Source organism: Myotis myotis, unplaced genomic scaffold (assembly GCF_014108235.1).
Source record: "Myotis myotis isolate mMyoMyo1 unplaced genomic scaffold, mMyoMyo1.p scaffold_m19_p_12, whole genome shotgun sequence".
NCBI classification, from domain to species: Eukaryota; Metazoa; Chordata; class Mammalia; order Chiroptera; family Vespertilionidae; genus Myotis; species Myotis myotis.
The window spans coordinates 28,182,467-28,294,826 of record NW_023416316.1 but is presented as its reverse complement, the minus strand read 5'-3'; the positions used below and the strand labels follow the sequence as shown (position 1 = coordinate 28,294,826).

General features: G+C 50.9%; 11 protein-coding genes across 23 annotated transcripts; 3 read left to right on the top strand and 8 right to left on the bottom strand.

Moving 5' to 3' along the window:
- Nucleotides 1-10,364: 10,364 nt before the first annotated feature.
- RPP25L (ribonuclease P/MRP subunit p25 like) lies at nucleotides 10,365-14,939 on the bottom strand. 6 transcript variants are annotated; one of them, XM_036330524.1, is made up of 2 exons: nucleotides 14,919-14,939; nucleotides 10,365-11,199 (listed from the first exon to the last, which is right to left on the bottom strand). In XM_036330524.1, the coding sequence occupies exon 2, from the start codon at nucleotides 11,166-11,168 to the stop codon at nucleotides 10,677-10,679; it is 492 nt and encodes a 163-aa protein (XP_036186417.1). In that variant the 5' UTR covers nucleotides 11,169-11,199; nucleotides 14,919-14,939; the 3' UTR covers nucleotides 10,365-10,676. The 6 variants fall into 6 exon arrangements, with proteins under 6 accessions (XP_036186417.1, XP_036186412.1, XP_036186414.1 ...); XM_036330519.1 differs by lacking the exon at nucleotides 14,919-14,939 and adding an exon at nucleotides 11,940-12,046; XM_036330521.1 differs by lacking the exon at nucleotides 14,919-14,939 and adding an exon at nucleotides 11,958-12,042.
- DCTN3 (dynactin subunit 3) lies at nucleotides 13,768-20,169 on the bottom strand. Its single transcript, XM_036330518.1, has 7 exons — nucleotides 20,018-20,169; nucleotides 18,495-18,579; nucleotides 17,738-17,824; nucleotides 16,222-16,305; nucleotides 14,947-15,005; nucleotides 14,261-14,320; nucleotides 13,768-14,075 (listed from the first exon to the last, which is right to left on the bottom strand). Exons 1-7 carry the CDS (start codon nucleotides 20,111-20,113, stop codon nucleotides 13,986-13,988), a joined length of 561 nt encoding a protein of 186 aa, XP_036186411.1. The 5' UTR covers nucleotides 20,114-20,169; the 3' UTR covers nucleotides 13,768-13,985.
- A 902-nt stretch (nucleotides 20,170-21,071) lies between these two features.
- ARID3C (AT-rich interaction domain 3C) lies at nucleotides 21,072-27,437 on the bottom strand. 2 transcript variants are annotated; one of them, XM_036329104.1, is made up of 7 exons: nucleotides 27,126-27,437; nucleotides 25,261-25,333; nucleotides 23,363-23,546; nucleotides 22,952-23,241; nucleotides 21,983-22,165; nucleotides 21,662-21,751; nucleotides 21,072-21,197 (listed from the first exon to the last, which is right to left on the bottom strand). In XM_036329104.1, the coding sequence occupies exons 1-7, from the start codon at nucleotides 27,435-27,437 to the stop codon at nucleotides 21,097-21,099; spliced, it is 1,233 nt and encodes a 410-aa protein (XP_036184997.1). In that variant the 3' UTR covers nucleotides 21,072-21,096. The 2 variants fall into 2 exon arrangements, with proteins under 2 accessions (XP_036184997.1, XP_036184998.1); XM_036329105.1 differs by lacking the exon at nucleotides 21,983-22,165.
- Nucleotides 27,438-32,265: 4,828 nt separating this feature from the next.
- Nucleotides 32,266-36,457, bottom strand: SIGMAR1 (sigma non-opioid intracellular receptor 1). 3 transcript variants are annotated; one of them, XM_036330516.1, is made up of 4 exons: nucleotides 36,177-36,457; nucleotides 35,842-36,042; nucleotides 35,633-35,725; nucleotides 32,266-33,309 (listed from the first exon to the last, which is right to left on the bottom strand). In XM_036330516.1, the coding sequence occupies exons 1-4, from the start codon at nucleotides 36,325-36,327 to the stop codon at nucleotides 33,278-33,280; spliced, it is 477 nt and encodes a 158-aa protein (XP_036186409.1). In that variant the 5' UTR covers nucleotides 36,328-36,457; the 3' UTR covers nucleotides 32,266-33,277. The 3 variants fall into 3 exon arrangements, with proteins under 3 accessions (XP_036186409.1, XP_036186410.1, XP_036186408.1); XM_036330517.1 differs by lacking the exon at nucleotides 32,266-33,309 and adding an exon at nucleotides 33,577-33,797 and having other exon boundaries at nucleotides 36,177-36,456; XM_036330515.1 differs by lacking the exon at nucleotides 32,266-33,309 and adding an exon at nucleotides 33,577-34,642 and having other exon boundaries at nucleotides 36,177-36,455.
- Nucleotides 36,458-41,657: 5,200 nt separating this feature from the next.
- Nucleotides 41,658-45,143, top strand: GALT (galactose-1-phosphate uridylyltransferase). Of its 2 annotated transcripts, none has more exons than XM_036330512.1 (11): nucleotides 41,658-41,815; nucleotides 42,123-42,292; nucleotides 42,513-42,588; nucleotides 42,678-42,726; nucleotides 42,847-42,976; nucleotides 43,147-43,203; nucleotides 43,364-43,486; nucleotides 43,771-43,903; nucleotides 44,006-44,089; nucleotides 44,404-44,558; nucleotides 44,818-45,143. In XM_036330512.1, exons 1-11 carry the CDS (start codon nucleotides 41,725-41,727, stop codon nucleotides 44,896-44,898), a joined length of 1,149 nt encoding a protein of 382 aa, XP_036186405.1. In that variant the 5' UTR covers nucleotides 41,658-41,724; the 3' UTR covers nucleotides 44,899-45,143. The 2 variants fall into 2 exon arrangements, with proteins under 2 accessions (XP_036186405.1, XP_036186406.1); XM_036330513.1 differs by lacking the exon at nucleotides 41,658-41,815 and adding an exon at nucleotides 41,822-42,027.
- Nucleotides 45,144-46,569: 1,426 nt separating this feature from the next.
- Nucleotides 46,570-57,994, top strand: IL11RA (interleukin 11 receptor subunit alpha). Of its 2 annotated transcripts, none has more exons than XM_036330506.1 (13): nucleotides 46,570-46,666; nucleotides 50,244-50,343; nucleotides 50,628-50,688; nucleotides 51,953-52,122; nucleotides 52,252-52,366; nucleotides 52,518-52,550; nucleotides 52,636-52,802; nucleotides 54,206-54,369; nucleotides 55,210-55,351; nucleotides 55,683-55,796; nucleotides 55,919-56,015; nucleotides 56,260-56,342; nucleotides 57,567-57,994. In XM_036330506.1, the coding sequence occupies exons 2-13, from the start codon at nucleotides 50,244-50,246 to the stop codon at nucleotides 57,581-57,583; spliced, it is 1,263 nt and encodes a 420-aa protein (XP_036186399.1). In that variant the 5' UTR covers nucleotides 46,570-46,666; the 3' UTR covers nucleotides 57,584-57,994. The 2 variants fall into 2 exon arrangements, with proteins under 2 accessions (XP_036186399.1, XP_036186400.1); XM_036330507.1 differs by lacking the exon at nucleotides 46,570-46,666 and adding an exon at nucleotides 48,682-48,780.
- A 68-nt stretch (nucleotides 57,995-58,062) lies between these two features.
- CCL27 (C-C motif chemokine ligand 27) lies at nucleotides 58,063-61,369 on the bottom strand. 2 transcript variants are annotated; one of them, XM_036330508.1, is made up of 4 exons: nucleotides 59,966-61,369; nucleotides 58,713-59,517; nucleotides 58,436-58,568; nucleotides 58,063-58,240 (listed from the first exon to the last, which is right to left on the bottom strand). In XM_036330508.1, exons 2-4 carry the CDS (start codon nucleotides 58,780-58,782, stop codon nucleotides 58,093-58,095), a joined length of 351 nt encoding a protein of 116 aa, XP_036186401.1. In that variant the 5' UTR covers nucleotides 58,783-59,517; nucleotides 59,966-61,369; the 3' UTR covers nucleotides 58,063-58,092. The 2 variants fall into 2 exon arrangements, with proteins under 2 accessions (XP_036186401.1, XP_036186402.1); XM_036330509.1 differs by having other exon boundaries at nucleotides 58,436-58,565.
- Nucleotides 61,370-61,508: 139 nt separating this feature from the next.
- LOC118667367 lies at nucleotides 61,509-62,530 on the bottom strand. 2 transcript variants are annotated; one of them, XM_036330511.1, is made up of 4 exons: nucleotides 62,500-62,530; nucleotides 62,069-62,136; nucleotides 61,797-61,856; nucleotides 61,509-61,671 (listed from the first exon to the last, which is right to left on the bottom strand). In XM_036330511.1, exons 2-4 carry the CDS (start codon nucleotides 62,113-62,115, stop codon nucleotides 61,515-61,517), a joined length of 264 nt encoding a protein of 87 aa, XP_036186404.1. In that variant the 5' UTR covers nucleotides 62,116-62,136; nucleotides 62,500-62,530; the 3' UTR covers nucleotides 61,509-61,514. The 2 variants fall into 2 exon arrangements, with proteins under 2 accessions (XP_036186404.1, XP_036186403.1); XM_036330510.1 differs by lacking the exon at nucleotides 62,500-62,530 and adding an exon at nucleotides 62,432-62,486.
- Nucleotides 62,531-77,902: 15,372 nt separating this feature from the next.
- On the bottom strand, nucleotides 77,903-79,577 carry CCL19 (C-C motif chemokine ligand 19). The gene is made up of 4 exons (XM_036330504.1): nucleotides 79,335-79,577; nucleotides 78,565-78,691; nucleotides 78,261-78,354; nucleotides 77,903-78,173 (listed from the first exon to the last, which is right to left on the bottom strand). Exons 1-4 carry the CDS (start codon nucleotides 79,393-79,395, stop codon nucleotides 78,153-78,155), a joined length of 303 nt encoding a protein of 100 aa, XP_036186397.1. The 5' UTR covers nucleotides 79,396-79,577; the 3' UTR covers nucleotides 77,903-78,152.
- Nucleotides 79,578-98,127: 18,550 nt separating this feature from the next.
- CCL21 (C-C motif chemokine ligand 21) lies at nucleotides 98,128-99,022 on the bottom strand. The gene is made up of 4 exons (XM_036330503.1): nucleotides 98,861-99,022; nucleotides 98,642-98,762; nucleotides 98,384-98,554; nucleotides 98,128-98,303 (listed from the first exon to the last, which is right to left on the bottom strand). Exons 1-4 carry the CDS (start codon nucleotides 98,925-98,927, stop codon nucleotides 98,270-98,272), a joined length of 393 nt encoding a protein of 130 aa, XP_036186396.1. The 5' UTR covers nucleotides 98,928-99,022; the 3' UTR covers nucleotides 98,128-98,269.
- Nucleotides 99,023-102,033: 3,011 nt separating this feature from the next.
- FAM205A (family with sequence similarity 205 member A) lies at nucleotides 102,034-110,802 on the top strand. The gene is made up of 4 exons (XM_036330502.1): nucleotides 102,034-102,258; nucleotides 103,121-103,166; nucleotides 105,865-105,925; nucleotides 106,898-110,802. The coding sequence occupies exons 1-4, from the start codon at nucleotides 102,115-102,117 to the stop codon at nucleotides 110,742-110,744; spliced, it is 4,098 nt and encodes a 1,365-aa protein (XP_036186395.1). The 5' UTR covers nucleotides 102,034-102,114; the 3' UTR covers nucleotides 110,745-110,802.
- The last annotated feature ends 1,558 nt before the right edge of the window (nucleotides 110,803-112,360 follow it).

Below are 112,360 nucleotides of genomic sequence, written 5' to 3'. Positions count from 1 at the left end.
GTCTGGGTGAAGTTTGAAAAGAGAAGCAGATAGTCAGAGGAGGGGTAGAGATCCAGAGGAGGAGAGGCACAAGGGAGGATGGGGAACCTAGGGGCCTATATGTGTTTGAAGGTGGGAACAGGGGCACAGACTTGCAAAATCACAGATGCAGTTTTTCATGTTGTGCTGCAAAAATTTGCATGAAACTAATTCCCTGCTCAGAAGCACAAAGTCCCTCCCTTCCCCCTCTCTCCCTCCTTCTTTCCCTCCCTTCCCACCCCAGTGGGCCCTGATCTCCTTCACTACCCATTCTTCATGGAAGAGGCATATGTCTTCAGAGGACTGTCTCCTTCCAGTGGCAGCCCAGAGTCTGATCTTTATCCCTGCTGCTGCTGTAAAGCTGCCGCCCTGATAACGGGGATTTCCAACCAGGACTGATGAACTGGTGGCCATGTGGCCCCAAGATTGGCTCCCACCCTTCGTCTTCCACAGCTCCATTCCCAGCCAGCCTGTATTCTCCCAGGGCGGGGAGGGAGGGGGGGAGAAAAGAGGCTCTCAATCTACCCCACCCCACCCCCTTGAAACTCAACTTGTGTTTTGTTAGAGAAAAATTAGAGAATTGAAGACAATGTCACAGATACCCAGGCCCAGGGAAACCAATAGAGATGGGCTGTGGGGGGTTACGGGGGAGGGGGGGGTTACTGGCGGGGGGGGGGGGGCAGGGAGTCCAAAGGAGAAAAGAGAATCAAATTCAGTTTAACAGACATTTATTAGCACCTACTGTGTGCCAGGCACAGAGGGAACATTGTATACAAAGCACAGATGACTGGGAGATGACAGTGCCATTCACTGAGCTGGAGAGAGAGTTGGGGCTTGACATGCCCAGTTGAAGGGTCTGTGGCATGATGGCCAGAAGGGGCAAGGAGGGAAGAACAGAGAAGCTGAGAGGGCTCACTGGATGGCTGAAGGTGTGTTGTCCCTGTCCAACAGCTCCCAGCGCCCTCAGTACCCTCTGCACTAGTGCTGGTTGCATGGGCATTCGTCAGAGTCTTACACTGACCTGGGCACCATGAGGATGCTGGGACAGAACAAGATCAGGGAGCAGGGAGAGGGTGTGATGAAAGGCAGGGGAGGAAAGGGTTGCAGCTGAAATCCTGAGAACCATGATTAAAAGACAGAGGTCCTAGCCAGTTTGGCTCAGTGGATAGAGTGTCAGCCCATGGACTGAAGGGTCCTGGGTTCAATTCCGGTCAAGGGCGCATACCTCAGTTGCAGGCTCGATCCCCAGCCCTGGTTGGGGTGTGTGTGGGAGGCAACCAATTGATGTGTCTCTCTCACATCGATGTTTCTCTCTGTCTTTCGCTCTCCTTTTCAATCTCTCTAAAAATCAATGAAAAGATATCCTCGGTTGAGGATTTTTTAAAAAGAAGACAGAGTGGTTCAAGGAGAGCCAGGAGTCCGGGTTGTCACAGGACCAAAAAGAAGCCAGGTGAGGCCAGAATGGGCCCTGGGCTTTAGAGCTAGGAGTGAGATGGGGCCAGTGGGACCGAGCTGGTGCCATGGAGCTGGCTGATGTATACCCTCCACCAGGGGCCCATGAGCACAGTGTAGGCCCCTTCTTCCCCAGCCTTCCTGCTGTCCCCAGAGCCCTTCTTGGTCTGGGTTCCTCTCTCAGACCAAGAGGTAAGAAGAGGATGAAAACAAGCTGCCCTGCCCCCAGTCTTCCACCCGGGAGCCTTGGTTTCCGGCCTTCCCAAGAGGGCTCTGAGCCTTCCTCTAGCTTGGGAGCCTACAGTGGTCAGGGAATCCTGGGGGCCCTGGCGGTGATTGAAACCAGGACTAAGACATTAGGAACCATAACCTGGACTCCCCAGCTCCCCCAGGATAGCTCCTGGTTTTCTTCTCTCCCCCATCCTCCCGGCTGCTGACAGCTCAGCTCTCCAGGCCCCCACCAGCTGGGCCAATGACCCTTCTCCCCAAACCAACCAGAAGGAGCCTCCAACCAGAAGGCACCCAAAGCCAGCCTTCGGGACCTCTTCTCTGTGCTCAGACAACCCCAGTGTGTCCATCAACCCCCACCCCCCATATCGAGTTGCCCCCAAATTCTCATCTTAATCTTTTATTGCAGAACGTATCCCAGGGGGTTGAAGTTAGACAATGGAAAGGATTTCTCAATAGAGGAAGAGAAGAGAAAGGTAGGAGATGTGGGGCAGGAGTACCTCTCAACCAGCAGGTGCTCAGTAAATGTGTGGGGAAGTAAGGATGAGTCTCAAAGCCCCGGCACCACCAGAACAAGGTGCTGGCTGGGCCGGATCTGAAGCACAAGCAGGACAGGCTGCTCGCCAGGGGGGCAGGAAGGAGGAAGGGATTCCGAGGCTTAGAGCTCCCCTTCCATCTCTCTCTCTCTCTCTCTCTCTCTCTCTCTCTCTCTCTCTCTCTCTCTCTCTCTCGCTCTCCTCTGATGTCTTTCTCTGTGTCTCTCTCCCTCTGTGTCTCTCTGACAGAAAGAACAGGAAGCCTCATGTCTGTGGGCCTGATGGGAAAGCCCTCCCCCTGCCAGATGACTCCTGGACTCCAGAGTCCCCAGGAGGGCTGGTATGAGAATCGGTCCCCACCTCTGTCCCTGTATCTGTCTCTCGCCTTGGCTCTTCAGTGGAGCAAAGGGCTCAAATACCTAACTCCACCACTGACTGGCTTTGTGGCCTCAGGCAAGTGATGTAATGTCTCTGTGCCTCAATTGCCTCCGGAGTAAAATGGCATCATAACAGTGCAAATTTCCTAAGACTCTTGTGAAGATGCAATTAAATGAGATAATCCAGTCAAGTGTTTAGCACCAGCCTGGTGGGCACTAGAGTCTCCTGCATCAGCAGGCTTTGGCTTTCTCCCCACGATGTCTCTATGTCTCTCCTTCTCCCTGTCTGTCTTTCTTGCCATCTTCTCTACATTATCCTCTGCCTCTCAGTCTTCGTCTCTCCACCTTTCTCCTGATCTTTTTTCTCTCCCTGCATCTGGCTCTGTCTGAAGCCCACCCCCCACCCCCGGCAAGCCCTGTTTGACCCTGTTCCAACCCCCATTGGCACAACTGGCCCAGGTGGGGTGGGATGGGATGTCTGGGAGGATTTTAATTCAAACATGGAATTCCTGGAAGCAAGATCACGCCTGGGCCTGAACATGGGTGAATCACAGTTGATGGGAAGAGTGATTGTGTCTGTGTTCTTTCTGGAGGGGAAGAAAGCTGGGGGCTCAGCCTGGCAGCCTCTTGGAGGAAGGGGGACTTGCCCTGACTGCACTGACCGCCCCCACACTTGGGCCCAAGCCAGACCCCCCATGTCTAATGCTTGCCTGGAGGTAAGGCAACCTGCCCAGAGTCCAGAACCAAAAGGGGAAGCCCTCCACCTCTACATAAGGTGGCTTACCTGCCCTCAAAATATTCTGGCCCATCCTCACCCCAAGTCCTGCTCTGAGCTTCCCATACCCCATCCCAAACCCTGTATGGAGGCATGCTGCCTCCATAGATCCAGCTTCTCTTGTCTCTATCTCTGTCTCTATCTCTTTCTATTAACTTTGGTCCATGACTTTGGCAGCTGCATATGCTTTATATTTTCAAACTGAGGCTGCCAGGGATAGGAAACTATGGGGTTGAAGAATCTTGTATTCTTCGCCTGGACCAAAGAGCCTCTTCTTGTGGAGGTGGGGGGACATGAAAAGTCCAGATGTAATTTCTATATCACTGTGGATCTGTGAAGGCAGAGAATGGTATAGGACAGGTGCTCTATGCTCTAGCCGGTTTGGCTTAGTGGAGAGAGCATCGGCCTGTGAACCAAAGGGCACATACGTTGGTTGCAGGCTCCTCCCCAGCCTGGTCAGGGGCATGCAGGAGGCAACCAATCAATGTGTTTCTCTCTGTTTTTCCCTCTCTCTTCTGCTCTCCCTAAAAATCAATGGGAAAATATCCTCGCAATGGAAAAAACAAAATAAAAGCAAAATAGGTGCTCTAGAACTATAAAGCAAATGAAGGCAGGCACACAAGGGCCTCAAATAGGGAATTGGATGGCTGAGACTGACTATAGCAGACAGGAGCATGGCTAGACCGTGGGAAGACTCCTGCTTGACTCTGTGGCTTAGCAAAGAGGCTTCTCTGGGGGCTAGGATTGGTCTCAACTAGCCCCAGACACCCCCATACCTGGGCCCCAGCCAGACCCCTCACGTCAGCCCTTGGGCAAAGGGCCAGATGTGTGAACCATTAAGACCTGTCTCTCAGTTCCCATTCCCTACACATCATTTCCTCAAGGTGCTCACCAACTTCAAGGAGAGAGAGCTGAGACTACCGATCCAGAGAGGGAGAAACACTAGGCAGGGTCACTCAGCAGGCACAGGCTGGGACAGGAGCCCTGGTGTCCTGGCAGCCAGCCTGGGCCTGTCACAGAGTTCCTGTGGCAGCACTGTGACGGGCCAGCTTGGAAAACGGATTTTATGTGGGGAGAGCACCTAGGAATCCTTGAACATGTGGGCAGCTGTGCCAGGGGTGGAACATCCCATCAGGCAAGGACAGATGTGCAGCTTCCTGGTCTTCCCATCAGTTAGAGATAAGCATTGGGATAAGAGGTTCAAAGAGACAGGTCAGAGCAAAAGAGAGGCAAGAGAGCCTGGGAGAGAGACCAAGAAACAAACACAATCAGAGACCGTCAGGCACAAAAATAGAGATACAGAGAAAGAAAGATGTGAGTCAGAGACACAGAGACCGGGAGATGCAGGAGGGAGGCCCATGGGATTAGACACAGAGGCAGAGACAGGGAGACACATGAAGTCAGGGAGAAAACTGTATCAGAGTCACAGAACAACAGTGACATGGAGTCAATGATATACAGACACGGACAGAGATTGAGAAACAAACACACACCACCACCACCACCCCCAAAAAAACCCCACAGGAGAGATAAATAGAGATGGAGAAGACAGAGAGAGACAGCGACAAAGATAAAGACAGAAGGATCAAGAGAGGCAGAGAAATGGAGAGAGAGCAAGGCAAAGGGAGACAAAGGCAGAGTGAGGCAAAGAAAGAGATCAAAACAGCAGGAATGGGAAGAGCGAAGGACAGAGGAGAGTCTCCTTTTCTCCAGTCTCTCCAGCCTCGTTTCCCCAGGGTTTGGGCCCCCCTTGCTTTTCTTTGGTTTCCATAGCAACAGGGAGGGCAGCACCAAATTTGCATATACATTTACATCCTTTCTTCCTGCATAATTCAACAGGTTCTGTGCATATTCATGAGACTGTGAGTGAAGGTGACTCTCCCAGTCCCTGCTCAAAACCTGGCTCTGGTGCTCCCTGCATGTAGTACATGGCCATGGCTCCAGACCCCCCCACCCCCAGGCTCTGACCTGTCCCTGCCAGACCGACCCTGCTAACAACATTCCCCCTTGCTCCCCAAGCAATGCCTTGCAATTCCCTACCTCCACACCTTTCCTCAGGTGATGCCCCTCTGCCTGTCGGGGATGCCCTTCCCTCAGCATGAGTATTGCCAATGGTACACGTGGATGCATGCACTCACTCACATGTGCTCACATGTGTGTACACATGAACTCTGGTGCAGGGAGTGACCAATGCTCACCCTGGCTCCCTGGTGGAGGAGGCTCCTAACTCACACGTCTATCTGGGTGTTTCTGTCAAAGAAGGGAGTTCAGGAAAGGATCACTGGGGTGTAGGCTGAGCTCAAGGCTGACAGATCTACAGAGAGGAACCTAGGACGCTGTGGCCTCCATGTGGAAACTGACAGCCCCAGGTTCTAGCCAGAATAATCATAGCTAGAATAGAGCCAAAAGGAGCCTCAAGAACAGGACTGCGGTGGCTCAAATGGTGGGGGAGAGCGTACTGGGCCAAGAATCCTTTCAAAGTGCCAGGTCTTGAAAATTCTTGTGGGCAAGGCGGGGCTTCTGTGGGGCCTGATACAGCCGTATTTTGGTTTCACCATCTCCCCCTGGATCCCTATGACAGCCTCCTCACCGCTCTTCCTGCCCTGTGCCCTCAACCCATCTTCCACTCTGTAGCAGCCAGAGCTATCTAATACTAATCTTATATTTGACATCACTTCCCTTTTTTTAAAAAAATATATTTTATTGATTTTTTACAGAGAGGAAGGGAGAGAGATAGAGAGTTAGAAACATCGATGAGAGAGAAACATCGATCAGCTGCCTCCTGCACATTTCCCACTGGGGATGTGCCCGCAACCCAGGTACATGCCCTTGACCATAATCGAACCTGGGACCTTTCAGTCCGCAGGCCGACGCTCTATCCACTGAGCCAAACCGGTTTCGGCACATCACTTCCTTCTTAAAGCCTTCAGTGACTTTCCATTACCCTAAAGAAAAAGTCCAAGCTCCTTAGCCAGGCACTTAGGCCCTTCCAGTCTGGTCCCCCCCTCACGTCTGAGCCTCATTCCTCAAGCTCCTGCCTTGAACTTCAAACTCCAGTGATCACTTCTATGCTCCTCTCACCTCTATGTCTTAGTTCATGCCTGCACTTCCTCTTCTTCTTTGCCTGTCCCTAAAGATTGGACTAGGAGCTCTGAACACTCGAAGTCTAATGAACTTCCCTAATCTCTGAACTCATCACACCAATAGTGAAATTATCTGTACTAGTATATGTGGTTATAGTCTTCATGGGACTGGAGGTTCCAAACCCAGTGATATTTGTTACATTATGGGTGATCATTAACTATTTGTGAATAACTGAGAGGTCACTGTGCCCACCGAGGGCCAAATTTCAAGCCTAGAGTATCCTCTCTGTCTTGACGTTCCTGGGGGGACCTCTGCAGACAGCAAAGGGGAGGGATGGGCTATCCCTTTGAGAATGCTACCACCTCGTGGTCAGACTCAGAAGTGCAGCCAGACTTCACCCCAGTGTAAATACACAAGTGGGAGCTGGAGATATCCTACAGAACTAGGCCTGATCCATGAGCTCCAGGCTGGTGATCTAGACAGAGGGGAATGGGGAGGTGGGCCCTGAGGAATGCTCCAAGCCCAGCATTGGTATCCTTGGAACATTCTTGACGAGTTCCTAACAGACAGAATGGGAAGAGCAAAGACTCAGAGGCAGAAAAATCTCATGTTATATGGGAAGAGTGAGGCATTAGTGTGACCAGAGCCCAGGGTCCCAAGGGACCAAACCAAAGATGAGCTGAGCCATGGACCAATCAAGGGGATCCTTTAAGGCTATCCAGTGAATTAATTTGAATCTTGCCGACTAATCTGGCATGGGATGAGATCTGGGTGTGGTGACATACGTGGAGGCTCAATATTCATTCATTCACCCATTAAGTATTTATCAAGCACCTACTATGTTCAAGATCCTCAGGTTAGCCCTAGCCTGTTTGGCTCAGTGGATAGAGTATCAGCCTGTGGACTGAAGGGTCCTGGGTTCAATTCCAGTCAAAGGCACGTACCTCGGTTGCAGGCTCGATCCCCTGCCCTGGTCGGGGCGGTACGGAGGTAACCAATGGATGTGTCTCTCTCACATAGATGTTTCTCTGTCTCTCTCCCCAGCCTCCTTCCCTTCCACTCTCTCTGAAAATCTATGGAAAAAAATGTCCTCCAGTGAAGACTAACAACAAAAATTAAAAAGATCCTTAGGTTACATCATTCAACAAAGCAAAAATTCCTGCTCATTTGGAGACAGATAGACAAAAACACGAAAGAATTAAAAAAAAAAATGGGGGGGGGGCAGGATAAGGAAAATCAGAAGCTTTGTCCGTCAGCCTGCAAACATGTTCAAATCTCTGCCAACTCATTAAAAATAAATAAAATTCTCTCTGTAGTCTACATTCCTCTCCAGCTATTTATCATCTCTCTCCACCAATTCACAATCCAACTTCTTGAAAGAGCTGTTTAGGAGTGGCTTAACCTTTTCTTTTTTAAAAAAATATATTTTTATCGCCGAAACCGGTTTAGCTCAGTGGATAGAGCGTCGCCCTGTGGACTGAAAGGTCCCAGGTTCGATTCCGGTCAAGGGCATGTACCTTGGTTGCGGGCACATCCCCAGTGGGGAGTGTGCAGGAGGCAGCTTATCGATGTTTCTAACTATCTCTCTCCCTTCCTCTCTGTAAAAAATCAATAAAATATATTTTTAAAAAAAAAAAAAAATATATATATATATATATATATATTTATTTATTGATTTCAGAGAGGAAGGGAGAGGGAGAGAGAGAGAAAACCATCAATGATGAGAGAGAATCATTGATTGGCTGCCTCCTGCACACCCCACACTAGGGATTGAGCCCGCAGCCCGGGCATGTGTCTGTGACTTCCTGATTCTTCAGTTGATGCTCAACCACTGAGCCATGCCAGCTGGGCATGCACAACCTTTTCTTAAAAAAAAAAATGGAGGCAAATGACATACTTCAGTGGCTTTAACAATAGAGTAGAAAAAAACAAGCCCAAATACCTGAATCAGCACTTATACACAACTCAAGCTCCTTCCTAAGCTCTCTCCAACCGCTAAAGGCCTCACTTCTCTCTGCTCCCTCCCCACATTTCCTTTTCTAGGCCCCCGTTGGGCTCTATAAAGGGCAAAAAGAGAAAAGGCCCCAGTCACTAGCTATCCCTTCCTCAGCCTGTGGCCTATCTCCTGATTCTCTGAGTTGCAGACGCTGTTCCTCCCAAGAGATCTTGACCCCAGCTGTTTCTCTCCACACTACCCCTCCATCACCCTGGAGATGCCAGGTGGTCCTCTGATGAGGACCTAAGTGGGAGCCCCTCCTAGACACCCAGAGCTTGTGATGCACCTTACTGAATCATTCCTTCAGCACAGGTCACCATGCTTATTCCACATGATCATTCCACTGTGGCCACAGCAGGGTGGATCAGGATGGGATGCTGAGCCAAAGACCAACAGTCTGCAAGTAGCCTGGTTCCAAAGTTCTGGGGACCAATGACACTCAAAGAGCTGTTGATGGTAGAAGACACCAGTGGAGATGCTCAGAGAAAAGACAATATGCAGAAACTGGGAGGAAGCAAAAAACCTAGATTAGCCACAGAGAATAGGGAGAAGTCAGGCAGTTGCTGGTAGCAAGACACCTGAGTCACCACCACAGTCCCTAGGGGTATACTGGGCGCTTCATGACCCTCTACATTTGAGAGGCCTGGCCAGGCAGCTGCTGAGTTTCCCCCGTCTCTCCTAATATCCCCTGAACCTCCATCATCTGCCTCTCCCCCAGCGTCTTCCACATCACCCTGGGCAACATACCTTGGAAAGCAAAGGGTGATGCAGTGTTCAAAGTTTTGACCACAACCTGCTGGTCCTGTGGTCCCCTCATCCCTGCTCTAAGCCCTATTGAGGCCTGAAGTCCCCCCAACTCTGTCTTCCCCAACATCTCAACCCCTCCTGCCCGCACTCAGGCAAACATCACTTCAACACTCAAGTTGCTGAGTCCTCCCTGCTACAACATGAGCTTAGAAGAACCCTAACTTTGTGCTTTCCTGGTGACTGAACACCCAGGCTACTAGACACATTGGAGACCTCAAAATCCAGTGGGAAGGCTTATCAGGAGGATCACTTCCTAAGTTATGTCTAACCAGTATGCTTTACACTTGAAACTAATATTTTGAACATCAAATGTAATTTTTTTAAAAAAATCCAGTGGGAGACCCAATTGGCTCACCTCTTCAGAGTCCACCACTGCCCACAATCCTGCTCTGGTCCCTGCAGGCCCCTGGTTACCACTGCAATCTTTACCTCTTCCCTCATGTCCCTGACCTGACCACGGTGAATCTGAGAGTCAAAAGCCAATGTGAGACAGAAAAGCAACAGCCAGGGGTAAGAAGGCAAAGATGAAACCTGGAGGGAAAATATGAGATGAAGGTATGTTTTTAAGATAAGAAAAAGCACGTTTGTAGGCTGAGTCATTAACAATTAGGCAATTAATATTTACATAGCACTATATGCCCAGGTAGTATCTAAGAGTTACATGTGTATATTTCTACATCCAATCCTCATAAAAACCCTATGAGGTAAATACTATATCCTGTTTTATGGATGAGAACACTAAGGCACAAAGCAGTAACTTACTAATAATCTAGAGGCAGAATCAGGATTCAAATCTAGACAGTCTGGTGCCTGAAACCATAATCATAACTACTATTATATGCCACAGACGGAGAAAAATGTCTGCCCTGGCAGAGTCCTTAAACCAGCCCGAAGCACACAGTAGACCCACCAGGGATCTAGATATAGTCAGTCAGGTCACTGTTTGAGGCTTGTTAACAACGATCCTCCCAGCAATAGCCTGAGCCTACCCTTCCCATCTCCAGCCTCTGAGCTCCTGGGGGACAAGGGCAGAGACCCCCTCCCCCCTAACCCCATTTCCACATAGCAGACCAAGCAGAGGGAGGCTCATCAGACAGACAAACGGCAGAACTTTTATTTCCTAACCCCCTCCCTGGACCTCTGTCTGCAGTCAGATCAGAGGCGCTATGGATGGAGGGCAGAGTAAGCCCTTCTTCAGCAACCAGAGCCCCGCTGAGAGCCCCCACCTGTCACTCTCTGTAGCAGCCCCTTGCATACGCCAGAGGGAAGGGGAATCAGCACAGGGAGGCCCACTGCTGTGGACTCAAGTCTTGCTGGGGATGTTGAGCAGCTGTAGAGGCTTCCAGAGAAGGCACAGCCACCCTAGACATTGGGGCTTGGAGAACAGCCTGCTCAGCTGGTCTTCAGGACCGCGTGTCTCGAGCCCTCCTTCGGGGTCGGGGGCCACAGCTGGAGCTAGGCATGGGGCCCAGGCCAGGGGGTGCCCCTGGGGGCTGGTAGCCACATTCATTGGGGTCCAGGGGGTCCCGGCTGAGCAGTACCCACACGGCAGGCACGTGTCGGCGCACTGTGAGGGGGTCTAGGCCTGTGTCCGGTGAGGCTGGTACCCAGCTGTCCTCAGTCTGCAGGAAGCGCAGCTTGGTCAGCTGGTGCAGGCCTGGTACCCGCCGCTTGACAATCTCGGCACAGCTGACAGCCTTCCCTGCAGCCCGGCCAGAACCCGAGAACACCACGTGTCTTGTGCTGCCGCCCTCCAAACGGCCCAGCACCAGCCCCAGCAGGTTGCGGATTTTGCTGCCATCTCGGACCCGCATCTCCAGGGTGTCCGGAGGGAGCTGGGGCATCGGGGACGGCGCCGGGAGGTCCACGGAGCCGGCTTTGCGGTAGTGCTCCATCCCGCTGGCTGCTGCCTGAGCTCACTGCCCGCTGCAAGGAGAATCGGGTGAACGCGCGGCAATGGGCCCCGGCCACCCGCACCCTGGCCTCCCCCAGAAGCAGCCTGTTCCTCCTCCCAGATCTCCAGGAACAAGACCAAGGGCCATCCCTGCCTCGCCTTGGGAAGGGCGGGACCCCATACACCCCATCGCCCCGGACAGGCCATAACCCTCCCTCGGCCCGAGACTGAACCAAACTCCCGGAATGCGGCCCTTTAAGGAAGGTCCCAATCCCTCAAGCTCCGAGGCAGAGGGGAGCCCTCGCCAAAATGCTCCTCGTGGGTGGGAAGAGAGCAACCAAAGGCCTTGTGTGTATATACGCATAAGTCACGGGCAGACATAGCGTGGGAAGGCCTGGGCGGGGCGGGCAAGAAGGAGTCAATGGGGGGGGGGGGGGGAAGAGGGGACATATGTAACACTTTCAAGAATAAATTATTCTTTAAAAACTCCTCAAAGACAGAACTAACCCCTCCGCAGCACCGAAATCCCCAGGGCAGGGCCGAGCACCCCTCACCCGAGACTCCCGGTCATTCCCCCTACCCCGGTCACGGGGAGGGCAGGCGGGCGGGCGGTTGCTTGGGTAACTCCAGGCGTCGGCCCGCCGGCCTCGGCCGCCTCTATCGCCACAGGTCGCCCCAGTGTCCTGCAGGCCGCACGGCCCAAAGCCGGCCTCCCCTGCCCGCCCCCCCCCCCTCCAGGTGACCCCCAACCCCGCTAGGTTCCGGCTCTCACCGCCGTGACTGCACGTGCCTCAAGCTCGATCCAGAGCCAAGATGGCGCGCGGGCCGGGAGCGCGCCGAGGCCACGGGGCCGCGCATGCCGGGTGGGACGGGTGGGCGGGGCCTGGCTCGAGGGGGCGGGGTCTTGGGTTGGGGCGGGGCGGGATCTGGGGGCGGGGCCTGGTCTGAGGGGCGGGGCGGGACCCGCGGAGTCTCCGCAGGAAAACTGGGTGACGCCCGGTCTATGCTGCCCGGCTTGGGGAAGGGGCCCTCCTGCTGGGGCGGGACGGGGGCCATCGGAGGTGTCCCGCGTCCGCAGGACGAGAAGGACTTGGCCCTTGCACAATGGCAGGCATGGCGTTGCTAGTTGAGCACACCGCGGTAGCAAAGGCGAAGCTGCGGGCTTCACTTTGACAGGGGCACGAGGCTCCGTTTAGAGTGGCTGCTGCGCGGGCGGAGCCTTGGTCGCCGAGCTCTGCGCTTTGACCGCATTCCGTGGGCACTAGCGGCCACCGGGGTTTTCTTCGGGGCTAGTCAAAATAGTTCGTGTGCACAGCTCACTCTGGCTGCAGCTAAGAGGGGGAGGGGGGCGGATTGGAATTTGGCCGCAATCGCTAATGACTCACAGGCCCCTGGGTCCCGGGGGTGTGGCCACTGAGCCACGTCCGGTGCCGGGCTTATAATAGGCACTCAAATATTTGTTAAATGATTTGTTGAATGAACCAGAGAAATGGCAGTGGGAAAGGAGAAATGCAGATTAAGCGGGGAGATATTAGGAGGTACGCATGGTGAGAAGCTGGCGACTGTTGGGGCAGAGGAGAGAAGGGCCTGGGAGAACCCCAGTTTCAGACTTGGTTCGGACATGCTGAATCTGAGCTGCCTGAGGCCGCGCGGGTGGGATGACAAGGCCTTTGAGGAGCCTGGAGCCGCAGCACTCCGAGGCCACAAGGGGGCAGCAAACACCTGGTGGAATGAGGTGACAATTTTAGTCTCTGCTCTTTCTCCTGCTTCCCTCTCATTCCCTAATGCAGTGGTTCTCAACCTTCCCAATGCCCGACCCTTTAATACAGCTCCTTATGTTGTGGTGACCCCCAACCATAAAATTATTTTCGTTGCTACTTCATAACTGTAATTTTGCTACTGTTATGAATCGTAATGTAAGTATCTGATATGCAGAATGTATTTTCATTGTTACAAATTGAACATAATTAAAGCATAGTAATTAATCACAAAAACAATATGTCATTATATATGTTTTCCAATGGTCTTAGGCGACCCGTGAAAGGGTCGTTCGACCCCCAAAGGGATCACGACCCACAGGTTGAGAACCGCTGGCCTAATGGGTCCAAACTTCTTCTGGGCTCCCCTTCTTGGCTAATAGCACCAAGAAGGCTACCAGTTAAGAAACTCAAGGGCTTTTTCTGCCTTTGCACTTGCTGCTCCTTGGGCTCTCGAAGACCCTGCATATCGCCCTCTAGGGCTGCCTCCTCCATTCTTTTCTTCTGTGTCCCAAAGGACTCTGTGTCCACCTGACGGGGCTGCCCTTTTCCATGACTATCTCACAGCTAGCCTGTGCAGAGCAGAGATCAGGTGGGCCCTAACTGTATCCTCCCCACCTGGCATGGAATGTTACATAAAGAGGGATAATTGGTAAATGTGGGACAAATGGATATGTGAGTGAATGTTCAAATCAAATGAGAGCATTTGTCCTGAGAGCCCTACACCTCCCAGAAAGCTGGACCTGGATGAATATAGCTCCTGGTTCAACCACTAGGAAGGTTGACAACACTGCCCTCCATCACCCCGTCCCCATCCTAGACCAAGAAGCCGGTACACTCCTCCAGTGATCTCTACAGTTTATTGTCACTGGAATAGGACACTGATGAGGGGAGGGTATGCAAAGTAGCCAGACCTGTGACCTCAGGGCCCCATCTGAGTGCGGACAGGTAGGCTGTGAATCCAATAAATACAGAGCTGCCTCTGCCCTATTAGAAGGGCAGGCGGGCACAGGGCCCCAGAGCCTGGCTGCCCTGGCCCACTGTGGGATGGGTAGCAGCCATCACTCCTCTGCTGGCTTCACTTGCTTGGCGGCTTCTAGCTGGCACAGAAGCTCATCCCACTGCACGAACTGCTTGGAGAGAAGCAATGTCTAGTTGCAGGTCAAGGTGAAAACAGGAGTCTGAGTGAGGTAGCGCAGATATTTTGCATCTGCCAAAAGGGTAGGGGAGCAGGGGAATAGAGCTGGCTGGGATGGAATGAGACAGAGTTAGAGATGGAAGAAAAGGACAGGGCTTTGCATAACTCCTCAGGGGCCTGGCTGAACAGAAAGGATACAGTTTTGTTGTATTCCTCCAGGAGAGCCTTGGACTCCTCAGTGATCTCCACACACTGGTCCTGTGGGGCCAAGGTGTGGAAAAGAAAGGAGATGGACAAAGCCCTCATTTCCCACCAACCTTTCTGCCTCATCAGGGACCCTCATCCCCCAAAGAGGTGACGCTTAACCCCAGAGCCAAAAGACGCAAATTTCTAAAGGGGTACTTTCAGGCTTCAAAATGGGTACACAAATAGCAGTTTTAAAGCTGATGGAAGGAGGAATGGACCACACATTTAAGGAAACATTTCCGCTAGTATATATCACCTCCTCCCGTCCTCTATTTCTGAACCCTTTTTGGATTTACACCAGAGCCTGGGAATAGTGAAACACACACACACACAAACATAAACACACACACACACACACAGCTTCTCCACCCACAGTCAAGGATACACCATCCCCAGGGATTCTTGGATACCTCCCAACTCAACCTTTTGGTGTTTCAGAGTAACCCTACTTTGGGAGGCAGGAGACCTGGATGTGGCCCTAGGCAAGTCCCTTCCCCTCTCTAAGGCTGATGGAAATTAAGAATAGACCGCCAATTTTCCCCTGGAATGGATATCAGGGTAGCCTGAGGCTGCTTCCCCAGGCGGCTGGGGTGGGGACTAGGAGCCTCACCACCTTCCCGTTCTCTCCCCTCCCATACTTGCTGCTGGATGTGGATCTGGGCCAAGCGCTGCAGGCAGGCGGCATGCTCAGGAACGGCTGTAAAACACAATGCACACGGCCGCTGATGCTGTGCCTTCCCCCGACTGCTCAATAGTCTATTAGGTCTTTGACAGGATTAGAGTATTGAGTGGAGAAACTAAACAAACGCCAGGCTTCATCGACCGCTGCAGCTAGAGGAGGTGGTAGGACTCCCTGCTCACGCCAGTCACATTCTAAGACCCAAAAAGGAGGGGAAGATAGAAGCTCCTAGAAGACAAAACCTTGGGGTCCCCAGAGTTGCCCCATACCTCCACTCCAGTGTCATAAGCAGTGACAGGTAAAAAGAGCTTTACCTATTCTGGGATCTGTCCCTTTGCTCTCGGCCCGTGGGACCAGGTCTGCCTGACCTAGGGAACAGGGTGCCTGCAGGTGGGCTGTGGATAAATGCCAGGTCCCTAAGCTGGCCACCTGAAATCCAATACCCAAATCCTTGGCCACCATGCTAGGCCCAAAGCTGAAGGCTGTTAGATGCTCAGCAGGTAGCTGACCAGGGGTAGGGAGGGGGAGCTGGGAGAAATACCTGCAGAGACAGACAAGATGGATATCTGGATTCAATTAAAGTCACTGTCTGCTTGTCAAAACCCAGGCATAGAGACTGCTCTCAGCAGTGTGGCAGGAAGAATTCACACACATTCACATACCTGGCAGAGAGACTCTGACAGTAAAATCTGGGCTCTGCAGCACCCTAAAGGACAGATGCTGAGAGATGGGATAAAGGCAGAAGGAATCCCCAGAGCTGGGGCTGCTGGGCTTACATTACTATTCTTAGGCCAAAATTGCCCGGGGTTCTGAAACTGAGCTCTCTGCCTTGGCAATTTTTAATCCCAATGCAGAAGGCAGGTACACCCCCTCCCCACCCCACCCCCACCCCCCGCCCAGGTTAAAGATAAAGGTAAGGGCCCTGGTGGTGTGGCTCAGTTCATTGGAGCATCATCCCATGGAGGTCATGGGTTCAATTCCTGGTCAGGGCATATAGCCAAGTTGTAGGTTCGATCCCTGGTTGGGGTGTGTATGGGAGGCAACCAATCAATGTTTCCCTCTCACTTACTGAAATCAATTTTAAAAAAACATATCCTTGAATAAGGATTAAAAATGGAAAAACAAACAAACAAACAAAAACAAGGAGCAGACCTGGCCTGAGCCCAGGGAACCTGAGGCACAGGGAAGTCCCGCCCATCCACCCACCTCCCCAAGCAGAGTAGTGGAGAGGTACCTTTGATATGAGCGCTGTCCAGCATGGGCACCAACGCCTCCACCTGCTCCAGAAGTGCAATCTGGGAGAGGATAAACTGCTCCTCTGAGGATAAACAGACAAGATAGTGGCAGTGAGGCAAGCCTGGGCACTGCTACTCCAATGCAAGAGGCTGAGATCCTGGCAGGGGAGATGGCTGGGTCCTGGAGCTTGGAGCTACTGCCCACTGCCCCCTTCTCAAGGTGCACATTCCCCCATTCTGCCCCCAGATCCCTGAATGCCTCTGGTCTGACCCATCTTGAGCCCAAGGAGCCTCTAAGTTTCTCCAAATCCAACTTTTCTACAATTTTTAACTTGAAGGCCTCTTCCTCTAGCCTCAACAAATTCTGTGAGCCCCTCTGAGGCCACAGGAGACAAATTCCTTCAGACTTAGGACCCCACACTCAGGGCTCCTGGGAAGGAAAGGTCTGAAAGAGGAGACGTGGCCGCGGCCAGGCCGGTTCTGCTCTGTGGCTCTGGAGAACTGGGGCAGTCACGGAAGAGTCCAATAAGGAGAGCATGGCCCTGCGAAGGGGATTTCAATGGTTGCAAAGAGTGGGAAGGGCACCGAAGAAGGGAGGACTGTAAGGTCAAACATTTGGAAGCAAGAGTGCTTGTCAATGAGTAGCAGAAAAAGAATTTAAGTTGCTGAACTGGACAAAGGAGAGCATAGGAAACAGAGCTGGATGGGAGGGGAGATCCAGCAAACTGTAGAAGGCTTTGAGTGGCAGGCTAAGGGTTTAGGATTTTTATCCTAGCAAGGAGAGAAAGAAAGAGACACTGAAGTTCCCCAGTAGACAAAGCGGCACGTTGGAAATGTGTTTGGGAAAGATGACACTGGACAACATGCAAGAAGGGAAGCTAGGGTCAAAAGAGGACTTGGGGAACTGTAACAGTTCATGTGTGAGTGGACGAACACTGAGGAAGCAGCCAGAGGGAGGGATGGAGGGGCTGGATTCAAGAGTTAGTGCAAGAGATTTCCTGAATTTGATGCAGTAGATGATTATTAAAAATCTTTTCAATGAATGAACAAGCACAGGTGCTTGGCAAACCCTGCCTCATGGAGTGGTTGACTGACTGATGCGCAGACATTGCCTAGAACTCTGAAATCCCAGAGCTTTCTCATAGGAAAAGAAGATGTAGAAACTCATGCCAATAGTCTCCTCTCCCAAATGCAATGCTCTCTACCCCCACCCTTTCCTAGAAGCTCCTCTGTGAGCAGAAGTGAGAAAGGTTCTAAAGGAAAATTCTAGAAGTAGACCATTGATAGAACATTGGAGTCATTCCCACTGTGGCTAGCACCATGGCCTCCAGCTGGTTCAGAAGTACACCCCATCCAGTGCTACTCAAGAACCACCGGACCACCTCAGCTTCAGCCCAGACGATGGCCAGAATTCCAGACAGCAGTTTCCTGGGCTTTACCCATTAGGACTGGCAGGGAGGCCACCTCTGTGCCCAAATTCCCCCACAATCCACATCCCCAGATGCACGTGCATACCTGCTAAGATGAACTGCAGCTTAGAGGCATCAGGTATGGCAATGCGGTCAATGTACTCAGGATCCAGGTATTTGATCAGGTCTTCGACTAGAAAAGTAGCAAGATGGAAAATGGATTAGGGTTGGGGAGTGAGGGTCTGTTTTATGAAGGATACTGGGGGAATGGCCCACCTTGGGGAGAGCCTTCAGTGAGGAGCTGACGCCTCCAGTGTCCATTAGCAGGCCTCTACCAGGGCTCCTATCCATACTTCCCTGTCTCGCCCCTCTGATCACCTGCTGGCTGACCTCAAACTTTAGAGCTTGGAGCATGCTGGGGCCCTCAGTATTCCCACTGACCTATGTTCACCAAGGGTGGAAGGCCCCTTGCCCCTCAGTGCCACCAAGACAACCAGAGCTCTATCTGATTTCTAATTACTGGGCAGGTTGCTGGCTGAGCCAAGGCTAGGACTCCAGTGCCTAATTAATTTCCCGCCTCTGAACCTTGCCTGTGGAAATCCCATACCTGTTCTCCATACTTCACCAAAGGGATCTTTCAGACAGAGCTCTTATCCCATCACTTGGGACACTGTCATGGGCTTGGAGTTTTACCACAAAATAGAAAGCACAGCCCAATTCACCGTTTCAGCAGGGAAACGTCTTCACATTCCATCCCCGAAGGGCAACTCCAGCGACCTAATGGGCTGCAGGACCAGGGCCAGTCCTCAGGAAGTACAGGCATGGAAAAGAAGAAGGCAGGCAGGCACCCGACAGCAACTTACTCTTCTTGAACAGAATCTTCACTCTCTCTCTCTTACTCGCGATGTTCCCCAAAGCTACCTGCACCTTGACCAGGCCATCAGCCACCTGTAAGGGGAGTGAAAGTTACTTCCAAGATACACCACCTGGTTCAAGGCTTGGAAGATGTAAAGAACCCGCATTCCCTCAGACTCCCAAACCTCTTTGCCCCAGAAATCTAGGTTGGTCACTTGTTCTTATATTAAAGGAGATGTAGCTCCACCTTCCAGGAATCCTCAGTGTGAGCAGGGAGATAATCATGTACTCCTTGGGGGAGTTTCTAGTTCGATTGGGGAGATAACGAGCTATTTTAGAGTTTATGGGGCACTGGCATATACTATATATTCTCTGGTTCCCACCTCTCTGACCGAACCTACCTAGACTTTAAGGGTAGAGGATGAGGAATTCCAATATTTAAGGGCTGAATAGATGGAGAGGTAATGGCAGTGAATGATCGCACCCAAAATTCAAGGGTCAATTATATGGGGAGGCAAATAAAACTGCGCAACACAGCCATCCTTGCAGAAGGAAAACCAGGAGGGTTAGCATTATAGATGCCAAAGGGAGAGAATGTTTTTGCGAAGTCAGTTCTCAAATGGGGCACAATCTGCTGGTACCAACTACTTCCCCAGGAGTGTACAGATGTCATTCCCTCTGATGCACTTAAATCCGGGATGTCCCCGACACTCCACCTTCAGTAAAAGGTCTTCCCATTGCCCTGGCCGGTTTGGCTAAGTGGTTAGAGCGTCGGCCTGCGGACTGAAGGGTCCCAGGTTCGATTCTGGTCAAGGGCATGTACCTTGGTTGAGAGCACATTCCCAGTAGGGGGTGTGCAGGAGGCAGCTGATCGATGTTTCTCTCTCATCGACGTTTCTAACTCTCTATCCCTCTCCCTTCCTTTCTGTAACAAAATCAATAAATTTTTTTTTTTAAAAAAAAAGGTCTTCCCATAGTAAAAAGGGGGTAAGAGGACAACTGAGCTTCACCGTTGTCAAAATTCAGGTACTGGTGTGAAGACGCGCCAGTCCACATTGGAAAACCCGGTATCCGATCCCTTCCCCTCCTAATCCCAGTCCTCTCAGACCTCACCTCTCACCCCAGCCCCCGCACCCTCCCGCGCCCCGGAGCCTTCCTTGGGCAACTCTGCTCTGCCTCCTCTGATCCCATGGACCTCTTTCTGCACAATTCATTTAGAATTAATTACACAGGGCTTCATGACACCCCTCCCTGTGGACCGCAGCTTCCCGAGGGTGTCAAGGCGCCCCAGCGGGCAGGAGCGGAGTCTGAGTCACGGTCCATACTGAGCCCATTTCAGACGGGCCCAAAGCTCCGCAGTTCCCGGCATGGGCATGGGCCCCGAGGGTCCAAAATGCTCCGGGAGGTCTCGGACCTGTATTTCAAAGGCCGGACTGTGGGCGACGGGACTGGAACCGCACCGATCCAGGCACAGGCCAGCAGAGCGCCCGTCTCTGCCTCAGAAAGGGACCGCTGCACCCAAATCGCTCACCTTCCGCGAGCCGCGCGCCCCACCCGGTCCGTACACCCAGCGCTCCAGCTCCTCTACGCGGGCCTGCAGCCGCTGCACAGCGGGCACAGCCGCCATAGCTACCGCCCCGCCTCAGCCGGAACAGCTGGAGGGCGGGACGTCCGTCCAAATGGAGAAGGCTAGCCAATCCGAGGGCATGGGCTCCCCTCCATTCAGGAAGTGATGTCACGTCATAGGCCTTCAGTGCCGGAAGCGGCCGGCTGGGCGGGTGAAGAGAGTCGAAAGCTGTCTGGTTACCTAGGCAACGGCCACTCCTGTTTGTCAAGACCACCTTTACCTTTCTTCTTCTAATTTCCGTGGACCAAAGAGGTTTCTCCACCTCATTCCCCGAAGTTGACATATAAATACACTCATTATTCCAGGGTTGGTCCATTCCTATAGATCAATAGGGAGCATCATCTTTTAGCGTCTAATAAGGTTCAAACGGTGGGGCCACTCAGTACTATAGTGGCAGAATCAGGATTTGAACTCAGGCAGTCTGACTCATGAGACTGAGCTCTTCTATTCTCATGGGCCTTTGCTGTTCTGTCTTCCCGCTGAGAACCCTTGGCCCAACGCTGCCTGTAAACCACACAATTCCTTTTCCAACCCCCAGATACAAACAAGAAGAGGCACTGGGGAGGGAGGGACTACAGCTTTATTATCCAGATGTGACCTGAGGGACATCTCCTCCACAACATCCCAATCCAACCCTTCATATGGCTCCTGAAGAGAAGAAGCAGGTCTGACTCCAAGAGGTAGGGTCCTAGACATGACATTGACAAAGTGAGGAGAGGATGGGGGTTTCTAGGGGCAGGACTCTTTGGTAGATGCTGCTGGAGTTGGCCAGAGAGGAAGTGCCCTCCCTTTACAATGAGGTAGATGTAACACCAAAAGAAAACCTTTGGCTTCAAGTCCACATGGCATGTGTGTGTGTGTGGGGGGGGGAGTCCCCTCCCAGGTCTGGGTCCTAGAGTGGGCCCTCTGGAAGAATCAAGGTGGAGGGGGTGTCTCCCCCCACCCAGCAATGGGCTAGGACTCTTAATTCAAAGTGGGAGCTCTCAGGGTGAGGTGCCGGAAGGGGGCCCTGTAGGGGTTGGGGGTACAGGGTTAATTGGGCCCTGTGAAATTGGCACAGGCTGGCGGCGGGCAAAGAGGATGCCTGCCAAAGGAGTGAGGAGATGGAAGAGGGAAAATACAAGCAGGAGAGGGGATGACAGGGAAACAGAAGAAGGAAACGGAAGTTAGTGACCTGATTGCTAGAACACCACACACATACCTCTGCCACAAACCAAGGAGGACAAACCCCTTGGGTCAGTCAGAGATTTCTATGCTAATATAGATACCCTCGAACAGGTAAACAATATTTACACAGATATATAGGCCCATGACAAGGCAGATATCCCATGGTACCCATGGTAACCATAGAGAGGTCATGCCTTGACCCCCATGCCATGTAGACAGACCCTTTAACCCATGCCAATGTAGCAATCCCCTGAACCCCATATTACCCATGCAAGTTTGGATATCCCTGAATCTCATGCAAGTAGAAAAAGTCTAAAATCCCCATGCCAATGTAAATACCCCTGACCTCATGCCAGTGCAGACAGCATGCAGTACCCGTACCTGTGTAGACCACCCCGTTGATCTCTAGGGCCATGTTGATACTGCTGATACCACTGCCTGCCAGATTGAGAGGCCCATCCAGCCGCTCTTCTGTCCAGGAAAGGGCAGGGGAGTCACATTTTTGGGAATCAGACTTCAGACTTACAAGCTTCCCGCTCCATCCCTATACACACCCCCCATTTGACTTCAGCCTCACACCTGTAATCACACAGTTGTCTATTTAGGGATCTATCTGCCCCACCTCCAATGCTTATCAGGTAATAGGTCTGTCCTCCCACAGTGCAAGGCCCAAAACCCTATCAGCAACAAGCCCTTCCTCACCCCTTAGGGGAACCTTGCCATGGGGCAGAAAACTTGGGGGTGCACCAGGTTGAGGTGGGTCCATGGGCCCCATCAGCACAGCCCTCTTCTCTGGAGGCTCCTCTGGTGCTAACTTCTCCCGGGCAGGTCCCAAGGCCAGGCCCACGGGCAGTGCCAGTCGAGGGGTTGGAATTCCACTCTCTTCTGGAAGAATAGGTAATTCAGCTCCCCTGACCCAATCAAGTCAGTATCTGCATTTAGTTCTCTCCCCAGGCCTGGCACCAAGGGAGGTCAGTCACCCAAGTTCAAGCACCAAGTTCAATCCCCACTCCCATCCAGAGTCTCAGCCTAGAGGCTCTGAAACTGGAGAGCCCAAAGGGTTAATATGTTGATTTGTTGTTGTTTAGAGAGAGGGGAAGAAAAAGAGAGAGACAGAGACAGAGATGTGGAGGGGAGAGAGAGAGAGAGAGAGAGAGAGAGAGAGAGAGAGAGAGAGATCAGTTGCCTCTGTAACCCAGGTATGTGCCCTGACCGGCAATAGAACCCACCACCCTCTGGTGTACGGGAGGACACTCCAACCAACTGAGCCACATCAGCCAGGACCCAAAGGGCCAATCAATATATGTCTAAATTGGTCCAGAATGTGGAGGATCTCCTGTTCTCAGTTAAATAATCCAGGTCACAGAAGGCACAAACCACATGCAAATAGAACCCCGGGTGAACAGGTGTAAAATGGAATTGCTTTGGATAAAGGACCTTCAGTCGTGTACCACAGTAACCCCTACTCCGGGATTCCCAAAGCTTCACTGACCCCAAACCCCACGACCCCTAAGGTTAGAGTGCATCAAATCCCAGTGCCCCATCAGTCCCTACTGCCCCATACCTCAATGCCTCCCGCATCCCATAGTCCCCCTATTTTAACGTTCCCTATATCTCAGCGTACCCCTGGGTCTCGGTGACCCCTAAACCTCAGCCCCTCGCCCCTCACACCTTTCTTAATGGGGCTCGGGCTCAGCTGCGCGCAGGCGTGCGCCGGCAGCCCGGAGGCGGAGACCTGGGCGGGGCGGGGGCCGGGCGCGGGCGCTGGCAGGGCGGAGCCAGGACCTGAGGTGGGGCCCGGGGTGCCCCGAGGGGGCGGCCCGGTGGAGCCGAAGAGCGGGGCGGCGGTGTAAGCCTGACGACGGCCCTCGCGCCGATTGCTGTCGATGGCGGCCTGGAGTTCCCCGGGGGAGCTGAGCGCCCGCGTCTCGCACTCGTAGGGGTACAGATACTTCATGTACCTGGGGGCGGGCGGGACACGCGCTGGGGAAGCCGGGCCTGCGGACCGGGACCTGCGCCCGGAGCCGCCTCGCGCCCCGCCCCTCCCCGGCCCCTCCCTCCGCCCCGCCCGCCCGGCCTCACTGGGTGCGGAGAGTGAAGGCGGCGGAGGTGATGGTGGTGGGCAGGCTGAGGCCGCGCGTGACCTCCCGCCACACCTTGCGGTTGATGACTTCCACCAGGCCGCCCTTGGCCGTCACCAGGCGGAACAGCGCGTACAGGTCCAGCACCTGCTTCGCCATGATGGGCACGCGGTTCACCGGCGTCCCTGGGGGGGGGGGGGGGCGAGCAGAGTCAGGCCACGAAGATAGGACCCTGCCTACGGGCATCCTGGGGGAGGGAAGGAGGAGGCTGCCGGGGCGAGGTCGGGGTACAGGGCGGGACATCGAGAAAGGGAAGGAGGAAGGAGGGAGAGGTGGGAGGGAGGCGGTATTCTAGGCACAGCCCCTGGAGCTCCGGGAGGAGCAGGAGCGAGCCCAGGGCTGGGCAAACTTCTGTCAAGGGCCGATGTGAAACGCTCAGGCTTCGTGGGCCAAACGGTCTCTCCAGAACCACCCCGCCCTGCACTGTGGCTGAAGCAGCCGTGCAGCTGTGCCCCAATGAAACGTCATTGGCGGACGCTGCAGTTCGAATTCGCACGGCTGGAAGTGTGGTCTTTCAGGTCTTTACACTGTTTAAAAATCCAGTAACATTCTTAACTCTCAGGAGGCTAGATGTGGGCCCCAAGCTTTCGGCTGCCGACCCCTGGAGTAGACCGTAAGAAGGACTTCCTGACAGTGCCGAGCAGCCCGACGCCCCGAAGCAGCGGCCGGCGGGGGCGACGCCGAAGGGTGGTGGGTGGGGGAAGCGGCCCAGCCGCGGCTCGCCAACTCCGCAGCCCGCGCCGCCCCCGCCGGCCAGTCCTGACAAAGGGGCCTGTCTGCGCTGAGCGATGGGCCCCAGTTAATTCCTTACCGATCCCGTCCCCTTCCGCTGCCGCCTTTGGACCCGAACAATTAGCTGCGGCCTGATTAATGGGGGGAAATTATCGGTCCCGGGAGACCCCCTCCCCCTGCAGAGGGAGCGGAGGGAGGCAGGACTCGAGGGAGGGGACTTGAGGGAGGCACAGCTCTGGGCCTGGTGGGGGGAGTGATAGGGTCTGCTCTGACCACCCTACCCCAGCCCCCCAGTGGAGGGGAGACCTCAAGGAAGGGGCGCGGGTGGGGGGGGGGTACACTGGGACCACAATGACTAGGTCTCCCTGGGGAGCAAAAGGATCTGGGCCCCAATGAGGGTCCCTCCTTAGGAACGAATCCGCCAGGGGTGCTGGGCCTGGGGTGGGGGCCTGAGGGACTTTGGCCAGCTTCTGCACTGGGGAGGGGGGCTCAGTGCAGCCAGTTAATTAGCAGCTTATCAGGCCACGCTCGGAGTGAGTTAATTAGCTTTGTAGAGAGAGATAATGAGTCAGTCTTTGGACCCATGAATCTGGGGAGAAACCTAAGTGATGGACTGCCACCCACCCTGATTCCTCCTCCTCCACAGCCCCAACTCACACAGTTCTCAGCCTACCCCTTGAGAAGTCCTTCCTTCAGTCTAATCCCAGTCCTTTCTGCTGCAGAGCACCCTGGGTGTCCCCTGCCCGAAGCAAGGGAAAACTGGGGAGAGACGAGGCTGGAAGAAGGGTCAGCAAAAGAGGAAGGCGTTCCCAGCCCCCTAGTCCTGGGAAGCCCCCCTCCAATCAGGCCAGCCCCCCACCAGTTCCCCTTCCCACCTTCCCAATTGATCCCACACTCATTAACCTGCCAGTGGGCTGGCCACTAATTAATTGCTGGGTGGAGGAGGAGGGCAGGGTCAGAGGTTAAAGACGCTATTGAGGGCCCAAAGGATAGGTGCTGCCCAGCTCAGGCCTCTGCAGAGAAGACCCAGACTGGGGACTAAACCCTGAGCTCTCCCATCCTCAAACCTGGCAAATGGAGGTCTTTCCCTTATGTCACCACACTCACCCCTCTTCTGCATGAAGCTAAACAGGTCATCCAGAAATTCCTTCCTCTTGGGGTCTGCATCGAGCTCGTACAGCTGGGGAAGGACAGGTCATTTTCCAGCTCCGCTAACCTCCCTCCCCCTGGGACCCCAACCCAGGTTGAACCCTGAATAAGCGTCCCCAGCTGAAGGGGTAAGTAGGATCTGAAATGTGAACTCCCAGACATTGGGCTCTCTCTCCCTGGAGGCAGAGGCCCTCTACAGCGAGTGCCCTGGGCAGGTCAAACACCCACCTGGGGAGTAGGGGAAGAGAGGAAGCTGTGGAGGCCCGGCTTCCTCCCGGGAGTGCAGGGTGCAGGGAGGGAGTCACACTGGAGCTGTGTTCCACACTGAGGAAACTGACAGGTACACCTGAGGCCCTCATTCACTCTTGGTCATTCCTGCAAGGGCTTCTTGCCTTTCACATCTCTGCCAGGGTTGGGGATAATGACTCTAACCCATCCCTCAGGCAGGATGGATGCTCAGAAGCTCCTGGATTGAAACCAGGGCCCCCACCATCTAGTCTGATCTCCTTCCAGGGACAGTGACCTTCCCACTGCAGAAGCTGCCACAGAGGCAATGGCCCTGCACCACCCAGGACCGGTGGGGTCAGGACTTGAAAGGCCCAGGGGGTCATCCCACACATTCCCAGTTGCCTGGAGCCCCACCTCCAATATCGCTTCCCAAATACCACCCAGGAGGAGCAATCCCTAGAGTAATAGTCATTTACCCCAGAGTAAGAGTCCCTGAGTAACACCTATAGGTAACACTCCATCCCCCAATAAGAACTCAGTAAAAACCCCATTAGTAACAAACCTCAGCGATTCACCTTTAGGTCTATGCTCCCACAAGAACTGAGCCCTTAGATGGATGCCCACAAATAACATACACACTCTCCAAGTAATAACCCCCGGATTTATACCCAGGAGAAGCAGTCGCTAGAGCCATATCTCCAGAGTAACACAGTCCTGAGTAACACTCCTCTATACACTAATGCCACAGACTACTCACCACAGGTGAACATTTCTGGAAAATACTCAAGACTAACACCCTACACTGTTTAAATAAACGAGGCGTGCGGCCCAGTGGCCGCAAGTTTGACGTGCTTGCCCTACAGGTAACACCACCAGAATAGCACACCTAGAGTTACAGCCCTGCCAAATACCTTCATAGTGACAGCCTGGAGTAGTGCCTTAGAATAACATCCAGATGGGTTCACTCAAATATGGCCCTATGAGTAAGATCTTGTCCTTCCCAGCTGCACGGTGGCCCGTTGGCCACACTGCGCCTGTAGTGGCCATCACAGGCTGGAAACTGTCACCCACAGAACTCAGGCAGTGAGAGGATTTGGGTGGGGGGAATGTGACAGGGAAGAGATGAGGGGGATACCAAAAGAGTGGCAACCTCCATTCTACTTCCAAAGACAGAAGCAGGCAGCCCAATATGACCCTGTGACTCGGTGTGTGAGAAGTTAGGGTAGGATGCTGCTGACTTTAGAATGCCTAGTCCCCAGATTCCCCACCCTCAGAAGAATGCTTAAGGGCTCCTACATCCCTCCCACTTTCCCTGGTAACCTCACCAAAAGCCTCCAATCTGTTGGCCTCCATGTTTCTGGGTGTCTCCTGCACCTCTTAATATTTGCCTATGCACTTCTTTCCTTGTGTCTGAGTCTCTCCCTTCCTGTCACTATCCTTCAATCTTTCCACTGTCTCTCTCCAGGCCTTGGTCTCTGTCTTTCCATCCTGTAGAGGGCAGAGGGCAGCAGGGGTGGGTAGGCTACTAATGACCAGGCTCTGCTTTGGCTCAGAAAGGAGGAAGAGAGGAGGGCCTGACAGTGAGGGGCTCCTACCTGCTTGAACTGTTCTTCATAGGTCCACTCATGGGGATGAGGTCCAGGGGGCTGGCTGGAAGGTGAGCTGGGCCCCCGGGTTTCTGGACGACTCTCTTCAGCTGCCTCTTTCTCAGCTCCAGCTTCCTCCCCCTCCTCATCCTCTCCTGCATCCTCCTCTTTCTCAGCCCCAACCTTCCCTGAGGCCCTCTCAAGGGCCTGCAGAATCCCAGGGCCAGGCAAGGGAGGCTGTGGTGGTGGTGGGCGTGGAGGGGCCAATGGCCTCATCCCCTGGGCCAGTCTGGCTGCCTGCTGCCTCTGCAGGGCTTCCATCACAGCTTCCAGGCGCAGTCCCCCCGCTGGTGGGGGAGCTGGCACCAGGCGGGGTCCAGAAGAAAGGGCCGCCTGTGGGAGAGGGCATTATGGTTGCTGGGCCCCGCTGCCCCTGCAACCTCCAACACAAGGGGAGATGGTCATGGATTCAGGGAAGTGCAGGGAGGCCATAAGGAAAAAGACAGAAAGATAGCTTTCTCAGAGATTGACGAGAGGTAGACAGAGCAAGAGAGACAAAGCCAAAGAGACAGGAATGGGCATTGATGGAGGACAGGCAGAGACTGAGCCAGAGAGGATGACAAGGACCGAGAAACGGAGAGAGATGGGGGACAGTGAGAGAGAGCCATCTGATCAGCGAGACAGAGAGACAGAGAGGGAGAGAGAAGAATGAATATGACAAGGTGATAGAAATCAAGATGAGACAGAGAGACAAAGGTGGGAAGAGACAGAGACAGAGAGAGACCAAGATGGAGAGAGACAGAGATATCAGGCAGATTCAAGAATGGAGAGACAGAGGCCAGATTGACAGAGATACTAGGTAGAGAGACAGGGGAGGTAAGAGAAAGAGGGGAGCAAGAGATAAATATCAAAGATCTGAGTAACAGGCAGTCCAAAGAGAGAGACAGAGACAGAGAGACAATTAGGGAGACAGGGCTTGAGAGACAACGGGGAAGACCGACGCTGCAGGAGACAGAGACGGAAGAGATTAAAAAGAGAGAGGGCGAGACAGCAAATAGAGGGGACAGACAGACAGACACAGGGAAAACAGACAGACGCGGCAGAGACACAGAGAACTAGAACCAAGGAGTCGAAGCGCAGGAATAGAGGGCGGCGGGCACAGAGCCCCGGACAGGGGACGGAGAGGTCTCGACGCCTGCTCTCTGGCTCCTGGCACCCCGCGGCTGCACTCACCAGCTTGGCGCGGCCCGCTGCCCCCGGCGTCTCCACGGCTCTCCCTCTACGCCCGCCTCCGGGGCGGCCCCTGCCTCCGTTCGGTTCCCGCGCTGGGTCTCCCACTGTGCGCTCCTGCCGCCGTGCGCTCCTCTGGCCGCCTTGCGCTCACACTGCTTTGCTAGGAGAGGCCGCGGGGGCGGGACCGGAGCGGGGCAGGGCGGGCGGGCGGGGACGCCGGGAGAGGCCCCGGTGGGCTCTGCCGCTCCCAGCCCCCAACAGGTGTCTCCCACCTTCCACACGGTCAGATTCCGGGGAGGGGGCGCTGGGGAGCGGGTGGGAATCGTGCGAAAGAGAATGAGGAATCCACTGCTCTTGGACTGGGGACCAGGGTGCTCCTACACCCACACTTAGTGAGTCCCGGCATTCACACACACATCACTGTGTTCACACACCAACATACCCTTGTCAGAGTTCAGGCACACAGCTGCCGGGTTTCACATGCTGAGTTACATGGGATACCACAGGACACTACAGCGCCAATGGCTGTGCTCATGAGGGGAGCCACTCCGCAGGATGTTGGGGTGAGTGGGGCAGGCCTGGACAGAACTGAAACTTCTCCCCATGCTCTGCCCAATGCTGCAGTTTGCACAATATGTGTGTATGGTGGTGGACTCACACCTATGCATGCACACTTGGATGTCTCTACACTGATTCCACACCTGCAGCAGGTACACATACTGCATGGAGATACTGGTACACAGCCACACAGGTTTTTTATTCAGAGAGGAAGAGAGAGATAGAAACTTCAATGATGAGAATCACTGATTGGCTGCCTCCTGAACACCCCACACTGGGGATCAAGCCCGAAACCCAGGCATGTGCCCTGACCAGGAATCGAACCGTAAGCTCCTGGTTCATAGGTCCTCGATCAACCACTGAGCCAAGCCAGCCGGGCTTTGCTTTGTTTTCCTTCAGTTTTTTTTAAAGCTTTTTGGACGTTCTATTACAGACATCTTCAAGCTTATATACAAAAAGTGATGCTCATCATGCATTCAAACAGTGATCAGCATTTTGGCCATCTTCACCCATGTGTGTGACTCCCTAGTCTGTATCTCCAGACCCCTTCTGCCCACTGACTCAGGCCTACCCTATCCCCCATGATCCCCAGATGCTGTTCCTTATTTGGGGGTCCTGATGGCAGGTCGCAATTCCTGCTCTGAGCAGTGTGGACCCCATTCCTCTCCGGCACCCTCATACATATCCCAGTTTCTTCCTGTATGTAAGGGAATCACCCTACCAAAAGCAGGAGGGCTACCTGGAGGTGATGCCGTGTGAGAACAACATCTGTCTGTATGGGTGACCTGGCATGGGTGTGAAACTGCTATGTCAAACCCAAACCCAGCACAGAGGATCATCCCCTGATCTCATACCCAGAGAAGCAAGATTCCTCCCAGGGCCAAGAGTCCCCCAAGAGGCAGATATTCAGGTGTGACTTTTGTTTCCTCTCCCCTCCCCGCAACCAGTCCTCTCCTCTCGGACCCAGCTTGCCCTGCCCTGGGTCACCAGGGTGACCCTCACTCTCCCTATCTCCAGCCTCTACCTTTGTCCCCAGCCTGGATCCCACTGTGGTCCTAAGTCCTTGCTCTCTTTGGCCCACCCTTGGCCACACTGAGGCTCAGTCCTGCTCACACCTTTGGTTCACTCCAGGGTCCTCCCACTCGGATTTCAGACCTAAATGTCAGACCCTCCCCCGCCCCCCGGAAGCCTTGGTGATCCAACTCGTATTTTCTTTTTAATTTTTTTTTATTAAGTTATTACATGTGTCCTTATTCCCAATCCAACCAGTATATATTCCCAATCCTTCCCTACACAGCTTTATGTGGTGAGTTCTGGGGCAGTCAAGCCCTCTCTAAGGCTGAGCTCACAGTGTGGAGAACCACTGAATGTGCAGAGGCAGACAAGCATGGCTTGGGGGACTAGAGGGCAGAGGGTAGGGATTTTTATATATTAAAAAAAATACATAACTGTGTCCAGCCCACATTCAAGGGTAAGGGCATTAGGATTCATCTCTTAAAGGGAGAAATATAAAAATACTTACGGAGATATTTTATTTTTTAATAGATTTTTATTGATTTCAGAGAGAGGAAGGGAGAGGAAGAGATAGGAACATCAATGACGAGAATCATTGATCGGCTGTTTCTTGACCGCCCCACACTGGGGATCAAGCCTGTAATGTGCCCTGACCAGGAATTGAACCATGACCTCCTGGTTCACAGGTCAACACTCAACCACTGAACCACACTGGCCAGATTATGGAGATATTTAAAAACCACGACAGAAGGGCTTCTAATTCACAAAGATTAAGGGAAGGACTCAGAGCAGGAACTGAATTGGGAAGGCGTGGAGGAAAGAGCCAGGAAGATACCTAGAGAACATTGTAGGCAGAAGAGTAGATGCAAATATCCAATGGTGGAAGTTTGCTTGATGTGTCAAAAAGAAAGCAAAGAGGCCACTGGGCTGACCAGGGTGGCTGAGGTGAGTGGTGAGATATATGGTCAGAGGTAACATGGGCCTTGGAGTAGGTTCCTGGAGGCAGTAGAAACACTGAATGAGTGGGAAGCCGATGGAAATGTCTGAACAGAGTGGAAGGCTGAGTCGACTGTTGCGTGGTGAGCCCTCCACACAGCACGTCAGCATGAGGATCAATTAGGCCACTGCAGTAATCCATGCAAGACGACAGCTTGAACAAGGGAGGTTAGATTCTGAATGTTTCAAAGATAAAGCTGGCACGCTCTGTTGATGCCCTGAATATGAGATGTGAGAGAATAAGAGGTATTCAAGATGACTCCATGCCTTCTGGCCTGGGCAGGTGGGTAAATGGAAGTATACTTAACTGAGACAGTAAAGCCTGCAGGAGGTACAGGGTTGGGAGAAATCAGTTCATGTTGGACATTTTAAGTTTGAGATGCCAATTAGACAACCAGGTGGAGATGTTGGCAGTCAGATATATGAAGCTGATATCTGGAGCTCAGAGAAGAGGTTTGGGCTGAGACAAGAAATTAGGAGTTGATACATATATCAGTGGTTATCAACCTTCTGGCCCTTTAAATACAGTTCCTCATGTTGTGACCCAACCATAAAATTATTTTCGTTGCTACCTTATAACTGTAATGTTGCTACTGTTATGAATCGTCATGTAAATATCTGATATGCAGGATGGTCTTAGGCGACCCCTGTGAAAGGGTCGTTCGACTGCCAAAGGGGTCGCGACCCACAGGTTGAGAACCGCTGATATAGATGGTCCTCAAGGTCCATGTATATTGTTGCAAATGACAGGATTTCTTTTTTATGGCTGAATGATATTCCATTATATAGATCATATTTTTTTTTATCCATTCATCCTTGAGGGCATTATGCTGTGAAATAAATCAGAAAGACAAGTACTCTATGTTCTCACTTATATGTGGGATCTAAAAAGAACAAACTCTTAGAAACAACAGATTGGTAGATGCCAGAGGCCTGAGGTGGATGATATGGGTGAATGTGATCAAAAGGCACAAACTTCCAGTTGTAAGAGAAATAAGTCCTGGAGTTGTAATGTACAACATAGTAACTATAGTTAATACTATATTACATATTTGAACGTTGCTAAGAGTGTAGATCTTGAAAGTTCTCATTTAAAAAAAATGTAACTGTGAGGCGCTAAACTTATTGTGGTAATCATTTCACAATGTATATGTATATCACTATGTCGTACACCTTAAACCAGCGGTTCTCAACCTGTGGGTCGCGACCCCTTTGGGGGCCGAACGACCCTTTCACAGGGGTCGCCTAAGACCATCGGAAAACACATATATAATTACATATTGTTTTTGTGATTAATCATTATGCTTTAATTATGTTCAATTTGTAACAATGAAATTGGGGGTCACCACAACATGAGGAACTGTATTAAAGGGTCGCGGCATTAGGAAGGTTGAGAACCACTGCCTTAAACTAATGTTATATGTCAATTATAGCTCAATAAAACTGGGAGTGGGGAAGACATAGATGCTATTTAAAGTCTTGAAATGATTGAGAGCACAGGGGAGGGGTGTAGACAGAAGTTTGAGGATTAAGTCCTGGCAAGTCAACAGAGGTTGGACAGGTTAAGATCTAGTAAAGGAGGCAAAGGAGAAATGTACTGGAAAACAAGTGTTTTAAGAGTGATTGTGCCAAATGAAAGTTGGGAAGAAACAATTCTGGGCTTAACAGAGATGGGGAGGACCCTGGAAACCTAGTCCTAGTGGGAGGGAGGGAGGACAGGGGAGCTGGAGCAGCCCTGATAGATGTGAGGTGAGACTAGAGGCAGAGCTGGGTTATAGGGTGGGAGAAGTCCTTGAATGCTTGACTTTGCAACCCATGATCTATGGAGAGGCCCCAGCTAGGCTCTGTCATGGCCAGGATGGTGGTGGCCATGACAGATGTCAGGACGGCCATCTTGCCTGGGCCTTATATTCATTCAGAGCCACAAATTTAGACTTGATGTTGCTTACAAGTGGTTATACATGTAGTCTCCTGTATTTTTGTTCATTAGAATGTCAACTTTTTAGAATACACAATTTTTGTAATCATGTTCCTCACCATTTTCTAAGAGTGATCTGGGCCTTACCCTCAGAGCAGGGCCAGCAGGATGGGACAAGTGACGCAACCAGAGCACAAAATTTAAGAGGGCAAGTGCAGGGTCGCTGGGAGTACACTTTAGGGCACCTTTCTCACAATTCCTCAGACACCACCTGCTCTCCACCCCCAGGAGCCTCTCCATAGAAGTGAGGAATCCTGGAGAAGGCAGACTGGAGAAACTTCTGTCTGGACAAGATACCCTGGAAACCCAGAAGAAAGCAAATGGAGAATGACGAGGCTTCCTTCAGCTCAAAAGTGGGTGCACACTGCCATCTCGTGGCCATTCAGGGCAGGACTCCCAAGGCTGTTTCCAGACCTGCAATGGCAGAGGCAAGACCAAGATACACACCTCACCCAGCCCTGAATTTCTTAAACTGTCACATTCAAAACGTGTGGAGAGGATCTTATTAAACATATGGATCTCAAGGCCTCAACCCAGAATTGAACCTCTGGGGATGGGGCACAGTAATCTGCAGGGTCAGTGAGCCTCCTGGGTGATTTTGTGCACACTAAGGTATACAGCCAGTGTCTCATAAACTCAATCACACCGCATGTTTTCTTGCTGCTCAGATACACAAAGAAATGGAACTGTTCAACAGGTCTTTATTAACAGAGTCAGATGGACAGAAAATGCAGTGTCTGAAAGCTGTGATGGGTATGGGTGTGTGTGTGTGTGTGTGTGTGTGTACGCACAGAAAAGGCCTTCTCTCTAGGCCAGGGATGATCCCTTGGATCTAGGCCCACATCTTCAGGTCTTCCCATCAGGGTGGGCCGTAGGCTGAGGTCAGCCTCCCCACCATACTCCTGAGGGAAGAATGGTGGTCTTTCAGGAAGGAAGGAAGGGACCCTGACCTCAGCATTCTCCCTTCTTCTGGCTCCCCAACTGACTTGGGTGCTGAGAGGGTGGGGGACAGGCCACGAGGGGACTTGCATAGCAGGGGAACAGAGCAGGGGTAAGGCATATGGTGAGGACAGGGCGATCAAGGGAAAGCGCAATCTAGCTGCAGGTGAAGGGGACCTTCAAAGGCAACTCCTCTTCTTCCTCATCCTTTCCCCAACTGCTGCTGGGTTGAGGGGTAAAATCCAGGCAGAGTATAATACCCCACCGCCCTAACTCCAGAGCTCTGACTGGGGGTAGGGAAGTTCTAGAAAGGCCTGAGTTAATGAGTCAAGCTTGTGTTTTGTTTGAACATGACTGGACCCCCTGGTATACATGGGGATTCATGATCTAAATGTGTGTCCCATATGTTCCCATAAGTCTCTGTGTTTGGTGGTATAAGCATGTATGTCCCTACTTGTATACCAGGAACTCAGTATCCACATATGTTGTACGTCCATCTTTCCATATGGGCTCCAGCAAGTGGATGTGTGCGGGCCTGCCCGCTCCTGTCCACCCACAGGTCCTCCTTCAGGCCCGGCTACTCAGGGGTCCTGGCCGAAGAGGTAGGTAGTGAGCTCAAGTCGGAGACCCCGGGCATAGGCGCGAAGAGTGTAGAAGAGGGTGAGGAAGTCCTGGGTGCTGAAGATTGTGTCAGCCAGCGCGAAGGTCAAGGTAGATGGGATGACTCCCCGGCCATACTCCACCATCCATGTGTTTGGCCCCCACTCCACAGCCGTTGCCTCACCAGGCCCGTGCACCACTGTCTCCCCTGGGGGACAGGGAGCACCCACATGAGGAGCCTAGCCCTGCCCTTCCATTGTTGCCCCCTCCCTGGCCCATGGGCTATCTAATGGTAAGGAGAGTTTAAGGAAAGGAAAAAGTCTGACCTCACTGGCCAAGTCCTCTATCTGGAGGGGTAAGAGGCCAAGATGGCGACTCCTAAATTTTCCTGTGGCATCACCTGGCTCATGTCCTTTCTTGAAGGAAGCCGAGGAGGAGCACCTACTGACTATGGGCCATTGTACAGGAGTCATTCCCAAGCCTCTGTCACGTCAAGCAGAAATGTAGCTAAATTTGGGCCAGTTAGGTACAGAGGGGTGGTTATAAGATTTGTGAGGCCTTCTGAGAAATGTAACTGTTCAATGACAACGCCTGCTGTGCTTTAACACAACCTCAAACTTAGTTGGAAATCCAAATCTCTACTTTTTATGTAAAATATTTCACTATATAAAAAAAGGAAGACAGCTCTGGCCAGTGTGGCTCAGTTGGTTGGAGCGCCGTCCTGTACACCAAAAGGTCGTGGGTTCGATCCCAAGTTGGGGTGGGTATGGGGGGCAGTCAATGGATGTTTCTCTCTCTTTCCCTTCCTCTCTCTCTAAAATCAATAAAAACATATCCTCGGCTGAGGATTTTTTAAAAAAAGGAAGACAACTGTCTGCCTTGCTTTTGGAGATATGAAAACATTTCTGATTACCCAACTGTTTCCCCAACAATTGCTGGAATATGGATGAGAAAAAGAGTGTCTTAGCAGATAAAAATCAGACAACATTTAACAGGAGACTCTTTTTCCTTTTGACAGAGGAAAGCAACTGGGGCCCTCAGTCCTGCCTCAACTAACTACCTGTGGCTTATCCAGAGGATGGGGGACAGGGGAGAGGGTCCCTCAATGCACCCCTTTCCCACGCCATGGCTCCCTCCCCCACCTATGAGCATACCACAGCGAAGGAAGCCACTTCTCTGACAGGACCTCCCTACCCACCTGGGTAGAAGACCTCGCTTTTGGTAGTGCCCTCTCTCCACTGGTGGAAGGTGCCAGAGATGATGGTGTCCGAGATCTCAGCCCAGTAGCGTCCTGCGGGACAATCAGATGGACACCGCAAATCAGAGTACCCGCCGGTCAAACAGAAAGGAGGGCATGGGCCCTTGGACACCCCCAGCCTCCCAGTCCGGCCCGCCGCCAGCACTGACCGGAGTGGCCGCTGGAGCCGAGGGCGGTGCCGAACAGCAGCACGTACTCGGACAGCGAGGCGTGCAGAAGGCACATGGCGCCCATCCAGCCGCCCGCGTTCACGAACACCCACTGCAGTTCCTCGTCCGGCAGCACGTGGCCTGGGTGCAGCCGCCGCAGCTCCACGATGAGCCGAGAGAAGGCCAGCTCGTGGTCCAAGCCTGGCGGGGGCAGAAGAGTCGCACGGTTAGAGCCAGCTCCGGTGCCGAGCTAGGAAACGAAGCCCCCGGGGCCCCCGGCTCGGACCCGGCCCGCCCAGCCCTCCGTCCGTCCGCCCGCCCGCTCGCCCGCTCACCCGCGTACTGCCGCGCCAGCTGCGCGATCTCTTCGTGCTGGAAGACGAAACTCTGCGTGCCCAGCCACAGCCAGACCGCCTGGGCCAGCACCGCCGCGGCGGCCAGGAGCAGCGCGGCCCACACCCACCGCCGGCCCACGGCCCACTGCATCCCTGCGGGCAGCGCACGCCACTCAGCGCAGAAGCCAGCGGGGCCGGAGGCTACGCTGCCCACTGCCCGGACCCGATCCCCCGCCACCGCCGTGGTCCGGCTCTCCCCGGCCAATCGGAACTACCCGGGCACCCGGGCCCCGCCCCTCGGGCTGTACCACCTTCTCACGGGGGAGCGGGGAGCACCGTGGGGAGGGGGGCGGCGCCGCGGGCACAGGGTAATCGGGGCGAAACCGGGCCCGCCCAGCTGCCCGCAGGAGCCCCTCCGGGTAGAGTCTCTCGGAGCGCCGCCCCACGTGGGGTAGGGGTGGGAGCGGGGAGACCCACAAAGGGCGCTCCCCTGGACTCACTGGCGAGTGACACAGGCCAGCCCGGAAGCGAGAGCCTTCCGGGACCCTAGTGCCTAAGGCCCGCCTCTGCGAGCGCGGAGGGCGGGAGGGCTCTTCGGCCTGGGGACGCCATGGGAGACTTTCTGGAGGCGGCGACACCTGAGCAGTGACTTTAAGAAAGACGAGGAGGGCCCGGCCGGCCTGGCTCAGTAGCTGAGTGTCCACCTATGAACTGGGAGGTCACGGTTCCGTTCCAGGTCGCCCGGGTTGCAGCCAATCAATGATTCTCTCTCATTATTGATGTTTCTATCTCTCCCTCTCCCTTCCCCTCTGAAATCAATTTAAAAAAATGATATATAATATATATATTATATATAATTTTTTTTTTTAAAAGAGAGAGCCCTGGCTGGTTTGGCTCAGTGGATAGAGCGTCAGCCTGCGGACTGAAGGGTCCCAGGTTTGATTCTGGTGAAGAGCACGTGCCTAGGTTGCGGGCTTGATCCCCAGTGGGGGACGTACAGGAGGCAGCCAATCAATGATGTTCTCTCATCATTGATGTTTCTATCTCTCTTTCCCTCTCCCTTCCTCTCTGAAATCAATAAAGATTATATATATATATTTAAAGCCAAACTACTAAAAAAAGAGAGAGAGAGATGGGGAGGGCATTCCAGCCAGTGAGACCTACTCCAAGAGCAAAGGCAACCAGGAGAGAAACAGCCTGGGTCTTCAGGGGCCTACAATGAATTCTTCTGAAGCACAAAATGTGAGAGGAGTCCCTGTAAACCAACAACGGTTATGGTAGGGGAGTGATAAAACAGAAGAGAAACAAAAGAGAGAAAAGAGGCAGCATTGTGCAGTGTCAAGAAAAAGAACTCTGGACCCGATTGACTGGATTAAAAGCCTGGCTCCTGCCACCTGCTAATTGTGTGATGTTGGGCAAGTTACTTAAGCTCTTGTGACTTAGTTCTCCCGTCCGTAAAATGGGATGAATAAAAGGTACCTACCACATAGTACATACCTTCATTGTGATGAATATTAAGTGAGTTAATATTTTTAAAGCAATTAGTATCTGGCATGTGGTGCCATATGTGTTAGTTATATAAATAAAACAAAGGAGGGGAGAACTGGAGGAGCATGGCCTCAGACATGAGAGTAATGAAATGAAGGGTTAACACAGTCAAATATAATTGAGTATTCCATCCAAAAGAATGATGGGAAATGGTCAGCTTTCTCAGTAGGGTATGCAGCCAGGTTACATCCCATAGTCTACTCTGTAATCGGATAAGGCCATGTGATTATGTTCTGGCTAATGAAGTATAAGCAGAAATGATGTATGCCACTTCCAGTTCTGGCACCTAAGATCTGTGAAATTTCTTACATTCTCTCTCTTCCCTGACCTATTTTCATATATTGAATTAAGTGGTTAGTGGAGAATTCTGAATGCTGCATGGGATAGAGCTCTTCCCCCCCCCCCCCCCCATAATGGACTATGGGCTAAGCCACTGAGCTTGGGTATTGTTTGTTATAGCAACTAAGATTACTTATCCTGACTAATACAGGGCAAAAGACATGCTACAGTGTACTGTGCAGGTAAGGGTAGAGGCTGGGAAGTTGGACTATTTTTTGAGAAACTTGTACAACAAGGGAAAGGTAATGAAGTGATTATCTAGAGGAGAATGCAGAATTGAGGAAACTTTTTTTTTAATTGGCCCTAGCTTCTGTGATACTTCTGAGCTGACCATTCTCTAAGAACCTCAAATAACAAGGACTAGCCCCAAAATCTGGCCTCTGCCCCCCTGTTCTACATAGAGCCTTCTGAGACTGTCTAGGTCTGCAGCTCCCCTACCTGGCCTTTCAGAAAGCTTTTCCTGCACACAATATTTAAAAAAAAACAAACCCATTTGTCCTTTGGCCTTGAAGGGGCTCAGAACAGGACTCCCCAAAGTATGTCACTTTGATACGTGAATTATTATGAACTGAAGGTAATAAAGACCCTGTGGGCTCACGAAAAACTATTACCTCTTCTTTAAAGAATTTGAATTTGGGCCTTGCTCATAATAAGAGTTATTATCAGAAATAACTTTTCATGACCTATTTATATGGCAGGGCAAACATCTAATTACTGAACATCTGCTCTTTCCTGCAATGGCCTTCCTCCCCTCTGAAGCCCCAAGGTGCCTTACCTCATCCTCAGCTCAGAATGCCATATATACCTCATTTTCATTTTCTGTCTCTGAACCTCTCATGGATGTGGAGTCTCTGACTCTCTCATGTAATATGCACATATGCAATTAAATTCCATTGTTTTCTCTTGTTAAACTATCTCTTATTAAGCCAGCTTGAAGAACCTAGAAGAGTAGAGGAAAGTTTCTTCCACCCCATAGCCTTAAGAGGGTCTAAGGAAGGGCATTAAGTGGTCAGGGGCCACACACACCTTCCCTAAATATCATAGAAAAGATCACACCTCTGGAATCTTAAAGGGAAGGGGCTGGATGGGCCCCATCTCAGCCATTCTCCACATCCCCCAAACCTGACCTCGGGGAGACAGAGAAAGGAGAGGTTTGGTGATAGTCCTGAACAGATGTTTCTGAAGGGGTCAGGAGTTAGTTGGCATGATCCTGGGAGTGGCACTGAAGCACTGTGTTCTTGAGAAAATGGGGCTGCCTCTGAAATCCAGTCACGAAAACAGCAAAGACACCTGAGAGAGTAGAAAAGCAGATCTTCTATCCCTTCCCGCCCAACCAGGGGTAGCCAGTGGGACAGGTACTCCCCACCCTCATTTTTCAGCTCCCTGCTTCCTGCCCCCTCCCTGGTGGCCTCTTCAGATTTCAGTCAGAGGCCCCTGGGTCAGAGATTAGGTAGATGACCAATGACCCAGTTTTTGTGTCTGAGCTGCAAAACATCTGGCTTGCCCTGGTTTGGCTTGGGGGAAGGGGCCTTCCTGCTACTGCCCAGGTTCTAGTTCACTATTTTTCTATCTTGAGTATTACCTAAGTCTCAGAGGCATTTTAGAGCAGTGGGAAGAGACTGGAAATTTAAGTTCAAATCCTAAGTTGGCCACTTGTGCCCTGGGTGACCTTGAAGCCTCTCTTTTCCACTATGAAATGGGAAAAAATGTTCAGCCAATATTTAGATGTCTTTTTTGGTGTCACCCTTGTGCACCAAAAGGTTGCTGGCTCAGTTCCCCTCAGGGCACATGCCTGTTAGAGGGAGTGCGGGAGGCAACGAAATTGATGCTGCACTCTCACATCGATGTTTCTCTCTCTTCCTCTTCCTTTCTTTTTCTCTAAAAATCAATAAAAATATTTATTAAAAAAAGAAAAGTGCCAGTGAGGAATTAATTTGAATTTTATTCTAATGTTAACCAATTGGTTTGATTCAGGGAAAAGTTGGAGAAGGGAAGGGGTGTGTAAACCTCTCGATCCCACCCAGATGGTGGCTAGAGTTACTGATAGTCCTGTCTTTCTCACATGTTCAGATTTCTTATGGCCCTCTTACCTCACCCACTTCTTTTGCTTTTGATGTGTGCATATAAGAGAGAGAGAGAGAGAGAGAGAGAGAGAGAGAGAGAGAGAGAGAGAGAGAGAGGGTTATGTCAACAAAAGAATGTCTAAACCTTTAGAAAAGTTTTGTAAGAGTTTATTTGAGCCAAATAAACTCTTTTGAGGAAGTGCCTGCAAGTAAAGTCTAAATGGGTTGAGAAAATGCTCAACAGAATGGCAGTTTTGCTGTTCCTTTTAAGCATTTAGAATCAAAGGAGAAATGTAAAGAAGCTACATTAAATCTATTGGTGGTAGATTAAGGAGGCAGGAGAGCCCTGGCCGGCTTGGCTCAGTGCATAAAGCATCAGCCTGCGGATTGAAGGGTCCCAGGTTCAGTTCTGGCCAAGGGCACGTGCCTGGGTTGCGGGCTTGATCTTCAGTGGGGGGTGTGCAGGAGGCAGCCAATCAATGATTCTCTTTCATCATTGATGTTTCTATCTCTCCTTCTCCCTTCTTCTCTGAAATCAATAAAGAAATATATTTAAAAAAAAAAAAAAAAGGAGGCAGGAGAAAACAAAGCAGGGACATCTCCAGCAAAATGGAGAAACACATACTTCTTGTACATTGGTGGGTACAGTATAGCTAATAATTAACATTCACTGTACCTAGGAACAAGATAACAAGGAGGGGTCTGATGGTCTTGTGTTCTGGGGCCTGTGCTGTCCTAGATGCGTAAGGACAATGAACAGAGCTCACGGAAGGTAAAGGTTGAGCTTTAGCTGTAGGTCTGGGCCATGACTACCCGCTAGAAACTGCCCAGTTATGAACTTGTGATCAGACCATCCTGTGTCGTTACTTTCAGTCCCTGACCTTGTCAGGCCTGCCATGTGCTCCTTCCACCTGGAACTTGCCAGGCTTATTGCAGAGCCCCCTTTTCATTCACAGTTACTTAGTCCTATTTCCCAAACCTGCTTCTGCTGACTGGTGGGGATGAGTATAGCGTAGCACACACTCCTCCAGGTAATACTTGAGGCCAGGGTTCAGCTGAAGCAGATCACCAACCTCCCCCTTCCCCTCCAAGTTTGCCTCTCCTCCCCACCACAGCCACTGAGCAGGTAGGTGAGGTGATTGTGGATCAGGGTTATACCTTTACTTTGCCCTAGAATGTAAGCTCCAGGAGGGCAGAGGCCATGCCCGACTTGTGCACACAGGGGCATCCTTTGCATCGCACGCAGCCTGGGTGCCTGGCACAGGGTAGATACTCAGTAAATATTTGCTGAATGAATGACCAAACGAATGGCTGTAAGCAGTAAAGAAATCTTGGAAGCGTCTGGAACCGAGGGATTGGCAGTAAGCAGCTTTCATAGAGATTTTTTTCCAGGGCACTGACTTTGGCCACGGAATGATCAAAGTCGCCCCCTATGGCGCTGGGTCGTCCTGAGCCCCGCCCCTCGGTGGCCGGTCGGCCCCTCTGACAGTCACGTGCTGGCGACTGGCCAATCATCGGGGGCGAGGCGGGGCTGGATTGACCGAGGTGGGTGAAAGGCAGCCGGGCAGACGCGGCAGAAGGTCCCCCACGTTGGCCTCATGTCGCGCAGCGGAGCGGGTCCTGGAGCGGATCCCGAGCGGCGCCAGCAGGCGTCAGAGGCGGACGCCACCGCCCCGTTCCTGGCGAGCGGTAACTTTAGGGCGGCAGGGACGCGCTGGAACGCGGGGCCAAGCCCTCTCCTTCCTTAGGACCTTGTGGTCCGTACCCCCAGGTGGGCGCGCCCACCCACCCGGTCAGGCCCGAGCGGTGAAGAGACACACCCTTGTTGGATTGCCAGCTAATTTGCACCGGGAACGCCCAAGCCCGGTCCTTTAGTTCCTGAGCCAGACGGGGCCAAGGAGGTGCCTCCGACCGAGCTGGGGCCTGCTGGTGGGTGAGATCCATTGGAGAAGTGGACAGAGAACTTTGCCGACTGATCTTGACTCTTTGCCCCCAGAGCATCAGCATATCCGCTACAACCCGCTGCAGGATGAGTGGGTGCTGGTGTCAGCTCACCGCATGAAGCGACCCTGGCAGGGGCAGGTAGAGCCCTCGCTTCTGGAGACAGTGCCCCGCCATGACCCCCGCAATCCTCTGTGTCCGGGGGCCACACGGGCCAATGGGGAGGTAAGCCTTTGGCACCTACCTCTGCAGGCTGGGCCAGGGGAAGTGCTCCCACCTAGAGCTGGCCCTCACCCAGAGGGTAGTGGACTTCCTTCTGGGTCATATCTCATCAAGTCTTTTTGAGTGGCCCTTCCCACCTTCTTGTACCCTGTCCAGCCACTGAAGCCCACCGGATGACTGGTGGTATGGGCAGTGACTACTTCTAGCCCACCCTTGTCTGCAGGTGAATCCCCACTATGATGGCACCTTCCTGTTTGACAATGACTTCCCAGCTCTGCAGCCCGATGCCCCCAGTCCAGGTAACGTGGCTCTACTGCTTTTGGGAGGAAAGGAGGCTGGACCTTTTGTGGCGACTTCTGTTGCAGAGAGTGATACCCTTTTATCTCAGGACCCAGTGATCACCCTCTTTTTCAAGCAAAGGCTGCTCGAGGTGTCTGGTAACTATGGATTTCCTCTCTTACAACCTTCAACCCATGTCCTAGACCGAGCGCTTGGACCCTGCCCCTAGCACATCCAAGACCCATATTTCTGTCGTTCCTCCCTCCCGCACTACACAGTAAGGTCTTGTGCTTCCACCCCTGGTCTGATGTGACACTGCCACTCATGTCAATCCCTGAGATCCGGACTGTCATCGATGTGTGGGCCTCAGTCACAGAGGATCTGGGTGCCCAGTACCCTTGGGTACAGGTCTGTGAGGTTACCCTCTCCCCTAGATGAGCAGGGAGGGGGAGGGGGCGATGCAGCTTTGGTTCTGGGAATTGGCATTCCTGTTTCCACAGGGTGTGGTGTGGAAGGGTTGACTTGGTGTCTTTTTGGCTACTAAAACTCCCTAACCCCCTCACCCCCCTACTTGATAGATCTTTGAAAACAAAGGAGCCATGATGGGCTGTTCCAACCCTCACCCCCACTGCCAGGTAGGTGTGTCAGGGGCTCCAGTACATTTCTAGGCTGGGTCTAAGCCAGCACCATGGGAGGGGAACTGAAGTAAGAGATGGGACAGAGGGAATATGCTAGTGATGGGGAGGATTAGGGATGAAGGACCTTCCTTTTTTTCTCTCTTCTACTCTTTGACAGGTGTGGGCCAGCAGTTTCCTGCCAGATATTGCCCAGCGTGAGGAGAGATCTCAGCAAGCCTATCAGAGTCAGCATGGAGAGCCTCTGTTAATGGAATACGGCCGCCAGGAGCTGCTCAGGAAGGTGGGAGAAAGCTAGGCCCTGTCCCCAAGGAGTCTCTAACCTCACACCTCGAAAGAGACAGGTGTGTGAAGGAGAAGGGTCGAAGGAAAATAGAAAGAGAGACTTGTCAGGAGGCCGTAGCAGTAATCTACAGGAAAGGTGATGGTGACTTAGACTAGGTGATAATGGTGACGGTGGTGAGAAGCCATAAGACTCTGGGTACATTTTTTTCTTCTGCTTCCCTTGCCTGTTTGTTGACCACCAACACCCGCCTCGATGACCTCATCTCTATTTGGTTTGCTCAGGAACGTCTGGTCCTAACCAGTGAGCACTGGTTAGTGCTGGTCCCCTTCTGGGCAGTGTGGCCCTTCCAAACACTGCTGCTCCCCCGCCGGCATGTGCGGCGGCTGCCCGAGCTGACCCCCGCCGAGCGTGATGGTGAGCCTCCTCGCTGGGATGTGGGGGCCAGGCTCTGGATGGGGGTTGCTCTGGTAGGGCCGACATCCAGGCCCCAGGCTGAGAGTCAGGCTTTGATTCCAGATCTAGCCCTCATCATGAAGAAGCTCTTGACCAAGTACGACAACCTATTTGAGACATCTTTTCCCTACTCCATGGGCTGGCACGGTGAGGCTTTTTGAGCACCCATATCTAGCCCTAACATCATTTGTGGGCTCCCACAGCCCAGCCTGGTGGACTGCAGCCCCTAGCAGGCCTTTGAACTCTTGCTGCGGGAAATGTCCGGAGCAGGGCTGCTCGGCCTGAGGGTGGAGCAGGGACTTGGTGAAAATAGGTTCCAGTGTGCTTTCCAATGCCTGGTCTGCTCTCTGGCAGAGAATGCTGGGAAATATAGTTTTTAAGGGGTGGGGGTGGGGGGGTCAGAGCTAGGCTGTACAACTAAGAAAGGGCCGTTTCTACCATCTCTGCCTTCTTCCTCTCAGGGGCTCCCACAGGATCAGAGGCCGGAGCCAACTGGGACCACTGGCAGCTGCATGCTCATTACTACCCTCCACTCCTGCGCTCTGCCACTGTTCGGAAATTCATGGTTGGCTACGAAATGCTTGCCCAGGCTCAGAGGGACCTCACTCCTGAGCAGGTCAAGACTCGGAGCATCCTAGGTCCCCTTTTCTCTCCCATTTCCTCAAAAGATCCCAGCAATCAGGACCTCGAGAATCCCTATAACTCTGGCATTCCAAAGGCCGCAGGAGCTGCTCAACTCCTTCATCCTCTGGCTATTCCAGCAGTCCTTATCACCAGCCTCCTGGTCCTAAAAGCCCTCCTTCAGTGTCTCTTAGGCACTCAAAGCTCCATACCACCATTCTGGGCAGCTCTTACCCTCCCTCTTCCCCTTTCAGGCTGCGGAGAGACTGAGGGCACTTCCTGAAGTTCATTACCGCCTGAGACAGAAGGACAGGGAGACAGCAGCCATCGCCTGACCACGCTGACCCCAAGGCTTTCTGCCTGAGAGAACCAGAGCCTATGGTTTGGGCAGATGTGGGATCAATAAAACTGTACTTCTCAAGCTTTAATCACATATTCTAATGCCAGAGGAGTGTGAACTCTAACCCTCGGGAGTCTGGGTTAAAGGCTGAAGGCACAGCTTCAACCACAACTTTTCTTTGTCTACAGATGTGCAAAAACTTAAGGATAAAAATCTTCTCTAAATCTCTGAACAAAATTAGCACTCAGTATTATGTCTTGTTTATGGATTCTCTTAACTCCTGGAGTAACGAAAGCATCCCAATTTAAGAAAACGATGAAAACTCCTGTGTGCTTGTCTGTGGTGAGGCTTTGGAGAAGGCCAGAGGCCCCCTCACCACCACGCCTAGGGTGTCAGCTCACCAAGCCTGGGCCTGGATGTTTGGTGGGGAGCGGGGGAGCAGGATCCTGGTCCCAGTGGTCAGTGGCCAGACCATGGGCTACTGGCCAGAACCCTGGCTTTGTGAGTGGCTGTAGCTTGGCTCTGCTCCAGCCCACAGGGGCTAAAGGGGCGGGTAGGGAGCGTGTACGTGGCTTTGTAGCCTTGGCTTCTCCAGACTTCCACGTGCAGCATGTATGTGCAGGCTCTACACACCTCTGTGGTCCCTGTGCCTCATCACTGCACAGGTGAATAAACAGCTATGGCAGGAAAGGGGCGGTTAAAATTAGGAGCCCCAGGGCCTGGAAGGATGGGGTGGTCTTTGGAGTCTACCCCCACCCTTCCGGACCTGTTTCCTTGGGAAAACCCTTACTGTGTGGGAACAATCGGCCATGCAACCCAGGAGACTGGATGCCCCCTAGTGTCCTTCAAACTTTTAGGTGAGGACAGGGCTTGCGAACAATGCAAGGATGGCCAGAATGCTCTGTTTCCATTCTTCTCTGGGAGGGAAATCACGCCAAGGCCAGGCAGCGGTGACCTGGCCCAGGAGAACCTTGGCTGCCTGCCTTCCGGTCCAAGGTTCTCTCTTGAGACCCTGAGGCGAAGGGTCTGGCACTTGGAGTGTTGCCCTGGTCTGGAAGGAGCTCAGACAGACATGGGACACATTTTCCTTAAGCCCCCAGTGACGGGCGTGGATGAGACCCTGTTTCTTAAGGCACTCGCCTAAACCCTACAGACGTTTTAAACAGAACCGTTCCCTACACCTTTGGGCTGCATTTTGGAATCATCTGGGCGTTTTAAACAATCCTGATGCCTAGGTCCAGCCTCCAGAGCTTCTGGTTTAATTGGTTTGGAGTGTGGCTTGCAGTTTTAAAACCACAATATTCAGCAAAGTTTGAGAACCTCTGCCCTACACCATTCTTCCTTATTTGGAGTCAGGGGCATCTTAAGCTTGTCCAGTCACCTGTCCAGTGGCTCCTGAGCCACTGAACTTGAGGCTTTGTTTGCGGACAGAAGGTAGGGGGAGGGGCCTGAAAGATTTCAGTCTTACTGTTCCTGGAGGACAAGCCTTCGGGCAAGGACCCAGGACCCAGGAATCCAGCCCCGGGCTCTGTCCCCTCGCAGCCTCCTTGGTCCGGGACGGGACAGGAAGTGTCCGGCAGAGGTGGGGGAGGAGGTGATTGGCAGTTGGAGGCTCCAATGGGCCGGAACCCCCCCTATTTCACCCCTCTCCTTCCATTGGTGCCTGGGCGGAGCCACCCCCATAGCGGGCCCCAGGGCTGCAGGGAGTAGAGGCCGGGGCAGAGGGCGAGGGCGGAGGGCGCTGGCGGCGGAGGCCGCGGAAGGTGAGGCCTGGTGGGGCTGTGGGCGTGCACGAGGAAGGCTTGCCAGCAGAGGGCCGGGCAGGGTGAAGTACGATGAAGGGCTCAGTGTGACTTTGGGACTGTCAGCGTGTGTGTGTGTGTGTGTGTGTGTGTGTGTGTGTGTGTGTGAGGCTGTGTGTGATGATGTCTGTGTGAAGCTCCGCAACGGTGTCACTTGTTGCAAGTGTCAGCTAATGTAGCTGTCATTGTGCATGTGGCTGTGCCAGGGATTATGCGTGTATGTGTCAATGTGAAGTGTTTGGGGAGCGACTGGGTGGTGTGTTGGTGCATGTGAGAGGTCCTGTGACCCCATCGGGGAATGTGTTTTGGGAAGGTCTCTATGGGGTTTAAGGTCGTTTCTGCCAGTGTAAGAGTGGGTGGCTGGGTTTGTGTAAGCCAGAGTGACTTCAGGAACGGTAGAGCAAGGAGTCGTAGAGCAAGAGTGAGACTTGTGCTATGTGTGTGTCCTGTGTCCTAAGTGTGAGACTGCGTGGGAGTGGAGCTGTGTTTATATTTGGGGGATCAGTATAAACACAAGGGGACTGACCTTTCTGCTGATGTCCCCATAGACAGAACCATTCCCAACACATTTGGCTTCCCCTCCTGTCTGTGCTCAAGAATCCCTGGCGCTGGTGTATTGCTTCTTATTTTCTGTTTCTCTGTCTGACTCAGTTTCCTTATATTTATTTCTTTAAAATACATTTGTATGTATTTCAGAAAGGACGGGAGAGGGAGAGATAGAGATAGAAACATCAATGATGAGAGAGAATCATTGATCGGCTGCCTCTGGCATGGCCCACACTGGGGATCGAGCCCGCAACCCGACCGGGAATTGAACCGTGACCTCCTGGTTCATAGGATGAGCTCAACCACGGAGCCATGCGGGCTGGGCTCCTTATATTTCTTTTTCTTTCCCTACTACTGTCTTCTAGAACTGTGGCTCTCTGCCTCTCTTCACAGTTTTGTCTCCCCCGGTATCTGCGTATCTGTTTTATAACTCTGCCTCTCCGGTTCTTTCATCGCTGCCTCTCTCAGCACTGCGATGCCTGACTTTCCTGTTCACCCTGGTCTGTTTGCTTACCTGCTGCCCTGTAACAGTGATGAGGTATGGGATCTGCCATGATAAGAGCTTCCTGGAAGATGGGGCCTAAACTAGGATGAGAAGGATAAGAAGTTGCCTTTAGGAAATGCTGTGACCCCATTCCAGAGACAGAATGCTAAGTGTGTGCCTGTGACTGTGGGAGGGGCGTAAGATGTGTGTATCTGTGTGAGGGTATGGGTATGTGTAAATGTAAGCGTCTGAGTCGGAGTGAGGCTATCTGAGTACATTGGTGTGACTGTGAGTGGCTGTATCTGAGAGTGTGTGTCTGAGGGTAAGTGTGGGTCTTGTGTATCTGGCACCAAGGGACCAAAGGCATTTCCTGGTGCTGGGGCCCAAAGCGTGGAGGGGGAGGTGAGAAATGGCTGGAACATCCAGGGGAGGGGAAACTGGATTCTTAGGCTTTTCTTTATATCCCCCAACCTGGGGCCTCCCTTCCCCTCAAACACATCCTCCCCCCAAACCCCCCACCCCCCGCCTGTGCCCTCAGGAAATCTTTGCTGGGGAGTGAAAAGAGTGGGAGCGCGAGTATCTGATTTTTCACTTGATTGTGTCCATGTTTGTTCAAGGGGAGTATCTTTTTGTTGACTGCGCCTGGTGAGTCCACGCGTGAATGTGGCTGTGTCTGGCTCTGTGAAAACCTAGGGAATCTGTCACTGATCAGGATATAAGCAGCCTCCTTTCCCTCTGGCTGGTCCTGGCTGCGCCTGTGGCTTCCTTTCCAGACTGGGGGTAGGCCTCTTCCCTTCCCAGGGCCTCGGATGGGAGGAGGTTAAGAGGCTGGGAAGGGAGGAGGGAGGAGAATTGGGTTGAAGGCAGGAGGGGGGAGGGGGCTTGGCTATGAGTGGCTGAGATCCAGCGCTCAGAGGGGCGGGGGCGGGGAAGGGAGAGGAGGAGATGATTCTGGGGTCTCAGAACTGTGGAGCTCAGACGGGTGCTGTAGCTGGTGGGAGGAAGTCTTGGAGGCCATGGACACTTAGCCACTGGGATCACCGAGGTAGGGTGGGGCCGAGCAGGGTAGATGTGGCTGGGAAGCCTGGGGTGAGCTACTACACTCAGACAGACACACAGACACATGGAGGCCCCTGTTCTGCTCTACTTGGGAGGGGTCTGTACTCCTCTTCTTCTGAAGCCCTTGTCCAGGGCCCTTTCCCCACCTGCCCTTCTCCTGTCCCCATGGCCACTTCCCCTGCCTTCCTTCTCCTGCTTCCCCTCCATCCAGAATCCCTCTCTCTTAGCACCTTCCAAGCCCCATATACACATAGTTGGTTACTTCCTCTGCCTTCCTGAATTCCTGCTGCCCCAGCTCAGCTCTCACCTCACTGAGTCCCAGTCCTGATCTCTGAGTATCTCCTGGTCCTGTGGACCCCACCCCAGACCCCTGTCCCTGCAGGCTCCCAGCTCCCCTCAGCCTCCTCTCCCTTTCCCGCCACCCTGTCTCCATCTGCTGGCTCCTCGCCTGCCCCCAGCCTCTGGCAGCAGCCAGGGCATCTGGATCTGCTTAACTCTACAGCCTGAGCCTGCACCCTAGCCCCATCCAGCCTCATAGGCTTGAGATCAACAAGACTCCAGAGTCGGCCCAGATGAGTGGCCCAAGGAGCCAGAGCAGGAGGCCAGGCAGGCCCAGGCGAGAAAAGGCTTGGCAGCTAGAGCAGGGCTAGGCTCCATGGCAGGAGGTCAGGGTGGGCTTAGACCCACCATGACAGCCCCAGGGTGAGGAGGGCTGCCTCAGGTCAGTCAGAGGCAGTGATTAGCCTTGGGCCAGGTGGATGCCAGGATTCCTAACAGCTGGATTGGAGGAGTTAATAGGAATGACTGAGCCAGTGCTGGCACTTGGTGCCAGGGGTGGGCGCCAAGGGTGGTGCAGGGGGGTGGTGCTGGCACAGTCTGTTGCTTCCAGCTTTTGTTCTGGGCCCTAAGCCCAGGACTGAGATGGAGAGTGAGGGTGTGTGTGTGCTTGTGTGCGCACAGCACTGTGTGTGTGTGTGTGTGTGTGTGTGGGTGTGTGTGTGTGTGTCTCGCACACGCTCACGCGCGCACCTTAGGGCATATGCACAGCACAGGGGTGTGTAGTGGAAAGGGGGATCTTAGATCCGATCCCCCAGTGATTTTTTTAAAAATATATTTTATTGATTTTTTATAGAGAGGAAGGGAGAGGGATAGAGAGTTAGAAACATCGATCAGCTGCTTCCTGCACACCCCCTACCGGGGATGTGCCCGCAACCAAGGTACATGCCCTTGACCGGAATTGAACCTGGGACCCTTCAGTCCGCAGGCCAACACTCTATCCACTGAGCCAAACCGGTTAGGGCCCCCCAGTGATTTTTGATATTCTTACCCCATTTGGTACCTCAGTTTTCCCCCTAGAAAACCACAGTTTAGAAGAAGAAGAAGAAGAAGCTGAAGTTAGCCTCCTATCTTGGGGGTAGGGGGTTGCTGAAACTGCTTCTCTCCCCACAGATGAGCAGCAGCTGTTCAGGGCTGAGCAGGGTCTTGGTGGCTGTGACTGCAGCCCTAGTGTCTGCCTCCTCCTCCTGTCCCCAGGCCTGGGGCCCCCCAGGTGAGAACCCTGCTGCATGAACCCAACTGATTTATGGCTTGCCACCCTCATTGTGGCCCCCACCCCAAATCTGATCTGTGACCCCCAAACTCCTGACATTCAACCTGGCAACATCCCCTTTCTAACCTGTCCTCGGACCTCTGTCTCCACATTAGAACATGATACTCTGACCCAATGACTCTACCCAGGGCTTAAAAGTCTACTCCTTACCCCTTCACGCTCATAAAGTGGGGTGTTTGGGGAGAGGGAAAGGAAGAGCCTCTCCTCAGAAGTGCCCTCCACAGGGGTCCAATATGGACAGCCTGGAAGGTCCATGACGCTGTGTTGCCCGGGAGTGACTGCTGGGTAAGTGCCCTCCTGCCTGTTGGGGTGACACTCATGACCCTTTCTTGACCCTGCCCAGTCCTCATGTCCCTCCCACCTTTGCCCCATGTCTGAAATTGTCACCTCTGTATCTGTCCTAATCTTCAAACCATCCTTATTCATCAGACAATTTCAACCACCATGTATTGAGCACTCGCTAAGTGCGTGGTCTATTCTAGTTCCCGCGATACAGCAGTGCACAAGCCAGGCAAGACGTCAGCCCTCATAGAGCTTACATCCTAGTGGGGCAGTCAGACAATAAGCAAATAAGAGTCTTGCCAGCTAGCAATACCTGCTGGGCAGAAAATTAAAAGAGAGTGCCCTGGAAGAGGATAACTGAGTGGTTCTTTTTTATTGGTAGTCAGGAAAGGCCTCTCTGAAGAAGTAAGATTGAAGCTGATTTGTCAGGAAGGAGGCAGCCAGGCACAGGTTGAGGTAGAAGCATTTCTGTCAAAGGCCAGTGCAAATGCCCTGAGGTGGAAATGAGCTCAACACTTTTTTCTTTTAACTTTAGAGAGAGGAAGGGAGAGGGACAGAGAGATAGAAACATTAATGATGAGAGAGAATCATTGATCAGTTGCCTCCTGCACACCCCACACTGGGGTGGAGCCCGCAACCTGGGCATGTGCCCTGACCAGGAATCGAACCGTGACCTCCTGATTCATGGGTCGACGCTCGATCACTGAGCAACACCAGCTGGGCGAACTCAACACTCTTAAACAGAAAAAAGACTAACTGGACAGGATGGGAGTACAGTAGGTGAGGGGGTGGAAGGAGGAGCTGAAGAAGGAATGGAAGGCAAGGGCTAAATTACCAGAGGCTTTGTGAATCAGCAAAAGGACTTTGGGTTTTTTTTTGTGTGTGTGTGTTTTTTAATATATTTTATTGATTTTTTACAGAGAGGAAAGGAGAGGAATAGTTCTTTTTTTTTTTTTTAAATATATTTTATTGATTTTTTACAGAGAGGAAGGGAGAGAGATAGAGAGTTAGAAACATCGATCAGCTGCCTCCTGCACATCCCCCACTGGGGAAGTGCCCGCAACCCAGGTACATGCCCTTGACTGGAATCAAACCCGGGACCTTTCAGTCCACAGGCTGACACTCTATCCACTGAGCCAAACCGGTTTCGGCGGGAGTTTGGGTTTTAATGCAAGTGAGTGAGAGGACAATGGAGAGCTGTGGCATGGTCCGACTTGCACTTTAGCCCTTTCCTCTGTCTGTCATCATCACCTTGTCTCACCGGCAGGACCCCCGTGTCCTGGTTTCGGGACGGGGAGACAAGGCTGCTCCAGGGCCCGGACTCTGGGCTCGGGCATGAACTGGTGCTAGCCCGGGCAGACAGCACTGACGGAGGGACCTACACCTGCCGGACCCTGGATGGTGCACCTGGGGGCACAGTGACCCTGCAGCTGGGCTGTGAGTTGGGGAGGGAGTATTGGGTGGCGGTGATGAGACGGGCTCCTGAGGGAATCAAGGTCCTGAGTAAGCCCTCTGAGATGGGAGGTTGGGGACTTCTCCGTCTCCAGCTGCACCCTCTGCCCCTAGACCCCCCCGCTCGGCCTGTTGTCTCCTGCCGAGCAGCTGACTATGAGAACTTCTCCTGCACTTGGAGTCCCGGCCAGGTCAGCGGTTTACCCACCCGCTACCTTACTTCCTACAGGTGTGTGCGTGATGGGGCGTGTAGGTCTATACATTTGAGTGTGCCAGCACAGCGTGGGTCTGGGAGGCTGGGAGGGAGGTCTGGAGGAAGGCCTTAGGAAGCGGGAGGACCCTCTTTTCCTGCCTGACCTCAGATGGCCCCTCCCTGCCAGGAAGAAGACAGTGCCAGGAGCTGATGGCCAGAGGTAGGACATGAGGGAGAGGCTGGGGGCTACCGCTGGATCCCACAATGAGCATTTCCAAAGCCCAAGACCACTTCCTCTCTCTTAGGACAAGTCCAGCTACAGGGCCCTGGCCGTGCCCACAGGACCCCTCAGGGGCTGCCCGCTGTGTGGTCCATGGGGCAGAGTTCTGGAGCCAGTACCGAATCAATGTGACTGAGGTGAACCCCCTGGGAGCCAGCACACGCCTGCTGGATGTGAGCTTGCAGAGCATCTGTGAGTACCCAGCCCTAGAGTCCCCAGATCCTAACCCAGAGACTCCAACAGACTCCAGAGTACAGATATCCCAACGCAGAACTCCCCAGAGCACCCAGACCGTTCCCTCCCAACATGGACCCCTGTTTCAGCACACAGATGGCCCCTGTGGAGACCAAGAAACCAAAAAGATCAGTGGTTCTCAACCTTCCTAATGCCGCGACCCTTTAATACAGTTCCTCATGTTGTGGTGACCCCCAATTTCATTGTTACAAATTGAACATAATTAAAACATAGTGATTAATCACAAAAATAATATGTAATTATATATGTGTTTTCCGATGGTTTTAGGCGACCCCTGTGAAAGGATTGTTCGACCCCCAAAGGGGTCGCGACCCACAGGTTGAGAACTGCTGCTCTAGAGGCTGTTGCCACTCCCCACTCCCCACTCCCCTCGAGTCCTTCCTAGCTGCCTAGCCTCGGAGCTGTCTCTCTGCTTCTGAGCTCTGAGCTGAAGGCAGCCATGTCTCAAGTCCTCCCTGTCCATTGGAAGCCATTACTGGCCCCTCCTTCCTCTTGATCTGTTCATTGGCTGGGGGCACTAAAGCTCTGGCTGGAATTTGGGCTCACTCATCTTCTTTGTTGGAAAGCAGGGTTACTTTTTAAAATATATTTTATTGATTTTTTACAGAGAGGAAGGGAGAGAGATAGAGAGTTAGAAACATCGATGAGAGAGAAACATCGATCAGCTGCCTCCTGCACATCTCCTATTGGGGATGTGCCCGCAACCCAGGTACATGCCCTTGACCGGAATCGAACCTGGGACCCTTCAGTCTGTGGGCCGATGCTCTATCCACCGAGCCAAACCGGTTTCGGCAAGCAGGGTTACTTTTTAATCCACCCAACAGCCCTAGCTGTTTTGGCTCTGTAGTTAGAGTGTCGGCCTTCAGACTGAAGGGTTGTGGGTTCGATTCTGGTCAAGGGTACGTACCTTGGTTGCAGACTCAATCCTTGGCTCAGTCAGGAAGTGTGCAACAGACAATCAATCGATGTGTCTCTCTCACATCAATGTTTTTTTCTCTCTCTCTCTACCTCTCCCTTCCACTCTCTCTAAGTCAATGGAAAAATATCCTCGGATGAGGATTAACAAAAAACAAAACAAAAAAACAACAACAAAAACAAACCAAAAAACCCCCCCACTTAACAAAGCTTTCAAAACCTGTCTCCCGATCTCAGCTCATTTTATAATAAGGATAACAGATAGGTCCTGAGCCTAAAGGATGATCAAGCTTAAGATTTCCCCAACCTTTTGGAAGGGCCTCTTTTAGGTACCTTTAGGCACACACCCTCCTTCCCTTGGGAGGTGGTGGGTAAGGGATGGGTACCTGTCACCTGCCCTGACTTTGTGTCTCCACCACCCTCAGTGCGTCCTGACCCACCCCAGGGGCTGCGGGTAGAGTCAGTACCTGGTTACCCCCGCCGCCTGCGTGCCAGCTGGACATACCCTGCCTCCTGGCCCCGCCAGCCCCACTTCCTGCTCAAGTTCCGGCTGCAGTACCGTCCAGTGCAGCATCCGGCCTGGTCCATGGTGAGGCCTGGAGTGTGTGCCAGGGCTGTGGGTCCTATCTCTGGTTTCATGTTTCTGGTGTTCTTTCATGTTTCATGGTGTTCTGGCACTGGCAGATCACTGGAGCCTTGTTGTCTCCCCACGGTGAGGGCTTCCCATGGGCCAGGCTCTGTGCTGGGTGCTGGGGTTGCAGCAGGGAGCAATAAACCAAGCCTCTGTCCTGTGGGATGTAACTCTAATGTAAGCCTATCTGTGGGAAGGCAGCAGAAACTTTTTAAAAATAACTTTTCTAGGAAAACAAGTGACGTGCTCACTTCGGCAGCACATATACTAAAATTGGAAGTGTCTTTTATCCAGAAGCACATCCTCATATGCCCAGATACAAAACACTCATATTCCCAGATAAGGATAGTGAATTCCCACCTCGGGAGATGTCAGAGGTTGGCCGCATCACGTCTGGGGAGTGGCTGCCTCGGATAATAACCAATATTTATGAGCGCTGTCTGCCCACCAGGCACCAAGCTACACATTTGCATATGCATTATTTCACTTGGGTGTTTTCAGCTCTATTTTACAAATGAAGAAATGGAGGTATAGAGAGGCTCAAGGTTACCCAGGAAGATTTGAACCCAGGCAGCCTGCCAGCTCAGCCTGTCTATATAAACACTTCGTAGTTTTGTCTTCCAAACACTGTGTGTAGACCTGACACCACCAGCCGCTCTACTGAGGCCCAGATGGCTCTACCAGGCTGACGGACAGGACAGGGAGGAAGGGGTACCCTTTGCAGACTGGGGCCCGGGGCCAGGGAGGCTCAGTGTTTACAATCTGGATAACTCGGTGATAAACCATCTTCACCGCCAGGTGGAGCCGGCTGGATTGGAGGAGGTGATCACAGACGCTGTGGCTGGGCTGCCCCATGCTGTCCGGGTCAGTGCCCGGGACTTTCTGGATGCTGGCACCTGGAGCGCCTGGAGCCCTGAGGCCTGGGGGACTCCGAGCACTGGTGAGAGACAGAACCAAGGAATGGGCTCTGTCCCTCAGCTGAACAGGTTGGCACGAACAGGGCTGCGTGACACATGCCCCGCTCATGTGGGTATGGCATTTGGCTGTTCTAGGCTTCAGCCTTGGATGCCTGCAGCCTTGTTCTAGCTTAAGCCCTGCCCCTCAGCCTCCACCCCTGTTACACCTCCATAAATTGACTCTGGCCTTTCAGGCTCCACTTCCTAGGTGCCCCTGTGTCCAAGCCAGGCCCTGGCTTCAACTGGTAGGCCCTGGCCTTTGCCTCTGCCTCTATCCTGTGTGGACAATTCTTCTCAGGTCTTGCCTTTCTTCAGGGCCCCTGCCTAAGGAGATACCAGCTGGGGGTCAGCTATATATGGAGAAGGAGCCGCAAGCAGACAGCCCTGCTCCCCCAAGGCCCTCCCTCCTGCCAGACCTACAGCCACTTGGTGAGCTGGGGTAGAGGAGCAAAGGTGGTAGAGGATGGGAAAGTTCCAGAGAGAAGGGGGCACTGAGTTTTGTCAGGCTCACTCTCACATGTGACCTCCCACCCCACCCCACCCCACCCCAGTCCACAGGGACCCCCTGGAGCAGGTGGCTGTCCTAGCATCTTTGGGAATCTTCTCGTTCCTGGGCCTGGCAGCTGGGGCCCTGGCACTGGGGCTCTGGTAAGTGACTGTCATTGGTACCTTAGCCTCTGATCCCACACAGATGCTCTGATACCCGCAGAACATACTCTTTCCCACCCGTCATGACTTCCCACTGAATATGATTCTGGAACTACTTTTCTTTCTTCCCCTCAACTTCATGATTCTCACTGATTCCTCTCCTAACCCTTTCCTAATAAACGCTTTTGGAGGAGGCTGAGATGCCCCACATTGTCAGGAAAACAGCTGCCTTTTTATGCTCCAGGCTGAGGCTGAGACCAGATGGGAAAGATGGACCCCAGAAGCCTGGTTTCTTGGCCCCAATGATTCCAGTGGACAAGCTTCCAGGTGAGTAGGACCTCCAGGAGGTTTGGCCTTGGAGATGTGTGCCCTCGTTGTAGGTGTCTGGATTAAGAGCCAGAGGCCCATCATCATAAGGGTATTGGAAATCATAGTTGGGTCTCCTCATTCTTATGATGTCTGGGCTCAGGGACAGACCTGTCATTCTTGAGTCCCTGGGCTCAGAGTTGGATCCCTTCCCTCTCTTGCAGGTTATTGGGCTCCTAGATTGACTCCATCCCCACTTTCAGTGTCCTAGGCTCAGGGCTGGATATCTATCTTTACTCTTGGGATAACTTGGATCAGAGCTGGGTCCTTCCTTCTTTTATTCTTTTTTTTTTTTAACTGCTTTTTATTTATAATTATTTTTTAATTTTCTTGCATGTACCCTGACCGGGGAATTAAACCCGCAACCTGGGTGTATTGGAATGATGCTCTAATCAACTGACCCACCTGGCCAGGGCTTCTCCTTTATTCTTTTTTTAAAAAAAATATATTTTATTGATTTTTTTTTAAAAAATATATTTTATTGATTTTTTTTACAGAGAGGAAGGGAGAGAGATAGAGAGCCAGAAACATCGATTGGAGAGAAACATCGATCAGCTGCCTCCTGCACATCTCCCACTGGGGATGCGCCCACAACCAAGGTACATGCCCTTGACCGGAATCGAACCCGGGACCTTTCAGTCTGCAGGCCGACGCTCTATCCACTGAGCCAAACCGGTTTCGGCTATTTTATTGATTTTTTAAAAAATATTTTATTGATTTTTACAGAGAGAAAGGGAGAGGGATAGTTAGAAACATCAATCAGCTGCCTCTTGCACGCCCCCTAGTGGGGATGTGCCTGAAACCAAGGTACATGCCCTTGACCGGAATCGAACCTGGGACCCTTGAGTCCGCAGGCTGATGCTCTATCCGCTGAGCCAAACCGGTTAGGGCAAATTTTTTTTTTTCTTTTTTTTTTTGTATAGCAAAGGTGGAGATTTATTGAAGAACAAGTACAGACTCCCAAGTAGGGAGGGGGAAAAGGGTCCCTCCTTATTCTTGATGTGCCTGCACCAGAGCTAGGTCCTCTCCCTCATTTTTAGGGTGCTGGAGCTCATTCAGAGCTGGGTTCCCCTATTCATTCTTGGAATGTTAAGCTCAGAGCTGGGTCTCTTTCCTCATACTCAGAGTGTCCGGGCCAAAATCTAGTCCTATTATCTCCATTGATTTGCCTTTTCCTTTTTCTAGGAGCCCCAAACCTATAGAGAACCCAGGAAGACCTCAGCTAATTCCATCTATAACTCTGTCTTGCTGGTTCGGATGGACGGACAGATAGAACCAGGCAGGACAGTGTATCCTCCTGAGGGGAGGTGTCTCAGCTGAAGTTTTGTTTGGAGCCCGTTTCTATGAGACTATCTGTTCCAACTTGCCAGATGAAAGGTACCTGGACCTCTGATTTTATCCCAGAGCTAGAGGTCCACTAGTGGAATGTTTATAGATGTGTATATCTGTGTCCATATGTGCCCATGTGTATGTGAGGCAGGGAACATGTGTTCTCTGCATGTATGTATGTAGATATCTGGGGAGTGTGTGTGGGTCCTTGGCTGTTAGCCTTGCCCCTGGTGGGGGTTGTGAAGGTGTGAATAAAGAGAATGAGGAGGTTCTTTGTTTATTGACATGTCTCCCAGCTTCAGATTCAGGGCTCACGGGGGAATACATAGAAGTTGGAGACCACAACCAGAGATTGTTGTTCAATACAGCTTTATTATTTTGGCTATTGGGGGGCCCGGCCCATTTTCCCTATTAGGTCAACATTCAGGTTGGGCAGAGTCCCCTGGAACCTCCTTCCTTGGCGCTCAAACCATCGAGCCAGGCTGCGGTTCTGGGGGTGGATGCAGACACTGCGTCGAGACAGGTGAAGACTGGGAAAGGAAAGGCCGAAAGCCATGGTCATAGTTGGCAGATTAGGTTAGGGTCCAGGGGTTAGGGGCAGAGGCCAGATGACAACCTGAGTTGGCATCAGAATTAGCAGTTGGGGCTGGGGTTGGGGTCTGCATCAGGGATTGGGACTGGGGTCCGAGTCAGGGATCAGTATCAAGGGCAGGGTCAGAGCTCACACAAAAGCCTGGAGGTGGCAGTCTCCATTAGCCTCCTGCAGTTCCACCCGGGTGACCTTCCTCAGTAGCTTTCTTGACAGTGGCTGTCGGTAGAGCTGGGTACAGCAGGTAGTGCTGGATGGCAGTAGCACTGCTAGGGAATAATGGGGCCACATGTTCAGAGGGCTCCTGACCAAAAACCCCTCAATCAGACAGCTGGAAGCTGGACTTCCTGAGCCCCTTTTCCCTCCATCCCATTCACCCAGATCCCTGGCCTTCTAAACTCCCAAGCACTGACCTGCTCCCGAGTCTGGGATCAGAAGCAACAGTAGCAGCAGGAGGCTGATGGTGGGTGAGGGCTCCTTCATGCTGCGCAGCCTGGATACTTCTCTCTCTCTCCTCCTTCTCCCCTATCTTTTATCTGGATACCTTTAACCTGGGGCACCAGGTGAGTCAGAGGCAGATGAAGATGGATTTCTCATCCGGTGACACTCCTGGGCTCTGGTTGCCACAGACCCCTATGCCAGAACCCCCTTCCTCTTTTAGGAAAGCCTTTTCCCATGGGCTCCTAAGCCCTGGGCAGAGAAGCTGGGGAGAGGGACAGTGCATGATGTGGGGCCTGAAGGTACAGTGACTGAATAAGAGCAGCCAAGAATCCTCAGTGGCATCCAATGATGGACATTCACACTCATATACCCACAGCTACACATTCACAGTCACACCTCACTCGATCAACCTCACATGGTCAGGCAACCACAGATAGAATTATGCAGCCCCAATTATACTCAAAATCCCACTACCACACAGCTGTTTTCACAATACTCCAGTCAGACTAGCACACGCAAATTCTGATGGGGGTGTTGTGGGTAGGGTGGAGCAGAGGGCAAGCCAGCACAATTTGCCTTCATTTTCTCCTCCCCACTTCCCGTCCTAGCCTGCTTATCTTATCAGGAGAAATGGATGGAAACGGGTCCCTCACAGCTGGCGTGTCTGGCTGAGGCAGAGTCTTGGCTGTGGCCAGTCACATTCAGAGAAGCTGGGGAAAGGCCCTTTTTGGTGGTGTTTGGGGTGCCTTGGAGATGTTGAGGTGGAAGCTGCTTTCCCTGGCAAGATGAGACAGGAAGGAAGGGGTTGGGTGGGTAAGGAGGGTAGATGAGGGAGGATAAAAGTTCTTTGGTGCCAGGTTGCTGCTAAGGTAAAGAAAAACACCAAGAAATCTTATCTTTCTGTTTTTGCCTAGTCCTGTCCCAGAAATGCCAGCTTCTTGTCAAAAGGGGCCTGGCCTGGGGTTTCCATACTCAGTCCCTCCTTGGCTTACCGAGACATCAGACTCAAGAGCTCAATTACTTCTCTTTTGTTCTGTTCAAATTCTAGCTTCTCTTCACTGTGGGCCTGGAAAAACGTTTTCTTCCCCCACCCAGGCTCAGTAATACCCATGAACACGTACGCCCTCTGCATCCCATCTTCTTGCTAATGCCCCAAGCTCCCATCTACTTCCTGTCCCTTCTCTCCTAATCCCATACCCAGCCCTCACTCCCTGCTTCCCCTTACCCCTCAGAGAAAAACTCCTCCTCCTCCTCCTGTCCTTTCCAGGAAGCTGAGAACTGCCTAGGGTGTTTAGTGCCCCTGGCAACTTAAAGAATTTCCTACACCAGGTCTGGGGATTTCAATCCTCAAGTTCTGCTCAGTATTTAAAATATAAACTGAGTCATAACCTAGTAATCAAGTCCTTATCTAATTGTTGCAGGAGTGCCGTCTGGAGCATTTCCGCTGTTTTAGCCTGCTATGGGGCAGTCCTTCTCTCGGCCTAGGGACTCACACCTTTGCTGGGCACCTCGTTCTGCTGCAGCAATCAGGAGGGACCGCCGACTCCAAGGGCAGAAACTAGTCCCCCTCTCAGGCTGAACAACTGGAGCTTCTCCCTCCTGTCCAGGGTGGGACTTGAAGGCCCTTCCGGGGAATTTGCCTTGTGGATCCTCAGGAATTCTGACCGTTTTCTGGTGAGGTATAGGCCCAGGGCTAGACAGGGTACTCCCCTTTGGATAGGGTTCTTGATGTAGACCTTGTGATAAAATGGCTCAAGACCCGGGGTCCATTTCTGAAGGTAGACACAACCCAGAGACATCTTGAACTTCTAGTGCCAGAGGCCTTAGGGGCTCTCTCCACCCTGCTGCCTGGACTTGTGACCCAGAGCTCGGGTGCAGTGACTGAGGTGCCATCGTCTCGTCACAGATCTGCGTCAGCTGTCTGTGGTCTTTCCTGGACCAGTCAGTCCAGAGACCTGAGAAGGCAAGAGATGAATTCTTCCAGGCACGTACCCATCTCTTCCCTTCGGCTTCTCCATAGATAGGGCCAAGTCTCCTCAGCCACAACCTGCTGTGGCAGGGGCAGCCCCAGGCTGAAAGTTAGCTTTTGCCCCCAACCCACAAACTGGGCTGTCTCTTTAACTTAGTCATTTAGTGCCCTTTCTGGTGCGGGGGCCAGTCCCTAACTGATGGGGGTGTCGGCCTACTGGAGTCCCTGACCCTCAGCACTTTAAGAGATAGTGGGTCAACGGGGTGACAGGGAACAGTGGCCCTTAGGTTCTTCTCCTAAGGAGGAGTGAGAACTTCTAGGTGGGGTGATGCCAAGTGTCTTTAAACTTAGGATCAGACTGGAGGAGCCGGAAGGTGGGGTATTCATTATAGGGAAAGCCCTCCAACAGTCCTAAGTCTCTTCTTCCCGATGGCGGGCTGAGGGAGGCCGCTTCTAGGACTCACAGCCTACATCCACAAGCCTGGGCTTAAGATCTTTTAGATCCACTCCCAGGAAAAGAAGATCCGGCAAAGGCTCAGCCAGGAGGAAGGTGGTAGCAGACAGGCAGCTGGGGTTGCGAGAACACAGGGATGTGGGCATGAAGTTGGGAGGAAGACCAACCCTCCATATAGGCTACTCCGGGATGAATGCAGGTGTAGGGGGTGCAGGGCCGTCACTGGCAGTAATGAGGGCCTGACCCCGAGGAGGGACCCTCAGATATATCAGGAAACTAGGCGTGGGAGGGCTCCCGGCCTACACGTGGCGGCAGCGGCGGCAGTCAGGAGGGAAGCACGGTGCCTTCGGTTTAAATCTTTAATGCACTGGCTGGCTGGGCAGTGGCGGCGGGTGTGCGGCGGGGGAGGGCGAGACCCGAGCGCTGGGGGACGGGGCCCAGGCCGCTCGACAGACAGCTCATCAGGCCCCGCAGAGGCTCCAGCTTCGGCTCCCGGGGGTGCGCCGAGCTGTGGGGCGACCCGACACGGGCATGAGGCTGGGCGGGGTCTCCCCGGTGCCCCCCCAGATCTGCGCTCCGAGACGGAGCCTCGTCCGGGCCCGGGGAGGGTCCGCGGTCTCGCCGCCCGCTCACCTCCGCTCCCTCCGCCACATGCGCAGCCACGGGAAAAAGTAGAAGCAGCCCCAGTAGATCCTGCGGAGAGAAGGCAGAGCCGGGCCAGGCGGGGCGGTGACCCCGCGCCCTCCGCGCGCCTCCGCGGCCCCGCCCCGCCCCCGGGGGGCGGCTCCCTTCACAGCCCCCGCCCCTGGAGGGGCCCCACCCCACTGCCCCCGCCCCCCGGGAACTCGCGCCCTCCCCCACCCCGAGCCGCTAGCTTCTCCCCCGCAGAACCCGCCCCCACTCACTCCTCCTCCGCCTCCAGCGCCACCTCGTATCTCCTCAATCCCGACATGTCTCGGGCTCCGAACGTCTCCTGGGGGGCGGAATGATCGGATCTAGTCCTCCCCAGCCCCCGGCCCCCTCCTCGGTCATCCTCCGGAGCCGTGTGACCTGCTCTCGGGGCACCTGAGGCAGGTGCCCCCGGGGAGGCTCAGCTGCACATCGGGGAGGGGTGGGGCTGAAGGTTTCGGAGGCGCGAGACGTTATGGAACTAGGAGGTCGGTCGCTGCAGGGGCCCGCGGCATTCAGGGGGTCAGGGCGGCGGGCTTTGCGGTCATGGGGTTGGGATATCTGGGGCCCCGGGTGAGGATTTTCGGGGGCTGGGTCACCTGGAGGGGGGCTGAGGGGTCGGCGCAGCCTAAACTCCACCCTCCCCGGCTCCACCCCGGAAACAGACCGTTACCGTGACGTCACAGGGACTCCACGCACCGGGGGCGGGGCTCCCTTTGCCAGGAAGGGGCGGGGCTAGAGCATTTCTTCAGAGGAGGCGGGGTCAAAGTGTCACTAGGAGGTGGAGGCGTTTATCGCCAAGATGCGAGGCTCTGGAGTCTGGACCCTCTTTTATAAAAGGATGGAGTCGGATTTTGGAGTTCTACCCTGGGAGATGGAGACCTCAGAAATAGGCAGCAAGAAAAGAGCTTTGGGGAGCGGATAAAAGGGGGGGGGATGGGAGATATCTGTAATATTATCAACAATAAAAATATATATATTAAAAAGAAAAAGAAAAAAGAAAAGAGCTTTGAGATGCTGTCCAGTGCTGGTTTCCTCAATTCCCTCTTCTCCTCTCAATCTCCTTGGCTTCTGCCCTGACGATGGCCTTTCTTGTCTGCCCTGTTCTACTTGTCTGACCCCAGGCTGAGGAGGAATAGGCCTCCAGAGAGGGCTCAGTCTAGACAGGCCAGGCTACGAAAATACTTCTGGGATGAGTGGCCTTGGCTTAATGGCCAGAGGGTCAAAGCCCTTCCTATCTGAGCCGAGACTCACGTTCCTGTGATTTTTGTTCCTACAGTCATTCAGTCAACAAATATTTACTGAGTGTCTGCTCCATGCAGGCACTGCTGCTGGGTGTGGGGAACAACTGTAGAGAGGACAGGCACGGTCCTGGCTGGTGTGGCTCGGCGGGAGCGTTGTCCTGTACACCAAAGGTTTGATTCTCGGTCAGGGCACATACCCAGGTCCGGTGTGTGCAGGAGGCGACCGATCAATGTTTCTCACATCAATATTTCTTTTTCCCTTCCTCTCTCTAAAAGAAATTTTGAGAAGAAGAAGAGGAAGAAGAAGAAGGAGAAGAAGGGCACAGTCTCCACCCTCAGAGGGCTTATCATCTGGGTTGGAGATGGGGGGGGATTGAAATAGACAATCAGATAATTACAATAATCTGGAAGACTGGCTAGCAGCAGTAGAGGGTGCTGTGACAGAGCCCAGAAAGAGCAATTAGCCAAGTGTGGGAGGTTGGAAATAGCTGCCCCAGATGGTCTTTGGAGGGAGGACGGGAACTTTGTGGCTGGACTGTAGGAGAGAGAGAGTGACTAGAAATGAGTGAAGTGAAAGTTCCCTCAGCCTGAAGTGTGGAGAATGGAAACATCTGCTCTCTCCCTGCATCCCACCCTTCCTCCCTCTCATACCTGGCTTGCCTTGCCTGTGCCACAGACAGGTGACAGATAGATCTGTGGGTGCCATTGGGCTTTACTGGAAGCATTGCAGTCTGGTGTGGAGGAGAAGCTGTGCTCCAGTCATACCCTCACATACTCACACTCACACTCACACTTACACTCACACTCACACTCCAGGCCCCGCCCAGCTTTGTCAGGTCTGGTGCAGAGGAGCTGATGGTCTGGTTCTCACTTCTGGTCCTTGGGTCCCCAGGGCGGCAGTGGTTCACATCCCTTCACTCGGTCATGGGGCTCCTTCTGGAGCCCTCATGGGCTAAATGCTGGGGCACTTGTTCTGGGGGAGGAAGGAGTGGCAAAGTTATGGGCTGGGGTCTTGGGCAGGAGCCCAGAGGGAGGAGGCAGGGCTGGAGAGGGCAGGCTTTGCCAAGGCAAAGTTCTTCTGCAGTCTCTGGATGTGGTCCCCCCAGGCCTGGTCTGGGGGTGTGCCTGCTCCAGCATGGTGAACCTGGAGTCAGAGGTCGGAGAGAATAGAGCAGCTCCGAACTCAGTTTCCCGGAAGGCCTGGGTGTGTAGGGTAGAAACTGAGGACCACATCTAGGAACCTGTTTCAGGGGCTTCCGTGTGGGAAGAGGCTCAGCAAGGTGTGGAGAAGCTGTGCTCCAGTCACCCTCAAGGGGAAGAAAGGTAAGATGGTGCTAAAAGGTGATTAGGAGAGGAGGAGACAGGTTACTCTCCACCCCCCACTCACAGGAGAACAGTGCCTGGCAGCCAGTCCTCAAGGAGGAGATAGGAACAAAAGACACCACAAATGTTCTCAGGAATTGGGTGTTGGTTCACCAAGAGACAGTGTCCTCGGAGTTGTTGGCACACAGAACTGGGAGTGAGTGGGTATTAGTGTTAGGGCTTGAGGGTCTATACGGTGGGGGAATTCATAGCCCTGACTAAATTCAGGATACCTGTGTCCAGTGCCATAGCTTTAGTGTTTCTCTCTCCTCCTCCTCCCAGTGTACACTGTTCTCTTTTCCCCTGGAAACCAAGCTAGAAGAGACAGAGCCTCCAGTGAGAAGGACAGCTAGAGGCCCCTGGACTCATTCAGGCACTGACACGTACAGGAACACCTGGGGCACAGGCACATCTACATCACATAGGTACCCATAGCACAGAAGCCCATGTATAGATTGTATAGGAATACACACACGATACACAGGTATACCCACGGTACATAGAGACACACAATCACAAGGGCACATCCACTTGGTACATGTGTACTCTCAAGTTCATGAACACACTTGGATCTGGGTGTTGACTTGAACTCACGGTCCCCTTCACAGACTCCCAGATCCCAGCTGTGCCCCTCATCTGACCATTTACCCTCTATCCTTTCCAAGGGAGACCTAGAAATCAGTACGCTGAGGAGAGGAGCGGTGCTGTGCAGGAGGCCATGGGGGACAGCTAGAGATGGACAAATGTGCAGAATCTTTGGAAGCAGAGTGTATGGGTTGCAAGAATCTTTCTGCTTGTGTAGAGCCTGTGTGAGACTGTGAGGCTGGATGGGGGAGAGCGAGCAGAAGAATGATAGTGAGGGAGTCCATGATGGTCCTGTGACTGTGTGTGTGTGAGCCTGTGTGAGGCTGTAGATGTTGTCTATTTATGGCCCTCTGAAGCTTTCATTCTTTATGTCCAGGAATTTCTTCCCTTCTGTTACATGATACTAGAGACCCAGTGCACAAATTCGTGCACAGGTGGGGTCTGTCTGGCCCGGCCCCAATTGGGGTGGATCAGGGCTGGGCTGTTGGGAGGAGGAGATGGGAGGTTGGCCGGCTGGCCTGCCCTGATTGGGTGGATCAGGGCCAGGCCAGCTGTGGGGAGGAGCAGAGAGCAATTGGCTGGTGGGTCCTGCCCTTGATTGGGGTGAGGGGGGCTGATCAGAGGTAGAACTGGCCAGGGGGAGGGGCCACGGTCCAATCAAGGTGGGGGGGGGCCATCAGGGGCAGGGCAGGCTGGGGGGGGGGCACAGGCAGTTGGTTGGCTTGCCCCTGATCGGGGTGGGAGGTGATCTTGGGTGGGGCTGACTGGGGGATGGGGCTGTGCGGGCGGGGGGGGGGGGGGGGGGAGTTGGCCACCGCCATGCCCTTGATCCGGGTGGGAGAGGCCAGTTGGGAGCAGGATGGCCGAGGGGAGGGGCTGTGGGAGGTTGACTGGCTGGCCCCACCCCTGATGGGGCTGGTTCGCTGGCCGCAGTGGGCGTCATAGTGACAGGTTGTTCTGGTTGTTACAGCATTCTGGTCGCTGGCTTTTTATATAGATAGATAGGATTTCACTGGCCTTTCTCCCTGGTTTCTGGGCAAGAGACTCTAAATCTTTGGAATTTTCCAAGTAATAGGAGTGTCTTTGTTATTTATGAGCCCCTTGGATTACACCTGAGTTTCTGCTAGGAGATGAGATGACTTAGGATGGGGGCTCATCACTGAAAGATCAACTATGTCCTTGGAGAATTGGGGCTTTGAGCCAGCCCAACCTCCAAAGAAGGGGGCTGGAGATTGAGTTCAGTCATGTGGCTCAATGATGCCTATGTAATGAAATCTCAGTAAAAACTCTGGACACCAAAGCCCATGGACCTTCCTGTTCAGTGAATGAAACAATGTGCTGGGAGGGTGATGTGCCCTTCATGTCTCTAAGAGGAGAGAGCATTTAAGGCTCTCTCACAATTCGCCCTGTGCGTCTTTTCATTTGGCTATTTTTAAAAATTTTATTTTTATTGATTTTAGAGAGGAAGGGAGAGGGAGAGAGAGATAGAAACATCAATAATGAGAGAGAATCATTGATCGGCTGCCTCCTGCATGCTGCACACTGGGCATCTGAGCCCACAACCCAGGCATGTGCCCTGACAGGAACCCAACTGTAACCTCCTGGTTTATAAGTCGACGCTCAACCACTGAGCCACGCTGGCTGGGTTCTAGCCACCTTTTTCTTAAGTCCACCACTCAGGACATTGCCCTGTTTCTCAGATGGCTTTTCAACCTATTTCTCCCAAACAAATACTCCTTTGTAGGAGAAAAGATTGTGTCCATGTGTGAGTGTGTGTCTGTGTGCCCATGTCTGTGTGTAATTGTGTCTGTGTGTCTATGTCCTTGTATCTGTATTGTGATAATGTATACGCGTAACTATCTGTGCTGTGTCCTTGATGTATGTAAATGATCAGGTGGTTATCTGATTGTGTGTACAGACAGGTAGGCGGATTAAGGTGTTGGCCTCTCCAGGGTCTGAAATGACACACGTGTGTGTGTGTGTGTGTGTGTTCAATCCATCACTTTGTGGCTCTCAACCTCATAGGGCCTGCAGGGGGCGTCCAGTGCAAAGGGAAAAGAGGATGTGAGACTCCTGGGCTGTGGAAGCAGGGGCTCTGGCCTGAGGAATCTGAGTTGTCTTGTTCCAGAAGTGAGCTGGAAATGAGTAAGAAAACAGATGAATCAGCTCTTGAAAGTCCCTGACCCTGGGAAGAGGTCTGCTTCTTTTTATCCCAAACTTCTGTCTACCAGAGGTTCCTGGCCAGTCAGAGGGGCAGCCAGGCCAGAGTGTGGGTAGAACATTGCACAGGACTTCAGAGGTGACTGGACATCAGAATGGAGGAACTCTTGAGCAATAGTACACCCCCCTTCCCCACCTACCCCCTGGAGCTTGAAGTAAAATCATTACCAGGTTTCCTGAACAAACCCCTCTACTTCCTGCAATTTGGGCCTCTCTGGATCCCAGGGGTCCTGGGTTTGGACTGATCTTGCTTGGGAGAAGTGCAGGAAACAAGGGTCCTTGAACCCAAAGCAGTAGGTGACCTATGTGGCTGGACATGAGGAGCCCTGGGGACTCAGAGGGAAAGTAGAGAAGGCTCCATGGAGGAGGGAGCTCCGCAGAGCCTTGAAGATGGGTGAGGCAGGAGGGAGGACATTCCAGGTAGAATGAACAGGAAGCAAAGGCTCAGAGGAAGGACAGGGGTCTGTGACTGACCCCAGTGTGGGTGAGGCAGGGGAAGGGTAATTGGTGAGAGAAGCTCTGTGTATGGGGGTAATCCTTGGGGTACTTCCTGATGATGCCAGGCCCAGTGGTCAAAGTTAATGGAGCCGAAACTGGTTTGGCTCAGTGGATAGAGCGTCGGCCTGCAGACTGAAAGGTCCCAGGTTCGATTCTGGTCAAGGGCACGTACCCGGGTTGCGGGCACATCCCCAGTAGGAGATGTGCAGGAGTCAGCTGATCGATGTTTCTCTCTCATTGATGTTTCTAACTCTCTCTCTCCCTTCCTCTCTGTAAAAAATCAATAAAATATATTAAAAAAAAAAAGTTAATGGAAGACTCCGGTAACCTTAATCAGGCAGAACCATTAGGAGCTTCACGTCCTTTGAGTGTGAAGGTTTGGGTTCCTTAGCAGCATAGAATGTCAACCAGCTGAAGTGCCAGTTGGGGGTGAAGGGAATGAGTTATAGAGAAAGTACGGTAAACAGAATTCTGAGTTCCCTGCCCTCTGGTGTGCATGCCCTGTATAATCTTGCTTTGAGGGGATTTTTTTCAGACATTTGATCTTTGAATATGATGGGATTAGATGATTACATATGGCAAAATGAAGGGATTTTGCAAGAGTAATTAAGGTCTCTAATCCGTTGACTTTCAGTTCGTCAAAAGGGAGATTGCCCTGGGTGGGCCTGACCTAATCAGGTGAACCCTTGTAAAGTGTCTAGAGATAAGAAGTAAGAAGTGGCAGCAGATCTTATTTGGCCTTGAAGAAGCAACTGCCATGCTGTGGAGAGGGCCATGCAGCCGGCAGTGGTAGGCAGTTCTAAGCGCTCAAGGCCTCAGTCCTACAACCACAACTGCCAGCACCCCGTGAGGTGGGAAGAGGATTCTGAGCCTGAGATGAGACTGCAGCCCTGGCCCATACCTGAGTTCAGCCTGGCAAGACCCTGAACAGAGGACCCAGTCAACAAGTACTTGAACTCTTGACCCACAGAAACAATGAGATGATAAATTTGGATTGTTTGAAGCTGCTAAGTTTGTCACAATTTGTTACACAGCAATAGAAAACTAATATAAAAACAAAGGAATGAATGCTAATTAAGCCCCAGGACCAGTTTCAGAACTGTTGACTATAGCTTTTATCCCTACTTCCTTCCAGGTTGTGAAATGTCACTATTTCTTTAACTGACTCCCCTTTTCTGTCATCCTCCTTTATTCCATTCTTCAATCGAGGTTGTTGTGGTAAGAGTACTTCTGCTCATCAAGACTGTGGTTTATTTTTCCTGGCAGTTGCCTGCTTGAAGTTAGGCATGGCTGCGTGACCTACTTTGGCCAATCAACTGTGTGCAGAAATGGCATGTGTCATTTGTGGATAGAAGCATTTAAGCCAGGGTTCTCCTTGCCGTTTTACCGCTGGGACGATCATGGAAACATTTGTTGAGAAGAAGGAGCATGCCAAAAGATCCAGGCGGCCTGGAATGTTGAACCACCACATGGAATACAGCTGCAGTAAAGACCCGCCTAGCCCCACAGCAGGCTTGGTAAGCATGGGGAATAGAATGTTGTTGTGTTAAACCACTCAGACTTGGGTGTCATTTATTACTGCAGCATAACTCAGTCTATCCTGACCAATCAGGTGTGTTGGTGGTGGTTTTCAGGTATTGTAGAATAGAGAGATGAGATTACAGCAAAACTAGAAAAGGATTGGATGTCAGCCTGAGATCTTGGATTTAGCGCCATAATTCATAAATTGAAGCCCAAACCTTCAATGTGTCTGTATCTAGAGATAGGCTTTTAAGGAAGTAATTTAGGTTAAACAAGGTCATAACGGTAGGGTCCTAATCTGATAGGACTGTAGCCTTAAAAGAATAGGAATAGAGAGGACACAGTGAGGTCCCAGTGAGAAGGCAGCCATCTGCATGCCAGGAAGAGGGGTCTCACCAGGCATCTGGATCTTGAACTTCTAACCTCCAGAACTGTAAGATGTGTAGTGTTTCCCTCACATCCCGCATGATTCAGGGTTCAGGATCTAGAGGAGGGGCCGCACACAAATGAAAGAGACAAGACAAGAGATAATTTGGAAATACTGGGGGGCCAGGCAGGCAAGTCCAACTCAAGGGGAAGGACTTCCACTGGTGCTCAGGCCTCGCCAACCTTTTATTGGTTTGGGATACACCCATAGCCCTTAGGCAGGCAATTTCCAGTAACAGGCAGACTTGCCCTTTAGCAAGGATTTACATAATAATAAATGGGGAAGGTGCTTCAGCTACAGTGGGTGCACAGCCCTGACCATTGCCAGAGCTCAAGGGTCGGTTCTTTGTCCACACCTCTCTGCTAGTGAAGACAATGGAGGGCTTCCCGCAGTGAGAAAATAAAATTTCTGTTGTTTAAACAACACAAATTGTTTTGTATTTTATTATGGCAACTTTGACTGAGGCAGATATTGTTAGGTGATATCCTTAAATTTTTAAGGAGTCTAGGATTTGGGAAGAAGGATGTATGTTGATGTAGGATAGCCATAGGGTGGACGATGGAGATTTTTTTTTCACTGCTCACAAACTTAACCCCTTTCTATGGTTTGAGGAATTTTCTATTATATGAGTTTTAGTTACTTTCCAACATAGAACCCCCTAAGGGTCACATACTAATTTTCCTAGCTTCCTTTCCAGCTAGGGTTCAAACACATGACTTAGGCTTATCCAATCAGAAGCACCTTTCAAGGACTGTGAATAGGAAGCTAGTAGTGATGCAAAGGAGCAAGGTTAGTAGAACATCCATTTTCATGGTGGTAGGAGTGGTGGCAGAAGTGATGTCTGTTTCTCATGGGCAGCTGAGCTGTGATTCTAGAAGTGGAAGCCGGCAGGGTGATCACCCAATATTTGAAGGGCTTGTGACAACAGTACAAATGGAGGCCCACATAGCATATACCTAAATATTTAAAAGTTATAAATCAAGCTGACAGAGTGTCAAAAAAATGTCTCTCTTACTACCTTGAAAAATATACTTTTAAAACAACTTGAAGACCAGGTTCAAATTTAGAATTCTTGGAATCCTTGGAGTTCCTTGACGGAGAGATGTGGCAAGGGGAGATCCAAGCTCTAGTCCCAACTTGTCCATCCACTTCCTTCTCTTACTACCCTCAGTTCCAATTGCACCATGAAGGGCCTCATATACCTGATGTAGACACTCCAGCCCCATACATGCAAGTTCCTTTCATGTTACCTGGCAGTAGCTACCTCTTGGTCATTCTCTGGACCTAGTAGTGTACACAACATTGACATAATCTATCATAGGGAGGACAGATCTAAGGAAAAGGTCTGCATGGATTCTTGAAGTTGCTTGGGGCCTTTTGGGCAGGGAATTCTCCAGTTTCCAGTTCCTAAAATGTGGTCTAGAAGGAGAAGCACTAGCTCCAGGTGAGCATGCCCTCTTAACCCTGAGGAATGTGTATGACTGGAAGAGGGACAGAACAGGGGCCTCTAAAACATGGACTACAGGACAGGGGCCTCCATTATCTGGATGTTAGGGTGGCACCGGCATTTGGCATCCCCTTTGTGCTACCATGCTGTCCTGGGGGGCTGTCTGGACCGTCCTGACTCTACTGCGTGCTTTGCGTGTGGTTCTGGCTGCCGAGGTCCCCTTATTCTTTCATTTTCTGTACCTTCAGGGGTTTTTTTAATAACTTGCTTTTCTGTTTAAATCACCTAATGAGTTTCAGTGGCTTGCAGGTAAGAATCCTGACTGATACATTTATTTGCCCTTTTTTGGGTGGAGGTAACTCTATATCATGGCAGCTCTGAGATGGCTGAGGGCCCCACACTAACAGACACTCTGATACTTAGGGCTGACATGCCAGGAGGCACCATTTACACAGGCTCCAGGGAAAACGGTGTCCCTGGAGTGTGCAACGATGCTGTCCTGCCTGACAGGCATGGGTGTTCCTGACAGTGCCAGGATTTCCCAGGAGGAATGGTGGCCTGAGAGTAATGGGGGTACCTTGACATTCATGGAGGTCCTGTCAGCAATAGGGACACCAATAGGTATTGGTATGTCCTGACAGGGTTCCTGAATTGATGGAGGGCTTGAAGGTTGTGCCCCTGTGGAAGGGATGGCTTCCTTTTCAGGGAGGATCCTTGAAATGATGGTCTGACAGGTATGGGATCAGCAAGGTGATTGGGGTTTTGTTAGAGTTGGGTTTAGATTTCCAGGGACTACAGTTCTGATATCCAGAGCCCTGGGGGTTAAAGCCATCCCACTTTGGTGGGTTGGAGCCCAGGGCAGCTCATATTTTCTGCTCGCCCCTGCCCCCCCATGGGAGCCATGGGTCCTAGGAACAGAAGCAGGGCTGGATGTCTGACTCCCTCACCTACTCTGATCTTCAGAGTTTCTGCCCTAACCTTTGTCATTCTCCCCTGTCCTGCCTGTTCCTGACGTCTCAGAAGATAGAAGTGGTCCTGGAAAGTGGGTCCTTTGGGAGTCTAATCCCACTCCTGAGGATGTGACCACATGACTTAGACTTGTCCAATCAGAAGCACCTTTCAAGGGACTACAGATTTCCAGGGACTACGGTTCTGATATCCAGAGCCCTGGGGGTTAAAGCCATCCCGGTTAGATGCTTTGCTCTGCAGAGGTCCAACCAGGCTGGCTCAAAGCCCCCCCTACCACCCTCCCCCCCCACGAAGCCTGCCCCTCTCAGGAGCCTTGCCCACAGGCCCCTTAGTCCTGCCCCTACTCCTACCCTCCGGATCCCAACCCTGCCCTGTCCCTTCATTCCCATTTTTATTGCAACATCACCTGGCCTCTGTTACTCCCTGAGAATGGAGGTAAGAAGGTAGGCATAGTTGTAGCCTGATCCCTTCTCCACTGTTCCACTTGGGGAAACTGAGGCCTGGGCAGACCTCGAGAAACTGTGCCTACTTCCTCCTGGAGACTCTGGGGAAACCAGTTCTACTTCTGCTGGAGAGGCCCAGGAGGCTGGAGGCCCTCCAGGGGGATCTCTGTGTCTGGCTCAAGCACTGGGATCCTGCCTGAGGCCTTCAGCTTCTCTCCTTGTTTTCCCCCAACTCTTCCTAGCAGGTCAGGCCTTTCCACCCCAACCGGATATCCCAGACCCCAGCCCTCTTCCCAAGTGCTACCCATCAGACCGACTTGGGCTGCAATCTCAGCTTTGCCACTCTACCTCTCCATGCCTCAGCTTCCTCAGACAGAATGGGACCAGTGATCCCCAACTTATAGGGTTGTTTAAGGATGCAATATGTCATACACATGAAGGACTCAGCTTGGAGGCTGACACATGGTCAGGACCTCAAAATAATGGTTTTTCCTCTTTCCTGAGGGCCGCTTCCTCAGACCTGGGCCTGCTGTATTGCTCCCCTTTTTTACTTAGGAGATGGGTCAACTAAGAGAGGCAGTATATGTAGTACAGATCCTGAAGCCAAACTACCCAGCGAGGACCCTCAGCTCTGCCGCTTTACCGGCGGTCCAGCTTAGGTAGTTACATGCGAATGTCAGGAGCACAGAAAGCAGTGCCCGGTGCCGGTAAAGCACTTAGTGGTGAAGTAACTGATACCACAGAGCCATCTCTTTCCACGGGCGCGAAGTCTTAGGGGCCAGCGAGGCAGTTCTCTAATCAGAGAGGTGCCTGCTTAATTGTACAGAGGGGCTCTTGAAGGAAACTCCCTACTTGGGAGTCCTGCCCCTTTGTGAGACTAATTCCAAGGTTTTCTAGCTGTTTCTGAGTTTCCCGGAGGCCAGAGAAGGGGGGCACAGGGGTGGGGGTTTACCAAGAAGTTGACATGAGATGATGAAAATATGATCAAAACTGCATGGCGCTGGCCCTAACCCAACACCCACAGCACCACTGTTCTGAGAACTGGATGTGCTCCAGGTGTGAGCGGGAGGGGCATCGTGGGAAAGAGCCATGCTTAATTTCATTTTTTGTTACTCAGATATGTACTGGGGCTTGTTCTGTGCCAGCCCCTGTGCAGAGCAATGCTGGAAATGGAGATGCACAGGCCCAATCCCTTCCACTGGGAACTCTATCAATAGACAGGACAGGGACTGTCAACAATAAATTAAAAAAAAGAGACAGGACAGGTAGCTTTTTGTCCACCTATGAAGCTGGCAGCTCCCTGAGCAGGGTTGTCAGGTCCCTTTAGGAAGATGCTGGCTGTTGGGTAGAGATGTATCCCTTGGCTGCTGGCCTTAAATCTGTAGCAGGTACCATGTGAAAGGTTTTCTTAAACCCGCAGTCGCCAACCTTTCGGACCTCACGGACCACCAGTGGTCCGTGGACCACTGGTTGGCGACCCACTGCTCTAGAGAGGAAGGTATCTACCTTTAGGCAGGTGGCAAGGTCCCCGTATCCTGGCTGGGGAGCTAGGAGTCCACACCACCCCTTAGCTGGCCGGCAGCTTCATCATTGTCAGGGAGGCAGGTTGGCTTCTGGCCCCCCAGAACTCAGGACAAATAGATGCCACAGCCCTGGCCAGTGTGGCCCAGTTGGTTGAGCATCATCCCATGTCCTGAAAGGTCGCAGGTTTGATTCTGGTTGGGACACATGCTTGGTTGCCTGCAGGAGGCAGCTGATCAGTTTCTCTCTCATTAATGTTCCTCTCTTATCGATGTTTCTCTTTTTCTCCCTCTCCCTTACCCTCTTTCTCTAAAAAAACCCACAAAAAAAACAACAAACAAAAACAAACCCACAAAACAATAAAAACATATTGGGGGGGAAAAAGACGCCACACTTATCAGTGAATTATGGTGAAACAGAGAGCAGGTGTTGATCAGATGAAGTCACAGAACTGAGAATGTTTGAGTGAGTCAGGACAAGTTCCAAATTGCTGGGCTAAGCTCTCACGTTTCTGGTGGGAGATAAGAAGACAAACCCAGTGCCCAGGAAGGATTGGTGGCTGGACATGAGAAAAAAAGGAAGGGAGCAAGCCAGGAGGAAAGGCAGTGGGTGGAGAAAAGGTGGGGAGGGCTGCATGCCCACTCTCTGTGGGACTTTGGTGTCTGCCCCCAGGTTTCCTCTAAGTTCTTCATTCGCTTGCTAGCTGCTGGATTATCTCCCTTCCTGAGTCTCAGAGGGATTCTCTGTGGCCCCAGGAGGTGGCGACATTTATGAACATGTGTGACTTTGAGGAAGCCCATGTGAACCACAGGGGGACCCAGAGATTCATGAGTTAAGTCTTTGGAGGGACTAAAATATTAAGCCACCCCCCCCCCCCCCCACACACACCTGACAGATGGGGGAACTAAGGCTTTGAGGGGGCGTGAGTAAGGAAAAATCTTGCCTAGAATTGAACAGTGAGGGGCGGAAACAGGATTGTGGGATTGATGGCTGAGCACGGAGCTCAAGGCCTATTCCTGTAACAACCAGTGGCAGTGGCAAGGAAGTAGTGTGTCCAGGGACTTCTGTCCTGGTGGCATCTTCCTCAGGCCTCCCTTCCTCCCCTCCCCTATTCTATCTTCGTGTTCTCCTGAGGGTCTGGAGCAGGGGTGGGCAAACTTTTTGACTCGAGGGCGACAATGGGTTCTTAAACTGGACCGGAGGGCCGGAACAAAAGCATGGATGGAGTGTTTGTGTGAACTAATATAAATTCAAAGTAAACATCATTACATAAAAGGGTACGGTCTTTTTTTTCAATAGTTTTATTCATTTCAAACAGGCCGGATCCGGCCCGCGGGCTGTAGTTTGCCCACGGCTGGTCTGGAGGGACAGTCTGTGTCTGCCTTTATGGTAAGCTGGCCTCTGTGTAGCTTCACTGAGAACTGAGAAGGAGTTGAGGCAATGTGCCCCCCTCACACCTATGTTTGTCCTCTGCCTGCTGGGGTGCAGGGCATTGAATCCAAATGCTATTCACAGCTGGGACCTTTGAACTCCATGGCTGGCTGACTTGATGGATGGTTTAATGGATGGATGTGTGGATCGGGGGGAGGATGGATGGAGATCTAATGGATGCAGGGACATTAGGTGGATGGATGCATGGATGCATGAACGGATGGGTAATTTCCCCCAGGCAGCAGAGCCAAACTTTCCAGCCATAACAGTGTTCTTGAAAAATCCCCATCCCTTCCACTCCTTGTAACTTTAAGACCTGAGAAATCCGAGGTTTTAAACACCTGCTTCTGGGAGCAGAGGGGGCGGGTGGGGGGGGGGGGGGAAGAAGCTGTCATGCTCTCAGCGAGGCGAGGCGGGGCTGGTGTAGAGAGGGGCTCTAGGGTCAAGCTTCAGGCTGACCTGTGGCAGGGCCACAAACAAGTCCCAGCCTGGAGGGCAGAGCTCTCCCAGCATAATTAAGCCTGACCTTGTAGCCCTCCCTAATTCCTTCCTAAGTAGCTAATGGGCTGTGGGAGGTGAAGCAAGTGTTGCCAAAACATGAACATTTGTATACATGTTAATCTACCCTTGTTTTAATCAGACTATAAAATAATGCATCGACTTGCAGGCTGGGTCTTTTGTGTCCTCATCCAGGCTCGGGAGATCCACCGTGCCCCAGCTGTATTCTCTTGTCTGTCTTTTCTTTAATCCTTCAACAACCCTCCTCAGGTTCACCCTTGGCCGTGCTGGCGCAGCATAGGCTGGCACAGCCCTCTCACTGCTTCTCCCCTTCCCAGGCTGCCCAGGCCCGTGCAGGCCTGGTTTTGTTACCAGATGAGTTATATCTGGTAAAATGTTGGCCACTCTTGCCAGGTGAGGATGCGTAGTCTGGCGTTCCAGCTGCCATTCGACCCCAGCGGCACAGAGTTACTGCTCCCAGCTGGACCTCAGAGGCCATGGTTGGGAGGCCAGCCAGCTGCCCCAGAGGATTTCCCACACACAAGAGGTTTACTCCCCCTAGAGCTGCCCTAGGATGTTCTGAGAGTTCTAGGACTTTCGTCTCCCAGAACCTCCCAGAACCGAGATTCATCCCCTGTGGACCCCCTGGTCTCATTGTTGCCTCAGCCCTGGAGCCCATATGGGCTTCAGGGGTTGGTGAGCTTCCTTCAGACAGAACCTCTCTGGCTTCCCTGGCTGCTCCTCCTTCTCTCCCATCTCTCACTCCTGGCTCCCAGTTTTGTCTGTCAGTACCCTGAGAAGTATGACCCCAGATGGCGCTGGCCCTGGCCCAGACTGTCGGGATGAGAGAGGAGAGCTGGCCTGGAGGTTAGAGTCTATATGGACAGATGAGCCCTCACACCTGGCTGTTAAGCATTTTCCACATATTTATTCATTTTCTAGAAAAATATTTGAATAACTACTTTGTGTCAGGCAGCATGCTGAGCACCAGGGAGACAGTGGGAACCAAATAGACAAAATCCCTGTCCAGGAAGGCTGACAAACTAGTCATTATAACTCAGTGTGATGGGTGCTATAAGGAGAGAGGGGTAGGGGTCCCTGGGAGCTTGGGAGAGAGGGAGGCTATCTAACCCCATCCCGGGATCAGAAATGCTTCCTGGAGGAGGAGTCATCCAGACCCAGATGGGAAGTTCTCTGAGCAGGAGAGAGACGAGCGTTCCAAACAGAGGGAATGGCATGGGAGATGGGTACTTCCCCCAGGCAGGAGAGCTGGGTCCCTATCTCTCCTCTAGCCATGAGAGCAAGTTCCTGACAACTCCCTTTTCCCCAGTGACACCTGATCCATGAGACACCTGGGTGCTGGAACAGCTCTGGGGAGCTGAGACTGGGAGGTGTGAGAGAGTTTGGCTTGTTCAGGGAACTGACACAGGTTTAGTGTCACTGAACCATGGAGTGTGACAGGCTTTTGAGGAGACAGGCGGTGGAGCCCTGGTTGTGGTAGCTTATCCTGAGAATACAGGGTATTAGGTGGAGGTTGATGAGAAGGTTGCTCAGGTTGCAGAGTAGAAAGTAGATCCTGCCAAGCATGGAACAGAGTGCGGGATCTTGGCGGGAAGGCGGGGGAGGGTGGGTGGGTGGGTGGGTGGGAGGTAATCAACCAATTACCTTGTGTGCATGTATGCATGGCCCATGGACACAGACAATGGAGTGGCAAGCCCCTGGGGTTGCAGGGGTGGTGATGAGGGTGGACTGGAGGGTGTCAATGGGGGGAAAAAGGGACATATATAGTACTTTCAACAATAAAGAATTATTTATTAAAAAAAAAAGGAAAGAAAATAGATCCTGCCATTCCATCTCCCCCTTTCTACCCTGGTCATCGTGGACAAACAGCACACAGACAAATCTGTGGGTACCAGTGGGCTTTATTGGAAGCATTGCAGTCTGGGTGTGGAGAAACTGCTCCTGCTACTCACCCTCTCACACTCACACCCTCACACTCACACTCACAGACACTCCAGGCCCTGCCCGACTTTGTCAGGTCTGGTGCAGAGGAGCTGATGGTCTGGTTCTCTCTTCTGGTCCTTGGGTCCCCGGGGTGGCAGTGGTTCGCATCTCTTCACTCAGACACAGGGCTCCCTTGGCGGCTGCCAGGGGCTAACTGCTGTGGCGCTTGTTCTGGGGGAGGAAGGAGAGGGATGGTGTTGGGCTGGGGTCTTGGGCAGGGGCTCAGAGGGAGGAGGCCGGCCGGGAGGGCAGGCTTGCCTTGGCAGCTTTCTTCTGCAGTCTCCGGATGATGCGGTCCACCCAGGGCTGGTCTGGCGGTGCGCAAAGCTTGCGACCTCTCTTTGTGGTGAACCTGGAGTCAGAGGTCAGAGGTCAGAGAGAATGGAGCCCTGGAACCCAGCTTCCTGGCAGGCCCAGGTGTGAGGGGCAGAGGCTGAGGACCACATCCCAAAACTGTTTCAGGGGCTTCCTCGAAGGGGTTGCGCTTGGCAAGAAGAAGAGAGAGAAGGAGGTGGGGGTAGAGTGGGAGGTGAGGCATGCTGCGCTCCTCTCCACAACTCACACAACAGCAGGCACTCTGCAGCCATCCTGGATGTGGAGGTATCGAAAGGCTCGCACGATATTCCCAGGAATAGGGTGCAGGGCCACAGACAGGCAGCAGTCTTCTGCGTCGTTGGCACCACCCTGAGCTGGGTGGGCATAGGCCAAAGAAGGTGGTGTTAGAACATAGGGACCCTGAGGAGGGAGGCTGTGTATATATTTAGCAACCCTCTTGGTTGCTAAATATATTGAAATACTTCTAAGCTGTTTGGTAAACAACTACTGTGTGGAGCCCCACAAATGCCTTCTCGCTGCCCCATCACCCCAATCTCTCTCTCAGGGCTTCTTGACTTTCCCACAAATGAAGAGCTAATGTTGGTCAAAGCATTGAATTGATGGGGAAGGGGTGGTTGCGGGTAAAAGGCTGGGTTAGAGGACTTACGAATTGTTAAATATTTTGACTATTAGTTCTGCCTCAGTGTCTCTCATTCTCCCCACGTTAAGCAAATATATATATTTCTCTCCTTCTGCCTGGGATACTGAGGCAGCAGGAATTAGAGCCTGCAGAGACAGGGGCAGCCAGAGGCCCTCAGATACATCAAGAGACAGACACACGTTGGAATTCAGGAGCCCAGATATACGCACACTCACAGGCATACACACAGGGCATCCAGCTTCACTGAACCAGGCAGACCTAATTCGCAGTGTCCGGCATGCCCAGTGCCAAGCAGTCTGAGGGCTAGACATCCCCTCTCCCCTCCCCTCCCACCCCCAGCCTCCCCTCAGCCTTACCAGGGGAGGTCCACAGGACCAGCAGGCTGATGGCCAGAAGTGCGGCTGCATGGGATGCCATGGAGGGTGAACAAAGGCTGACTGACAGCGAGAGTGTGCGTGTGAGTGAGTTTCTGAGCTTCTGCAGGAGGCTGCGTGAGGCTGAGATTGGCTGGGAGTTGAAATGTGGAGTGTGCAGGGGTCTGGAAATGTGAGTGTGGAAGGCTGTGTGAGGTTGCGCCTGCCTCCTATTTATGGGCCAGAAGAACTTTCACTATCTCTCATCAAAAATTCCCCTCCAGAATTCATTCTGTGGATTCCCTTTTGCCCCCCAGCTCCGCCTCTTTCTGGGAATATAACCCTTCTTTCCCTCCCTCTCCGCCGCCCCCCCCCGCCCCACCCCCTCAGCAGCCTTGGCTTTAGCTCTGAGAATCGAAGCAGTCTAGCCAGAAGGGCATCTTGTACTAGCAGCTCCTTTGAGAGGGCATGCACTATCGTCTCATTGGTGGCATTTGCATTATCAACCACAGAGCTGGCCTTCAGGGGTGGTGGTCAGGATTGGGGGCCAGAGTGAGGAGTTGTGCCCCCTTCCCTAGGTCGTTTTTGTTGTTGTTGTTAAGCCTCACTTGAGGATATTTTTCCCATTGATTTTTCAGAAAGTGGAAGGGAGGGGGGATAGGAAGAGAGAGCAGGAGGAGAAGGAGAGGGGGGAGAGAGAGGGGAGAAATTGAGGAGAGGAGAGTCGGGGAGAGAGAAATATCAGTGTGAGAGAGACACATTGATTGGTTGCCTCCTGCCCGTGCCCCAATGAGGGTGGGGATGGAACCTGCAACCCAGGTACGTGCCCTTGACAGGGAATGGAACCAGAGACCCTTTGGTGCACAACTGATGCTCTAACCACTGCACAACGCCGGCTAGGGCCCCCTTCCCTAGGTTTATCCCTCATCCTCATTCTGTTCTTTGTGGTTCTTCTCTCTGGTGCAGGTGGAAAAGAAGGCTTCTTGGTGCCCTCAGCACAAGCATGGAGCCTGGGGTAGCCCCCAAATCATCACAGTGCCTGACCATCCATTATGTGGGAACTAGGCCCTCCCTTGAGACAAGCAGAGCTGAAAGGGTATGTTCCTTGGAAGGAGGCCCAGCACCCGCATCTCACATGTCAGACCTCTGGGATTCAACTTCCTGGCTCAGTGAACTCTGCCCCTTTCTCTATTGGTCAATTTCACATGTCCAACACCTGGGTCAATGCAACAGCTGGAGGGGGCCTGGCCCGGAATAGCCCCCTTCATTTTTCCCCTCCTCTCGACCCTGGGAACCAAGAGGGGATTTCTAAGGAGAGGGGCTGGCCAGCTCATATTCAGACAAATTTCCAAATTTCAAGGAATTGACAGATGGGGAAGGGGACAAGTGATTTCCCATCCTTACAAGAAAAACTAGAGATAGGCAGGAGAGAAGGCCTCAAGAGAGAAATTAATATGTGGGATACCCATTCAATCAGCCCACCTAAGCTCTGGACCCTCTTCCGGATGGGGTGGTGATTCCCTCATAAGTTTTTTGTTTTTTTTTAAACATATTTTATTGATTTTTTACAGAGAGGAAGGGAGAAGGATAGAGAGTTAGAAACATCGATGAGAGAGAAACATCGATCAGCTGCCTCCAGCATGCCCCCTACTGGGGATGTGCCCGCAACCCAGGTACATGCCCTTGACCGGAATCGAACCTGGGACCCTTCAGTCCGCAAGCCGACGCTCTATCCACTGAGCCAAACCGGTTTCGGCATAAGTTTTTAAATTATCTTTCTTTCCATCATTAATAATAACAATAATAGCAATAATAATAGTAGCAGTATTAGCATTTGTGTTTGTTTACTATATTCTAGTCAATATAGTAATATAGTCCATATTAAGGACTTTACCACTATTGTCTTGCTTAGCTTTCCCAAGAAAACTATAATTTTATTATTATCATATTATTATCTCTGTTTTACACATAAGGGAAATGAGACTTAGAGTACTAGGTCACACAACAAACAAGTGCCTTGAATCTAGGTGTATTTTGCTGTAAAATTTACACTCTTCTACTGTCCTATACTGCCTGCCTACCACCTGTCTGTTGATCATAGATGAGTATAGAGGAGTTAGACTCCACAGATAGCATGCCTGGGTTGGGATTCAGATCCTACCACTTGCTAGCTGTGTGACTGTCGGGAGCCGGTCCATCCTTGCTGCTTGACACAGTCGCTGCAGGGAAGAAACATCTGCATAGCATATGTTTCAAGGGACCTGGCGTATATGGCATACTGTTCTTAATATGTTTGTTCACCTTCTTGGCGCTATGTGTTTTAACCAAGGTCACTTCTTCGAGAAAGGTTGTTTCCCCAGGTAGGGATTTTCCTCTGAAGTTAGGGAGGGAATAAAACCCCTTAACTAAGTGCCAGGCGGGTTGTTAATCACTTTAACGAACAATCATGCTTAAGCTACATAATCTTTACTCCCTGGAATGGAGATAAGAAACGCCCTAACCTTTGGAATAGAGATTGATAGGATTGGAATCAACTGGTATAAATACAGATGTAACAAGACAACAGGACACAGAACCTAGAGACAGAACCTGGCTACAGAACTTGGATAGAACATGGCAAGAGAACCTGACTAGAACCTGGTGACTGAACCTGGCTGGAGAACCTGGACAGAACCTGGCTGGAGAACCTAGCAAGGGAACATGGCTACAGAACCTGGCTGGAGAACCTGGAGAACCTGGCTGGAGAACCTAGCAAGAGAACATGGACACAGAACCTGACTGGTGATCCTAACCAGAACTTCACTGGAGATTCTGACCAGAACTTGGCTAGAGATCCTGGCTACGCTGCTGGTCAACTGAACTCTGTCTCTGTGTCATTCCTTCTTCGCCGACTCTGTCCACACCTTTGGGGACCCCTGGACCTGCTGGGGTTGGACCCCAGCATGTGACCATGTGCGGATGATCTAGTCTTTGTATCTTAGTGTCCTTATCTGTAAAGCAGGAATGGTAATAGACCTACTTCTTGAAATTAAATTAGGTAATCTGAGTAAAGGACTTAGTTTAGGCTGGCATGTAATAAGCATTCACTAAATATTAACCATTATTATAATGTACCCTTTTATGGAAATACTAGAGGCCCAGTGCATGAAATTCGTGCACTGGGGGAGGGGAGGTTGGTCCCTCAGCCCAGCCTGCACCCTCTCCAATCTGGGACCCCTTGGGGAATGTCCGACTGCCAGAAATCCCCACAGGGATCGGGTCTAAACCAGCAGTCAGACATCTCTCTCACAATCCAGGACTGCTGGCTCCCAACCGCTTGCCTGCCTGCTTGATCACCCCCTAACCACTCCCCTGCCAGCCTGATCGATGCCTAACTGCTCCCCTGCTGGCCCGATCGCCCCCAACTGCCCTCCCCTGCTGGCCTGGTCGCCCACAACTGCCCTCCCCTGCCGGCCATCTTGTGACCACATGGGGGTGGCCATCTTGTGTGAGAGTGTAACAGTCAATTTGCATATTACCTCTTTATTCTATAGGATTTGTCAGTTAATTCATCTAGCCATCTTTCTATTGATCTATCCATCTTCTTCTTACAGTGGTTCTGATTAGTCTCTTTTGTCCCACTTATCCTCCCCACCCACCCCCCCACACCCCACCCCATTCTCCACTCTTCTGTGCCCTGCTCTGTACTCTGGAAGGCTGACCCTTACATACAGCATTACTCAAGGCCCCTTGCCTTCCAGCTTCTGTTTGGATTTGGCCCACAGGAGGCAGCAGCAGGAGATCAGTGGGTGGTAGGAGAGAGAGGTTGGGGTATGAATTCCCCAAATCCTTCCTCTTGCTGCAGTTCTGAAAGTGAAAAATTTCCTCTGGGGCAGTTGTTCTCAAAGAGTGGTCTTTTGGCAGCAGCAGCAGCAGCACTTGGGGACTTATTAGAAATTCAAATTCTCAGGTCCTACTCCAGATGTACTGGAGTAATCTGCATTTGAACACACCCTCCAGGGACTCTTATCTGTGCTGAACTGTGAGAAGCACTGATTGACCATTACAGATCCTTTGGGGCTGCCTCCTCTGCACTGGTCTGTCTCTAAGGCTCCGGAAACACTGTTCCTTCCTCTTACTCCTTCAGGCCTTAGTATGGTAATAATTTCCCAGTATTAAACCCTGAGTGTTTACCATCCCCCATTGGTTCCTTAATCCTGATCCCCACCTCTTAAATCGTTTCTTTATTAAAATCTTTCTGGTTAAACTTTTAGAGTGTGTCATCTGTTTTGTGCAAGGATCCTGACAGATACAGTAAATGTACCAGAAGAGATCCCAGGAAATAGACTCCCAAAATGGGATCCTAGGATTGGGTTGTTCATATGTTTGATGAGCACACAGATAATTTCTTTGCATAGAACAAGAGGACACTAATAATCTGGAGCATGAGAAGCATCACAATCACTTACCAGTGGTTCTCAACCTTCTGGCCCTTTAAATACAGTCCCTCATGTTGTGACCCAACCATAAAATTATTTCCGTTGCTACTTCCTAACTGTAATGTTGCTACTGTTATGAATCGTAATGTAAATATCTGATATGAAGGATGGTCTTAGGCGACCCCTGTGAAATGGTCGTTCGACCACCAAAGGGGTCGCGACCCACAGGTTGAGAACCGCTGACTTAGACTATCATCAGTGATAGTCTAGGGTGGAATGCTGGTGGAGGGAAAGGCATTATGAGATAAAACGCTGAGGCACTTGACCGCTATGCTCACAAATGGTGATTTCAAACGGTGATTACATATGTTGGGTAGGCAGCCTGTTTCTTTTCTTTTCTTTTTTTTAGAGAAGAGTGATTTTTAAAAAATTGATTTCAGAGAGGAAGGGAGAGGGAGAGAGGCATAGAAACATCAATGATGAGAGAGAATCATTGATTGGCTGCCTCCTGCACACCCCCGACTGGGGATAGAGCCTGCAACCCTGGCATGTGTCCTGACTGGGAATTTAACCTTGACCTCCTGGTCAACACTCAACCACTGAGCCATGCCAGCCCCGCTGGGCAGCCTGCTTCTGATTGTGCTAGCAAAATTACATGAGAAAAAGATAAGGTTAAGATCATGAACTTCTAACTTAAGGTTTGGGTGGCAATCCCAACAACCTCTATGGAATTCTTAAGGAATCTTTATTTTATGTGACCACATGGCAGATATGGCTAAGGATCAAGCCCAAGACCTGATGATATGGTATAGAGTTGCAACACCAGGTGACTACCCAACCCCACCAAATCCCTTATGCTGGAATAAGGGCACTGTTGAGAAGGAGTAGGACTCTAAGATTTGGTAAGGGGCATTTGGACAGAGATGAACAAAGCTCGGAATTTGGACTTTCAAATCCATTTGAATCTTCTTGCCTGGTAGAAGAACATTCCCCCTCTCCCTCTCTCTGAAAACTATGAATGATACAGCCTTCCATATCATTAAAAAAGTTATTAGCCCGGCCAGTGTGGTTCAGTGGTTGAGCATTGATCCATGAGCCAAGACATCACCTGCCCAATTCCCAGTCAGGGCACACACCTGCATTGTGGGCTTAATCTCCATTAGGGGGCATGTAGGAGGCAGCTGATTGATGTTTCTTTCTCATCAATGTTTCTATCTCTCTAGCACTCTCCCTTCCTCTCTCTCTCTAAAAATCAATAAAAACATATTTAAAAAATAGTTATTAATAACTCCCTGGCAAGGGGCATGCATTTTCTCTTCAGCACTCATCCTGACCATTCCACATAGTCTCCATAGCCACAATGAGAGTTTGATTCTAATATGGCCTAGACAGGAATGTATCAGGTGTGCTCCAAGAACAAGAGTATATACACTGCCCTAGCTGGTTTGGCTCGGTGGATATAGCATTGGCCTGCGGACTGAAGGGTCCCAGGTTCGATTCCAGTCAAGGGCATGTACCTTAGTTGTGGGCACATCCCCAGTAGGGGGTGTGCAGGAGGCAGCTGATCGATGTTTCTCTCTCATCGATGTTTATAACTCTCTATCTCTCTCCCTTCCTCTCTGTAAAAAATCAATAATATATATATATTTTTTAAAAAGAGTATATACACTGAGGACAACTTCCTGCTGACAACTGTATTGGGAGAACCCTGGGGACCAGTGAGGACAAATTTATTGATATGAGTGTCCTCACCCAGGATTTGGGTATAGTCTGCTGGATTGGTTACTGGAAGCCTGGGTTCAATATGATCAATGAGGCTAGGATGTTAGAACCTCACTGACATATTGTGGAGTGCTCCTTAGACTTTGAGGTGCATATGGTTCATTCTGGGGTCTTGATAAACTGTAGATTCTGATTCAGTAGGTCTGGGGTGAAGCCTAAATTGTTGCATTCCTATCAAACTTCTAAGTGATGCTGTGCTGCCAGTCCTTAGATGACCCTTTGAGTAGCAAAGTGGAGGAAGAAGTGCAAAAGTTAGAGAGATGGACATCTCTGAAGGGCCCAGAAAGATACTTCCTTCTCCAAGGCAATAAGAACATCATTGGTGAGGGGAACACTAGCTTCTTTGAAAAGCTTTCTAGTGCCTTCTTTAGTAGGCAGGATATGAGGATAGGAGATGGGACTGGGCAATCTTATTTCAAGAGGAATAAGGGGGAGGGGGAGAGACAAAGAGGAATAAATAACGGAAACCTTGAGTGGTGGAGGACAGATGTTGTTGGCACCTAACCATGAGCACTAAGGTGAACGAAATTACTCTATCAGCCGCAGGGACAAGTGGTAATATGCTTTGCCCACAGGATCTCTGGTAGTAGCTAAATGATTATAGCATCCATGGACAGCTTACTGACGTCCTACCTGATCCCTATAAGTGGAAAATTTCTACGTCTGATGAGGAGAAACTTGATGCAAATTATATTGAGGATTTGCAGTCTTTTATAAGCCCCTTGATTGGGTTGGGGAAGGCCTGTGTTTCTCTCACAGGTGGATTGTATAAATCTTTCTGTTAGTCAGTGATTTTCAAAGGGTGGTCCCTGGCATTAGCAGCATTAGCATCACTTGGGAACTTGCAAGAACTACAAATTCTTGAGCTCTGCCCCAACTCCACTGAATCAGAAACTCTGGTAGTGGCCCAGCAACCTGTGTTTTCACAGGCCTTTCTGGCGTTTCTGACCTTTGCTAAACTTTGAGAATCACTCGTCTATACCTTCTCCCAGAGATCTGTAGCCATTTGCAAGGGTGACTATGAATGGGGAACAGGAAATAGTCAGACATTGGGGGGGATTATTAGATACTGTATTGTGATAAAACTAGACTTGGGGACCCAAAACCTCATTGTGGTCTACCAGTCAGAATGAGGCTTTATGGAGGTCAAGTGATAGAAGGATCTTGATCCAGTTACATCTCACAGTGAGTCTCCAGTGGTTATTTTTCTAGTTTCAGAGTGCGTAGTGGGAATTGGTATATCTCATAATTAACAAAATCTCCACACTGGTTCCTTGGCCATGGAGCAAGGAAAATTATGCTACCAGTGGAAGTCCTTTGAACAGTATTTGCCCCACCACGTGCCTGCCTACAATACTAAACCTAAAGCATCGCTGCATTGCTAGAGAAGTTACATGAATTAGAGCACCTTCAAAGACGTAAAAGATGCTGCAGCCCTTGGTACAGCACATTACAGCTAATAATCTAGCACATGCCTTCTTTCTATATAATCAATTAAAGACCACTGATATCAGCCCTTTTCAACTGGAATGACAGCAATACACCTTCACTGTCCTACCTTAGGGATATGGCACCTTTCCTGCTCTGATATCATAATATAATCTTGACATCCCACAGAATATCAAACTGGTCCTTTAAACTGATGCCATTATGCTTCTAAGAATTAGCAATAACCTTAAATGCCTGAGATGGACCCAGGTATGCCAGAGGGAGAGAAAGAAATCCTACAAAAATTCAGCATCTGCCAAATAGGTGAAACTTCTAGGCTATCGGGGGGGAGGGAGAAGCTGAAAAACAATGGTCTGGGGCATGTTGTACCTTCACTATGAAGAAGGAGGCACAAGGATTTTGGAGGCAACATATACCATATTTTGGTTTACTGCTGCAAAATATTGACTGGATATGACATAAAGCTGATAGTTTTGAATGAGGCCAGAGCAAGGAAGGCATCAGCAGCAGGTCTAGGCTCCATGGAAAGTTACCCTGCTGCTTGAACCTTATGCATTTTAAGTCCAGTGAACCTCAGGTTGTCGGTGGCAGAGAAGGGCGCTGTAGGAGTCCCAGCAAAGTCCCTTTGGCTATTGGAGTAAGGCTACACTTCTGCTAATGATTATTTCCTATTTAAAAAGCAACTCCTGATTTGCCACTGGGCCCTGGTCTAAAACTCAGACTAGCGATCACCCAGTGACAACGCAACCTAAGAGTGTAATTATAGCAAATCATAGAGTTGGATGTGCACAGCAGCATTCATTGCTATACAGACATTGTCCACATGAGACTGGTGAAAGCATTGGCTGGTGGCTCAGATTCCTATTTGTATTGTCTTCTTCTTCTTTTGATCATACTTGGGCCTTTATGGAGAAGTTTTCTATGAATAGTCAACAGAGGGAGAAAATGCAGTCTTGATTTTCAGATGGGTCTCTGAGGGATGCTGGCACCAGTCAGAAGTAGACAGTTGCTCACATTCAGGCATAGCCCTGAAAGACCATGGTGAAGGGAAGTCTTAACGGGCAGAATTTCTGGCAGTACCTCTAATGTCCACTTTGTCAGGAAGGAGAGACAGCCTGAGGTTTGAAGCTATGTTAATCATGTGCAGTGGCTGCCTACATCGAACCCTGTCTGTAATGGTCCCTTCGCTAACTTCATTTCCATTAAACATTTCTGAGCATTTCCTTTGTTTCCCACGAAGATCCTAAATGATACAAGGATAGAGTGCAGAGCTGGTGTTGAGTTTTCAATTAAAATTTAATGCTATCTGCCTGGAAAGCTTGTGAAAGATCCTGAGAACTGGCAAGGAAGAGTGAAATAATGAAATAATTAAAAAGGCATTTGTTCCACATTTATTCAATAAATATTTATTGAGGACCTTCTATGTTCCAGACAGTGTTCTTGGCACTGGGATACAGCAATTAAGAAAACAAACAAACAGCCCTAGCTGGTTTGGCCCAGTGGATAGATTTAAAAAACAAACAGATATTCCTGCCTTTTTAAAAAATATATTTTATTGATTTTTTTACAGAGAGGACGGGAGAGGGATAGAGAGTTAGAAACATCGATGAGAGAGAAACATTGATCAGCCGCCTCCTGCACACCCCCCCCACTGAGGATGTGCCTGCAACCAAGGTACATGCCCTTGACTGGAATGGAACCTGGGGCCCTTCAGTCCGCGGGCCGACGCTCTATCCACTGAGCCAAACCAGTTAGGGCGATATTCCTGCTTTTGCAGTGTTTTTATTTTAATGAAGGAGGCAAGAAGCAAACAAGAAAAATACAGTATATCAGATGGCAATAATTGCTGTAAGAAAAATAAAGAAGGCTAGAGGAATGGGGAGTATTGGAAGGATAATCAAAATATACTTTTATTTATTTCAGAGAGAGGAAGGGAAAGGGAGAGATAGAAACATCAATAATGAAAGATAATCATTGATCGACTACTTCCTGCATGCCCCCTAGTGGGGACTGAACCCCCAAACCAGGCATGTGCCCTGACTGGGAATCTAACTGTGACCTCCTGGTTCATGAGTGGACCCTCAACCATTGAGCCACACTGGCCCAGCGGGGAAGACTTTTTGATAACATTTGAGCAGAGATGTGATCAGAAGTAGATGAGGGAGAGAGCCTTGCAGAGATCTGGGGAAGATGCTCAAGGTAGAGAAAACAGTGAGTGTGAAGGTGCTGAGGCAAGGGTGTGTTCAAGGAATAGAAAGGAAGTTAGTGTTATCAGATAATAATAGGGGCCAGATAGTGTGGGGCTTTGTAGGCTTTATGTTTGTTTTACTCAGTTAGAGGGTTTTGAACAGAGGCGTAATATGATCTGACATGTTTTAAAGGCCCCCTCCGGCTGTCAGAGGGAGAATAGGCCAAAGTGGTGCCAGAACGGAAACCCCAGGTGGGAGGCAACCGCTGAGAGTTGGTGAGAAGTGGTCAGATTCTGGAAATATTTTGAAGATAGAGCCTATGGAATTTGTCGAAGGATTCAGCATAAAATGTAAAAGAAAGAAGAGGCAAGAATATGGCAACATTTTTGGCCTCAGCAATGCGCTGGATGGAAGTAAATATGCCAACATGTGAATGACTACAAGGAGTGGGTTTGTGGGAAAGTCAGGAGCCTTGTTTTGACTTTTAAAAATATATATATTTTATCGATTTTTTTGCAGAGAGGAAGGGAGAGGGATAGAGAGTTAGAAACATCATGAGAGAGAAACATCGATCAGTTGCCTCCTGCACACCCCCTACTGGGGATGTGCCCGAAACCAAGGTACATGCCTTTGACTGGAATCGAACCTGGGGTCCTTCAGTCCGCAGACCGACGCTCCATCTACTGGGCCAAACTGGTTAGGGCTTGTTTTGACTTTTGAAGCTGAAGCTCCATTTTGAACATATCAGTGGAGATGTGAAAGAGGTCGTTGGTTAAATGAGTCTAAAGTTCAGGGAAGAGATTCTAGCTGAAGACACAAATTTGGGAGCCTATGAATGGTATTTAAAGCCATGAGACAATTCGATCTCTAGGGAGTGGATATAGATAGAAGAGGTCCAAGTTCCAAGTCCTGGAATTCCCCAACACTGACAGGTCAGGAAGGTGAAAGGGAAGGAGGGGGCCATGAGGGTGTTATTTCTGATGGTACCCACTATCACGGCACAAAGAGGAGACACAGGCTTCCTGGGTGGAGGGTTTGAGGCACCCACTCCCAAGCCATTGGTTTAGACAACCCAATGGGGGTGGGAGGGCTGGCGTCCAGGGAGGTAGGTTTAAAACCGTTTCTGACCACATACCCAGAGCTCAGTGTGCTGCAGGCGGCAGCTAACCCACCCTCCTCCCAGCCTAGTCCCCTCTGTGGGGTCCCTGGTTCAGTGTGATTCCTGGACAAATCTCTTCCCACCCTCCTTCAAGGAACCAGGCCAACTGTGAACTCTCTGGTCTGACCAAATCCAGGGGCGGGAGATCTTGTGGAGGGAGGGCACTGTAGCCACTGGGGAAGGGAGAAACTGGGCCTAGAAGTCAACCAAGTGATGGTGGGGGTGCAGGTCCAGGGGAGTGAATGATTGTGTGTAGACCAGATGCTCAGTAAGCAGGTGCTGAAGAGATGAATGTGTGTCCATATCCTGAGTTGTGTCCATGGGGCTGTCCCTGACTGTTATACCCGTCCCTCCTGTGTGTGTGTGTGCATGTGTGTGCGTGTGCGTGCATATGTGTGTGTGTGTGTGTGTGTGTGCCAGGTGTACAGTAAGTCCTCACTTAAGGCCATCAATAGGTACTTGGAAACTGTGACCTAACAGAAACAAGCACTAACAAAACCAACTTTACCGTAGGCTAATTGAGATAAACAAGAGTTAAGTTCCCAGGGCATATTTCTAGTCACAAAACATCACCAAACTTCTAAACAAAGGCCCAAAACACACTTCTGATATTAACAACGCTGAAATAAATGAGCTGTGCATATAATATTTAAAAGTCCAACCCTCTTACGCCAGGTCAGGGTGGCAGGGGTCCAGAGCCTCCCCTGGCAGCTCCCGGGTGTAAGGCGGAAACCCATCCTGGACAGGGTGTCATTCCATCTCGGGGTGCATCACACACCCACGCTCCCTGAGACTGGGACAATTTAGACGCCACTTCACCTCACCTGCGTAGCTTTGGGATGGGGATGGCAACCCAAGTACCCTGAGGTGACCCACGCAGACATGGGGAAAGTGTGCAAATTCCACACACCAGTGGCCCCAGGGAACCGATTCTATCCCCCTGCCCCCCCCCCCCCCAACAACGTTATAAGAAAAGATGTGGAGCTCTAGCCGGTTTGGCTCAGTGGATAGAGCGTCAGCCTGCGGACCGAAAGGTCCCAGCTTTGATTCTGGTCAAGGGCACATGCCCTGGTTGCGGGCTGGATCCCCTGTGGGAGGCGTGCAGGAGGCAGCCGATCAGTGATTCTCTCTCATCATTGATGTTTCTATCTCTCCTTCTCCCTTCCTCTCTGAAATCAATAAAAATATATATTTTTAAAAAGATGTGGAAAGAAACTACATTATTGAGGATCGCCTGTATGTAGTTGCGGCCACCTGTGTGTCTGATGTGTCCCCCTCCCAGGCCTGCAGAAGGCGCTCCAGCCGAGGGAGCGGGCTTTGGAGAGGGCGCGGCTCCGGCTCTTCGGTGGGGGCGCTCCGTGGGCTCTAACAGGAACCAGGTGTGGCCCAGACCCCGCGGGCTGCTTAGCGTCTGGGAACGAAGGACACTGGCCCCTGGTCCCTGCGTCTGGAGCGGCCCCTATGCTCTCCTCGCTTCGGGTACCCACCGGCCCGAGGCCCAGGGTCCGGCCCCACGCGCGGAGTGGGGACTTGGGCTGTGCGTGAGACCGCACCCGGGACCTGGGGTCAGCGTGGGCCCTGGAAGTCCCCGGGTGGCTGTGTCCCCAGGCCTCGCGCAGCGGCCCTGCAGCCAAGTCCCAGCCACTCCGGCCTCGGAACCGGGCGGGCGGGCGGAGACTCATGGGCTGGCGTAGGCTGCTGTTTGTCTGCGAATATCACTGCCCGCCGCCCCCCCCCCCCGCCCTTCCCCCCCTTCTCCCCCCCCCCCCCGCCCCTTGCCAAGTTACCCCGGGACCAACGCATCCAACGGTAAATTCATGAAATAATATTTGCCTTAAAGGCTAAAGGAAGTTCACTTCACCCCCCGCACTTCCTTCACAGCATAAATATCCTGCACCCGATTGATTCCTAAAACTACTTAATTACCGTGTCAGCTCTAAGGAAAGGTTTCTTTATTCAACGGAGACTTACTGAGAACCTGGCTGCTGGGGGATGCCCAGCGCGGGAAGGTCACCTGGACTTGGGCGGAACAGGAGTTTGTCCTGCTCATCAGGAAAACACGAGACCTTTGGCCTAGTATGAGACACATTTGAGGACAAATAAAAATAAATTGGTTGCAGAAAGACTAAGGCAATGAAAACAGAAAATTCAACCCACATGCCCGCTGTCGGTTTCAGCCCACAGAGGACCGCAGCGACGCTGCTGCCACCCTGTGGCGGAGCGGGGCAACGAGGGTCTCACAACCTAATGGGGTGTCACCCCGCGTGGGTGGGGGGTGTATTCTGAACGGAGGCTGGCGCTGGCTGCTCAGGTGATCAGACGAGGAGTTTGGCTATTCTCTTAATATTGGATTGAAATGTATTATTAGCACAATCCATGGCTCTAAAGCAAAAGCCTTCAACGGCCCTGGCTGGTAGCTCAGCTAAGATTAGAGCGTCGTGCTGACAGGCTAAGGTTGCCGGTTGGATCCCCGTCCCACACCAGGGGAAGCAAGAGGCTGCAGATTCTGAATGCACAAATGAGTGGAACAACGACTCGTGCTCTCTCTGTCTCTCCCTCTTCCTCTCTCTCCCAAATCAATCAATAGAAATAAAAATAAAAGTCTTCAAGAACATGGCAAGTCGTTTCAAACCTCAGGTGTTTTGGTTTTGCCACCCACTGAGAAACAAACTGTCTTGAAGAAAATTTCAGGTTCTTGGCATCGTTAACACCATCTCTGTAGGGGGAACTGTAGGATTGCACTGGAAGAATTGCAAATATAGTCCCCACTTCACAAAAGAGGTCAGCTGAAGCTAAAGACATTTCACAGGTACATGATTAAAGCTAGGAAACAAATTAATTTTGAGTTTCCATAAATACTATGTATAGACCCCACCCCCCTGAACTTCCTGTGCCATAAAAAAAGGCAGAAGATGCCAAGTACGTCAGTGGTGCTGTGCTGGTAGTCCCACACTGTCCCCATTTTTTTACTTTTTAAAAGAAAGAACCTAACTATCACTGGTGATCATGTCCTAAAGGGCTGGATTGCTGAGTAAAGAATGAAAGTGTGGTCTAGGTATTATGAGGGTGGGGTGAGCAGTGTTAAGAAATCTGGTTGCTTAGTTTAGGATTAGTTTCAGGTTCATATGACTCAGGTGAATGTGTGTCCATGACCTGTAATTCTGGGAGATCTCGGTAGCCTGGTTCATCCTTACGTTCATATCAAAGAAGCCTTTAAAGCAGTGGGTCTCAACCTTGGCTGCACATTAGAATCACCTGGGAATCTTTTTAAAATCCTGATTTCTGGGCCTCATCCTCTGGAAATTCTGTTTCTTTGTTACTAATGTTGTAAATACTAGTACGCTGGTGTTCAACAGGAACGCAGTTAATACTACTAGAAATGTAAAAAGAAAAAATTATAAGGATCAACCATTAGTATTTAGTAAAATATTTTTACTGTATGCATGAGCAAGGCATTGGAAGTCCTCCAAATTTATAATGTCTTTTTTTTTTTTTTTTTGCTTTATACTGAAATATTTACTTGTCTAAGCAGCAGTCTTTTGGAAAGTTACATTTATCTCATCTCCCATTTGGGTTCTTGTGGATTTATGTCTACACACACAAACACACATGAGAAACTGTTACTGTCGTTTTAGTTGGGGCTCAGGAAGGACTGAATATAAGCATGTGTTTAATTTTTCATCTTTACCCTGAACTCCTACTTGTCTTTTAATTTAATGGTGTTGATCTTTTCCCTTATGATTTATATTTTTTAACAATTGAAAATTGACTTTTAGAGAGAGAGGAAAGAAGAGGGAGAGAGAGAGAAACATTGATGTGAGAGCAAAACATTGATCAGCTGCCTCCTGCATGCCCACTACTAGGGATCAAACCTGAAACCCAGGCATGTGGCCTGACCAGGAATCAAACCAGCAATCTTTCGTTGCATGGGATGACACCCAACCAACTGAGCCACACTGGCCAGAGCTTTTCCCTTATGATTTATGTTTTATGGTTTTACGTTTTGTTTAAGAAGTTCTTTTCTACCTCAAGGTTATAAACACACTCATATTATATTTTTCTGTTACATAGTATTTTAAACATTAAGTCTTAATCCCAATATAATGAAGCATTTGACAAATATTGAGGCCCTGATAATGGCAGATAGACGTATTTTTTTAAAAAGGAAGAACAATTAGAACTTTTAAGAAAAATAAAAAGGTGAGTGGCAAAGGGCCCTCGCCGGTTTGGCTCAGTGGATAGAGTGTCAGCCTGCGGACCAAATGGCCCTGGGTTCGCTTCTGGTCAAGGGTATGTACCTTGGTTGCAGGCTCCTCCCCAGCCAGCACCCTGGTCAGGGCTAGTGCAGGAGGCAACCAATCGATGTGTTACTTTGGCATCGATGTTTCTCTCTGTCTTTCTCTCTCTCTTCTATTTTCCCTAAAAATCAATGGAAAAATATCCTCAGTTGAGGATTAACAACAACGACAAAAAAGAAAAGAAAGAAAAGTAGTACACTACTCTGCAGTGAACACTTATGTGGTCATAATAATGTAAATTCTGATCATGATCCAATTATAGTGGTATAACTATATTTTAGGATAGGGTGACAGGAGAGGAGGGTTGGTAAGAGAGCTAACTCTCCTTTTTTCTTTATGCTAAACAGTCAGTTGGTACTGTTTAAAATAGATAAATAAAGAAACAGAGGTATGAACAAAGTATCCTATATAATAAAAGGTTAATATGCAAATCAACCAAACAGTGAAACGACCTGTCACTATGATGTGCACTGACCACCAGGGGGCAGACTCTCAATGAAGGAGCTTCCTCGAGGTGGACAGTGCACTCCCACAGGGGGAGTGACACTCAGCCAGAAGCAGGCTTATGGCTGGTGAGCGTAGTGGCGGCGGTGGGAGCCTCTCCTGCCTCCGCGCAGCAGTCGGACATCCCCCCAAGGGGTGTCGGACTGCGAAAGGGCACAGTCCGGGCTGAGGGACCCCCACTCCCCGCCCTGAGTGCATGAATTTTGTGCACCGGGCCTCTAGTCTAGACATATAGCACTAACTCCTAGAAGAAGTAGCTTTGAGTTAAAAGTTGCAGTAAATGGATACTATTCAGAATAATCCTTTATACGACTATATAAACTATATAAATAAATGGTACATATTATTTGTGGGTTTTTTTTGTTGGTTTGTTTTGTGTTTTGAATCACACATCTTACAGAAAGAGGAAAGAACAGGAATACAGACATCTTACAGAAAGAAGAAAGAACAGGAAGGCAGACAAGGAGAGTGACTACTCATTCTCTGATGCATAAATAACATACTGTATGCCTGCTCAGGACAGGGCTTGAGGTAAATACCAGGCATGCAAGTGTGGCAGGAGAATTTAGTGAAATACAAAGTTTTATCTGTTCTGCATATGTGTGTCTTTTCTCTTTAAAACAAGCAAGGGTTTTGGCAGGGCTGAGAGAAGAGGCATCCTGATGTCAAAGACCCTTCTATCTTCATAAAAGTCGAAAACAAGTCTGGGAAGAGGTTATGCCCTGAAGAGGCTGGAGTCAGAGAGGGTTTTGTAGATTTTTAGGACAGCAGAGGGGATGGGAGGTCCGGTCAGCGTGGGCAATGTGCTCTAGTCCTGTGATGATGCAAGTGGCAGGACCCAAGTAGATGGCTCTGGGATGTATCTGGGGAAACCAAATTCCAGTGACCAAATTCCAGAGTCTCAAAAAAAAAAAAAAAAAAAAAAAAAGAGCTAAGAGTTTGGGAGTCCAGGACCTGCTGGAATGACAAGGGCCACAGCATTCACTGGTGAGATTGATGGCCAATGACAGGATGGGGGAGGGGCAGGTAAGAAGCCTCTCTTGTACCTTGTTTCTAGGACTTTTGAACAGCCCTCCGGAGACGGGCTCTATTTCTCATCAGCACTCTGGTGCAGGGGTTGGGAGTAGGAATCAAGTTCATTGAAAGAACGTTTAGCCCTGACCTGTTTGGCTCAGTGGATGAAGCGTCGGCCTGCAGACTGAAGGGTCCCGGGTTCGATTCTGGTCAAGGGCGTGTACCTTGGTTGCAGGCACATCCCCAGTAGGGGGTGTGCAGGAGGCAGCTGATTGATGTTTCTGACTCTCTATCCCTCTCCCTTCCTCTCTGTAAAAAATCAATAAAATATATTTTTAAAAAAGAAAAGAAAGATCATTTAAAAATGCAGTAATTCTTGCAGATCTGTTTTTGTAGACTATGATCACACCTGCTGTATGAGGACAGGTAGGGAGGAGTCCCTGCCTTCACCTGCCTCAGCAAACACTTTAAAAGATGTTATGATCAGTGGTGAGGGCTGTGCCATGCTCAGGCTCCGGGGGAAGCAGAAGGTGTTGGGGCAGCCACCTCCAGCTTCTTGCCCCTTTCTTAAAAATCAATCAATCAATCAATCTTTTTAAAAAAATCCACACCCAAGAATGTGTTTTTATTAATTTCAGAAGGAGAGGAAGGGAGATGGAGGGAGGGAGAGAGGGAGAGAAAGAAAGAGAAACACCCAGCAGTTGCCTCCCATATGCACCCCTCCCATATATACCCTGCAACCTGGTTATTTTTCCCAGACCAGAAATTGAACTCACGACCTTTTGATGTACAGGACAATGCTCCAACTCACTGAGCCATACTGGCCAGAGCTCTCGCCCCTTTCTTGAGACCTTCCCTCACGTCTGGCCCCTCTGATGGTCCTCCCTTTCCTACATCAGGGGTGAGGGGGACAGGAGCACTCTTCCCTGGGCAGGAACAGGTGGAGGAGAGCCAGGCAGGTGCCTCTGGGAGAGGAGCCTGGTTTACATCTGAATTCGGGGTTTCCCAATGCTGCCCTGGGAGACCTAGTCCTTGGTGTGAAGAGATCAAAGGGGAGAAAGGAGAACATAAGGGAAGGGGAGGAGACTCTCCCAACTGGAAGGAATCTGAGAGAGTCAAGAAGTCCAGATGGGAATAGAGAGCTCACAGCTGCAATAAACAAAGAGGACAGGACAGGGACCCTGCGGTATTGATGGGGACAGAAGGGAGTCCTTTTGGGTTTTTAGGCTTCCAGGTTTGGGGGAGGGAATGCTGGGACTCTGTTTAGGGTGGATCTCAGTAGACTTGTGTTTGCCTGTGTTATTGGTGGGCCCAGGCTCCAGCCTCCCTCCCGGGGACCCTCACAAAGAGATACTTGGAAGTTTGTGAGCCCCAGGCCCCAAGGAAAGGGAAGGCAGTCTCCGCTAGGGGTGGGGGTAAGGCTGAGGGTGAGAGACCGCTGCTCATGATCAGGGAAGGGATCCCTCTAGGATCTCAGAGGTCTGCAGTGCCACTGCGGGTGTGCTCTCAGTTCACCATCTCTCCTTGAGAGGAATTTCTCAGAGACCAGGAGCAGCCCAGGTCCCACCCTCCCCGCCAACTTCCTTTCTACTGCCCACAGGTCTGGGCACCTGGGCCAGCAGGAAATTCCTGGGCAGGTGAGAATGTACAATTCACCAGTCTGAGCTCCTGACTCCCCCACCCACCTCCCACCCCTTAGTGACATTGGCTTCCCCAGGGACACAAACGTGCAGGAACAGATACGTGGGTGGGAAGCCAGAACAGCTGTTTATTACGTATAAATGATATTTACAAGGAAGAGGTGGGGTGCAGTGGGGAGCAGGGGGGCAGGTCCAGGGTCCTGGGTGACCTTTCCTCAGAGGGGACAGTCCTGCTGCCTCCTCTCACACTCCCTCCTCTGCCTCTCTGGGCCTGGCAGCTCAGCCATGCGGCAGGGGCTAGAAATACGGAAGGGTTAGTTGAAGCAGGAGAAGGGATGAGGCAAGGCCAGCATGGGGGTAGAAGGACTGCTCTGGGGGCCCCTGAGTCCTCCCTGTCTTCTAGCTCACTTCTTGCCCCTGGGATAGGGGCTCCGAACCCTGGTGCAGCTGATGGGGGCCCCCTGGGCTCCAGGCTGGTCACTGGGCTATGGCTTTTGGGTGGTCTGGGACTCTTCAGTCCTGGAAAGGGAGAAGAGGGGCTTGAAGGATTGACAGAGGCTCTACTTCACTTCCCTCCCCAGTCCCATCAGCTTCCTTACCTCTTACAGCCTTTGGAGCCCTTTCTCTTCTTGCCAGACTTGTCCTTCTTACAGCGTTGGGCTTGTTTCCGTGGGGCTGGTGATGTGTCCAGACGCTGCATCAACCTCTGCACCCAGGCCTCCTTAGGGTCTGCGCACAGCTCTGCCTGAGAGCGCTTCCGAGGTGAGAACCTGGAGTCGGGCATTAGCAAGCCTGTCCTCGTCTTGCCCACCTTGCCCAGCCCACTCAGCTTCACCCAGGCCCTCGCACCCACTCACAGGATAGCCGGGATGGGGCAGCCCAAGCTTGGCTCCTGCCTCCTGTAGCTGCGGACCAGCGTGTCAGGAATCTTCCTTACACTGTACTTGAGACAACAGTCCTGTGCTCCTCCATCACTGCCTGCAGAGGGTGTTCACAGGGAGCAAGGGGCTAAGTATAGGCTCCCGACCAGGCCTCTCCAGCCCCTGTCCCCATCCTAGGCAGCTCCCTCCTTGTACCTTGGGTCCAGGGGATGGAGAAGGCCAGGACCAGGAAAAGGAGGCTCAGAGCCAGTGACTGAGCCATGGCTGTGGTAGAGGGTGAGTATGAGGGCACAGCTGTGGGTGAGGTGTAAGCTGCAATTTGGGGTCCTGGAGTGGGTGGGCCTTTTATTAAGGGGAGTACATCCCTTGTTTATTTTCTCACTCATCCAGGCATTCTGACTTCCTGAACCTCTTTGGCAAAAGTTTTTGGCAGAGACTGGTTCATAAATTATTTATTTAATTTTTTGTTTGTTTAAAGCATTGCATATGTCTCCTTTCCCCATCCTCCTCCGCCACTCCCACCCCCTAGGTCAGGACAAACCCCCACAGCCTCATTGGTTATGCTGTGTCCTTTGGTTATGCTAATGTGCATACATACAAGTCCTTTGGTTGCTCTCTTACCCCTCCCCTGCCTTCTCTCTGAGGTTGGACTGTCTGTTCAGTGTTTCTTTGTCTCTGGATCTATTTTACTTCATCAGTTTATGTTGCTCATTTTATCCCACATATGAGTGAGATCATGTGATATTTATCTTTCTCCAACTGGCTTATTTTGCTTAGCATAATGCTCTTCAGGTCCATCCATGCTGTTGCAAATGGTAAAAGTTTATTCTTTTTTTTTTTTCTTGTTGAGCATTTATTTTTATTTTTTAATCCTCATCCAAAGATATGTTTCCATTGCCTTTTTTTAAAGTACCTTCTTTTTTATAGCAGTGTAGTAATCCATTGTGTATGTACCAAAGTTTTTAAAAAAATATATATTTTATTGATTTTTTACAGAGAGGAAGGGAGAGGGACAGAGAGTTAGAAACATCAATGAGAGAGAAACATTGATCAGCTGCCTCCTGCACACCTCCCACTGGGAATGTGCCCACAACCAAGGTACATGCCCTTGACCGGAATCGAACGTAGGACCTTTCAGTCTGCAGGTGGACGCTCTATCCACTGAGCCAAACCAGTTAGGGCATGTACCACAGTTTTTTAATCCACTCATCTGCTGATGGGCACTTAAGCTGTTTCCAAATCTTAGCTATTGTAAATTGTGCTATGAACATAGGGGTACATATATCCTTTCTGATTGGCATTTCTGCTTTTTGGGATATATTCCCAGAAGTGCAATTACTGGGTGGAATGGGATTTCCATTTTTAATTTTTTGAGGAAACTCCATACTGTCTTCCATAGTGGCTGCACCAGTCTGCATTCCCACCAGCAGTGCAGGTGGGTTCCTTTTTCTCCGTCGCCAGCACTTGTCATTTGTTGGTTTGTTGATGATAGCCATTCTGACAGTTGTGAGATGGTACCTCATTGTTGTTTTGATTTCCATTTCTTGGGTGATTAGTGACTTTGAGTATGTTTTCATATGTCTCTTGGCCTTCTGTACGTCCTCTTTTGAAAAGTGTCTACTTAGGTCCTTTGCCTATTTTTTGATTGGACTGTTTATCTTCCTTTTGTTAAGTTGTATGAGTTCCCTGTAAATTTTGGAGATTAAACCCTTATCTGAAATAGCATTGGCAAATATGTTCTCCCATGCAGTGGGCTTTCTTGTTGTTTTGTTGATGGTTTCTTTGTTGATGGTTTTGTTGATGGTGCAGAAGCTTTTTATTTTGATGTAGTACCATTTATTTATTTTCTCCTTGGTTTCCATTGCCCTAGGAGCAATGGAAAAATTATATTTATATGATTAAATAAAACAAGAAAGAGGAAAAATAGGTCTATCACATCTTTTCATTTGTGCAGAAAATATATCAGTTTATTTATCCTTCCTTTGCTAAGTTAATTTGAAAGATACATGGGGAAACTAAAGGGGAGACAAGGGTGGGAAAGAGGCATAGTACATGCTTTTTAAAAAACAAGTATATTTATGTCTACTTATTATAAAAACAACTAGAGGCCCGGTGCATGAAATTCTTGCATGTGGTGGGGGCAGAGTCCCTCAACCCAGCCTGTGCCCTCCTGCAGTCTGGGACCCCTCGGGTGGTGTCTGCCTTTTGGTTTAAGCCCGATCTCCAGTCTGGGGCTGTTTTGGCTGATTGGGTTAACAGGCTCTAGCAGTCTGGGGCTCTCCCAGTCTGGGACCCCTCGCTCCTTACGACCTGCCTGCAGGGGAGGTGGGAGAGGATCCCACCACTGCCACTGTGCTCGCCAGCCATGAGCCTGGCTTCTGGCTGAGTGGCACTCCCAGTGTGGGAGCTCACTGACACCAGGGGGCAGCTCCTGTGTTGAGCATCTGCCCCCTGGTGGTCAGTGTGCATTATAGCGACCGGTCATTCAGGTCGTTCTGCCTTAACGGTCGCTTTGGCTTTTATAATACAGATTGTTTTTGGTGATTGAAGTCAAGTAAATGCACTGTCCCTTCATCCAGAGGCCTCACCTCTTCCTCCAATCTTTCTTACAAGTCCTCTCCAATCCACCCACTTAATTGTCTGGTAAAAGCAGACTGCATTTTCTACTGCCAAATGTTGATAAGTGTTCTGCATGTTGATAAGTTTCTCTCCCACCTGGAATGTGCTTCTTTGTAGAGGGAAGTGACACTTTCAATTAAGGGTCACACCTAATTGTTGCTCATGGAGATTCTTCTGTCCCTCTTTCTCAACAGATGCTTGTGTCCCTAAACACTCAATTTTCTGGGACAGATGACCAGACAGTTGTAAAGGAGAGAGCCAAGCCATCAGGCTGGCGTAGGTGTGGAGAAGGAAGAGAAAGTGGGAGCGTAGACACTGCCTGTGAGCCGGCATGTTTAGCCTCTGGCTCTGTAACCTTTACAACCAGACAACCTGACATCCTCATGGAGAGACTGAATCACCACACAAGCTTCCCTAAGACACAAAAGTTTTTGACACTGCCCTAACCGGTTTGGCTCAGTGGATAGAGCATCGGCCTGGGGACTGAAGGGTCCCAGGTTTAATTCCAGCCCAGAGCATGTGTACCTTGGTTGCAGGCACATCCCCACTAGGGGGTGTGCAGGAGGCAGCTGATCAATGTTTCTAACTCTCTATCCTTCTCCCTCCTCTCTGTAAAAAAAAAAAAAAAATCAATAAGATATATATATATATTTTTAAAGTCTTTGACACGACGCCTGCCTTGTGAAACAGAAGGGCTTTGTGATGCAGTCTGGTGACCAGGTTCTATTCTCTATGAGGTGGAGGTGACAAGGCAGAGCATTGGGAATCATTAGACAGGAGGATCCTGAACGCCTAGATATAGGGATGGCTCCTCCCCTCATGCTAAAGCCATGTTGAGCGTTACTTTTGTTCTTCGGAGTGTTGGATATTTCTTATATACATATGGTGCCATCTTCCTTATTATCCTAATTATCTGGCAAGTAAAGAGGAGTTACTATGGGTTAAGGTTGGAACCTAAAAGGAGCTGCTACCAGGTAAGGAAATAATAACACCGTAATTGAACTAGTTAAGTTTTAGATGAGAAGCTTTTTAAGATCTCAGAGCCTCCTTTTACCTTTCTTGCCGATTTTTATACTATACATTCAGTTACTCTAATATGGTGCTTTTCTCAGAGCCTAGAAGTAATTTTTTTTTAAAATGTATATTTTATTGAATTTTTACAGAGAGGAAGGGAGAGGGATAGAGAGTCAAAAACATCGATGAGAGAGAAACATCGATCAGCTGCCTCTTGCACACTCCCCACTGGGGATGTGCCCGCAACCAAGGTACATGCCTTTGACCGGAATCGAACCTTGGACCCTTGCGTCCGCAGGTTGACGCTCTAGCCACTGAGCCAAACCCGTTAAGGCTAGAAGTAATTTCTTACTAAGCAATCCCTGCAGTGTATTTTAATGGAAAGATCAAGAACCTCTCTGTCTACCTTGGGTTGAGACCTAGGTAAAATGGAATCTATCTCACTGGATCTCAGAAGACATCCCAATATGGGGGTTTCTTCTGGTGGGTGGACTTAGTAAGCAAAAGTCCTAGGGCTGTTAAAACTAATCACCATCACCTTTTAATTTATTTCAGTATTGCGCCTGTGTCATACTTAGCCCTCTAAAGAACCTGTCCTAAGAAAGGGAACAGGAAGTAAGGAATGTGGAGAGACTTGAAGTGAGAAATAAGTAGAAAAATAAAATGTTGGGGTGAAAGGGTGGAGTAGAGGTAGGGAATATAAGTGAGTGCATTAAATACAGACATACATAGACAGGATTTGGAAATTTATATTTTTGTCTCATTTTGGATATAAAAATGGAAAGTGTCCTAACTTCACACTCTAACATTTTTGTCTTTAAGCGTCACCAAAAACTCAAGCCAAAGGCTAGGGATGCAGTATCAAAAGGTAAAGCACTTGTCTCTTCTCTGACTCCCCTTTACTGCGGGTTGGGTTTCCATGGATTTTGTCCCTCTTTGATCTCTGGTGCTTGGGTTCTCAAAACACTGAACGTTCCAATTCCACAAGTTGACACTCTCTCCCAGAAGACTCTCTCTCTTTTTTTTTTTTAAATTAAATCTTTATTGTTCAGATTATTACAGTTGTTCCTCTTTTTCCCCCCCATAGCTCCCCTCCACCCAGTTCCCACCCCACCCTCTGCCCTTCTTCCTGCACCCCCTAGACCCTTTTCCCCCCGAGAATTGTCAGTCCACTCCCTTACTATACCCAGATTCTGTTATATTCACAGGTTTATTCTGTTCATCAGATTTTTTTTCCACTTGATTTTTAGATTCACTTGTTGATAGATATGTACTTATTCATAATTTTTATCTTTACCTTTTTCTTCTTCTTCCTCTTCTTAAAGAATACCCTTCAGCATTTCATATAATACTGGTTTGGTGGTGATGAACTCCTTTAGCTTTTTCTTGTCTGTGAAGCTCTTTATCTGCCCTTCAATTCTAAATGATAGCTTTGCTGAGTAGAGTAATCTTGGTTGTAGATTCTCGCTATTCATCACTTTGAATATTTCTTGCCACTCCCTTCTGGCCTGCATAGTTTCTGTTGAGAAATCAGCTGATAGTCATATGGGTACTCCCTTGTAGGTAATTAGCTATTTTTCTCTTGCTGCTTTCAATATTTTCTCTTTGTCTTTTGCCCTTGGAATTTTAATTATGATGTGTCTTGGTGTGGTCCTCTTTGGATTCCTTATGTTTTGGGTTCTCTGAGCTTCCTGAACTTGTAAGTCTATTTCTTTCACCAGGTAAGGGAAGTTTTCTGTCATTATTTCTTAAATAGGTTTTCAATATCTTGCTCTCTTTCTTCTTCTGGCACCCCATAATTCGGATGTTGGTATCAGAGGCTCCTTACACTATCTTCATATTTTTGGATGCTTTTTTCTTTTTGCTTTTCTGGTTAGGTGTTTTTTGCGTCTTCATATTTCAAATCTTTGACTTGATTCTTGGGATCCTCTAGTCTGCTGTTGGATCTCTGTATATTATTTTTTATTTCAGTCAGTGTATGTTTAATTTGTAATTGGTCCTTTTTCATATCCTTGAAGGTCTCACTAAATTTCTCGGAGGTTTCTAGAAGATTCTTGAAAAACCTTATAACCGTGGTTTTGAACTCTATATCCAGTAGTTTTCTTTCCTCCATTTCTTTCATTTGTGACATGTTTCTTTGTCTCTGCATTTTGGCTGCTTCCCTGTGTTGATAGGTGTGCTAGGCTTTGTGTGCTAGGTGTCCGATAGGGCCCAGTGGCTCAGCCTCCCTAATTACCTGAGGTGGACACTCTTGGTGCACCCCTTTGTGAGCTTTGTGCACAGTCTTGTTGTAGTTAAGCCTTCATTGCTGTTGGTATCACTGGGAGGAATTGACCTCCAGGCCAATTGGCTGTGAGGACCAGCTGTGTCTACAATGGGAGAACTGCTGTGCTGGAGACACCCTTATAGGGCAGGACTTGCTTCAGTGGGGCTTTGGTGCTCACTGAGTTTGCCCCCTGAGTGTGTCTTTTATGGATGCAAAGAGTTGTAATCTGGTATGGTCTCACTCTGACCACTGGGTACACTGGCTCTTGGATATCCAAGGAGGTGCAAAGTCAGCCACTGCCTGAGGCCACCCAGCAGGAGCTACAGAGAGATCTGCAGATTCCTCCTCTTCGTTTGGGGTTTGGAGGTGCACAGATGAGGCCCAGCTGTGAAGCAATGCAGGCCTTCTTTTGGAAGCTCTGGGGCTCTCTGATCCAGCTGCAGTTTCTTAGGTTTTAGATTGCAAAAGGGCAGGCCATTTATATGCAAAAGCCACTGTGCACAACTTGGGAGGGATTGTAAATTGGGTGGGGCGGGGTCTCAGGGTATCACTGGGGTGGAGCAAACAGCAATGGCTGTCCAGCAGCCCTGCCTCGGAGAGGTCCTGGGGTCTCTGTGTCCTGTGGCCCCATGCAGGAACAATGATCCCTGCAAGCACCTCTAAGAGAAAGCTGCCCTCGTGCTCCGACCGGATGCCAGACAGTCCAGTTTCTCCCCATATGAGTCTGGGTCCCCAGAGTCTCACCCGGAACTGGAGTTCAGAGCAGTCAGGAGCTTGTATCTCCCTCCTGATTGAGAAAGACAACAGCATACCCAGTTGCCAGCCCGTTTCGCGCTCCTCCGTACCTCTGCACTTCCGCACCCCTGCACCTCCTCCCAGTCTCAGTGTGTTTTTCTCTTTCCTTCTAGTTGTAGAACTTCCACTCAGCCAGCCTTCCTGTGGTTCTGGATGATACCTGTTTTGTCTTTTAGTTGTAGTTTTTATGTGGTTGTGCGCGGCAGCAAATTCAGGTATTTACCTATGCCGCCATCTTGGTTCCTCTCCCAGTCACTTTAGTTTTCAATCCTTTATTCATTAAATGGGCATTTGAAGATCTTGCTTCACTCACAGTGTGGCTGTGATGATCTAATGAGATTAGGTCCTGGACAACTCATTGTAACTGGCTAAGTTGTACACAGACATGCCTCAGAGCATTGACTGTTAGGATTTCCAATTTTCTCTCATTCAAAGGCCTTCAGATTCCTGTAGGATACCCTCAATCCTCTCTCATTCCATGTAACACTGTCTCCTGGTTTTTCAGCTAGGAGACATTTCTGGAAAGAAACGGAGAAGCCGTGGGAGCTGCTCTCTGTCATGAAAAGGTGATCATTTGATTTTTGCAGTCTTCCAACTTCAGCCTAGACAACTTGGCCTGGGACAGGGATGAGGGATGATGACTGGGATGGAGTCAGACACAGCAGAGGCTGGAGCACTGTTGAGATGGTTGCCAGGGCAAAAGGGGCTCAGACCTCTCCAGAGGGAGGAGTCCCAGTTCTGCTCTGGGCTAAGCTCACAGTGCTCCTGGAATTCAGAATTTGGCTAGTGCTTAATTCACAAAAGACACTAAAGGGGTTGATACTCAGCCAAAGACCAGTTATCCAGCTAAGAGAATGGATAAATAAGTGCATAAATATGCCATCACTGTCATATTCTTCTTACAGCAACACCCTTTCAAGGGCAGAACCCTAGACCTTGCTGACATTACCTCCTCTGATTGTGTCTTCAGGGAGCCCAGTCCCTGAGACAGCCCTCAGCCAGGAGCTTGTCATCTCTTCCTCTTCTTAAGAGCTCTAGAGAATGGGATGGACTCCCAAGAGGTGCTGTGTACACAACACAGTCCCCTGAAAGCAGAATTTCCATGTGACCTCATTTTCCACAGCTGGGAAATACTAAGTACCAGGCTGTGTCTGTCTTTGCCCCAAATGAAACTGAGTCCAGGTTCTACCTGGTGATGGCCCTTCTGATGCCCCATCAGCTAACCATTGGCTCCCCCATCCTTTGTTCCCATCTCTGGTTAAGCTGCTCAGCCCAGGTCAACAAAGAACTCACCCACCTCTCAGTCATTCATGGCCCTGTGCTCTCATGCGTTGTCTGAAACCTTGACCAACAAGTCCCTCAACCCAGCACACCGTAACTTGCAAAGTGGCGATTTCCTAGGAAGAAAAGTAGAGGACTAAGTACTAGGCAGGTAGGACCCAAGGCGTACAGGGAGGTCAGGGCCAATAGTCAGGCCACAACTTCCAAAGAGGAAGCTGTCACTCCATCAATAACAGTTGCCATGTTTCCTCTTCCAGCCAGGGCTGGCTTCCTCAGGAGGGAAGTGTGCGGAGGCTCCTGTGTGCAGATCCCTGCTGCCAAATCTGTAATGCCATGGCTCTGGAGATCCAACAGTTGCTGGTGGATGAGAACACCCCGATCTCTGCAACTTCACCAGGACCATCAGAGGGCTCTCCTTGCCTAAAGATTTTGCCCAAGTCCAATATGTCTTTTGAGCAGAGTCTGGAGCATCATTCTCCACAGACTCAAAAGCCCTCACTTCCATCTGCAACCCAAACAGTGTCACAATTAACAGCCAAGAAGTCCTTATGCCGGCCATTTACCCAGTCAGCTGGCCAATCAGACGATCCAGTGAGTATGCAAGATTACTTGACTAAAAATGTCAATCTAGGACAGAGAATTCAAAGTCAAGATATGCCTAGGTTGCATGAGACTATGTCTTCTTTACAGTTCGAAGGGCCTAGAATTCCGGTGAACCAGCAGGAGGTGACACGACACAATCTCAACCGTGTGTATGGGAACCAAGGTCAGCCACCCTTGCATCCCCAGGTCCCTATGCTGACCCTGAACCAAGACATCACTACCCTGACACATTCTATGGCCTTGCCTATGGTCACTATCCTCCCTTCCTACCTGCCATTCTCCAGTCCTGAAGTCCTGAGGCTTCTTGAGGTACATGTAAAAAAATGGATGCATTTCCAGAGGTGGGGGCTGCCCAGACGTGTAGAGGAATCCCTGAGGCAGCTTATGCCAAACCTACCATTGTTTTACCAACTTGTAAACAACCAACCAGCTTCTTTCATACAAAATGAATTCTCTGTAGAGATTTTTGTGCCCATTTCTTATCAGACCTGGGGTCCATGTATGGCTGGTCAGGCTACCCAGGCATTCTGGGTTTCTGAATGGTCCATTATAAACCCAGTACAAAGACACCACTACCAGCAAAACCCAAACCACCTGGCTCTAGCCTTGCCCTCTCCAATATTTAAAGACTTAAGTGGCCTCTACCCACTCACTGGCCAACAGGCTAATGACTCAGTGGGCCATTTACAGCAGAAATACATCCAACTATTCTGTGGCTTACCTTCCCTGCACAGTGAGTCTCTGGCTAATGCCTCCTTGAGTTCTCTAGATCACTCCACAGATGGGAGCATGTCCAAGCTCTCCTTGGAGGATCCTTTTCTCTTCAAGGAGCTGTCCTTCCTCCCTCTGTTGCCTAAAACTCCACCCCAGTCAGCCCCACCCTCTTCCTCATCTTCCCCTAATTGGGTCATACCATCTGATCATCAACAAACTCAGATCCATGTCCCGTTTCTGACTCTGGCTGAGTGTGAAGCCTTAGAGTATCACCTGCTACAGAGGCAGCTCCAGTGTCAGTGGGGTTTGCCAGCTGTTCTCCAGAGAGCTCAGCACACCCAGAACTCTGTGCAATATAAGTCTTGTGGCACAGCCCAGTCTCCTAGGACTGTGAAAACTTCCTGGCTGGGAAAGCCCATTTCTGTTCTTACAAGGGAGCATGCCCGGAGGCTGCTGGACTTCCACCTCCAGAGGCAGCTGATTCACCATCGCTGGGGCCTGCCCCAGATGATCCAGCAGTCCTTCCAGTTGCTCCTGGCCCCCATTCACCAGCAGACTCCATCCTGGAGCAGCACAGCCCTAGCCAATGTGAGTGTTGCCCAACATTCAGCCCTAGAGGCTACTGGTGCTGATGACCCTTTCTCACCCTCTAAGGACCCAGTGTCAGTCCTCATGCCACACTTATTAGACCAGGTCAAGGCAATACTGCAGAGCCACATCAACTCCAAATGTGGGCAGATTCATGAGGGTAAGGTCCCTGCCCATGTGTCTAGGTCTTGTGAGTGCCTAATTCCTGGGGGCCTCAAAGTGGCTCCCTTTACTTGCACCCCAGAAAGCAAGCTCTTGGAACTACAGGCAGCAACCGACCCTGACCTACAACAGAAAGTTAGGCACTGGATGCCAACAGTCCCTGATCAGCAGCAAGAGACCTTCCCAGATGCTGCCACTGAGCCTCGCAAGCTAACTCGAGCCCTGTCCAAGGAAGTCCTTGAGAAACTGGAGATGATTTTACGGCACAAGTATCTGACCTTCTTATCAGGGCTGAATCCTCTTTATTACGTGGCTCCTTCCAAGGCCATGGCCCCAGCGATCACTGCTCATGCTGCCACCACAGAAGTGGTGCCTGAGGCTGTCAAAATCTTAACAGAACCTCTGACTCAGATGATCTCACTTGAAGAGCAGTATCTAAGTCGTGAGCCATTTTTTCAGGATACCAAAGAGACTTGTGAAGAAATTGCAGGTGATTTTCAGTCTGAAGTGCAAGTGGAAGGAATGATTGAGATGGAGCCTCTAGAAAGGCAGACAGAGACGGCTCGGCCCTACTTATTCAAGAAGCCCATCTTGGCCAAACTAAATTTCCACCTAAGAAGGAAGGTCTTAGAGATACAATGGGGAATTCCCACAGAGGCGAGGGAGTCCAGGGAACAAACTGGAGCAACCCCAGAGAACACATCCACACAGGAGTCTCTTGGGAGTCTAAACAACCAAGGAAAAACATGCCTCCAGGAACTGCCCATCCCACTAGACATTCCCTGTGCCCCACCTCCAGAGTGGCTCTGCCTTAAGGAACAGTTGTCCACTGAGTTAAAGGCAGTGCAGCAGAACCAGAAGCAACCTAGTTCCAGAGCAGTACCCCATGGTTCTGCCCATGAGCCCTGCAAGATGACTCAACCCTGTAGAGACATGACAGAGGGCCCAGTGCCTTGTGTTCAGCTGGAGGCCAGTGTGAACCACCCCAGCCTGGAGGAGTCCCAGATCCCTGATTCCCAAAGCCCTGGCAAGAGCACGTACTCAGCCCCAGTCCCCATGCTGACTGAAAAGAAAGAGGACCCAAGGAAACCCAAATCGTCAGGAAAACATAGAGAAGGAGATGCAGGGTTTGTGCTCTTCTCAACAAGAGAAAAAAGCCACCCTGTAGCCCAGAGGCCACAAGGGATGCTTCTGAACAGGACACCCCAAAGCCCCTGGCTACTGAGACATCGCCTTGATGCTCTCTGTCAACAGAGTTCCCAGCATCACCCTCAGCTTAAGCCCCCAGAGCTCCTTCCAGGAGTCCCTGGAGGGAAGGAATCTAAGAAGAATGACCTGCAAGACAGTCAAACCAGGATCAATGTCAGCCTCAAGGGAGCAAGGATTCCTAAGAATGCCCAGCCTGTCGGGCCCCAGGCGTCACAGGCCCAGCCTGTCCTGGCCCAGCTCATTCAGCATAAGCCATTACAGGGCCCAACTTTGCAAGGTCAGGTATTGCAGGGGCAGGTGATGCCAGCCCATATTCACAAGAGGCCCAGCCTTCCAGAATCAGACTTGAGATATAAGATGAAATCCGTTCTGCAGTATATCAACCTCAAGGCAAAAGGCAAAGAGCACAAGGAATCCATGTTTTTGACAGCTGTGAAAGTGGCCAACACCAGAAAAGAAAGTGCAGCAAAGAGGCTGGCTCCAGCCAAAAGTCCCATAGAGCAAACTAAGACAGAGAAGAAGATAAGAGGGGACCCCAAAGCCCCATCTCCCCCAACTGAGAAGCAGGTGGGCCTGGACTCCTTGGAAGGCTCCCATTCCCCAAACAGTAAGCTCAGGCACCGCTCCTGCTCCCATCAACTCCAGTCTTCCTCAGGCTTAGGCCACCCCCGTCACTGTCCTCGGCACTGTCCTCAAGTGGCTTGTGCCACCCAACCAGGATCCCACCCCAATTCTCAACTCTCACCTCAGAGGGAAATGTTGGCCTGCTCAGGAAGACCCAGCACAATCAAAGGACTTTGTAGGCTCCCCCATGTCTGCATCCCTTGAAGGGATAGGTATTGTCTTTGTCATTAATATGCAGGAGGGGCACCGGACCACCCAAAATACAGTCTATATCTTTAAGCAAAGAGTTGTCTGTCTGCTCATTACCTCCACTGTTGTTTGTTAAGGGAAGTCATGAGTGAGGCTAAAATGCCCTTTGTAATGTTAACGTAAAAAAACCATTGAAACCTGTAAAGAATTTTTGTGAGTTTATTTGAGCCAAACTGTCGACATATGCCAGGAAGCAGAACCTCAACGAATTGAGATAATGCTCCGGAGAATGGCGGGGTTACATTTGTATTCATACATTTGCAATCAAAGGAGGGACATAGATGGGTTACATGAAATTCATTGGTGATAGATTAAGGAGGAGGGATAAAGCAAAGCGGGTAGGAGGGAATCCCTGGGATTGGATAAAAAGTAAAATGATGGACACATACTTAGGTGGGTGCAGGAACAATTAACATGATGATGAAGGAATTTGTGGTATCTGTCTGGCGCCCAGCACATTTGGTTGTGCCCCAGGGGCTCCAGAAAAAGGGAAGTTACAAGTTACCTAGACATTTCAAGGGTATGTTATCATAGATGCAAAAAGACAGGCTCAGTTAAGGTAAAGGTTGACCTTGTCAGTGAAGATACTGGCCTAGGACGTAACTGCCCACCATAACTGCTTTAGTTAAAGTTTAATTTCAGACCATCCTTTGTGGTAACTTTAGGTCTCTGAGTTTGCAAGACCACCATGCAGGCTCCCCTGAGCTTGTCAGGTCAGCATGTGGCCCCTTTCATCCACACTATCTAGGGAAGGAGGTTGTTTTTTTTTTAATTCTTTATTGTTGAAAGTATTACATATGTTTCCTTTTTCGGCCATTGACCTTTCTCAGTCCTCTCCCAAACCCCAGCACAGGCTCTTACCCCCCTATTGTCTGTGCCCATTGGTTATGTTTATATGCATGCATACAAGTCCTTTGGTTGATCTCTTACCCCCACCCCGCACCCCTATCTTCCCTCTGAAGTTTGACGGTCTGTTCAATGCTTCTGTGTCTCTGGATCTATTTTTGTTCATCAGTTTATGTTCATTATATTCCACAAATGAGAGATTATGTGATACTCATTTTTCTCTGACTGGCTTACTTCACTTAGCATAATACTCTCCAGGTTCATCCATGCTGTTGCAAATGGTAAGAGTACCTTTTTACAGTAGCATAGTATTCCATTGTGTAGATGTACCAGTTTTTTTTAATCCACTCATCTGCTGATGGGCACTTAGGCTGTTTCCAAATCTTAGCTATTGTAAATTGGGCTGCTATGAACATTGGGATGCATATATTCTTTCTGACTGGTGTTTCTGATTTCTTGGGATATATTCCTAGAAGTGGGATTACTGCGTCAAATGGAAGTTCCATTTTTAATTTTTTGAGGAAACTCCATACTGTTTTTCACAGTGGCTGCACCAGTCTGCATTCCCACAAGCAGTGCATGAGGGTTCCTTTTTCTCCATATCCTTACCAGTGTGTCTTTTGTTGATTTGTGATGATAGCCATTCTGACAGGTGTGAGATGGTACCTCATTGTTGTTTTGATTTGCATCTCTCATATAATTAGTGACTTTGAGCATTTTTTCTT

Bases quoted from the DNA above. Each gene is read 5' to 3' on its own strand.
- RPP25L (XM_036330524.1), bottom strand. From the start codon at position 11,168: ATGGAGCACTACCGCAAAGCCGGCTCCGTGGACCTCCCGGCGCCGTCC.
- DCTN3 (XM_036330518.1), bottom strand. From the start codon at position 20,113: ATGGCGGCTGTGCCCGCTGTGCAGCGGCTGCAGGCCCGCGTAGAGGAG. The intron at 17,825-18,494 runs GTAAGTTGCTGT...CTACTTTTCTAG, and splicing joins GAAGATTCTGTTCAAGAAGA to TCGAAGACCTGATCAAATAC. The intron at 14,321-14,946 runs GTATGGGAGGGG...TTGGCCCCACAG, and splicing joins AGATCCACATCCAGCAGCAA to GACCAGTGTGTGGAGATCAC.
- ARID3C (XM_036329104.1), bottom strand. From the start codon at position 27,437: ATGGAAGCCCTGCAGAGGCAGCAGGCAGCCAGACTGGCCCAGGGGATG. The intron at 23,242-23,362 runs GTGAGGCCGGGC...GCCCGCCCCCAG, and splicing joins GCCTTCACTCTCCGCACCCA to GTACATGAAGTATCTGTACC. The intron at 21,198-21,661 runs GTACGGGTACTG...CTCCTTTGGCAG, and splicing joins CAACGGGGTGGTCTACACAG to GCATCCTCTTTGCCCGCCGC.
- SIGMAR1 (XM_036330515.1), bottom strand. From the start codon at position 36,327: ATGCAGTGGGCCGTGGGCCGGCGGTGGGTGTGGGCCGCGCTGCTCCTG. The intron at 36,043-36,176 runs GTGAGCGGGCGA...TGCCCCCGCCAG, and splicing joins GCTGGCGCGGCAGTACGCGG to GCTTGGACCACGAGCTGGCC. The intron at 35,726-35,841 runs GTCAGTGCTGGC...ATTGTCCCGCAG, and splicing joins CGGCTCCAGCGGCCACTCCG to GACGCTACTGGGCTGAGATC.
- GALT (XM_036330512.1), top strand. From the start codon at position 41,725: ATGTCGCGCAGCGGAGCGGGTCCTGGAGCGGATCCCGAGCGGCGCCAG. The intron at 44,090-44,403 runs GTGAGGCTTTTT...TCTTCCTCTCAG, and splicing joins CTACTCCATGGGCTGGCACG to GGGCTCCCACAGGATCAGAG. The intron at 44,559-44,817 runs GTCAAGACTCGG...TTCCCCTTTCAG, and splicing joins GGGACCTCACTCCTGAGCAG to GCTGCGGAGAGACTGAGGGC.
- IL11RA (XM_036330506.1), top strand. From the start codon at position 50,244: ATGAGCAGCAGCTGTTCAGGGCTGAGCAGGGTCTTGGTGGCTGTGACT. The intron at 50,689-51,952 runs GTAAGTGCCCTC...TCTCACCGGCAG, and splicing joins TGCCCGGGAGTGACTGCTGG to GACCCCCGTGTCCTGGTTTC. The intron at 52,803-54,205 runs GTGAGTACCCAG...CACCACCCTCAG, and splicing joins TGTGAGCTTGCAGAGCATCT to TGCGTCCTGACCCACCCCAG.
- CCL27 (XM_036330508.1), bottom strand. From the start codon at position 58,782: ATGAAGGAGCCCTCACCCACCATCAGCCTCCTGCTGCTACTGTTGCTT. The intron at 58,569-58,712 runs GTCAGTGCTTGG...ATTATTCCCTAG, and splicing joins GATCCCAGACTCGGGAGCAG to CAGTGCTACTGCCATCCAGC. The intron at 58,241-58,435 runs GTGAGCTCTGAC...TTCCTTTCCCAG, and splicing joins TGCCACCTCCAGGCTTTTGT to TCTTCACCTGTCTCGACGCA.
- LOC118667367 (XM_036330511.1), bottom strand. From the start codon at position 62,115: ATGTCGGGATTGAGGAGATACGAGGTGGCGCTGGAGGCGGAGGAGGA. The intron at 61,857-62,068 runs GTGAGTGGGGGC...TTCTCTCCGCAG, and splicing joins GCGCTGGAGGCGGAGGAGGA to GATCTACTGGGGCTGCTTCT. The intron at 61,672-61,796 runs GTGAGCGGGCGG...GTCGCCCCACAG, and splicing joins ATGTGGCGGAGGGAGCGGAG to CTCGGCGCACCCCCGGGAGC.
- CCL19 (XM_036330504.1), bottom strand. From the start codon at position 79,395: ATGGCATCCCATGCAGCCGCACTTCTGGCCATCAGCCTGCTGGTCCTG. The intron at 78,692-79,334 runs GTAAGGCTGAGG...ATGCCCACCCAG, and splicing joins GGTCCTGTGGACCTCCCCTG to CTCAGGGTGGTGCCAACGAC. The intron at 78,174-78,260 runs GCAAGCCTGCCC...TTCCTCCCCCAG, and splicing joins TGCAGAAGAAAGCTGCCAAG to AACAAGCGCCACAGCAGTTA.
- CCL21 (XM_036330503.1), bottom strand. From the start codon at position 98,927: ATGGCTCAGTCACTGGCTCTGAGCCTCCTTTTCCTGGTCCTGGCCTTC. The intron at 98,763-98,860 runs GTACAAGGAGGG...CACCCTCTGCAG, and splicing joins CTCCATCCCCTGGACCCAAG to GCAGTGATGGAGGAGCACAG. The intron at 98,555-98,641 runs GTGAGTGGGTGC...GCCCGACTCCAG, and splicing joins TGCCCCATCCCGGCTATCCT to GTTCTCACCTCGGAAGCGCT.
- FAM205A (XM_036330502.1), top strand. From the start codon at position 102,115: ATGTTGAGCGTTACTTTTGTTCTTCGGAGTGTTGGATATTTCTTATAT. The intron at 102,259-103,120 runs GTAAGGAAATAA...TTTGTCTTTAAG, and splicing joins CTAAAAGGAGCTGCTACCAG to CGTCACCAAAAACTCAAGCC. The intron at 105,926-106,897 runs GTGATCATTTGA...TTCCTCTTCCAG, and splicing joins CTGCTCTCTGTCATGAAAAG to CCAGGGCTGGCTTCCTCAGG.